Source organism: Pan paniscus, chromosome 14, assembly GCF_029289425.2.
Source record: "Pan paniscus chromosome 14, NHGRI_mPanPan1-v2.0_pri, whole genome shotgun sequence".
Classification (NCBI taxonomy): Eukaryota; Metazoa; Chordata; class Mammalia; order Primates; family Hominidae; genus Pan; species Pan paniscus.
The window spans coordinates 27,577,814-27,701,852 of record NC_073263.2 but is presented as its reverse complement, the minus strand read 5'-3'; the positions used below and the strand labels follow the sequence as shown (position 1 = coordinate 27,701,852).

The window sequence follows — 124,039 nt, the reverse complement described above, 5'->3', positions numbered from 1 at the left end:
CGGCCAGCTGCCCCATCCGGGAGGTGAGGGGCGCCTCTGCCCGGCCGCCCCTACTGGGAAGTGAGGAGCCCCTCTGCCCGGCCAGCCGCCCTGTCTGGGAGGGAGGTGGGGGGGTCAGCCCCCCACCCGGCCAGCCGCCCCGTCTAGGAGGGAGGTGTGGGGATCAGCCCCCGGCCCGGCCAGCCGCCCCGTCCGGGAGGGAGGTGGGGGGGTCAGCCCCCGCCCGGCCAGCCGCCCCGTCCGGGAGGTGAGGGGCGCCTCTGCCCGGCGGCCCCTACTGGGAAGTGAGGAGCCCCTCTGCCCGGCCACCACCCCGTCTGGGAGGTGTACCCAACAGCTCATTGAGAACGGGCCATGATGACAATGGCGGTTTTGTGGAATAGAAAGGGGGGAAAGGTGGGGAAAAGACTGAGAAATCGGATGGTCGCCATGTCTGTGTAGAAAGAGGTAGACATGGGAGACTTTTCATTTTGTTCTGTACTAAGAAAAATTCTTATCCTGTTGATCTGTGACCTTACCCCCAACCCTGTGCTCTCTGAAACAGGTGCTGTGTCCACTCAGGGTTGAATGGATTAAGGGCGGTGCAAGATGTGCTTTGTTAAACAGATGCTTGAAGGCAGCATGCTCCTTAAGAGTCATCACCACTCCCTAATCTCAAGTACCCAGGGACACAAACACTGCGGAAGGCCGCAGGGTCCTCTGCCTAGGAAAACCAGAGACCTTTGTTCACTTGTTTATCTGCTGACCTTCCCTCCACTATTGTCCTATGACCCTGCCAAATCCCCCTCTGCGAGAAACACCCAAGAATGATCAATAAAAAAACACACACACACACACACAAAATAAATAAATAAATAAATAAATAAATAAATATACGCATAGAGAAAAAACTGGATAGACTGGCATCGAAGTGTAAATGGTTATCAGTTGGTACAGGTAGTGTGAGTGTGCGTATGGATACTTTCCAACTTTTTTCCTTTTTTGCATTTAACATGTACACTTATGCTAGAAAAAGAATACTCCCTTTTCTTTTTTTTTTTTCTTGAGACAGAGTCTCACTCTGTCACCCAGGCTGGAGTGCAGTGGCGCCATCTTGGCTCACTGCAGCCTCGGGCTCCCAGGTTCAAGCAACTCTCATGCCTCAGCCTCCCAAGTAGCTGGGACTACAGATGTGCACCACCTTTTTTTTTTTTTTTGAGACGGAGTTTCACTGTTGTCGGCCAGGCTGGAGTGCAATCGTGTGATCTCAGCTCACTGCAACCTCCGTCTCCCGGGTTCAAGTGATTCTCCTGCCTCAGCCTCCCAAGTAGCTGGGATTACAGGTGCCTGCCACCACACCTGGCTAATTTTGTATTTTTAGTAGAGACAGGGTTTGACTATGTTGGTCAGGGTGGTCTCAAACTCCCAACCTCAGGTGATCTGCCCGCCTCGGCCTCCCAAAGTGCTGGGATTACAAGCATGAGCCACTGCGCCTGGCCCATTTTTGTATTTGTAATAGAGAGGGGGTTTCACTATGTTGGCCGGGCTAGTCTTGAACTCCTGACCTCAAGTGATCCGTCCGCCTGGGCTTCCCAAAGATTACAGGCGTCAGCCACCATGCCCCGCCAAGAGTATTATTTTTAATAGAAAAAAAATAGGTAATGATCTGTAAGTAGCAATGGAGAACTAGAAGAATGCCAATATTCCAGGCTTCATCATATATGGAACAGGGGGAAACAAGAATTTTCCCCAACTGCTTCCTCTGTAGCATTTGAAAGAGCTACAGAGGAAGCAGTTTCCTTGGGTTAAAGCAAGGTTTCTAAGGGCCATAGTGAAGGGAATGTTTTATGGAGCACACTTTTCACTGTGACCCTAGTATGCCTGGCACATGCTTTTATCAAAACCTCTGTAACACTTTGGTGCAAATATTTGTTTATGTGACTGTCAAGCAATATTATATTATATACCTTTGGGAATAAAGAATAACTATTTCTCTTATTGCCTCTACACTGTTATTTTTTACTTATTTATTTAGAGACGGAGTCTCGCTCTGTTGCCATGCTGGAGTACAATGGCGCTATCTCGGCTCACTGCAACCTCTGCCTCCTGGGTTCAAGTGATTCTCCTGTCTCAGCCCTTCAAGTAGCTGAGGTTACAGGCACATGCCACCACATCCAGCTAATTTTTGTATTTTTCATAGAGATGGGGTCTCACCATTTTGGCCAGGCTGGTCTTGAACTCCTGACCTTGTGATCCGCCTGCCTCGGCCTCCCAAAGTGCTGGGATTACAGGTGTGAGTCACCACGCCCGGCCTACACTGTTTTTTTAAAGTGCAGATCCTGATTTGAAGACCCTTATCCCCTAAAATAAAAATCCTGAAAATACCTCCTTACCAGATTGGCACAGTGATTAAAAATATCCCAATTGAGGCTGGGCGCGGTGGCTCACGCCTGTAATCCCAGCACTTTGGGAGGCTGAGGGGCGCGGATCACGAGGTCAGGAGATCAGGATCATCCTGGCTAGCGTGGTGAAACCTCGTCTCTACTAAAAATACAAAAAATTAGCCGGGCGTGGTGGTGGGCGCCTGTGGTCCCAGCTGCTCGGGAGGCTGAGGCAGCAGAATGGCATGAACCCAGGAGACAGAGCTTGAAGTGAGCCAAGATCGCACCACTGCACTCCAGCCTGGGCAACAGAGCAAGACTCCGTCTCAAAAAAAAAAATTCCCAATTGAAGTAGTCCTTTTTAGTTAAAACGTTATCTCCAAAAACTGCACTCTGGAGCTCTACTCATTCTCAGGAATGACAAAATGATGGTCATTGTTGAAACAGAGTGATGGATACATGTATCATTATACTATTCTTTCAACTTTTGTGTATGTTTGAAAATTTCCATATTAAACAGTTTTTGTTTTTTTTTTTTTTTGGTCAAGCACAGTGGCTCATGCCTGTAATCTCTGCACTTTGGGAGGTCAAGGTGGGAGGACCACTTGAGGCTGGGAGTTTGAGATCAGCCTGGACAACACAGTGAGACTTCATCTCTACAAAACACATAAATAAATAGGGGCCAGGCGTGGTGGCCCACGCCTGTAATCCCAGCACTTTGGGAGGCCTATGTGGGAGGATCACCTGAGGTCAGGAGTTCGAGACTAGCCTGACCAAGATGGAGAAACCCTGTCTCTACTAAAAATACAAAATTAGCCGGGTGTGGTGGTGCATGCCTTTAGTCCCAGCTACTAGGGAGGCTGAGGCAGAAGAATCACTTGAATCCGGGAGGTGGAGGTTGCCGTTAACCGAGATCATGCCATTGCATTCCAGCCTGGGCAATAAGAGTGAAATTCTGTCTCAAAAAAATAAAAATAAAAATAAATAAATAAATATGCCAGGTGTGGTGGTGTGGGTTTGTCATCCCAGCTACTCAGGAGGCTGAGGCCGGAGGATCGCTTGAGCCCGGGAGTTCAAGGCTGCAGTGAGCTATGATCATACCTCTCCACTTCAGCATGTTGGATAATGCGAGACCATATCTCAAAAAAACAAAATTTTTTTTTAGAAACTTGTCAGTATCCTCTGGTGGAAAAACCAACAACAACAACAAAACAAAAATAAAATAAATAAGATAAAATTAAAAGAAGAAACTCGTCAATAAATTCACCAGTCATGCAATGAATATTCATTGATTTATGAGAGCATGCTGGGTACTAGCCGTTGTGTTAAGGTCTAGGAGTGCAAGTGTGAGTAACAGTTGGGGGATGAGGTGCAGGCAACAGTTGGACAAACATAGAGGCTAAGAACTGTAGTACAGTGGGACAGACAGAGGAGAGAAACAAGAGGATGTACCTGAGTCACATGTGGCTGGGGGGATAGCGATACAGTAGTCAGGGATGAATCTAGAAGGTGAATCAGAGTTGGTCACATAGCCTGGGAGGGGCAAGGGAAATAGTGAGAAAGGGGCATGGGTCATTGCAGATACCAACACAGGTATCAAGACATGGAAACAAGAAGAACATAATGAGTTTGGAGTTCTGGTTCACTGTGACTCTAACTTGGGTTTATGTGGAGGAGTGGTGGCTATGCAAACAGGGTACAAAGTAAGCTATTGTTACAGACAGCCCCCAAGCACCATGGATTAAATGAGACCAAAGTTTATTTCTCTTAAGCAGCAGTCTGGAGGGATGTAGGTAGTCCAGGTTTTGGAGTTGCTCATGCAAATCTAATGCCTTCTATATTGTTGCTCCACCATACCCTAGGCTGTTGTTCATGTATGTATTGTCCAAATGGGATTACTGTGACATCCATGTCCGAGCTCAAGGGAAGGAAAAAGCATATTTGGAAAAAGCCTAGTGTGATCAGAGAGTGTAGTACAGTCATGTGCTGCATAACAACATTTTGGTCAAGATGGACAATGATCCAAAAGATTATAATTCTGGCTTTCTACTGTACTTTTTCTATATTTCAATATGTTCAGATATACAAATACTTACTATTGTGTTACAACTGCCTACAGTATTCAGTATAATACATGCCATATAAGTTTGTAGCCTAGAAGCAACAGGCTATACCACATAGCCTGGGTATGCAGTAGGCTAATATCTAGGTTTGTGTAAGTACACTCTGATGTTTACGCAACAATGAAATTGCCTAGCAATCCATTTCTCAGAACCTGTCCTATTAAGTGACACATAACTATATTTATAAAATGCCATGTAAGTCCAAAAAGAAGATGTTTTGTCTGCTTGTAGGATATAAATTCTACATAAATGTGTTCACTCTTTCCTTGTTAATTACTTTGTTCAAACCCCTTATGTCCTTAGTTATTTTTGACAGTGTAAAATGGGCCAACTCGCCTTACCACAGATACCTCCATCTTTGTAACTTGTCTTCTTTCCATGAACTCCCTCTTTTGGCTTTCTGGATCATCCATCTCTCCTGCTTCAAAGTTTAGGCTGCTATTAGACTTCTTTGGAATGGGAAAAATACCTAACCTATGGGATTGTTATTAGTATTAAGTGAAGCAAAGATTGTAAAGTGATTGGTATAATGTTTGGCACATTTTAGGAACTCAAATGGTGGCAATTATTATTCTAAGCCATAATGGCTGAAAGCAGGGGTTTTGGATATGAGCCAATTTGAATTCTAATCACATTCAGCCTCTTACTGGCTGTGAGACTTTAGGTAGGTCACCTAACAGCTCTGAGCCTTAGGTTTCTGATGGAGAAATCAGTTCCATCTCACTAATAAGGCCATGAGTCAGAGATAATCAGTTTGCATTTTAGTGTATTATCTTCTAGTTATTTGAGTAGGCATATACATAATTTCTGAAAATTTAATGACTGTCATGTCATGTAGTTTGTACCCTTTTTTAACCTTAAACTCTTTGAAAGCAAAATTTTCAACAGCTCTCATTTTTGTGTTAACTTCTAAAAGTTACCCATGCTCAATATTTTTTGTAAAAGTAAAATATCAAATTGAAATCTACTTAATATATCAATTAACAAGCAATCTATAGGTGAAGCAAATGAATTAATTTCTATTGATTTTGAAATCTATCTGTTAAGGGCTGAATTGTGTCCCTTAACAGGACACAATTTTTTTGTGGTCCTAAAAAACATATTTTTGAGGTCCTAACCCCATATTCCTCAGAATGTGACCTTATTTGGAGATAGGCTTTTTACAGAGGTAATCAAGTTACAGTGAGGTCATTGGGTGGGTCCTAATCCAATATGACCGGTATCCTTATGAAAAGGGGAAATTCAAATGCAGCGCTAGACAGACATGCACACAGGGAGACTGCCACGTGAACATGAAGGCAGAGGTCGGGGTGATGTAGCAGAAGCCAAGGAGCACCAAATATTGCCTGCAAACCACCAGAAGCCAGTACAAGGCTTGGAACAGATTCTCCACGACAGCCCTTAGAACCAACCCTGCCAACACCTTGATCTTGGACTTCTGGCCTCCAGAACTGTGTCTGTGGTACTTTGTTATGGCAGCTCCAGCAAACTAATACATTATCTGTTGCGAATAATTCTAAGGAGATGATTATTTTGAAATCATCTTAGACATAAAGGAAGAACTATCAATTATGAAATTCTGCAGTTGGAATTTTGCAGTTTACCTGTGTGCCACTAATTGCATAATGGAAACAGATTCCAGGGTCCTGTTATTGTTCTTCCCATTTAGATGGGTTAATAAAAACACAGTAAAGAGCAGCTCATGAGTTCTAAGCAGGGGTAGTCGTCTTCCACACATTCAGGATAAGTTAACTTGTCCAATATTTCAAATCTTCTTTTTTTCCCTTGGAAGAAAATGACTTTATTCTAATTAACTCACAAAGAATAAAATCATAACAGCTCTTTTAAGGAGGCCACACAAACATTTGCCCAGCCCCAAATTCTACAGAGTAGGAACACCCCCTTCCATTTCAATTCAGAAGCAAGGAAGCTAGGAATGACACAAGAGGTTTAACTGATGGTTACACTTTATACCTTCACTATCAATTCAATTTTTATACTAAATTAACTTGGTTATAGAGCTGATTTTCCATTTCTCCAGGTTGAACTTCTTGATCAGGCCAATCGTTTTGCCAGTCGGCACTGTTTCAGCACCTCATTGAAACCCTCACAGAGCTTGATGTCACCATGGTTCTGGGCACACTCCAGAAACTGTTCGATCTCATAGAAGCAAGGCTGCTGCTGCTGTGCCAGCTGGGTTCCCTGAGGCTCCTGGTAAGTGATGTCAGGCCTCGCAGGCTCAGCATTACTTCCTCCACTAAACCCCCCAGTAATGGCGTGACCCAGTGTGTGCCCCACGGCAGAGCCCACAGCCACGCCAGCTGCAGTGGTTGCCATCTGGACCATCAGACGGGGCACAGCAGCAGGAGAGCCAACTGCAGTTGGGGGTGCCGCTGCTGGTGGCTGAGCGGCTAGTGCTGGCCTGGATGCAACTCTCATCTGAGGGGCCCAGCTGGCTAGAGGGGTCATGCGGGAGGTGCAGCTTCAGCTTCCACATGGCATCCTAGGTACGCAACGGCTCGGCCTTTTCTTCAAATCTTTTTTATTCAAAATCTTTTATTATAGAAAATGTCTAATAAAAAGTATAATGAACTTATATGACTGTGGCTCAGGTGCAACTACTGGTGACACATGGTTAATTTTGATTCCTCCACTCAAACCCTCCACATCAGATGATTTTGAAGAAAATCTCTGGCTTTATGTCATTTTTTACAGCTTCACTGAGATCCAATTTACATGTCTATAGTTCACCTATTTAGCCTACAATTCAGTGGTTTTTAGTGTATTTACAGAGTTGAGCAACCATCACCATAATCTAATTTTACAATAGTTTCATCATCCCAAAAAAAGAAACCCTGTTCCCATTAACTGTCACTCCTTATTCCCCCTCAACCTTCCCATTTCATATCATTTTTTCTGTAACTATTTCATGTGTACCTCTGCAAAGATAGGAATGATTTTTAAAATATATAACAATGCTATCATCACACATAATTTTTTTTTTTTTAATGGAGACAGAGTCTCTCTCTGTCCCCCAGGCTGGAGTGCAGTGGCGCAATCTCGGCTCACTGCAACCTCCGCCTCCTGGGGTTCAAGCAATTCTCCTACCTCAGCCTCCCACACACATGTAATTTTTTATAAAATAATATCAAAATTAAAACCAGTGATCACATTTTCCCAATTATTTTATGTATATTTTTCGGGTTACTTGAATCAGCATCCAAATAACACCTTTACATTGCACATTACAATTGCTTGATATTGTAATATCCTTAATATATCTTAGGTTTCTTTTAATTTATAGGCTCCATCTCTTTTTTTATTTTCTTACAAATTTTCGTTGAAGAAACCAAGATATTTGTTCCATACAGTTTCCTAGGTTCTGGAATTTTATTTTATTTATTATTTATTTATTTATTTATATTTTTTTGAGATGGAGTCTTGCTGTGTCACCCAGGCTGGAGTGCAATGGTACCATCTGGGCTCACTGCAACCTCCACCTTCTGGGTTCAAGCGATCCTCCTGTCTCAGCCTCCTGAGTAGCTGGGATTACAGGCGGCCGCCATCATGCCCAGCTTATTTTTGTATTTTTAGTAGAGATGGGGTTTCACTATGTTGGCCAGGCTGGTCTTGAACTCCTGACCTCAAGTGATCCGCCCCCCTCAGCCTCCCAAAGTGCTGGGATTACAGGTGTGAGCCACTGCACCCGGCCTTTGGAATTTTAAAATTATGTCCCTGTGTTGTCCCATATTCCACTATCCCATGTATTTCCTATAAATTGGTAGTTGGACCTGGGATCTTCAGGTGTGCGCCACCAGGCCCTGGAATCTTAATCAGATTCAAATATCATTTGTTTGTATAAGAATACCTTGTAGGTGAAAATGTGTCAAACTTATTTATTTATTTATTTTTAATTATTATTTTTTAGAGACAAGATCTTGCTCTGTTGCTCAAGCTGAAGTGCAGTGACACAATCGCAGCTCACTGCAGCCTCAACTTTCTGGGTTCAAACAATCCTCCTGACTCAGCCTCCTGAAGAGCTGGGACTACAGGTGTGAGCCACATACCCGGCTAATTTTAATTTTTTTTTTCTAGAAGTGGGGTCTCACTTTATTGCCCAGGGTGGTCTGTAACTTCTAGGCTCAGTGATCCTCTTATCTCAGCCTCCCGAAGTGCTGGGATTATAGGTGTGAGCCACTGTGACTGGCCTCAAACTTCTTTAATTTTCCTTTTTTTTTTTTTGAGATGGAGTCTTGCTCCGTCGCCCAGGCTAGAGTGCAATGGCACCATCTCGGCTCACTGCAACCTCCGCCTCCTGGGTTCAAGTGATTCTCCTGCCTCAGCCTCCCTCCCAAGTAGCTGGGATTACAGGTGCGTGCCACTGTGCCCGGCTAATTTTTGTACTTTTAGTAGAGACGGGGTTTCACCATGTTGGCCAGGCTGGTCTCAAACTCCTGACCTGTGATCCGCCCGCCTCGGCCTCCCAAAATACTGTGATTACAGGCATGAGTCACCGCACCCAGCCTTTAATTTTCTTTTGTTGTGAAATACATCATACTCACAGCAGTGTGTAAAAATAATTACATAGTTTAAAGAATAACAATAAAATGAACATCCAGCACCCACCACAGAGGTTAAAAAAAAAAATAGGGTGTGGTTGGACATGGTGGTCCACACCTGTAGTCCCAGCTACCCAGAGGCTTGAGTCCAGGAGTTCAAGGCTGCAGTGAGCTATGGTCGTGCCTGTGAATAGCCATTACACTCCAGCTTGGGCAGTGTAGCAAGACCCTATCACAAAACAACAATAGGGTATGTTAGCTCCTCAGAAATCCCCAGTTTGTCTTCTCTAATTAAACCTCCTCTTCCCACCCCATACCAGACGTAACCACAATCCTGACTTTTGTGGTAATTATTCCTTTACTTTCCTTATACCCCTATGAATGTATTCCTAAGGAGAATATTGTTTGCTTCCGCCTTTATGTCTATTATTCCATGACTTGCTTTTCCCCCTCAACATTATGTTTTTGAGATTCATTCATGGTGTGTCAGGTAACTGTAGCTCATTCATTTACACTGTTATTTAATATATAGGTATTTTATTATGACTGTACTGCAATTTATCCTTTTGTTGGTGGGCATTTAGATTGTTCCCAATTTTTTGATATTATAAACAATAATGCTATGAACATTCTTATACTTGTCTCTTGGCACATATGTGTTTCTTTGAGGTTTATATCTGGGGGTGAAACTGCTGGCTGGAGGATATGTTCAACTTTAGTAAGAGATGCTGAATTATTTTTCAAAGTGCTCACACCCATTGGGATGTCCACCAACAGTGTGTGGGTGTTCTCCATTGCTCTGAATTCTTGTCAACACTTTGTATTGTCAGATTTTGCCAATTGGTGAGTTCAAAGCCCCTATTAATAAAAGATGTGTAAAATTATACTATAAAGTTGATATCTCAACTGAACTCACATGAACCCTATTCAAATATTCCTTTTGTTTGTCCCTGATTTTCAGGAAAACATAAGGCTTTGTAAGTTAAAAATGACATTAAAGTATTTCACCTGTGAGCTGCTACGAAACTATGTCACAATTTTTGGAGAGAGAGAGGAAAGGGAGAGGAGATATTTGTGTGACTTAAGGGGTGGAAACATGGTATCAAGATGCTGGTAAGATAGATGACCACTTACTCATGGCTAAGCATCATGGTGCTAAGAATCTAGATAAAATACATCCTTTCATAGAGTTAGCACTAGACACTCCATTCAACCCAGAAACAAACTTACTCTTCTCTTTTCCAATTTCTCCTGTTTCAGCTCATTTCTTCTAGTTGCTTTTGACCCTTTAAGAGTTTCTTTATTACATAATTCCTATCATGAACTCTGACACCAAAATTTCATACTTGGGCATGCATACCTGGGCGTGTAATCCAGGACTCTAGACAATTTCAGGCTACTTTCCTTAGTGTTGCTGTGAGGAAGAAATTAGTTCTCATATTAGATATGACTCTTGGCACATCTCAGAAAAACATGGGCATTACTTCACCTTCTGTTAGCCTATACCTCATACTCCAAAATATTTCAGTCTATAAGATTTGCTCCTTCTAGAATTATTTTTTCCACCAATTTCCACGGAAAATCAAGTGTTCCTAGAAACCATTCCTGGCTGGCCGCGGTGACTCACACCTGTAATCCCAGCACTTTGGGAGTCCAAGGCGGGTGGATCACGAGGTCAGGAGTTTGAGACCAGCCTGGCCAAGATGGTGAAACCCTTCTCTACTAAAAATACAAAATTAGCTGGGCACAGTGGCGGGTGCCTGTAATCCCAGCTACTCAGGTGGCTGAGGCTGGAGAATCGCTTGAACCCGGGAGGTGGAGGTTGTAGTGAGCCTAGATCGTGCCACTGCACTCTAGCCTGGGCGACAGAGCAAGACTCTGTCTCAAAAAAAAAGAAACCATTCCTAACTTCTCCTCTCTCACCAACCCCCTTTTTCATGAAGCTCTCTGCCTTGTGTCCAAGATTCTTGGACAAAGCAGCAGTATCTTTATGATTTTGTATCCTGAATACTGCTGCACTCAAGCTGATGTTCTGCAAATTTGTAATAATCAGTTTCATTTTTTTTTTACTTTTTCATTTTATTTATTTATTTTTTTGAGACGGAGTCTCCCTCTGTCGCCCAGGCTGGAGTGTAGTGGCGCGATCTCGGCTCACTGCAACCTCCGCTCCCCAAGTTTAAGCAATTCTCTGCCTCAGCCTCCTGAGTAGCTGGGATTACAGGCGTGTGACACCACACCCGGCTAATTTTTTGTATTTTTAGTAGAGACGGGTTTCACCATCTTTGCCAGGCTGGTCTTGAACTCCTGACCTCGTGATCCACCTGCCTTGGCTTCCCAAAGTGCTGGGATTACAGGCATGAGCCACTATGCCCGGCCAAGACCAAGTCTTGCTCTGTTGCCCAGGCTGGAGTGCAGTGGCATGATCTCAGTTCACTGCAACATCTGCTTCCTGGGTTCAAGCAATTCCCCTGCCTCAGCCTCCCGAGTAGCTAGGACTACAGTGCCACTACGCCCAGCTAATTTTTGTATTTTTGTTAGAGATGGGGTTTCACCATGTTGGTCAGGCTGGTCTCCAACTCCTGACCTCAAATGATCCACCCGCTTTGGCCTCCCAAAGCGCTGGATTGCAGGCATGAGCCACAACGCCCAGCCAATCAGTTTCCTTTAAGACAGTAATCGAGCTTTAAATAGAAGGTAGTGTGTTAGGTCTTGGCCATTGGAAGCTCGCTTTTCTCCCCATAACCAGCCTGTTTCATTGCTTTATCTCCTCATGTTTCACTTATTTCAGGCCATCTTCCTTCACTTCTGTTTCTGACCTAAGGTAGACACAACACTCTTTAAAAAAATTTTTAAACCCCCAGCAGCTACACAAAAACTTAAAAAATTTAAAATTGAGGTAAAATACACATACATAAAATTTACCATCTTAACTTTTTGTTCTTGTTTTTGTTTTTGAGACAGAGTCTCACTCTGTCACCCAGGCTGGAGTGCAGTGGTGTGATCTCAGCTCACTGTAGCCTCTGCCTCCCGGGTTCCAGTGATTCTCCTGCCTCAACCTCCCAGGTAGCTGGGATTACAGGCATGCACCACTACGCCTGGCTAATTGTTGCATTTTTGTAGAGATGGGGTTTCACCATGTTGGCTAGGCTGGTCTCGAACTGCTGACCTCAGGTGATCTGCCCACCTCGGCCTCCCAAAGTGCTAGGATTACAGGCATGAGCCACCGCACCCAGCCTTAACCATTTTTAAATGTACAGTTTAGTAGCGTTAAGTACATTCACATTGTTGTGCAACCAGTCTCCAGAACTCTGCTCATCTTGCAAAACTGAAACTCTGTATCCATTAAACACTGGCTCCCCATTTCCCCCTGCCCCCAGCCCATGGTAACCACCATTTAACTTTCTGTCTTTATGAATTTGTAATGGGATACAGTATTGTATTTTTTGGGACTAGCTTATTTCACTTAGCATAATGTCAAGATTCATCCATATTTTAGCTGTATCAGAATTTCCCTCCTCTTTAAAGCTGAAAAATACTCAGTCGTATGTATATACTGCATTTTTGTTTATCATTCATCTGTTGTGGACATGGGTTACTTCTGCCTTTTGACTACTGTGAATAATGCTGCTTTCAACACGGGTGTACAGACATCTCTTCAAGACCCTACTTTCAATTCTTTTGGCTACATGGCCAGAAATGGAATTGCTGGACCGTATTTTTAAAAATTTTTCGAGAAACCTCTACAGTGTTTTCCATAGTGGCTGCACCATGGTAGACACTTCTAAAGTTTCTGCCATACCCTAGGGGAAAGAATTATTGTACTGTAGACAACATCTAAGGAAAAGAACTGTATGGCCAAGAGTGAACAGTCAATTTTCATGCTTTATTAGAAAATAATTAAAATAATTAAGAGCGTGGAATTCCTAGAATTGGGAGAGACATTATGAACCATTTGGTCCATCCCTTTCCTTTACGATGAGTAAACAGAGGTTTGTGGAGGTCAAACGGCCAGTTAAGTAAGGGAAGAACCAGAACTGGCATCCAGAGCTTTCCAATCCTCAACTTATTGCAAAGAAAATAATAATAATTTTCAACTCGAAAAATTATGCGATGAAGAACAAGAACTATTGAGCGGATGATTCGCAACATCCTCTGGGATGTATTTTCTGTGTGTTTTGTTTTGAAGGCTGTTTGTTAACCTCCCTAATTGCCTTGGTTGACATTGAAACCCTGCCTGTTTTTCTTGATCCCGCCGCTGACTGGGTCCTGAGCATCCTAGGAGATGGAGGCAGAGACAAAGGAAATCAGTCCACAATTAAGAATGGAACGATTCTTAATGGAATGCTCGCCTGTGCGCTGGCGGGAGTTGCCAGCGTGCCGAGCGGATTCAGCGCCTTTCTCAGGGCCTCAAAGATCCCAGCGCACTAGGAGGGTGGTTTGTGGCTCCCTGCAGTCCCCACGCCCCGGATCCAAACGACAGAGTTCGGGGACTCACAGGGGCAGCAAGGCGGCAGAGCCGCGGAGCCAGTGCAACTTCTCCGGCGGGACCGCGCCCAATCTTCCCCGCCGCAGTCGGGGAGCCCCGGGGGCCGCCGAGCACAGGCTGCGGACCGCGGCGGGCACGTGGGCTCGGCTGCAGCGCTGCGCCAGGCACCGGCTGCTCGGCTCTGCCCAACCTCTCCGCTCCCGCCTCGGTCCCTGCCTCTGGGGAGAGGGTGCCTCCCCCCTTCCACTTTGCACCAGTCCGAGGGAATTTGCGGTCGGTGACGCGCATCCTTAAGAGAGCCACCTGCAGCGCGGGGCGCGCCGCTCCAGGCGGCATCGCAGGGCTGGGCCGGCGCGGCCTCGGGACCCCGGGCTCCGGAGGCCATGCCGGCGTTGGCGCGCGGCGGCGGCCGGCTGCCGCTGCTCGGTAAGGCCCCGCTCGCTCGCTCGCAGCCCCTCGCGGTCCCTCAGCCCCCACCCCGCAGTGTGGACCCGGGCGCGCGCCTCCTCCGGCCCAGCCGCCTCGCTCCTCCCCGCGCTCGCTCCTTCCATTGCCTCCCGCGCCCCTCCCCTCTTTCGCGCCCTCCGGACTCGCCCACTACTTGCCTGCGGCCCCGGCGTTTCCCACCCCGCGTCCTCTTCCCTCTTCTCCGAAGTCTCTCCTCTGGCTCGGGCCGCGGTCCCGAGTGGCGGCCCGGACTTCGCAGACGGCCTCGCCGAGGCGCTGCGCCGGGTCTGGGGCAGCTCGGCCCGCGCGCTCGGGTGCTGGGCCGTCCGTGGGAGTCTGCGGCCGCGAACTCGGCGCCAGGTGGCCAAGGACCTCTCCTGGCCCGGCCCTTGGATACTGTAGACACCTGGGTGTCGTCTTTAACTCTTCTTTTGAGGTTTTGATTTATGGAGGGAACTCTGATGGGAAAATGCGTCCGCGTTCTCCCCTAGAGCAAGTCATCCTCAATAACGATACCCCCTAGCCCCGCCGAATTTTGGTTGGATCAACGAATAGTTTACCTAGGAAATATTATGCAAACAGATTTACATATTAAAATACTAGCTGTCCCTTTCTTCTAGTCTCTTCTTATCCTGGCATTAAACCCCAAAGGGGTTTTCAAGGACTCCGAGGACTGTCCCCAAAGAATCTGCTGGGTAGCATAGTTGTTATTGAAAAAAAAATCTTCCCATCGGTTCGCGTCAGCTTTCTATTTGGAAAGATGAGAGGACTGAATCGAATTTGGGTTGAAGGCGACAGAGTTCTGGGAGCCCGGCAGCTCCGGTCCTGTCCTAGGTCTGCAACCTTGGGACTGACACTCACCTCCCCCGGCCTCCGCGTCCTCATCTGTGCAGTGAGGGAGTCCGTCCGAGTCCCCTTCAGCTCTGAAATGCTAGGACTTGAAGTCTCTGTGGTAAATAGAGAAAATGCTTGCAATATAGAAGTGCAGGAATTATATCCAATAGGTTTTGTTACAAATAATTCTGAAATATAAAAAGTAAAAAATGGAAATCGGGGGAAAAGAGTTGAAAAACAAAGACATTTTAGTTCTTAAATAGTTATCTTTACTAGTTAGTAAATCTGTAATTTCAAATATGTAGTACAATATGTTTTCCAGATTCCATTAATACAAAATGTTAGCTTTCTATTATGTATGATATTAAGTAGTAAGTGCGTTCTTCAGAAGCATAATGGGCTTTCTAAAGGTATAAGCATCAATACTTGCAACGATATTTAAGCTGCATTGAATTCTTTTCTATTTAGGAAAGAATTCAGAAATTTCTATGTCTCTCTCTCCAGATATTTCTAAATGAAGTATAATTGGCACACAGTAAATATGCACACATCTTAAGAGTACAATTTCATTAGTTTTCACATATGTACGTGCCCAAATAACCACGATCAGACTGAGATATAGAGCAATTCTAGCTCCACCCTCTCTGTCAGTACCCCCTCCCCAGGTAGCCACTATTCTGACTTCTGATGCCATGGATTGCTTTTGCCTATGTTTGAACTTCATGTAAACCAAACCATCATCGTGTGCTCTTTTATGTCCACCTTCTTTTACTCAACATTATAATAATAAGATTCAACCTTGGTCTCTGTAGCAGTGTTTTTTTTTTTTGATTGCTGGTACCATTCCGTGGTATGAATAGATGTTATAATTTATTTTATCCATTATGTTCACGAAGCACATGGAAGTTGTTCCAATTTTGTGTAATTATGCATAGCACTGCTGTGAACATTGTTTTATGTATGGTGGACATAAACACCAGTATAAAGGATTATGCCCACAAGTAGAATTCCTGGATCATAGGGAAGGGATATGTTCAGGTTTGGTAGATACTGTCAAACGGTTTTCCACAGTGGTTATACCAATTTCCACTCCCACTAGCAGTGTATGGCAGTTCCAGTTCCTCACATCTTTGCCAATACTTTGTATTATGGATTTTCTTGAATAAAGAAGGATAAAGTGAGAAGCTTAAACATGAGAACTTTAAAATGATTAATAGCCTTAAATTCTTTGGATTAGAACATGGGATCCCAATTTCCCTTATATTGTAAACACTACTTTTTTTTTTTTTTTTTTTTTTTTTTTTTTTTTTTTGAGACGGAGTCTCGCTCTGTCACCCAGGCTGGAGTGTAGTGGCGTGATCTCAGCTCACTGCAACCTCCGCCTCCCAGGTTCAAGTGATTCTCCTGCCTCAGCCTCCTGAGTAGCTGGGATTACAGGTGCGTGCCACCACACCCAGCTAATTTTTGTATTTTTAGTAGAGACGAGGTTTCACCATGTTGGCCAGGCTGGTCTCGAACTCCTGACCTCAGGCGATCCACCCACCTCAGCCTCCCAAAGCGCTGGGATTACAGGTATAAGCCACCACACCCGGCCATGCCCAGACTTCTATTCATCATTTATGAATAATGATGAAGCTTTCTAAGTGGCATTTGAAGGAGAGGAACATGTTCCCAATGGGCTTTTCTGCATTATCTGCTGACACTGGACAGAGAGAAGTATTTCAATATTTTAAGAGCTATGATACTACCTTTTTCATTAGTGTTAAAAAAAATTCGTATTCAAAGCCTTGAACTGCACATTTGAGTTGCCATTCTTTGCTCTTGTTGCTTATCTTAGTTTATTGCCTTCTTGGAAACTCCTAGCCCAAGGGGGAATGATTCAGGAGAAAGTGGAGGGAAGGGACACTCAGCAAAGCTTGGTTTGGATTGGATGTGAGCCCAGACCTGCCGACCTGACATTAATGTCCCCTCTGACTCTGAAACTCTAGTTCTAATTTTTGCCATTATATAGGTGTAGATTGGATATTAATTTCTTTTTAGGTACTTCACATCTATCTATAGTAAATTATCCTCTTAGGCTTAATTGTGAACTTCTTGCCTTACATTAAAAATGGATTAACTTTTTATAACTAAGAAGGCACTTTCAGTAACTCTTAGCTATTGGTAAATATTTGTTATTGGATTCTCCTGTTGTTTAAACTGAAAAACAATCAGGCAATGAGATATTAAATGGGAAGGAGGAAGACTTACTTATATTCCAAGGGAAGACTTCAGATAAGAAAAATGAAGAGAAAACATGCATTAGGAAGAAAAAATCTGTTTTTATTTAACAAACTTTAATTGAATACCCATTTTTTTCCTTCCTTCCTTCTTTCCTTCCTTTCTTTCTTTCTTTCTTTCTTTTTCTTTCTTTCTTTCGACAGTCTCCCTTTGTCATTGAGGCTGGAGTGCAGTGGTGTGATCACAGCTCACTGCAGCTTCAACCTCCTGGGCTCAAGCAAGCCTCCTACCTCAGCCTCCTGAGTACCTGGGACCACAGGCACGTGCCACCATACCTCATTAATTTTTTGAAAAATTTTTTGGTAGAGATGAGATCTCACTGTATTGCTCAGGCTAATCTTGAACTCCTGGGCTCAAGTGATCCCCCCAAAGTGCTAGGATTACAGGTGTGAGCTACCGTGCCTGACGGAATACCTATTTCTACTATTTCTTGCTAGGCACAAGCAGTACAAAGATTAAAGAGATGGAGGTAGGGGAACTTGTGTATAAATAACCAATTTTTTTTTTTTTAAGAAATGTGTGGTCATTGCCTTTCCCCAGGAAACGTATTTCAGTATGCTTTCTTTTATTAAACCTTCCAATACAGTTATTATGATTACTAAATATACATTAAAAATTGCATGAGTCTGGCTGGGTGTGATGGCTCACGCCTGTAATCCCAGCACTTTGGGAGGCTGAGGCAGGCAGATCACTTGAGGAGTTTGAGACCAGCCTGGCCAACATGGTGAAACCCTGTTTCTACTAAAAATACAAAAGTTAGCCAGGCGTGGTGGCGGACGCTTGTAATCCCAGCTACTTGGGAGGCTGAAGCAGGAGAATCACTTGAGCCTGGGAGGCAGAGGTTGCAGTGAGCCAAGATTGCGCCATTGCACTATACCCTTGGTGACAGAGTGCGACTCCATCTCAAAAAAAAAAAAAAATTGCATGCGTCAATGAAGGAAGCTTTAGCCTGGTCAGAAAAGGGATCCCAGTTTTTTGCCCCCTAAAACTACTTTTAAAATTTTTTTTGAGACAAGACCTGGCCCTATCACCCAGGCTGGAGTGCAGTGGTACAGTCTCGGCTCACTGCAACCTCTGCCTTACGGACTCAAGCAAGCCTCCCACCTCAACCTCCTGAGTTGTGGGACTACAGGCATGCACCATGACACCCGACTAATTTTTGTATTTTTTGTAGAGATGGGGTTTCACTGTGTTGTCTAGGCTGGTCTTGAACTCCTGAGCTCAAGCAATCCTCCTGCCTCAGCCTCCCAAAGTGCTGGGATTACACATGTAAGCCAGTGCGCCCAGCCTAAAACTACTTAAAACTGGAGATATAGTACTTTATTTAATGCTTATGGGAAAGAAAATGCTCTTCCATTTAAAGTAAAAGGAACAAACTGTTCCAAAGCTAAATATGGTCATCTTTTAGGTCTTGGGAAGAAGCACTTTTCCAAATCATTCTTTAAGCAAAGGTATTGACTACATTTTACTCTGGCGGGGTATTCCTGCTCATTTGAGAAGCCCACAAAATGCCTCGGCTTCAGCAACATATCCACGGTTCTTTGTGTTCCTCTCATCTCATCCTTGCATGACACTCGGCAAGCAGGGTGACAGTAACTAACCCCTATCATTCAAGTTCAAGATTACAGTCTTGCTGCCTCCCCACATACCTACCAGACATTGCCTTAATCTTTGGGCAAAGATTTTGATTTGACAAAAAGCAAATAATCTCAAGCGTATTGTATTTTATCATTTTTCTTAACTTTGAAAGGGATCTTGTAGATAACAGGAGTAAGAATTTGGAGAGGGGGCCGGGCAAGGTGGCTCATGCCTGTAATCCCAGCACTTTGGGAGGCCAAGGTGGGCAGATCACGAGGTCAAGAGATCAAGACCATCCTGGCCAACGTGATAAAACCCTGTCTCTACTAAAAATACAAAAATTAGCTGGATGTGGTGGCGCACGCCTGTAGTCTCAGCTACTCAGGAGGCTGAGGCAGGAGAATCACTTGAACCTGGGAGGTGGAGGTTGCAGTGAGCCGAGATCACGCCACTGCATTCCAGCCTGGAGACAGAGTGAGACTCCTTCTCAAAAAAAAAGAGAGGGGAAACTGAAGGGCTGGAAATTGGCTTAGCTTGGTCTTGACACTGTGCTGTATCCTTTATTCCCTCTGAAATAGCAAATTCTTGTGAACTTCACAGTAGGTGGTTTGTCTGAGTAGAGCTTTTTGGTTTTTTGTTTTTTCTTATATACCCAGACTGCTCACCTGCAAGCTTTTTGGTTTTTATCAGGAGACTTTGTGATCTTAAGATGTTTTTCTATGACTTCCAGAAAAGCTGTATCCACTTCTCAGGTAGTCACAGTTATAGGGTCGAAGATTTTTCTGTCTTTGGGGAATCTGCGAGTTTTATACCTAAGTGATTTAGTTATTCTTGGTTGATACTTTCTATGGCTGCATTATCAGTGGTTTTGAAGTAATGAAAGCTTTTGTAGAAGTCACTACTGGTCACTAATTTGACTCACGCAATTCTGTTCTATGAGTACCAACACATGTGAAGGAAATTTTAAAATAATATAAAAGTAGGCAGAGTGCAGTGGTTCACACCTGTATCCCCAGCACTTTGGGAGGCCTAGGTGGGAGGATCACTGGAGCCCAGGAGTTCAAGACCAGCCTGGGCAATACAGCGAGACCCAGTCTCTACAAAAAAATTTAAAAATTAACTGAGCGTAGAGGCACATGCCTGTAGCCTCAGCTACTCAGGAGGCTGAGATAAGAGGATAGCTTGAGCCCAGGAATTTGAGGCTGCAGTGAGCTACGACCATGCCACTGTACTCTAACGTGGGTGACAGAGCAAGATGCTATCTCTAAAAAAAGAAAAAAGAAAGGAAAAAAATATAAAGTGCACACAGTGTTCTTTTGTGGCCACAGAAATTGCATAAGATCCTAAAAGAGGAACCATTTTTTTTTTAGGTTAAACAGTAAAAATATATATATTTTTTACTGCTGTCATTATAAGGTCAATTGGTAGCCAAGAATCTTCCATAGAATTATTACAGCCTGCTAAAGCAGGCTTTAGTGTATAAGACAGTGTATAAGATAGTCACTGAATTCGGTCTTCGAATATTTTGTTATTTGAGTTATGCTTTTCCTAATGTTTGATATTATGTTCTTGGAGGTAATGCCCATAGATATATTAGGACTAAAAACACATTTAGGAAACGTGCTGTTTTCTGTGGCAGAGAATGTCTCTGCACTTAAGTTCCTCATTTGTAAAAAGGAGATAAGCAGTATCTTACTCCTTCATCAGATAATACTTGTAAAGCACAGCTGCACTCCTTGTTAGGCACGTGTTTTGCAGAAAGAAAAATATATGAAGTCTGAAGACATTAGGATTTGGAGTCACAAGATTTGCCTGCTTCTCTCCTTCCCTCCCTTCTTTTTTAATTCCCTCCCTCCTTCCCACCCTTCCTCCTTCCACAGATGTTTTTGAGCGCCGTCTATGTCTAGGACCTGTGTTAAATGCTACACAGTACTGTTTCCTGCCCTCAAAGTATAATGTTAGGGGTGTTGGTGGGAGAAGGTCAGACATATAGAAAGAAAATTGCAGTGGAGTTTTAGAAATATGCACAGCGGCTGAACCTCTAACCCAGACTGAGAAGGTAAAGCAAAGCTTCCAAGAGAAGGTGATGCCAGAGTCATACTGGAAGAGAAGTAAGACTTGTCAGAGAAAGAAGAGGGTGAGGATGTTCCAGGTAAATAGGACAGCAAATGGAGTTTTCCACAGATGGAAAACTATGATTTCATTCCGAGTTGTTGTGACACAATGTATAAGGTCGCCAGGATTAGAGTAACTATCATTTATAAAGTTGTAATTCAGCAAATTATTTGCAGATTTCTAATGAATAGGTTTTAACAAAAGAAAATTCAGGGTTGCCTGAGCATAACGTGTAATGTGTAAGGGATACTTTGGTGATGTGTTATGTTAAGTGGTTGGACTTTATCATGTAGACCAAGAGTCTCTGGATGGTTGGTCTGATGTGGGGATCCATGCCTATAGTCCCAGCTACATGGGAGGCTCGCTTGAGCCCAAGAGTTCAAGTCCAGCCTGGCCAACATAGCAAGATCCCATCTCTAATTAAAAAAAAAAAGAGGCCAGGTGTGGTGGCTCACACCTGTAATCCCAGCAGTTTGGGAGGCCAAGGTGAGTGGATCACTTGAGCCCAGGAGTTTGAGGCCAGCCTGGGCAACATGGCAAAACCCCATTTCTACAAAAAAATACAAAAAAAGTTAGCCAGATGTGCTGGCACGTGTCTGTAGTCCCAGCTACTAGGGAGGCTGAGACAAGAGAATTGCTTGAGTCTGGGATGTGGAGGTTGCAGCGAGCCAAGATCACACCACTGCACTCCAGCCTGGGTGACAGAGCGAGACCCTGTCTCAAAAAAAAAAAAAAAAAAGTAGTCTCTGGATGGATTTCAGGGGGTTTGTTATATCTTCCCTCTGTGTGTGTGTGTGTGTGTGTGTGTGTGTGTGTGTGAGCATGCTTTTTTTTTTTTGGAAAGTGAGTTAATTGCTACCTTCAGATTTTCAAAGGGGTTTGTGACTCAAGAAAGGGTAATCATTGCTGTTGGTTCTGGAGGGCTTTAAGCAGAGGTGTGACATGCTCTGATTTGTATTTTAGAAAGACAATTCTGGTGTCTGTGTGTAGGATGAATATGGGGCCAACAGAACTGTGGCAGGGAAGTTGTTGGCAGTAGTCCAGGCCAGAGATGATAACGAGGGCTTGAATTAGGGTAATGGTGATAGAGATGTGGAGCTGAGAATTGCTTTGAGAATTATCAAGTAGTCAAAATGTTAGCTGAGCATGGTGGTGTGCACCTGTAAGCCCAGCCACTCTGGAGGCTGAGGCAGGAGGATCACTTGAGCCCAGGAGATTGAGGCTGCAGTGAGCTATGATCCTGCCACTGCACTCCAGCCTGGGTGGTAGAGCGAGACCCTATCTAAAAAAACAGTCAAAATGTAAGGGTTGGCAATTGCCTGGGTAATGGGAAATGAGGGAGAGGGAGGAGTCAAAAAATGGCTTCTGGGTTTCTGGATCCTGTGACACTGGAGGTTTGCCACTGAGGAGGATTTGGGGAGAGGGAGGAGAGAGGGAGATAGGAAGAAGTGGGGCTTAGGGAGGAGAAAGGTGAGTTAAATTTCCATTTGAGTTTAAGGTTCCTGGCGGGGGTTACCCAGATATATAGTTAAAGACACAGAAGGTATGAATTAGGAACTTGTGAGCAGATATATTCTTTTTTATTTTATTTTTATTTTTTGAGACGGAGTCTCGCTCCATCACCCAGGCTGGAGTGCAATGGCACGATCTTGGCTCACTGCAACCTCTGCCTCCTGGGTTCAAGTGATTCTCCTGCCTCAGCCTCCCGAGTAGCTGGGACTGCAGGCGCTGTCCACCACGCCTGGCTAATTTTTGTATTTTTAGTAAAGACAGGGTTTCACCATGTTGGCCAGGCTGGTTTCGAACTCCTGACGTCAAGCAATCCACCTGCCTTGGCCTCCCAAAGTGCTGGGATTACAGGCGTAATCCTGGCCACGCCTGGCTTATTTTTTATTTTTATAGAGATGAGGTCTTGCTGTTACCCAGGCTGGTCTTGAATGCTTGAGTTCAAGCGACCCTCTCACCTTGGCTTCCCAGAGTGCTGAGATTACAGGCGTGAGCCACTGCACCCAGCCTCACCAGCAGATAGACAGTAGTTAAAATTATGAGAATTTATAGAGAAAGAACATTGAATGAATGAGTTCAGAGAATGAAACCTTGGAGTTACCCAGTCTACTGCCCTCATTTACCACAGGAAGAAAATGGGGCCCAAAGAGGATAAATGAGTTGCTCAAATTCAGTTTTCAAAGCTGATAACTTTCAGAAGAGGGACTTGGAACTCTGGTCTCCAACTCTTTGCCTCACAGAAGACAGCTTGAAAATGAAGTGTCTTGACATCCTCTGGTTTGTTTCATAATGTGTAAAATAAAGCCACAACTCTTTAAAGTTTTAGATTAATGTCAACTTTTGTTTTACTTACCCCCACCCCCATCCCAGTACTGTCCCTTCAAAGTGTACCACTTTGAGAGCTCTTTTTCAATTCCAAAGTTGTCCTCACTGCTCAGAATGTGTTTGGAACTGGATTCTGGGAATTTCCATTAAGGTTTTAGAATGAATTTTTGGAAAGAACCTTAATATTGATGGTGGCAAATTTCCTTTGGCTTTGTTCTTTTGTTGAGGGGGCAGGGGCGGACAGGTCTCACTCTGTCACCCAGGCTGGAGTGCAGTGGCATGATCTTGGCTCACTGCAGGCTTCACTTTGCGGACTTCAGTGATCCTCCCACCTCAGCCTCCTGAGTAGTTGAGACCACAGGTGTGCACCACCACACTAGGCTAGTTTTTGTATTTTTGGTAGAGATGGGGCTTTGCCATGTTGGCCAGGCTGGTCTCGCACTCCTGAGCTCAAGTGATCCTCCTGCCTCGGCCTCCCAAAGTGCTGGGATTATAAGTGTGAGCCACCGCATCTGGCCAGCTTTTTAAAAAGTCAGGTTTATTGAGGTACAATTTTCATACAGTAAATTTCATCCTCTTTAGTATGCAGTTCTATGAGTTTAAGAAACAAATACAGTCATGGAACTGCCACCACTACCAAGATACAGACATTTCCATTCCCCTTAAAAGTTCCCTCATGGTGGTGCACAGTGGCTCGAACCTGTAATCCCAGCACTTTGGGAGGCTGAGGCAGGCAGATCAAGAGGTCAGGAGTTCAAGACCAGCTTGGCCATCATGGTGAAACCCTGTCTCTACTAAAAATACAAAAAATTGGGCATGGTGATGCACGCCTGTAATCCCAGCTACTCGGGAGGCTGAGGCAGGATAATCATTTGAACCTGGGAGGCGGAGGTTGCAGTGAGCTGAGATTGTGCCGCCACACTTCACCCTGGGTGACAGAGACAGACTCCATCTAAAAAAAAGTTCCCTCATGGCGGGGCGCAGTAGCTCACGTCTGTAATCTCAGCATTTGGGGAGGCCGAGGCGGGCGGATCATTTGAAGTCAGGAGTTTGAGACCAGCCTGGCTAACATGGTGAAACCTTATCTCTACTAAAAATATATATATAAAACTTAGCCGGGCATGGTGGCAGGCGCCTGTAATCCCAGTTGCTCGGGAGGCTGAGGCAGGAGAATTGCTTGAACCCAGGAGGTGGAGGTTGCAGTGAGCCAAGATCACGCCACTGCACTCCAGCCTGGGCAACACAGCAAGACTCCATCTCAAAAAAAAAAAAAAGTTCCCTCATGCCCTTTTGTAGTCAACCCTGATCCCTACCCCAAGCCCCTCACAACCAGTACTCTCTTTCCTGTTTTCATTCCCTTTATAGAATGTCATGTAAGTGGAATCTTATGATATGTAGCCTTTGAGTGTGTTTATTTCACATAGCAGAATTATCAGATTTATCTGATCAGGTGATTGTTACGTATATCAGTAATTTTTTCTTTCTGGTGCTGAGTAGTATCCTATTGTATGGATAGGCCTCAGTTTGTTTATCCATTAACCAACGACTGGTCATTTGTTTGCTTCCAGTTTTTGGCAATGATGAATAAAACAGCTATAAATATTTGAACACAGGTTTTTGTGTAAGCATAGGTTTTCATTTCTTTTGGGTAAATACCTCAGAGTGGTATTGTATTGCTGCACTGGATGCTAAGTGAATGTTTAACCTCATGAGAAACTGCCAAACTGTTTTTCAAAGTGATTGTACCATTTGTCATTTTCCCCAACAATGTGTGAGAACTGCATTTGCTCAAGGTCATCGTCAGCATGTGGTATTGTCAGTTTTTTGGTTTGGGTTTTTAACCATTCTAATAGTGGTGTAGCAATGTGTACTGTGGCTTAAATTTGCATTTCCCTAATGACTAATGATGTTAAGCATCTTTTCATGTGTTTAATTGTCATCCTATATTTTGTTTGGTGAAGTGTCTCCCAAAATCTTTTGCCCATTTTTAAACCTGGAGTGTTTGTTTTATTATTATTGGGTTTTAAGGGTTCTTTGCGTATTATGGATACAAGTCCTTTTTCACATGTATATCATCAAACTATTTTCTCCAGTCTGTGGCTTGTCTTCATTTTTTAAGAATGTTTTCTGGGCTGGGTGGGCCAGCTCACGCTTGTAATCCCAACACTTTGGGAGGCCGAGGCAGGCGGATCACCAGGTCAGGAGTTCAAGACCAGACTGGCCAACATAGTGAAACCCCGTCTCTACGAAAAAACAAAAAAATTAGCTGGGCGTGGTGGTGGGCGCCTGTAATCCCAGCTACTCGGGAGGCTGAGGCAGGAGAATCGCTTGAACCCGGGGGTGGAGGTTGCAGTGAGCCGAGATCGCACCATTGCACTCCAGCCCAGGTGACAGTGTGAGACTCTGTTTCAAAAAAAAAAAAAAAAGGTTTTGGATGGCTCACACCTGTAATCCCAGCACTTTGGGAGGCCAAGGCAGGTGGATCACCTGAGGTCAGCAGTTCAAGACCAGCCTGGCCAACATGGCAAAACCCTGTCTCTAGTAAAAATACAAAAATTAGCCAGGCATGGTTAATTCCATGTAATTCCTGCTACTTGGGAGGCTGAGGTGTGAGAATCACCTGAACCTGGGAGGTGGAGGTTGCAGTGAGCTGAGATTGTGCCACTGCACTCCGCCTGGGCAACAGAGTGAGACTCCGTCTTAAAAAAAAAAAAAAAGAATGTTTTCTGAGGAGCAAAAGTTTTTCATTTTGGTGAAGTCCACTAGTGAAAGAAAATTAAACTGAACACTGCTTTGATTCCCACCTAACCCAGCTTAAATGCAAGACATGAAAGAACAAAGTGCTCACCATAAATTTAATTGCATCCCAGAAAAAAGTTCAAGAATATTTAACAGAAGACAAAAACATCCAGCACCAGGTAAAATTCACAATGTCTGACACCCAGTTATAAATTTACTAGACAAACAAGGAACAAGAAATATTTAACTTAAGGAGAAAAATCAGTCACCCAAAAGGGACCCAGAAATGACATCAAATGTGGAATTAGTGGGCAAGAAAATTAAAACAGTTATTATAACAATATTCCAAATCTTTCTGAATGAGGAAAGATTGTACATGTTAAGAAGAGACATAGTAAATATAACAAATTACTCAAATTGAACTACTAAGGATGAAAACTCAATTACACTGGAGAGGATTAGTACCAGATTAAACATTGTAGGAGAAAAGATTAGTGGACTTGGCGGCATAGCAACAGAAACTATCCAAAATGAACAGAGCAAAAAAGACCAAATAACGTAAACAGAGAATTAGGGAGGTACAGAACTTCAGGTCGTCAGATATACATGTAATTAGAGTCCCTAAAGGAGAGAATGGAGGAAAGGAAGATGACAGTAAAGATATGTCAAAAATAATGGAGGAAAATTGTCAAAATCGGATAAGAATGATAAACCTATGGGTTCAAGAAGCCCAGTGAAACTCAAACACATGACTTATGACAACTACAAAAGGCTAATTATCATCAAATTGGTTAAAGCCAGAGACTAAGAGAAAATCTTAAAAGCATCCGGAGAAAAAAAGATACATTCATTTGGCAGACTTCTTGTCATGAACTATGTAAGTCAAAAGACAGTGAAGAAACATTGCAACATCTTTAAAGAACTGAAGGATGCTTTGGGAGGCTGAGGCAGGAGGATTGCTTGAAGCAAGGAGTTCAAGACCAGCCTGGGCAACATAGCAATCCACTGTCTCTACGAAAAATAAAAGAATTAGCCAGACATGATGGTGTGTCCTTGTAGTCAAAGCTACTTCAGAGGCTGAGGTAGGAGGATTGCTAGAGCCCAGGAGTTCAAGGCTGCAGTGAGCTATGATCATGCCACTGTACTTCATCCTGGACAACAGAGCAAAACTAATAATATAAATGTGTAGTTCTATATCCAAAAATAAAACACTTTCAAAAATGAAGAGAAACAAATAGTTTTTCAGATGTACAAAAACTGAAAGAAACAATCACTACCAGACTGGCACAATACGAACTGTTAAAGAAAGTTCTTCAGACAGGTGGGCATGGTGGTTCATGCCTGCAATCCTAGCACTTTGGGAGGCCAAGGTGGGCAGATCCCTTGAGGTCAGGAGTTCAAGACCAGCCTGGCCAGCATGGTGGAACCCCATCTCTACTAAAAATACAAAAATTAGCTGGGTTTGATTGTGCAAGTTTGTAATTCCAGCTACTCGGGAGGCTGAGGCAGAAGTATTGCTTGAACCTGGGAGGCGGAGGTTGAAGTGAGCAGAGATTTCACCACTGCACTCCAGTGTGAGTGACAGAGCAAACTCCATCTCAAACACACACACACACACACACACACATACACACACACACGAGTTCTTCAGACAGAAGAAAAAATAATACAAAATGAAAATCTGGATTTACACAAAGGAATACAAAATAGTGGGAATGGAAACTATTTGAGTAAGTATAGCCTTTTTTTCTTATTGTTTAAATCTCTTTAAAAGACAATTCACTGTTTAAAGCAATAATAATAATAATGTCTTGTGGGGTTTATAGCTTAAGTAGAAGTACAGTGTATGTCAGCAATACCACAAAGCCTGAAAGAAATGAAACGGAAATATGCCAGTGTAAGGTCCTAGTATTAGATATGAAGTAATGTAACATCACCTAAAGGTAGACTGTGTTATGGTAAACATGTAATACTATGAACCTTAAATCGACTACTAAAACAAAACAAAGCATTATAGCTAATAATCCACAAAAGGAAATAAAGTGGAATCATTTTTTTAAAAGCTCAGTTATTCCCAAAGGAGGCAGAAAAAAGAGAAGAAAGAATAAAAAACAGAAGGGACAAATGGAAAACAAAGAACAATATAGTAGATTTAAATCTGATCATGTCAATACTTTCTATAAATTAAAATGATCTAAATATTATAATTAAAAAGCAGAAGTTTCAGATTTGGCTAAAGAAAAGTAAGACCCAACTATATGCATCATAAATGAAACCAGTCCTGGATATTTTGTTAATGTAATTTTTTATTTAAAGAAGGGGTCTTGTCATGTTACCCAGGCTGGTCTCAAACTCCTGGGCTCAAATGATCTGCCCACACTGGCCTCCCGAGGTGCTGGGATTGCAGGTGTGAGCCACCATGCCCAGCCCTAGTCCTGAATATGAAGACACAAATAGGTTAAAAGTAAATGGATGGGGAAAAAAATCCCATTCTAACACTAATCAAAAGAGAGCCAGAGGTAATGATATTAGACAAAGTACATTTCAGAGAAAAGAATATTGCTAGAAACAAAGAGAGCCATTTCATGTTATAAGGCTTGATTCATCAAAAGTACATAACAATCCTAAACGTATGCACCTAGTAACAGAACTTGAAAATACATGGGGCAAAATCTGATTGAACTGCAAGGAGAAATAAACAAATACACAATTATATTCAAAGTGTATGACACTCCTTCTCCTTCAATAATTGATAGAACAAGGACAAATAAATAAGTAGGATATAGAAGACTTGAACGGCATTGTCAAGCAACTTGACCACATCACATTTATGGAACATTCCACCTAACAATAGTCACAGTAGTCAAATGCACATCTTTTTTCTTTTCTTTTTTTTTTTTTTTTTGAGATGGAGTCTCGCTCTGTTGCCCAGGCTGGAGTGCAGTGGCACAATCTTGGCTCACTACAACCTCTGCCTCCCGGGCTCAAGTAATTCTCCTGCCTCAGCCTCCCGAGTAGCTGGAACTATAGGCGTGCGCCACCACGCCCAGCTAATTTTTTGTATTTTTAGTAGAAACAGGGTTTCACCACGTTGGCCAGGCTGGTCTTGAACTCCTTTCTCAGGTGATCCGCTCGCGTCGGCCTCCCAAAGTGAGGTGTCACAGGCGTGAGCCACCGCCCCGGCTTGCACATCTTTTCAGGTGCACACTTACCAAGGTAGAGCATATTCTGAACCATAAAACAAGTGTCAGTGAATTTTTTTTTTTTTTTTTTAGAGGAAGGCTTGCTCTGTCGCCCAGGCTGGAGTGCAGTGGCGCGATCTCGGCTCACTGCAAGCTCCACCTCCCGGGTTCACGCCATTCTCCTGCCTCAGCCTCCCGAGTAGCTAGGACTACAGGCGCCCGCCACCACGCCCAGCTAATTTTTTGTATTTTTAGTATAGACGGGGTTTCACCGTGTTAGCCAGGATGGTCTCAATCTCCTGACCTCGTGATCCACCCTCCTCGGCCTCCCAAAGTGCTGGGATTACAGGCATAAGCCACTGTGCCCGGCTGTAAATTTTAAAAGATTCAATACATACAAAGTATATCTTCTGACTACAGTGGCATTAAATTAAAATTTCAGCCTGGGCAAGATGGCAAAACCCCATCTCTACAAAAATTAGAAAAAAATAATTAGCCAGGTTGGTGGCATTTTCCTGTACTCCCAGCTACACAGGAGGCTGAGGTGGGAGAATCACCTGAGCCCAGGGAAGTTAAGGCTGCAGTACACCGTGATCACACCACTGCAGTCCACCCTGGGTGACGAGTGAGACTCAAAACAAAAAATAAACAAAATTAATACCTGCAGGACATTTTTGTAAAAAAATAAAAAATTAATTAATTAAAATTAATAACAGAAAGAGGCCAGTACAGTAGCTTGTGCCTGTAATCCCAGCATTTTTGGAGGCTGAGGTGGCAAGATCACTTGAGGCCAGGAGTTCAAGACCAGCCTGGGTAACATAGCAAGACCTCGTCTCCCAAAAAACAAAAAAAAATTAGGGAGACGTGGTGGCCTATGTCTGTAGTCCTCACTAGTTGGGAGGCTGATGTGGGATGATCATTTGAGCCTAAGAGTTCAAGTCCAGCCAAGGCAACACAGCAAAACACCATTTCTTTTAAAAAAAGAAAAAAAGCAAAAGAAAGGAAACACAGTAATAATCATCAGGGTGAAAAATCAAAGAAAAAGAAAACAAAAAAATTAGAGATTAAAACAATAAAACTAAGAACAATAAAAGATCAATAAAATCAGTAAACCTCTAGCCAAACTGATTAGAAAAAAAGAGTGAAGACGTGAATTGCCAATATCAGGAATGAGAGAAGTAGTATCACTACATAATCTACAGATATTAAACAGTTAATATGGAAATATTACTAACAACTTTATACCTATACTTTGACAACTTTGATTAACAGAAAAAAAAAAAGACACATACTATCAATGCTTGTTCAAGAAAAATTGATAAGCTAAATAATGCTGTACTAAAGCAATTTAATCTGTAGTTAAAAATATTCCCACAAGGAAAATTATTAGAGCAGATGGCTCTCACTGGGAAATCCACCAAACATTTAAAGAGGAAATAAAACCAATTCTATACAGACTCCTCCAGAAAACTGAAGAGAAGGTGACACTTCTCAACTCATTCTATGAAGCCAGCATTACTCTAATACCAAAACCAGACAAAGGTTAAAAGAAGGGTATAGATCAATAACTTCCATGAGTGTAAATGTAACAATCCTTAGTAATATTTTAACAAATTGAATTCAATGATATATAAAAAAGATAACAGGTGATGTCCCGCTGATGTTTATTCCAGGAATGCAAGGTTGGTTAACATTTGAAAATCAATCACTATATTTACAGACTAAAAAGAAAATTATTACTAAAAAAAAAGAACAAAACCAAGTCTATCTGATCATCTCAATAGATACAGACAAAGCATTTGACAAAGTTCAATATCCATTACTGACAAAAACCTCTTAGCAAAGTAGGCATAGAAGTGATTCGGCTGGGCACGTGGTGGATCATGCCTGTAATCCCAGCACTTTGGGAGGACAAGGTGTAAGGATTGCCTGAGCTCAAGAGACCAACACCAGACTGGGCAACATGGTGAAACTTCATCTCTACAAAAAATACAAAAATTGGCCAGGCGCGGTGGCTCATGCCTGTAATCCCAGCACTTTGGGAGGCCGAAGTGGGCAGATCATGAAGTCAGGAGATCGAGACCATCCTGGCTAACACAGTGAAACCCCGTCTCTACTAAAAATACAAAAAAAAGTAGCCGGGCATGGTGGTGGGTGCCTGTAGTCCCAGCTACTCGGGAGGCTGAGGCAGGAGAATGGCGTGAACCCAGGAGGCGAAGCTTGCAGTGAGCTGAGATCGCGCCACTGCACTCCAGCCTGGGCAACAGAGCAAGACTCCGTCTCAAAAAAAAAAAAAAATTAGCTGGGCGTCGTGGCTCCTGACTGTAGTCCCAGCTACTTGGAAGGGTGAGGTTGGAGGATCCCTTGAGAATGGGAGGTGGAGGTTGCAGTGAGCTGAGATCGCACCACTGGACTCCATCCTAGGTGACACAGTGAGATCATGTCTCAAAAAAAAAAAAAAAAAAAATTCCTCCTGGAGTGGGCAGCAGAAAAAACAAAAAATAAAAGACTAGGCACAGTGGCTCATGCCTATAATCCCAGTGATTTGGCAGGATGAGGCAAGGGGGATTGCTTGAGGCTAGGAATTTGAGACCAGCCTTGGCAACATAGCAAGACCCCATCTCTACAAAAATTTAAACAATTTTTTAAAAATTAGCTGAGTGTGGTGGTATGTGCATGTAGTCCTAGGTACTTGGGCAGCTGAGGTGGGAAAACTGTTTGAGCCCAGGAGTTCAGTGCTGGAGTGAGCTATGATAATGCCTCTGCACTCCAGCCTGGGTGACAGAGCAAGATCCTGCCTATAAGAATCAAAGTAGGCCGGTGCAGTGGCTCACGCCTATAATCCCAGCACTTTGGGAGGGTGAGGCAGGCAGATCACCTGAGGTCAGGAATTCGAGACCAACCTGGGCAACATGGCGAAACCCTGTCTCTACTAAAAATATAAAAATTAGCCAGGCATGATGGCGGGCACCTGTAATCCCAGCTACTCAGAAGCTAAAGGACAAAAATTGCTTGAACCCGGGAGATGGAGGTTGCAGTGAGCCAAGATCGCACCACTGTACTCCAGCCTGGGCGACAGAGCAAGACTGTGTCTCACAAAAAAAAAAAAAAAAAAAAAAAAAGAATCAAAGTAAAAAAATCAAAGTAAATCAAAGTAAAAATTATAATAAAAAATTATAAAAGAGAAAAGAACTTATCTTCCTCAAGCTAATTAAGGATATCTATGAAAAACCAATAGCTAACATTATACTTCATAGTAAATTAATAAATATTTTCCCTAAGATCAGAAACAAGGCAAGGATATCCACTCTCACTTCTTTTATTCAACTTTATACTGGAGATTTTAGCCAATGTATTAAGACACGAAAAAGAAATGAAAAGCATCCAGATTGAAAAGGAAGATGTAAAACTCTTTATTTACAGACAACATGATAACCTATGTAGAAAATTCTATAGAACCTACAAAAAGTGACTATAACTAATAAGTGAGTTCTGTAAGTTTGCAGGATGTACTATCAGTGTGGAAAAAAATTAATTGTGTTTCTATGTCCTAGCAACTAACAATCAGAAATTGAAGGGAAGAATACCAAAATAGTATCCAAAAATATGAAACAGGGAGAAAGATGGGCAAGACCCATAATGAAAACTATAAAACATTGATAAGAGACATTAAATAAGATCTAATGAAAAGGAGTGATATGCCATATTTATGTATTAGAAAACTCAATATTGTTTTAATGTCAGTTTTGCCCAAATTGATCTAGTGATTCAATGAAATTCCTTTTAAAATCCCTGTAGATCTTTTTGCAGAAATTGACAAGCTGATTCTAAAATTCATATGGAAATGCAAGAGAACTAGAATATCCAAAACAACTCTAAAGAACAAAGTTAGAGAATTTGTAGTAGATTCCAAGGCTTATTATAAAGCAGTAGTAACCAAGACAATGTGGAATTGGCATCCAGATAGACAAACAGATTAATGGAACAGTATAGTGATTCGCGACCTAGAAACTGACCAAAAATATATGGTCAATTTATTTTTGATAAAGGTGTAAAGGTAATTCAGTGGAGAAATCAGTCTTTCAACAAATGGTACTGGAACAATGGCATATTCATATGCAAAACTTTGATCCATATGTCATAATGTATGAAAAGTTAATTGAAAATGGATCATAGACCTAAATATAAAATTAAATGTAAATATGACTTCTAGGAGAAAACCTTTCTGATTTAAGATTAGGTGAAGATTTTTTAGATACAAAGCCAAAAGCATGATCCATAAAAGAAAAATTGATAAATTGGACATCTTCAAGATTAAAAATTTCTGATCCTCTAAAAACAAGCCACAGACTGGCAGAAAATATTTGCCAATTACATAAGTGATAAAGGACTTGTATCCAGAATATATATAATTTTAACCTCTCAAAACTCAATAATACAAAGTTTCAGTTAGGAGGGTAAGTTCTGGATATCTATTGTACAGCATGATGACTATAGCTGATAATAATGTTGATATAGTTTGGATATTTTTTGCTCTAAATCTCATGTTGAAATTTGATCCCTAATGTTTTATTTATTTATTTATTTTTGAGATGGAGTCTCTCTCTGTCACCAAGGCTGGAGAGCAGTGGTGCGATCTCCACCAACTGCAATCTCCACCTCCTGGGTTCAAGCAATTCTGGTGCCTCAGCCTCCTGAGTAGCTGGGATTACAGGCATGCGCCCCGGCGCCCAGCTAATTTTTGTATTTTTAGTAGAGACGGGGTTTCACCATTTTGGCCAGGCTGGTCTCTAACTCCTGACCTCAGGTGATCTGCCCACCTTGGCCTCCCAAAGTGCTGGGATTACAGGCGTGAGCCACCGTGCCCGGCCAGATCCCCAGTGTTTTAGATGGAGCCTAGTGGGAGGTGTTTGGGTCCTGGGGGTGGATACCTCGTGAGTGGCTTGATGTCATCCTGTGGGAATGAGTGAGTTCTCATTTTACTAGTTCCTACAAGACCTGATTGTGAAAAAGAGCCTGGCATCCCCCTCCTCTCTCTTCCTTCCTTTCTCACTATGTGATGGCTGCTCCCCTTCGCCTTCTGTCATGAGTGGAAGTGATATGGTTTGGCTGTGTCTCCACCCAAATCTCAACTTGAATTGTATCTCCCAGAATTCCCACATGTTGTGGGAGGGACCTAGGGTGAGGTAATTGAATCGTGGGGGCTGGTCTTTCCCGTGCTATCCTTGTGCTAGTGAGTAAGTCTCACAAGATCTGATGGGTTTATCAGGGGTTTTTGCTTTTGCTTCTTCCACATTTTTCTCTTGCTGCCACCATGTAAGAAGTGCCTTTCACCTCCCACCATGATTTTGAAGCCTCCCAGCCATGTGGAACTGTAAGCCCAATTAAACCCCTTTTTCTTCCCAGTCTCAGGTATGTTTTTATCAGCAGCATGAAAACAGACTAATACAGTAAATTGGTACCAGTAGAGTGGGGTGCTGCTGAAAAGATACCTGAAAATGTGGAAGTGTCTTTGGAACTGGGTAACAGGCAGAAGTTGGAACAGTTTGGAGGGCTCAGAAGAAGTCAGGAAAATGTGGGAAAGCTTGGAACCTCCTAAAGACTTGTTGAATGGCTTTGACAAAAATCCTGATAGTGATACGAACAATAAGGTCCAAGCCGAGGTGGTCTATCTGATGGAGATGAGGAACTTGTTGGGAACTGGAGCAAAGGTGACGACTCTTGTTATGTTTTAGCAAAAAGACTGGAGGCATTTTGCCCTTGTCCTAGAGATTTGTGGAACTTTGAACTTGAGAAAGATGATTTAGGGTATCTGGCTGAAGAAATTTCTAAGCAGCAACACATTCAAGAGATGACTTGAGTACTTGTAAAGGCATTCAGTTTTGTAAGGGAAGCAGAGCATAAAAGTTGGGAAAATTTGCAGTGGGATTATGCAATAGAAAAGAAAAACCCAGGCCGGGCATGGTGGCTCACGCCTGTAACCCCAGCACTTTGGGAGGCCAAGGCGGGGGGATCATGAGGTCGGGAGTTCAAGACCAGCCTAGCAAACACAGTAAAACCCTGTCTCTACTAAAAATACAAAAATTATCTGGGCATGGTGGCGTGCACCTTTAGTCCCAGCTACTTGGGAGGCTGAGGCAGGAGAATCGCTTGAACCTGGGAGGCGGAGGTTGTGGTGAGCCAAAGTGGTGCCACTGTACTCCAGCCTGGGTGACAGAGTGAGACTGCATCTCAAAAAAAAAAAAAAAAAAAGAAAAGAAAAACCCATTTTCTGGGGAGAAATTCTAGCTGCTGCAGAAATTTGCATAAGTTGCAAGGAGCCTAATGTTAATCCCCAAGACCATGGGGAAAATGTCTCCAGGCCATGTTGGAGACCTTCACGGCAGCCCATCCCATCACAGGCCCAGAGGCCCAGGAGAAAAAAGTGGTTTCATGGGCTGAGCCCAGGATCCCCATGCTGTATGCAGCCAAGGACTTGGTGCCCTGTGTCCCAGCAGCTCCATCCATGGCTGAAAGGGACCAATGTACAGCTCAGGCTGTGGCTTCAGAGGGTGGAAGCTACAAGCCTTGGCAGCTTCCACGTGGTGTTCAGCATGCGGGTGCACAGAAGTCAAGAATTGAGATTTGGGAACCTCTGCCTAGATTTCAGAAGATGTATGGAAAAGCCTGGTTGCCCTGAGAAAAGTTTGCTGCAGGGGCAGGGTCCTCATGGAGAACCTCTGCTAGGGCAGTGCGGAAGGGAAATGTGGGGTCGGAGCCCCCACACAGAGTCCCTGCTGAAGCACTGCCTACTGGAGCTGTGAGAAGAGGGCCACTGCCCTCCAGACCCCAGAATGGTAGATCCACCGACAGCTTGCACCATGTACCTGGAAAAGCTGCAGACACAATGCCAGCCCATGAAAGCAGCCAGGAGGGAGGCTGTACCCTGCAAAGCCACAGGGGCAGAGCTTCCCAAGACCATAGGAATCCACCTCTTGCATCAGCGTGCCCTGGATGTGAGACCTGGAGTCAAAAGAGATCATTTTGGAGCTTTAAAATTTGACTGCCTCGCTGGATTTCAGACTTGCATAGGCCCTGTAACCCCTTTGTTTTGGCCAATTTCTCCCATTTGGAACAGCTGTATTTACCCAATGCCTGTACCCCCATTGTATCTAGGAAGTAACTAGCTTGCTTTTGATTTTACAGGCTCATAGGTGGAAGGGACTTGCCTTGCCTCAGATGAGACTTTGGACTGTGGACATTTGGGTTAAGGCTGAAATGAGTTAAGACTACGGGGGACTGTTGGGAAGGCATGATTGATTTTGGAATGTCAGGACATGAGATTTGGAGGGGCCGGGGCAGAATGATATGGTTTGACTGTGTCACCACCCAAATCTCAACTTGAATTGTATCTCGCAGAATTCCCACGTGTTGTGGGAAGGACCCAGGGGGAGGTAATTGAATCATGGGTGCCAGACTTTCCCATGCTATTCTCATGATAGTGAATAAGTCTCACGAGATTTGATGGGAATAAGTCTCACGAGATCTGATGGGTTTATCAGGGGGTTCTGCTTTTGCTTCTTCCTCATTTTTCTCTTGCTGCCACCATGTGAGAAGTGCCTTTCGCCTCCTGCCATGATTCTGAAACCTCCCCAGCCATGTGGAGCTGTAAATCCAATTAAACCTCTTTTTCTTCCCAGTCTTGGGTATATTTTTATCAGCAGTGTGAAAACGGACTAATATATGAAGCTTCCTGAGTTCCTCACCAGAAGCAGATGCTAGCATCATGCTTCTCACACACACTATGTAACTGTGAGCCAAATAAAACTCTCTTTTCTTTTTGTTTTCTTTTTCTTTCTTTCTTTTCTCTTTCTCTCTCTCGTTCTTTCTTTCTCTTTTTCTTTCTTTCTTTCTTTTCTTTCTTCTTTCCCTTCCTTCCTTCCTCTCTCTCTCTCTCGTTCTTTCTTTCTCTTTTTCTTTCTTTCTTTCCTTTCTTCTTTCCCTTCCTTCCTTCCTCTCTCTCTCTCTTTCTTTTCCTTCCTTCCTTCCTTTCTGTCTGTCTCTTCCCTCCCTCCCTCCCTCCCTTCCTTCTTTCCTTCCTTCCTTCCCTCTCGCTCTGTCACCCAGACACAGGGTCTCACTCTGTCATCCAAGCTGAAGTGCAGTGGCATGATCACAGCTCACTGCAGCCTTGACCTCCCTGGGTTGAGGTGATCTTCCTGCCTCAGTTTCCTGAGTAGCTGGGACTACAGATACATGCTACCACACCTGGCTAATTTTGTATTTTTTGTAGAGACAGAGTTTCACTGTGTTGCCCAGGCTGGTCTCGAATTCCTGGGCTCAAGCAATCCTCCCACCTTGGCCTCCCAAAGTACTGAGGTTACAGTCCTCACTCATGCTACAAACACTGCCTTCTCTCTGCCTTCTGGAGTAGAACACCTTTTCTCCTCCTGCCTTTGGACATCAGACTCCAGGTTCTTTGGCTCTTGGACTCTGACACTTGCACCAGCAGCCTTCTGGGGGCTCTCAGGCCTTTGGCCTCAGACTGGGGTTGCATTGTTGGCTTCCTTGGTTTTGAGGCTTTTGGTCTTGGACTGAGACACGTTACTGGCTTTTCTTTCTCATTTTCTGGCTTGCAGACAGCTTGTCCTGGAACTTCGCCTTTGTAATCACATGAGCCAATTCTCTCTAAAAAATTCCCTTTCATATACAAATATATGAAATATATGTATATATATCCTATTGGTTTTGTCCCTCTGGAGAAGGCTACTACAAATGTATTGTGTAAAATGAAATAAAATAAACGTCAGCATTTGATTATATTTTGTAATATATTTTCTCTTTTTGGGGCCATTGTAGGTACTTAATATTTGTTAATTGCATGGATGGATGAATAAATAAATGTCAAAGTGCTCATATTTTAAAAATGCATTGTATATGAGAAAATTGCTATGAAAGGGCATGTGCGGTGGCTCACGCCTATAATCCCAGCACTTTGGGAGGCCAAGGCGGACAGATCACTTGAGGTCAGGAGTTCCAGACCAGCCTGGCCAACATGGGGGACCCTCACTTCTACTAAAAATACAAAAAATTAGCCGGGTGTGGTGGTGCATGCCTGTAATCACAGCTACTTGGGAGGCTGAGGCAGGAGGATCACTGGAACCTGGGAGGTGGAGTTTGCAGTGAGCCGAGATGGTGCCACTGTACTCCAGCTTGGGTGACAGAGTCAGACTCTGTCTCAAAAAAAAAAACAAAAATTGCTAAGAGAGTAGGTTTTAGATGTCTCAACATGAAAAAATAAATACATGAAGTGATGCATCCATTTTTTTTTTTTTTAGACACAGCCTCACTCTGTTGCCCAGGCTAGAGTGCAATGGCATGATCTCTGCTCACTGCAACCTCTACCTCCTGGGTTGAAGTGATTCTTCTGCCTCAGCCTCCTGAGTAGCTGGGACTACAAGCATGCGCCACTTCACCTGGCTAATTTTTGTATTTTTAGTAGAGACAGGGTTTCACCATGTTGGCCAGGCTGGTCTTGAACTCCTGACCTCAAGTGATCTGCCCACCTCGGCCTCCCAAAGTGCTGGGATTACAGATGTGAGCCACCATGCCCGGCCTTGTGATGCATCTATTTTTTATTGATACATAATATTTTACATATTTATGGAGTACATACGATATTTTGTGACCTCCATAGAATGTGTAATGACCAACTCAGAGTATTTGAGGTAATCATCACTTTGAATATTTATCATTTCTATGTGTTGGGAACATTTCAAGTCCAAGAAATATATGAAATATATGAAAAAATGTTCAACATCACTAATCATCAGGGAAATGCAAATCAAAACCACAATGATGTATATGTTAATTAGCTTGATTTAATCATTCCACAATGTATGCATATATTAAAACATCACATTATACTCCGTGAGCATATATTTTTGTCAATTATAAAATACTCAATACTTTTTAAAATGAGCAATCACATTAAAAAAGGTTAGATGTGGGCAAAAGATGTGAACAGATACACCACCAGAGAAGTTATGGAATGTAATAGCATCATCTAAATGGATGTTCAGTGTTCATTAGTCAGGAGGAAAATGCAAATTAAAACCACAATGAGGGCTGAGCGCAGTGGCTCACACCTGTAATCCCAGCACTTGAGGAGCCCAAGGCGGGCAGACAACTTGAGCCTAGGAGTTTGAGACCAGCCTGGACAAAAAATACAAAAATTACAAAAATACAGAAATTAGCCAGGTATGGTGGTGCGCACCAGTTGTCCCAGCTACTCGGGAAGCTAAGGTGGGGGGATGGCTTGAGCCCAGGACGTCGAGGCCGCAGTGAGCTGTGATCACGCCACTATACTCCAACCTGAGTGAGAGGGTGAGACCCTGTCTCAAAAAATAAAAAATAAAAATAAATAAGAACACAATGAGATACAACACACTTATTAGAAAGGCCAAAATTTTAAAGTCTCATCATACCAAATGTTAGCGAGGATGTGACACAACTGGAATTCCATACACTGCGAGTGGGAACATAAAAGCTCTAACCTCTTTGGAAGACAATTGGGCACTTTCTTAAAAAGTTACAAATACACTGACCATATAACCTAGGCATTCAATTCCTTAGTATTTACCCAAGAGAAATGAAAGTGTATATCCATATTAAGACTTTTATATAAATAGCAGCTTTATTAGTAACAGCAAAAGTGGAAACAGCCCAAATGTGTGTCCACAGGTGAATAGATTAAAACAAATTGTGTTATATATCTATACAACAGATTACTACTTGGTAATTAAAAGGAATGAACTACTGATATCTACTACAGTATGGACAAATATCAAAAAAATGCACAATGAAAGAGGCCAGACCACCCACCCTATAAAAAAACAGTTCATACTGTGTGATTCCATTTGTATGAAATTTTAGAAAATTCAAACCAGTCTATAATTACAGAAAATAGATCAGAGGTGGCTTGGGTGTGGGGGAATGGGGTTGGTAGCAGGGCGTGATATCAAAGCTTCATAAGGAAACTTTTGCGAGTGATAGGTAACTTTATTATCTTTTAAAAAAAATTGTTTTCTTTTTTTTCTTTTCTTTTTTTTTTTTTTAGAGGCAGGATCTGGCTCTTTTGCCGAGGCTGGAGTGCAGAGGCGTGATCATAGCTCACTGCAGCTTCAAACCCCTGGCCTCAAGCTATCCTCCCACTTCAGCCTCCCAAGTAGCTGAGACTTCAGGCTCGTGCCACCACACTTGGCTAATGTTTTAAAAACAAATTTTTGTAGAGATGGGGTTTCACTCTGTCTCTCAGCCTGGTCTCTAACTCCTGGTCTCAAGTGATCCTCCCACCTTGGCCTCCCAAAGCACTGGGATTACAGGTGTGAGCATCATGCCCAGCCTTAAATTCACCATTTTGATTGTGGTGATGGTTTTGTAGATATGTATGAATTTACTAAATTGTATACTTTTAATGTGCACAATTTATTATAAGTTAATTATACTTATAAAATATTTTTTAAATTACTATTTTTTTAAAGACTAGAGAGGAAACATTACAGAGTGGAGCAGGAAAAGTTCTTACTTTCTGAGACTGTCTCAGATTATGAGATTACAAAGATGGCTGAACATATATATTACCTCCTATCGCTATCTACAGACCACTCAAGTGACAGTAAAAAATGCTTTTTTTTTTTTTCCAGAGATGAGGTCTCACTCTGTCACCCAGGGGCTGGAGTGCAATGGTGCAATCACATCTCACTGCAGCCTCAACATCCCATGCCTGAGCGATCCTTTCCCACCTCAGCCTTCTGAGTAGCTGGGCTGGGACTGTAGGCGCACACCACTATGCCCAGTTAATTAAAAAAAATTTTTTAGAGATATTATTTTACTGGGTTGCCCAGGCTGGTCTCAAACTCCTGGCCTTAAGCAATCCACCCACCTCAGCCTCCCAAAGTGCTGGGATTACAGACATGAGCCACCAGGCTCAGCCAAAAAATGCTTTTAAAGAGATAAGCATATTTGTTGTTGTTGTTGTTTTTTTTTAGAGACAGAGTCTCACTCTGTCACCCAGGCTGGAGTGCAGTGGCATGATCTTGGCTCACTGCAAGCTCCACCTCCCGGGTTTACGCCATTCTCCTGCCTCAGCCTCCCGAGTAGCTGGGACTGCAGGCGCCTGCCACCACGCCCGGCTAATTTTTGTATTTTTTTAGGTAGAGACAGGGTTTCACCGCGTTAGCCAGGATGGTCTCGAGCTCCTGACCTCGTGATCCACCCGCCTCGGCCTCCCAAAGTGCTGGGATTACAGGTGTGAGCCACCACACCCGGCCGCATATTTGTTAAGAGAATAGATCTTGGCCAGGCACAGTGGTTCATGCCTGTAATCCCAGCACTTTGGGAGGCCAAGGCAGCTAAATCACTTGAGGCCAGGAGTTTGAGACTAGCCTGGCCAACAAGGTGAACGCTGTCTCTACTAAAAACATGAAAATTAGCTGGGCATGATGGCGCACACCCGTGATCCCAGCTACTTGGGAGGCTGAGGCAGGAGAATCACTCAAACCCCGGAGACAGAGGTTGCAGTGAGCAGTGATCGTGCCACTGCACTCCAGCCTCAGCAACAGATCAAGACTCTGTCTCAATTAAAAAAAAAGAGAGAGAGAGAGCGAGAGAGAGTAGATCTTAAATGTTCTCATCACCAAAAAAGAAAAAGAAAAAGATAAGTATGCAAGCTGATGGATAGGTTAGTTAGCTTGTTTGGGGTATTCATTTCACAATGTGTGTATGTATATGTGTGTATACTTATATGTACATATATACTTAAATACATAAAGAGAAGCCCATATATATGTATATATACTTAATATATACACATACATACACACATTATATATAAATACACATATATTTATATATATATGAAAATTACATGATGTACACTGTGAATATATGATGTACACTGCAATTTTTATTTGCCGATTATACCTAATACCCCCAAAGAAACAAAGATATAAACATATAAAGACAAAGAGGATGGAGAAGGAGAAAGTAAAACTTTGAGAGCTTTAAAGCAGATAAAGCTGGGTGTAGTGGCTCACACCTATCATCCAACAACTTGGGAGGCCAAGGCAGGGGGATCACTTGAGTCCAGGAGTTTGAAGTCACTGTGTGCAACATAGCGAGATCCTGTCTCTTAAAAAAAATTAAAAAGAAGAAGCAGATGATGAAAGCTGAATTATAGTTGGGGGTTGAGAAAGCTGAGAAGCAGCCTGCTTTTCATTGCAGGACCCCACAATAGTATAACTTGCCAAGACCAGCTCGCAGGACACAGGCAGCAAGCAAGAGAGAGAATCTTCTCTGGGGAGTCGGACCAGCCGGTGAGAAAAGACCTAAATATACACCTACAGAGATTGGGCCACAAGCCACATCATAGAGCTTAGGATAGACGCTCAGCACTTCATTCTTATATGTGAAGAGACTGTCAAAGATTGTCAGTCATTTGGGGAAAATATCTAAATCATGGGCAAACAGAAAGTAAAGAGGAGAGAAGGAATCAAAGAAATAATTCAAGAAAATGCCAAACAGAGGGATATGAATTTCTAGATTGAAAAGGCCCACTGAGTACCCAGCACAATGGATGAAAATAGACTCTCAGGAAGGCACATAATTTTGAAAATTTTAGTGCTGTGGTTTCAAAGAAAAGATTCTATAAGCACCCATAGAGAAAAAAAGAATATACCAGGCCGGGCACGGTGGCTTACACCTGTAATCCCAGCACTTTGGGAGGCAGAGGCGGGTGGATCACCTGAGGTCAGGAGTCCAAGACCAGCCTGGCTAACGTGGCGAAACCCCGTCTCTACTAAAAATACAAAAAAAAAAAGAAAGAAAATTAACCAGGCACGGTGATGGGCACCTGTAATCCCAGCCACTCGGGAGGCTGACACAGGAGAATCACTTGAGCCTGGGAGGCGGAGCTTGCAGTGAGCCAAGAACGCGCCACTGCACTCCAGCCTGGGCGACACAGCGAGACTCCATCTCAAAAAAAAAAAAAAAAAAAAAAGGTAGAAATCTATATACAACAAAAAGTGCACACACACACACACACAAATCATGTATACAAATAATCATTTCCTCAAACTAGCCTCATTTCAAAAGCTTAAGAGCCACATGTAGCTAGTCGCTACCATATTAGACAGCACAGGCATAGAACATGTCCATCACTGCAGACTGTTTTATTGGACAGCCCTGCTCTAAGTATCTCTGCTCCTGATTTAAACTAGACTAAACTTGCATAAAATCGAATTTCCTACATACTTTCATAGTGGCCAATTTCCTCTGATTACACTTTGTTTTGTTGTTTGGTTGCAAGATAAATGCATGTTTTCTTTTTAAGGTGTGCATGTATCAACATTATCATTTTTATTTTGTTTTACAGTTGTTTTTTCTGCAATGATATTTGGGACTATTACAAATCAAGATCTGCCTGTGATCAAGTGTGTTTTAATCAATCATAAGAACAATGATTCATCAGTGGGGAAGTCATCATCATATCCCATGGTAAAGTAACATTAAAATTATACCTTTAGCTGTTTTTCTCTAGAGAACGTAATTTGTAAGTTATTGAAGCCTACCATGGCTAAATGGGCTTCTCTTTATGTATTTAAGTGTATTATGTCCTCACATCTGGTACCAACAGAGCATCTATACTCCTAGCTCCCTGGCACTCCATTCCTTCAAGAACCGTATTCTTCATATGAGGATTTAGGAAGGACACTGATTGATAACTAGCATGAAGTAATGAGTAGAGTCGTCCCTTGGTATACAGGGGGGATGGTTCCAAGACTCTCACTAATACCAAAATCCATGGATACTCAAGTACCTGATATAAAATGGCTTGGTATTTGCATGTAACCTATGCAGATTCTGTATATTTTTGAGACAGTCTCATTCTGTTGACCAGGCTGGAGTATAGTGGCATGATCATAGCTCACTGCAGCCTCGCCCTCCCGGGCTCAAGCAATCCTCCCACTTCAACCTCCCAACTAGCTGGGACTAAAGGCACATGCCACCACACCTGGCTAATTTTTTTTATTTTTTGCAAAGATGGCGTCCCACTGTGTTGCCCAGGCTGATCTTGAACTCCTGGGCTCAACTGATCCTCCCACCTAAGCCTCCCAAAGTGCTGGGATTACAGTCCTGAGCCAACATGCTTGACCCTCCTGTATACTTTTAAAATTATCTCTAGATTACTTATAATACCTAATATGATGCAAATGCTTTATAATACCTAAACAACTATGTGAATAGTTATTATACCCTATTGTTTAGGGAATAATGATGACAAGGGAAAAAAGTCGGTACATGTTCAGTACAAATGCAACCCCATTTTTTTCGGAATATTTTCAATCTGTGGTTGGTTGTATCCATGGATGCGGAACCCATGGTTACAGAGGGCTGACTGTATTTCCTTTTCTCCTTAAAGAGAATCCAGGCTTTTCTTCCAAGCCTGAATCTCTCACTTCCAGCTGCCCCCAGTATATAGGTAGATTTTCCATTTGCACATCAAAATCCACCTACGTCATTTATTTTATTTCATTTCTATTTCCCCAAGCCTGCTCTTATTCTTGTATTAATTGATTTCTGTTTATATCCCTGTTTAGTTCCCAGGCTTGAAAGCTCAGCATCATTTTGGACTACTTTCTTTCTATTACTTTCACATTTGGTCAGTTACCAAGTGTTGTCGATCCCCTTTAGGAGTTCTCATATAATCATCTCATATTCTCTAGTCTCACTGCCACTTCCCTAAGTCAAGCCCTTGTTAACTCCCTCATAATCACAGTGATATCCTAAGTGGCCTCTTGCTGCTACAGTTCATCTCAGAGGTAGCTGCTGGGCTAGCCTCCCTGAAGCAGGCACATCCTTCACTGCCTGGCTCTGAACCCTCCATGATTTCCCATTACTTAGACTGATACCAAGATTGCTCAGTAATCTGGCTCTGGCTCCTTCAAGTTCCGACTTTGTTTTTCATGACTCCTCTCTTTTACGCTATTCGTCTTGTTTTTCATTACCCCCTCTCTTGTGCTATTCCTACCCCTCTATTTTAAAAACATATATTTAGTAAATTTACTCAAGGGAAGCTTAAGTGATGGAGAACTGAAAATAGTAGAAATCAGCCAGGTACAGTAGCTCACACCTGTAATCCCAGCACTTTGGGAGGCCAAGGTGGGTGGATCGCTTGAGCTCAGGAGTTTGAGACCAGCCTGAGGAACATGGTGAAACCCCGTGACTATCAAAAATACAACAACAACAAAAAAATTAACCAGCCATGGTAGTGTGCGCCTGTGGTCCCAGCTACTTGTGAGGCTGAGGCCGGAGGATCATCTGAGCCAGGGAGGTGGAGGTTGCAGTGAGCCAAGATTGTGCCACTGCACTCCAGCCTGCCTTGGCCTCCCAAAGTGTTGGGATTACAGGCATGAGCCACTGCTACTGGCTGATATATATCTCATATATATATATGATATATATCGTAGATTTTTTTTTTGTAGAGACGGGTTTTGCCATGTTAGCCAGATGGGTCTCGAACTCCTGACCTCAGGTGATCCGCCCACCTTGGCCTCCCAAAGTGCTGGGATTACAGGCATGAGCCACTCACTGCACCCGGCTGGGAATCGCGTTTCAACATGAGCTTTGGAGGGGACACACATCCAAACCATATCACCAACTATTCCATATTCTTCAAATTTGCTTTTAAGAGATGACTGTACTAAGGCACCAAGTATTCACAGCAGCTGAGTGAGATGTACTGTTTTTTTTTTCCTGTCAGTGATTAGAGAGCATAGGCAGGAAATCCACCATAACTCTAAAATTATCTCTCCTTACCAAATAGGTTCATTTATACCTCCCTTCCTCCAGAAAGTCAAAGCTGCATTTAATGTCACATTCCTCCTGAACAGATATTGTGCCATTGCGGCACAGTCTAAACAAAAAACAAAACAAAACAAAACAAAACATAATAAAAACAAAAATAATAAAAACAAAAAGTCTCCACTATGGTTTAATGACGGGTTTTCTGTTTGTGAAGAACTGAAGTTACTGGAGTTGACCAAATGTGTTTGACAATCATGACCTCATATTTCAGGCAGGTGGCCTGCACAAGCCAGCTCATTTTCTTTATTTGCCATGTCCCACCCTGTACTTCTAGAGAATGAGTTGTTGATTTGTTTGTTTGTTGGTTGGTTTTCTGTAACAAGGATTTGGGAAAGAATGGTGGACTTTGTGTGATGGATCATTTTACGTGCTTTCTCTGGACTTTTCACAGCTTGTGCAGCTGTTTTACTTACGTAAGCAGACAACAACTGTGTTAGTGATTTCATGTCCTCATTAGTTAGCTATACTTGTTATAAGAAGATCAACAGACTGAACTTCAGTATTATTACAAAAGTTGTATTTTTTTTTTAACATTGTGAGTTTGAGATATCACAGTCTCTTAAATTCCAGTGCCTTCATGGCTCTGTGGGACTCAGCTCTGCCAGGTGGTGAAGAACGTGGCCTGGCCTTCAAGAACATCCCTGGGCTCCTGGTCAGCCTGGCTCAAGCTATTCCCGGACTGCCAGCGGTGGAGCCCACCACCTCTGTACTGTGCATTTATCATGCTATTCTCTCTCCTCTGAAGCCCGCAGATTTGTCTATCCAGATTGTGGATTGTACCCAGCTTTAATTTTTAAAAACTTTTTACAGGGGCTGGGCACGGTGGCTCATGCCTGTAATCCCAGCATTTTGGGAGGCCCAGGCAGGTGGATCACCTGAGGTCGGGAGTTCGAGACCAGCCTGGCCAACATGGAGAAATTCCGTCTCTGCTAAAAATACAAAATAAACCAGGCGTGGTGGCGCATGCCTGTAATCCCAGCTACTCAAGAGGCTGAGGCAGGAGAATCGCTTGAACCCCAGAGGCGGAGGTTGCGGTGAGCCGAAATCATGCATTGCACTCCAGCCTGGCAACAAGAACGAGATTATGGATTTCTGGCAAGAATTTCCCAGGAGCGTGCCCTTCCCAGAGCATCATATTCAGAGTGACAGGAAGTCATTTGGTGTCATTATGAAGATGTGAACCTTGATCATTAGATTTAGATGGTGCATGCCAGGTGTCCCCACTGCAAAGTTACTATTTTCTTCACTTATAATTAATAAGTGTCTTGGAGGGGATGCAAATATCCTGTTCCTTCTTTAATTTTCACCTACTGATTTTAGCACCCATTGGTGGATCTTGCCTACCATTATTATGGTGGTGTTTGCCTAATGGTGCTTTTCTTTTTCCTACATTCCCTCTATGTTAATTGGAATGTTTTGTAAGGAAGCACTGTCCCTTTCCCCTCATTTTATTTATGTATTTATTCAATTTTTTATTTATATCAGTAGAGGCCCATGAATATTTATTTTATCCTCTGGGTTGTAACCCAATACAATCATTATTTATTTTGTTGCTCAAATTCTTCCAGCTTTGGCCATTGGGAGCTACTTCAGTTTTGCTCCTGTGTCCTTTCAACATCTCCTCATCTTTTTCCAAGCCCTTCCTTAATTTTTGACACACTACCAGATAGTTCAGGTTCATCTTGTATTTTTCTTTTCTTGCCTTAGCCCTGGAATTCAGCACTTCTCCAAAGAGCACTGGCTTCTTTGGGGGGTAGTATTTAGGAACCAAGATCTGAGAGTTGGGTGTGCCCATTGCTGCTGGGATATCATTGCTTCTAGGCCCTCTCGGCAGGCAGAGCCTGGAAATACAATATATAGATAATCTAATTTTAGAATTACTAACCCATACCCTGATGAGAAATAGATTTACTAACTAAAGGACAGTATTTGTGTACAGTGTTTTTTGTCTTTAGCCTTAAGGGATCCAAAGTATTATTTTCTGAAGTTACTTAGGTTAGTTCCTTTCTTTCCCATCCCCTTCACTATGGTTTTATTATTTATTTGTGATACAATTGAATTAATTTGGTTCATATTCTGTCTTGATATTTCTTCCAGCCCCCTCATTTCACATATTCTAGTTGGTTTATTTATTTATTTTATTTATTATATATTCTTTTACTAGAGACAGGGTTACACCATGTTGCCAAGGCTGGTCTCGAACTCCTGGACTCAAGCAATCTGCCTGCCTCGGCCTCCCAAAGTGCTGGGATTACAGGCGTGAGCCACCACACCTGGATTATTATTATTATTATTATTATTATTATTATTATTATTATTATTACTTTGAGACAAGATCTCCCTCCGTTGTCCAGGCTGGAGTGCAGTGACACAAACATAGCTCACTTCAGCCTCAACCTCCTAGGCTCAAGCAATCCTCCTGCCTCAGCCTCCCAAAGTGCTGGGATTACAGGCGTGAGCCACCACACCTGGATGATGATGATGATGATGATGATGATGATGATGATGATGATTATTACCTTGAGACAAGATCTCGCTCCGTTGTCCAGGCTGGAGTGCAGTGACACAAACATAGCTCACTTCAGCCTCAACCTCCTAGGCTCAAGCAATCCTCCTGCCTCAGCCTCCCGGGTAGCAAGGACCACAGGCATGCACCACCACGCCTGGCTAATTTTTTAATTTTTTGTAGAGATGGGGTCTCACTTTGTTGCCCAGGCTGATCTTGAACTCCTGGGCTCAAGTGATCCTCTTGCCTTGGCCTCACAAAATCCTGGGATTACAGGCATGAGCCACTGTGCCTGACCCTCCTGGTTGGTTTAATTACTTGTTTTTTGAGACATGACATGACTCTTGTCCTAAAAGTCAAAACAGTGTGAAACAGTATACTCAGAGAAGTATCACTGTCTCCTCACTCCTACTGACAAGTTTCCACCCTCTTTCTACATATCCCTGTAATTAACCAGTCCCTTTAGATGTTTTGCTATTATTCCAGTATTTATTGTGCACAAGTGACCAGATACATATATATTTCCTTATATTCTCCTCTTTCTTACATAGCATAGCATACTTGAAGGTAGATACTTTTTGCACCTAGCTTTCTTCACTTAACAGTACATCCAGGAAATCATTGCAAATCAGTTCTTAGAGGTTGTCTTCATTCTTTTTTATAGCTACATAGTACCCCCTGGTGTGGATGTACCATAATTTGTTCAACCACTCTCCTATGTACGAGCATTTAGGTTGTTTTCAGTATTTTGCAATTATGAATTGTGCTGCAATTAATTGCTAGAGGTGTGCTTATTCCCAGAAGTGAGATTGCTGGCTCAAATGGCGAGTGAATCGCAAGTTTTATTAGGTATTGCCAAATTCTTCTCCAGAAGGGTTGTGCAGGGTGTGTTCCCCCAGCAATGCAGGAGAAAACTGTTTCCCCATGGCCTCACTGACAAAATGTGTTGTCATATTTTTTAATTTTTTGCCAGTCTGATAGAGGAGAAGTGATATATTAGTCTTGTTTTAACTTACGGATTTCTAATTATAAGTAGGTTTAATATTTTCTCATATGCTTGAGGGCCATTCTTTTTTTTCTTTTTTTGAGATGGAGTCTCACTCTGTCGCCCAGGCTGGAGTACAGTAGTGCCATCTTGGCTCACTGCAGCCTCTGCCTCCCAGGTTCAAGCAGTTCTCTGCCTCAGCCTCCCAAGTAGCTGGGATTACAGGTGCCTGCCACCACACTCAGCTAATTTTTGTATTTTTAGTACAGACAGGGTCTCACCATCTTGGCCAGGCTGGTCTCGAACTCCTGACCTTGTGATCCGCCCACCTTGGCCTCCCAAAGTGCTGGGATTTCAGGAGTGAGCCACCGCCCCTGGCTGAGGGCCATTCTTTATATCTTTTTTCTTGAATTGTGTATTCAATTCTTTTTCCCAGTTTTCTACTGTGTTTTGGTTCTGTGTCCCTCAATTTTCAAAGGTTCTTTTTATATTAGGGGTATTCGCCCTTTACTTGTAATATATGTTGGCATATTTTCTTCTAGTATATCAGCTGGGTTTTTTTGTTTTGGGACGGGGTCTTGCTATGTTCTCCAGGCTGGACTTGAACTCCTGGGCTCAAGTGATCCTTCCACCTCAGCCTCCTGAGTAGCTGGAACTACAGGCATGTACCACCATGCTTGACTTGTCTATTATTTTTTACTTTATCTTGTGCCCATCTTTTATGATCCAGCTCAATTACTGGACTTGGGTGAAAAACTTAAACATCCGGCTTAGAAATCTCTTCTCCCTCCTTTGAAGTTCCAGGGCACTTACAATTTACATTTCAAAGTATTTGGTATCTTTTTATGGGACACTTGTATTTCTCCTGTGTTTTACTTATTTATTCCTAGGAGACTCAAACTCTTTAAGGGCAAGATTAGTCTTTTTTTTTTTTCTAGTCTCATAGTACTCAGCAGATAGTCTTGCACTTATCATATACTTACTAAGTGAACAAATAAGACCAGAAATATGGTTTTTGACTGGTAGCAGAAGAGCTACCCTGCTCTTCACCTGAAGAAATATGTGTGTGCTCATGTGTGTGCATGTGTGCATGCTGTGTTCAGCCATGTAAAGGAGATAGGAGGTGGGGGACTCCACAGCAGAAGCTGCTCCAAACCCTGCTCTCAATATATCTTAATTAATTAATTAATTAATTTTTTGAGACAGAGTCTGACTCCGTCCCCCAGGCTGGAGTGCATTGGCGGGATCTAGGCTCATTGCAACCTCCATCTCCCGGGTTCAAGTGATTCTCCTGCCTCAGCCTCCTGAGTAGCTGGGATTACAGGCGCCTACCACCACACCCAGCTAATTTTTTGTATTTTCAGTAGAGATGGGGTTTCACCATGTTGGCCAGGCTGGTCTCGAACTCCTGACCTCAAGTGATCTGCCCACTTCAGCCTCCCAAAGTGCTGGAATTACAGGCGTGAGCCATGGCGCCTGGCCTAATATATCTCAATTATTTAAAGCAGGCAAGAGGTGTGGTGGCAGTGTGGCTGTGGGGACATCTGCCCAGAAAATTTGGTTTTTAAATTTCCTCTAACACAGATACCAATTTACCATCGCTTTATAAATTTTTATCTATATACCAACAATCACAAAGATATTTACCTATATATTATAGATTTTATAATTACGGTCTGATTAGTTTGCTAGGGGTGATACAACAAACTACCACAGACTGGGCAACTTAAACCAACAGAAATTTATTATTTCACAATTCTGGAAGCTAGAAGTCCAAAATTAAGGTGTCAGCAGGGTTGGTTCCTTCTAAGGGCAGTGAGCAAGAATCTGCTCCAGGCCTCTCTCCTTGGTTGGAAGATGGCTGTCTTTCTGTTCACATGGTGTTCTTACTGTCTGTGTATCTGCCTTCAAATCTCCTCTTTTTTTTTTTTTTGAGACAGAGTCTCACTCTGTTGCCCAGTCTGGAGTGCAGTGGCGCGATCTCAGCTTGCTGCAACCGCTGCCTCCCATGTTCAAGCCATTCTCCTGCCTCAGCCTCCCGAGGAGCTGGGTTTACAGGTGCCAACCACCACTTCCAGCTAATTATTTGTATTTTTAGTAGACATAGGGTTTCACCATGTTGGCCAGGCTGGTCTTGAATTCCTGACTTCAAGTGATCTGCCTGCCTCCGCGTCCCAAAGTGCTAGGATTGCAGGTGTGAGCCACCGTGCCCTGCCTCCTCTTCTTATAAGGACACGAGTCATACTGGATTTAGGCCCACCCTAATGACCCATTTTAACTTGATTACCGCTGTAAAGAACATCTCCAAATAAAGTTGCATTTGAGGGTTAGGACTTCAACATATGAACTTGCAGAGGTAGGGGGACACACACCATGACAGTCCGTACAACATTTTAGAAATGCAGCCCAGTGTTAATTTATCTTTTCTTTAGAGAATTATAATTAATAGGACCTTCAGTCGGCAACGTGTTCTCAGTGGGTTCCAGCTTGTGTGGGTGTTGCGTGCAGTGTGTCAGCATGCATATGTTTGATAAAGTTTTGATGTGAAGAAGGGGAGGCCTTAGACCTGCAGTTTTCATGAATTCACTTTGTTCTATCTGCAATGTAGGTATCAGAATCCCCGGAAGACCTCGGGTGTGCGTTGAGACCCCAGAGCTCAGGGACAGTGTACGAAGCTGCCGCTGTGGAAGTGGATGTATCTGCTTCCATCACACTGCAAGTGCTGGTCGACGCCCCAGGGAACATTTCCTGTCTCTGGGTCTTTAAGCACAGCTCCCTGAATTGCCAGCCACATTTTGATTTACAAAACAGGTAAGTGGAGGAATACCTTCTTGACATAAAATGTGATTCATTTGGAATTTTGTTTCAAGTTTCTGTTCATGTTTATTGTAAACCTTTTTTTTTTTTGCGAGTCAGGGTCTCTCTCTGTCACCCAGGCTGGAGTACAGTGGCACAATCTTGGCTCACTGTAGCCTCGACCTTCCAAGCTCAAGTAATTCCCCCACCCCAGTCCTCCCAAGTAGCTGGGACTACAGGCGCGTGCCACCACACCCAGCTAATTTTTTAAATTTTTTCTAGGCACCATAGTTTTTCACCATGTTGCCAAGGCTGGTCTTGAGCTCCTGGGTTTAAGTGACCCACCCACCTCAGCCTTCGAAAGTACTGGGATTACAGGTGTGAGCCACTGCGCCTGGCCTAGGCCTGTTTTTTGTAACTCTTATCTTCAGTGAAATAATGAACTAAAAATACAGTTAGGGCATCAATACATGACATTATATATCTGTCAAATCTCATAGGATGTATAACACAAAAAATGAACCCTAATGCGAACTATCTTGCTCTGTCATCCAGGCTGGAGTGCAGTGGCCTGATCTTGGCTCACTGAAACTTCTGTTTCCCAGGTTAAAGTAATTCTCCTGTCTTAGCCTCCTTAATAGCGGGGATCACAGGCGCACACCACCACATCCAGCTAATTTTTGTATTTTTAGTAGAGATGGGGTTTCACCATGTTGGCCAGGCTGGCCTCGAACTCCTGACCTCAGATGATCCTCCCACCTCGGCCTCCCAAAGTATTGGGATTACAGGCGTGAGCCACCGTGCCCGGCCCAAACTATGAACTTTAAAATTGGTTCATCAATTGTAACAAACATATCACACCTATGCAAGATGTTAATAATAAGGGAAACTGTGTGTGGAGGGAAGGGCATATATGGCATCTTTCTGTGTCTTCTGCTCAATTTTCCTGTAAGTCTAAAACTCTCTAAAAAGTAAAGTTGGTTGGGTGCAGTGGCTCATGCCTGTAATCCCAGCACTTTGGGAGGCCGAGGTGGGAGGATCACCTGAGGTCAGGAGTTCGAGACCAGCCTGGACAACATGATGAAACCCCATCTCTACTAAAAATAAAAAAATTAGCCCGGCGTAGTGGTGCGGGCCTGTAATCCCAGCTACTTGGGAGGCTGAGGCAGGAGAATAGCTTGAAGCCCGGAGGGGGATGTTCGGTGAGCCGATGTCACGCCACTGCACTCCAACCTGAGAGACAAGAGTGAGACTCCGTCTCAAAAAAAAGAAAAAAAGAAACAAGTTAAGTCTATTAAGTTAAACCTATACACACAGACACATATATAAGTATATAGAAAGCAGTGAGTGGCTGGCAAAATGTAAAACAAATAGTGAAAAGAATATCTAGGATTTTTTTTCCTTTTTCTTTCTTTTTTTTTTTTTATATATTTTTACCTTATTTACAATTAAGATTTTTTTTTTTTTGAGGCAGAGTTTTGCTCTGTCTCCCAGGATGGAGTGCAGTGGCACGATCTCAGCTCACTGCAACCTCTGCCTCCCAGCTGCAAGCAATTCTCGTGCCTCAGCCTCCTGAGTAGCTGGGATTACAAGCACCCACCACCATTCCTGGCTAATGTTTTTTCTTTTCTTTTTTTTTTTTTTTTTTTGTATTTTTAGTAGAGACAGGGTTTCATCATGTTGGCCAGTCTGATCTCAAACTCCTGACCTCAGGTGATCCACTCGCCTCAGCCTCCCAAAGTGCTGGGATTACAGGCGTGAGCCACCACACTGGGTCTATTTGGGATTTTTTAAGTGTCTTGTTTTTTAGTTGGATATCATGTTAAAGATAAAATTTAGAAAGTTTTCATTTCATTCTTGTTAGTGTAGCAAGAAATTTCTTTTTAAAATTTATTTATTTATTTATTGAGGCGGAGTCTTGCTCTATTGCCAGGCTGGAGTGCAGTGGCGTGATCTTGGCTCACTGCAACCTCCTCCTCCTGGGTTCAAGCAATTCTCCTGCCTCAGCCTCCCGAGTAGCTGGGATTACAGGCACCTGCCACCACGCCCAGCTAATGTTTGTATTTTTAATAGTGGTGGGGTTTCACCATGTTGGACAGGATGGTCTCCGTCTTTTGACCTCTTGATCTGCCCACCTCGGCCTCCCAAAGTGCTGGGATTACAGGCATGAGCCACAGCATCCAGCCAAGAAATTATTTAAAAAAAAATTTTTTTTAAAGGAAATTTATTCTTGGGAAATGCTTGGGAAAAGAACATTTGATCTTATCTATTTTGTTTCACAATATGATAAGCAGAATCGCAATGTTATGTGCTATCTACAGATTATTTAGTAAGACATTGATCTGTCTGTGAGGAACATCGATCTCATCCAGAAAAATGTCTTAGCCAAGATGTGTGGGTAATGTCCTAACCCTGTATAGCTCTATGCTGATTGCTGCCCCCTGCTGTCCTTGTCCTCTTGCTGAAATGAGATGGGGCAAAGGACATAGGTCAATTAAATGCCCTCTTAACGCAGCCTTTCTTTTACATTCTTGTGGCTGTCCTGTTGTCCCTTAGGTGTAGAGAAGGCACGCGCTTTCCAGGAACTATGTAGTAAACAGTACCCAAATGGCCTGCAAGGGGTATCAGGCCCCTTGATAGGGTCTTGGAGAACGTCTCTGTGATCAACTTGTACCAGTTATTTGTATTTGTTTTTAGGGTCAAATACATTCTTCTCTTAAGTGATTTGCAGGACAGTGAGTATAGTTCTGAAGTTGAGTTCTAAATCTTGGAACGCATTCATTTTCCTTTCCTCTTTTGCGATTGTATTACTCACTTCTTGTTTTTTGGCTGCAAATGTGCTGGGATTACAGGCGTGAGCCACAGTGCCAGCTACATTTTTTCTTTTTATTGGGAAGGCATCTCAATATGTTGCCCAGGTTAGTCTTGAACTCATGGCCTCAAGCGATCCTCCTACCTCGCCTCCCAAACTGCTGCGACTGCAGACGTGGTGGCTCACGCCAGGCGAATGGTTCAGAGAAAAAAAGCATATCATCAAAATAGATCTGCAGAAGCAAATCAAGTATATATCCTACTAATTGACTGTGTTTAAGAATGCAGGCCCATGTACTATTGAACCTGCTTGCTGCTTTAAAGCAGGGCTTCTCGAATATAACCTGTATTTGGATTGCCTGGAGATCTTGTTTAAAATGCAGATTCTGATGAGTAGGTCTCAGTGGGACCTGAGATTCTGCATCTTTGTCAACTCCCAGCTGATGCTAACACTGTTAGAGAAAGACTACACTTTGCACAGTTAAGGGTCTAAAGGTCAGAAAGTGTGAACTTATTTTATTATTTTATTTTATTTTATTTTTTGAGATGGAGTTTCAATCTTGTTGCCCAGGCTGGAGTGCAATGGCATGATCTTGGCTCACCGCAACCTCCGCCTCCCGGGTTCAAGCAATTCTCCTGCCTCAGCCTCCTGAGTAGCTGGGATTACAGGCATGCGCCACCCCACCCAGCTAATTTTGTATTTTTAGTAGACAGGGTTTCTCCATGTTGGTCAGGCTGGTCTTGAACTCCCGACCTCAGGTGATCCACCCACTTCGGCCTCCCAAAGTGCTGGGATTACAGGCATGAGCCACCATGCCTGGCCAGAAAGTGTGAATTTAAATCCAGCATCACTCAACAAAGTGCTAGGAGGACTGTCAGCTTTAAAGAGAGAGGATAGCACCAAATACACATCATAGTTATCTCTCGGAAGAGAATGCCCGTAACCCAATTTATGTTTACTGATTATCTGAAAAGTTAAAAATACTGACACTGAGACATCTTTCTCTTTACATCTAAGTGATATTCAGTGTAATTATGACTCTATAGGAACATGCCTTTTGTCAGATTTTGCTTGAGTTCTTTCAGTTAGACAGAGAAAGGCACAAACTAGGAGAATTTTTTTTTTTTAATCTCAGTGTTCTGTGAATGGGAAACTGAGGCTGAGGCTGGTGACCAGGTGACTTGGGCACATGTGATCACGGAGGGTGCTTTCTTATGGAAGGAAATGGCATGCCACTGCTAAAGGGACTGTATCACCAACACTGTGTGTGGGAGGGTTTTTTTTAATTTTTTTTTTTTCGAGACAGAGTTTCGCTCTTGTTGCCCAAGCTGGAGTGCAATGGTGTGATCTTGGCTCACTGCAACCTCCGCCTCCCGGGTTCAAGCGATTCTCCTGCCTCGGTCTCCTGAGTAGCTGGGATGACAGGTGGGCGCCACCACGCCCAGCTAATTTTTTGTATTTTTAGTAGAAACAGGTTTCACCATGTTAGCCAGGCTGGTCTCGAACTCCTGAGCTCAGGTGATCCACCCATCTCGGCCTCCCAAAGTGCTGGGATTACAGGCGTGAGCCACTGTACCTGGCCGTTTTTTTGTTTTTTTGTTTTTTAATTTTTAAAAAATAGAGGTAGGGTCTCACTATGTGGCCCAGGCTGGTCTTGAACTCCTGGGCTCAAGTGATCTGCCAGCCTTGGCCTCCCAAAGTTCTGGGATTACATGTGTGAGCCACTGCACCCAGCTTACTGTGCTTTTGTTGTTGTTTTTTCAGTTTTTTTTTGAGATGGAGTTTCACTTTTGTCACCCAGGCTGGAGTGCAGTGGTGCGACCTGAGCTTGCTGCAGCCTTCACCTCCTGGGTTCAAGCAGTTCTCCTGCCTCAGTCTCCTGAGTAGCTGGGATTACAGGCGCCTGCTGCCATTCTCAGCTAATTTTTGTATTTTTAGTAGAGACAGGGTTTCACCATGTTGGCCAGGCTGGTCTCGAACTCCTGACCTCAGGTGATCTGCCTGCCTCGGCTTCCCAAAGTTCTGGGATTACAGGTGTGAGCCACCGCACCCGGCCTCCTGTGTGTTTTTAGATGGGAGTTTTCGATCCTAGAAGCTCAGAGAAGGTGAGATGATGGCACCGGAATGGAGCTCTCCCACCCTCAAGGGGAGGACTGGTTAAAAGTCAGGGTTCAACGAGCATCGCCCAGGCTGAGTGCTGGGCACATGACAGAAGCTGTGTTCTCCACAGAGTGGCTTCCGTGCCAGTCGGGGAACGCTGGAGTACCAAACTGCCTTTTTAGTCACTATGAAATTTTGTTTTTAGTTTCACACATTTTCCAAAATAACTAGTTCTCTTTCCTGTTTTGCAGAGGAGTTATTTCCATGGTCATTTTGAAAATGACAGAAACCCAAGCTGGAGAATACCTACTTTTTATTCAGAGTGAAGCTACCAATTACACAATATTGTTTACAGTGAGTATAAGAAGTAAGTCCAGCCTGCTACTAGTATTCCAGCCTGGAATACCACAATATTTCAAAGGAGTGGTTTAGAACCCGTTAGCTTGACCAGCTCCTCTAGACATATTCAGGTTTCCCTTGATACGTAGTTGGATTGATTAGATTCCTGTCAACCCTCTGTAGAACCTATAGAGAACTGAGAATCACTGATCAATCACTGATGTGTGCCGTGGGCTCTCAGAATGTGACTGCTGCTAAAAACGCCTGTGACATCCTCTGTTCAGCAGCAGATGGCTTACAGGGAAGAAATGGAAAACATTTTGACCTTGGAATCAGAAGACCTCTGTTCTAATTCTGGTTCTGATCCTACCACCTATGGCAGGTTACAATTTCTCTGAGCCCCAATTTCCTTATTGGTAAAATGAGGATAAAAATACGTACCTCACAGGATTGGAAGGTCTCAGCGTGATCCAATAGAACTTTCTGAGATGATGAAAATGATCTTTGTCTGTTCTTTCCAATACAGTAGCCACTGGCCACATGGGGCTGTTGAACACTTGAAAGGTGGCTAAGGTGACTGAGGAACTAAAGTTTTAATTTTATTTAATTTTAACTTGTTAAAATTGGAATGTAAATAGCCCCATGCAGCTAGGGGCTACTGTGTTGGACAGCGCAGGCCCACACGCATGCTAGACCATATGCAAACTGTAAGGAATGGTCCAGATGTTCTCACCAAGGGAGGCAGCTGTGCAGTTGGCAGAGGCACCACCTGCGTGTGCTTTCTGGCTTCTCCTTGTTTCGTCCCCATCATGCACAGACTCGGTGCTATGCACACTGAACTTGCTGCTTCACCTTCCATGACCAAGAAGGACTAAAGGTGGCTGCATTCACTTAGGTCCTCGTGCCTTTAGGGGCCAGTGCAGTGCTCCAAAAACCCTGGGTTAATATCACTTGAAATTAGGTCCCCCCCACACATTGACACAACTTGCCAGGCTCCCTTCTTCCTTGTCAGTGACTAAATGTCCGGCCCACAGAGGTGCCCTGGGTCAGGAGTAACCACAATTGCCCTTTGCTGGAGATCTTCTGCCTGTTTCATCTCAGATGCTCACAGCGATCCCGCATGCATGTAGATGAGAAAACAGCCCCTTTGAGAGGCGTGGTGGTGGGCACAGCTGGAGGCTTTCTGCACCACACTGCCCTGGGTCTTGTGTGAGAATGTGTGGGTCTTGCTGTCAAAGCTACTAACAGAAGAGAGCACGCAAGAGTCCCAGAAGCATCATCTTACTGGGGTTGGGGGTGGAGTAAGGTTCTAAAGTCAGCCTGTAAGGTATACATTCGCTAAAGTCAAAATTACCCAAAATTGATTCTGGAAAGTCCTTTAATTACTCTGAAAATGATAGGACCAGAGCCCTACAAGCTCCAAAGCCGAGAATCACCTTATGTTGCTCTTTAATGTCGGTCATGTTCCCTGCCCCCTTTCTAGTCCCTCACCGCCTCTGTGGGACAGTAAATACGTGCCCCAGGTTGGATGAAGCTAGGACGTTTCTTGTTCTCTACTTCTCTTCCTCTTTCTCCTTTTAAAATTTTCTTGCCAAGTATAAACAGTTGTATAAGGTAAGTGGGCATCTGCTGTGTCTCTGTTATACTTAGGGTATATTCCTTTCACTTAAGATTTACAATGTAAAAATGTAACAACAATTATTCAAGTAAATTGTAACTTATTTTTAGCATTCTGCAAGGTGGTGGGGTCCAAAAAATAGGTGGGAGAGATGTGGCAACAGTCAGTGTGAAAAAGAGGAAAGGGTTTAGTCAACCACAAGCTCAGTATTAACCACCAGCGTGGCATGGTTGCCAAAAAAGTAAATTTGAACCTTGGCAGTGTTCATGAAAATATAACGTCTAAATTAAGGAAATTAATAGAAGATTATTCATTTCAGTTCTACTTTTTTAAAGATGAATACTGACAAAATGAGCAACCAGGATAGTGGAAAACTTGGAATTCTTTAAATTAGGAGCAGTTGAAGGAATTGGGAATCTGTAGTATATAGAAGGAAATGTTTTGAGGAGACGATAAGATTGATTGCAGTGTAATGCAGAGGAAATTCTTTTGGGATTTGAGTCAGGAAACCTGAGCTAACTAGTTAAAGTACCTTGTATGGTAATTATCTCCCTTGATCTCGGTTTCTGATTTTAAATATTTGAAAGATTTTCATATGGAATCAAAGCTAGACTTTAAAAAAGTTGCTCTAGAGGGTATGATAAGAACCAATTGTTAGAAATTACAGGGAGAAAAAGTAAAAATCACCTCAAGATGGGAAAAAATACTTGCAGTTCACAATCAACAAAGGATTAATAGTCATAATATGTAAAGTCAATAAGATAAACAATCTATATAAGTCAATAAGTCAATAAGAAAAACAAGCAAAATGAAAACCTAGTAGAGCAATGAACAAAGGACATGAGTAGGCATTTCATTTTTGGAACATGAAACCTAAATGGTCAAGAAACATGTTAAAAGATAAACTTAGGCACGTTAAAGTTGTAAAGAGTATATTTGAGCAGAAAGCAATTCATGAATCAGGCAGTACCAGATGGCAAGCAGGTGGGCTCCAGTGAGGAGATTCAAGGGTAAGACTTCTTTGTATAATGTGTTCCCGGAAGCAAGACAAAGAAAAGATTTGATTGTTTAAAGAAGGACAGTCCCTCGATTGGTCAGTTTGCAGTTCCTCATTGATTAAGCTAAGTTGCATTTTGCTGCTTATATTGAATTGGGTTTGTTTTTTGCTTTTTGTTGTTGTTGTTTTTGTAGAGACGGGGTTTCGGCATGTTACCTAGGCTGGTCTCGAACTCCTGGGCTCAAGCGATCCTCCCGCCTCACCCTCCCTAAGTGCTGGGATTACAGGCGTGAGCCACCGTGCCCGGCCTTTATTCTTTTCCTTTTTTTTTTTTTTGAGTTGTGTTGTGATTTGTTTACCTAGGAACTCAAGCTGTTAGAGTTGTCTCAGCCTAATGGACTCCCAATTAATTATTTTAACACATGTTAAATTAATAATGGAGAAATTAAATTAAGACCACAATGAAATACTATTTTATACTTGCTAGACTGCTGAAAATTAAGAAGTCTTGGTAAGTCTGTAAAGCAATAGGTGCTCTCATATCCTGCTGTGTAACATAAATTAGTATAACCACTTTGGAAAACAAATGATCATTATGTGTAAGGCTGAATGTGCTCATACCATGTAGACCAGCAGTTCCACTCTTAAGAATGTTATTAAGGAAACTGTTATACACATGCCTCAGTACAAATGTGTAGAATGTTCACAGCACATGGTTGATCATACAAAAAACCGTGGCCGGGTGTGGTGGCTCATACCTGTAATCCAAGCACTTTGGGAGGCCAAGGCAGGAAGATCACTTGAGCCTGGGAGGTTGAGGCTGTAGTGAGCTGAGATTGCACCACTGCACTCCAGCCTGGGTGACAGAGACCCTGTCTCTCACACACACACGGAAGGAAACAACCCAAATGTCTACTGCAAGAAAATGAAAAAATAATGATATATTTACCAATAGAATATTATGTAGCAGTAAAAAAAAAAATGAATAAAGTATAGCTACATGTAAAACCATGGATGAATTTTAAAAACATAAGGTTGGATGAAAAAATGAAGTTGTAGAAGCTACATATTGATTGATAACACTATTTCGAAGCTCAAGAATGAAATAAATCAATATATTGTTTAGTGCCACATATTTATTTGGTATAACTACTTTGAAGAGTCCTCGAATAATAAACAAAATTCAGGATAAAGGATACGTGCAGTTGAGAGGTGGGGAGAAGCACAAAAGTAGATCAAAAGGTATTTATTAATATTCTAGTTATTAGGTGGATCGTGGCTCTGTGGGTATTTGTTGTTGTTATGCTTTGAAATTTACACTCCATATATTCTTTCATATATATATATATCAAACAATACATAATATTTTCAAACCAAATTTATTGTAAGGAGAGAGGCTGGAATTCAGTATAGGGAAACTTTCTTTAAAAAAAAAAAAGTTTGTCAGAAATTAGAATGACCTGCCCTGGGAGGTCATGAACTCCAGTCTCTAGAAGAGTCAAAGTAGAAGTAGAAAGTTTATGTTAGAAATAGCTGGGAGTGAAGGATGGTGTGTGTGTGTGTGTGTGATCCAGTGTGAGTGGGAGGCTCAACTAAACCTCTAAGTTCTGTTGCAATTCCAACTCCACCCTACCATGTTTCTTCTGTCTTTCTAAATCTTAGTATATTTCTGCCTAGTTGCAGATCAAATTATAGGAAGAAAGTTGAGGTCTAAACTATGTGTTAAACAAGGGTTTAAGCCATATGTTATTGCTGATTTCCTTTTCCCTGTGCCTATCAATATTTGTATTTTCACATGGCTTCACTCGACTACTTTAGTTAGCTGTGGATTTGTGAAATACCCAAAGAAATTGGCCTAGAGGAGAAATGTTCAAGTTGACACTGCAGCCACAGCTAAATTTAATATAATGGTTGGTTTGCTTTTGATGCCTTTATTATAAAAAAAGAAAAAATATGTATACGTAATGGTTGCGAACTTTTCATAATGACATAGAATCCTTTTCTGAGGGGCTGCTAAGAGAATTATTTTTAAAATAGTAAAATGTTAATAACTTATGATGCTTTAGATACCCTGCTTTACACATTAAGAAGACCTTACTTTAGAAAAATGGAAAACCAGGACGCCCTGGTCTGCATATCTGAGAGCGTTCCAGAGCCGATCGTGGAATGGGTGCTTTGCGATTCACAGGGGGAAAGGTATGACACATCCATGGTAGCTGCTATTCTCATAATTTCCTTTTGGCCTTTTTCTAATGTAGTTGACATCAAGCTGTATGTAAAATTTAATTTATGCTCATTTAAACAGGAAACTTTGGCTTCTTAAAGTTAAAAAAAATGGCCAGTATAGGGCCGGGTGAAGTGGCTCACGCCTATAATCCCAGCATTTCGGGAGGCCAAGGTGGACAGATCACTTGAGGTCAGGAGTTTGAGACCAGCCTGGCCAACATGGTGAAACCCCATCTCTACTAAAAATACAAAAAATTAACTGGGTGTGGTGGCAGGCACCTATAATACCAGCTACTCTGGAGGCTGAGGCAGGAGAATCTCTTGAACCCGGGAGGCAGAGGTTGTGGTGAGCCGAGATCACGCCATTGCACTCCAGTCTGGGCAACAAGAGCGAAACTCCGTCTCAAAAAATAAATAAAATTAAAAAAATAAAATAAATAAGTAATACAGAATGGCCAATGTGGGCTTCACAGGGAGGACAAGGATTTTTTTGTTAAGGGGCTTTTTGGAACCCCTCAAATCAACTGCAGGGCCCTTCCTGGGCATCATGCTACACAAGTAAAAGTCCCTCTACATTCCAGGATTGTTGGCTCCCTGGGCATCTGGTTGGGGCAAAAAGAAAGATACTGATTTTAAAGTAGAATTATCTTATAAGTAAGAAATTCTAGGCTGGGCACAGTGGGTCACGTCTGTAATCCCAGCACTTTGGGAGGCCGAGACTGGCGGATCACGAGGTCAGGAGATCGAGACCATCCTGGCTAACATGGTGAAACCCCATCTCTACTAAAAATACAAAAAAAATTAGCCGGGCGTGGTGGTGGGCGCCTGTAGTCCCAGCTACTCAGGAGGCTGAGGCAGGAGAATGGCGTGAACCCAGGAGGCAGAGCTTGCAGTGAGCCGAGATCACGCCACTGCACTCCAGCCTGGGTGACAGAGCGAGACTCCATCTCAAAAAAAAAAAAAAAAAAAAGGAAATGATAGGCCGGGCACAGTGGCTCACACCTGTAATCCCAGCACTTTGGGAGGCCGAGGCAGGCAGATCACCTGAGTTTGGGGGTTCAAGACCAGCCTGACCAACATGGTCAAGCCCCGTCTCTACTAAAAATACAAAAATTAGCCAGGTGTGGTGGTGGGCATCTGTAGTCCCAGCTACTCAGGAGGCTGAGGAAGGAGAATCGCTTGAACCCGGGAGGCGGAGGTTGCAGTGAGCCGAGATCGCACCATTGCACTCCAGCCTGGGCGACAGAGTGAGACTCCATCTAAAAAAAAAGAAAAGAAAGGAAGAAAGAAATTCCTTGTGACAAAATGTTTAATTTCTGATTATCCTGTTTGTTCTGGAAAAGCAGTCTAATATGATTGTTTAAAGATATAGAATCTAGAGCCAGATAGCCTGGGTTTGAACCCTTGTTTGCTTAGCAGCTGTGTGGCCTTGGACAAGTTACTTACTCTCTGTGCCTCATCAGAAGAATGCGGATGACAAGAGATCTTATAGGATTGCTATGCTGATTAAATGAATTGATATATGTAAAGCACATAGAACAGTGCCTAGCTGATAGTAAGTATGGCATAAATGTTTACATAGTTTTTCATATATGCCAAAGCTAAGTTCTCACAAAGTAAAAATTCATGCAGTTTGAACTAATTAAAATTTACTAAACAACTTTTTTTAAAAAATAGGACCAAATAGAAGGAGAAAAAGTACCAAATACTTTGTTCCAAAGTGGTACAAAAGTTCGCTTTCTGCTGAGGCAGGGAGAGGGGTTTTACTCTGTTGAATACTTGGGAGTCTTGGCTGACTTCCCTTGTGGGTGACACCTTGGCCCTCCTCTGTTCCTATGGGAACTCGGGTGACTTTTGAAACTTTAGCTTCCCCCTCCCTTACTGCGTCCCAAAAGGATGCTTACCTTGCTGAACTTCATGAAAGCCCAATCATGCTTTTTCTCTTCTCTCTTTCTTCTCTTTTTTTCCTTTATCTTCTTTCTCATTTTTCCCCCTTTCTTTCCCTGTCTTTAAACAACAGCAACAAAGAGATCACCAAACATGAACAATTTTAAACTGTTTTATTATGTAATTCTCCTTAGTGTTATTCTAATTCATTGAGATAATGAGTAACTAGCTAGCACCCCTCTGAGCTCTTAGCTGAAACCATAGATATGGGCTTGTTTACCTTTTGACCTTTTGTTTACCGTTTGACCCTTAAAACTGGCTCTAGAACTTTGTTATCCTCTTGAGCATTCATTTGTAATTTTAAAACTTGTTTAGCCAAATGGTACTTCTTTTCTAATTGCAGCTGTAAAGAAGAAAGTCCAGCTGTTGTTAAAAAGGAGGAAAAAGTGCTTCATGAATTATTTGGGACGGACATAAGGTGCTGTGCCAGAAATGAACTGGGCAGGGAATGCACCAGGCTGTTCACAATAGGTAACACTATAATGTCACGCACTTTCATTTTCAGTGACGAGTTCTTAGCAACTATCAGGGACTAACAGTAACTGCGTAGGTGATCATTCAACTTCAGAAATCCTGTCATTCCTTCAGGTCACAGTAAATGCAATATTATGGATTCTGTAAATGCTGATTTCTTCATAAAAGAGGAGTCAGTCTCTAAAAGCTTCTTTTATTAACGTGGTTAGTAATATTTGAGATGATGCTAAAGTCTGTTCAGAATGTTCAGGATATCTTTTGTGATGAGGCAAAAATCACTTTTTTTTTCTCACTTGGGATGTTTTCATCTCCTAGATCTAAATCAAACTCCTCAGACCACATTGCCACAATTATTTCTTAAAGTAGGGGAACCCTTATGGATAAGGTGCAAAGCTGTTCATGTGAACCATGGATTCGGGCTCACCTGGGAATTAGAAAACAAAGCACTCGAGGAGGTAATAGGACAAGTTTGTATTCTGAAAATGCAGGAACAATTAAATAATAGTCCGGATTGAAAACATTAAATGCAAACTCTGTTTTATTAAAACCTAGGGCAACTACTTTGAGATGAGTACCTATTCAACAAACAGAACTATGATACGGATTCTGTTTGCTTTTGTATCATCAGTGGCAAGAAACGACACCGGATACTACACTTGTTCCTCTTCAAAGCATCCCAGTCAATCAGCTTTGGTTACCATCGTAGGTAATGCAGGCTGCTCACACAATCTTTATTCCTATTTTTAGTTGCTGTAGTGTGGAATGTGAAGTATGTGGTACAAATTCTGATTTCAATATAATGCTACTATCAAACACTAAGAAAGAAACTGAGTTAGAATAGCTTTGCAAAGATAATCGGCCCACCCTCTTCCTTTTCCCGTTTAAACCAGGCTCGCTTGAATGCCACTGTCTTTGCATATAACACATTGTAATATGACCATCTGTTTGTGTACTTTTATCCTCCAGTAGACTGTAAGTTTCTTAAGGACAAGAACAACTCATTCTATCCTTGTAGTTCCAGAACCTGACACAGAGCCTGACACAAAATGGACAATAAATACTAGTTCTAAGAACCAACTAACCGCACTGTTAGGGCAGTGAGCACTGAGAGACAGTACGAGCCCTTAGATGCACTGAAATTTTGGTGGGGTAGGTAGGATCTGAAAATAACCACAGTTCAATAATCTCAGATTAGGGCACAGCGTTCAGCCATAATGAGAATGCCGAGAAATACAGTGATGCTCTTAGCAGATTAATAAGGAAGTGTTCCATAAGGCAACCTCGTGAATATTGCTAGCCAGATCGCTCTTTTATTTGTGCCTTGAGTTTATTTTACTCTCTCTCATCAGTGGAAGAGTGGTGCTGGCTGAGAGCAGGGGCCAGACAGTCAATTATCTACATCCCATTATTTTTCTTTCCTTCTTTCTTTTTTTAAACATTTCTTAACTTCGAAAGATGATGAGCTCAGGCTTAGAACTAGGGATAGGACTCCTGGGTTTTCACTTGGATTATCCAACCTGACCTGCAGCATGCCAACACTTGAGTTTTCCTGTGTTAAACTGATGAATACAAGTTTATTTTATCTTCTCAATACGTTTCCCTATGAATATTATTAACTAACTCATAAATGCCTATTTTTTCTTACAGAAAAGGGATTTATAAATGCTACCAATTCAAATGAAGATTATGAAATTGACCCATATGAAGAGTTTTGTTTTTCTGTCAGGTTTAAAGCCTACCCACAAATCAGATGTACGTGGACCTTCTCTCGAAAATCATTTCCTTGTGAGCAAAAGGGTCTTGATAACGGATACAGGTGAGACCACAAAGGACTCTAAGATACCATTTTTAGCATAATTCTCCTTGCTTGTTGCCCTCGAGAAGGACAGTTTTATACTTATGGAAGCAAATTCACTTATGAGTTTAACTATTATTGAGTTGAAATTGGAGATAAGAAAACAATAAGCAGATGTGAGGATACAGTAGCAGTCTTACCATTACTTTAGGTAATATAACCTGCTGCATGAAAACAGAAAGAACCGTATTAGTCTGGTCTAGTTTGAGTCTGGTTCTCTGGCATTTTCTGAGTCACAAGGTAGTTTTTACTTCCTGTTTGAGAGTGCGGTGTGTAGGACACTGAGTCTCCCCTAAAACATTTGCAGATGATTGAGGAAGTAAAACTCCTTAAAAACAGAAAAACATTACTCATAGGTGTATTGATTTAAATTTTCAAAAAATACATGCAGAAATAGCCCAATAGTAAGTGCTGAAGGAAAATGTTGTTTTCCTCGGGATTTGTATGAGAAACTATGCAAGATTCTTTTTTTTAAGAACAACAAATTTTCTTTTCTTTTTCTTTTTCTTTTTCTTTTTTTTTTGAGATGAGGTCTCACTCTGTCACCTAGGCCATAGTGCAGTGGTGCAATATTGGCTCACTGCAACCTCCACCTCCCAGGCTCAAGTGATCCTCCCACCTCAGCCTCCCAAGTAGCTGGTACCACAGGTGCACACCACCACACCTGACTAATTTTTTGTATTTTTGGTAGAGACAGGGTTTTGCCATGTTGCGCAGGCTGGTCTTGGACTCTTGAGCTCAGGAGATTCACCCTACCTGGGCCTCCCAAAGTGCTGGGATTACAGGCGTGAGCCACTGCACCCAGCCGAAAGATTCTCTTGTGGGAGGAATTCTCCATTCCTTCTTTGGAAAACAAAAAACAACTTTCCCCTATATCTTCTATAGTTATGACATCTCGTGTCTCTTTAAACTAATGCTATGGAACATGGTTTTGGACTAGACTATGAGACACTGAGACGCACATGTTATCTTTCAAACAAGTCAATGGACTAGAATAAATCATCCTTTCTCAGCATGTGGTCTGTTGAACAACTGTGTAAGAATCATCTGAGCAAATGTTTAAAATGTGGATTCCTGGCTCCCATTCCAGACATGCTGACTCAAAACTGGGGCAAAACGCTCAGACTCTGCTTTTTTAATGAGAACCTTTGGTGATTCCTATCACAGGTCTAGATCTGTGCTGTCCGGTACGGTAGCCACCAGCCACATGTGGCTATTGAGAGCTTGAAGTGTGTCTGGTCCAAATTGAGATGTACTCTAATTGTAAAATACACACTAGATTTTGAAGACTTAGTACGAAAAAAAGAATGTAAAATATATTATTATTAATTTTTATATTGGCTGGGCTCGGTGGGTCACACCTGTAATCCCAGCACTTTATGAAGCCAAGGCGGGTGGATCGCTTGATCCTAGGAGTTTGAGACCAGCCTGGATAACATGGCAAAATCCCATCTCTACAGAAAATACAAAAATGAGTTGAGTGTGGTGGTGTACACCTTTAGTCCCAGCTACTTGGGAGGCTGAGGTTGGAGGATTGATTGAGCCCAGGTGGTCGAGGCTGCAGTAGCCATGATCACGCCACCGCACTCCAGCCTGGATGCAGAGCAAGACCCTGCCTCAAAAAGAAAAAATAATAATAAAATTAAAACAATTTTTATATTGATTATATATTAAAATGATAGTATTTTGAATATATCGCATTCAGCGAAATATGTTGTTAAACTTAATTTCACCTGCTTCCTTTATACAGCCAACAGAATTTGTAAATGATGTACAAGGCTTGAAGTTGTGACTCACATTGTATTTCATTGGCTAGCCCTGCTCTAGATGAAGAGTGGGAGTTCTTTTCACCTTGATTCTGCTAAGTGTTTGTTTCATGATTATTGTGTTACTCTTTATACCTAAAAGGGATTTGTACTAAAAGTCCCTTGTTGGGACTTTTAGAATCTCAGTGCAGGGTTTGCATGGAGTTGTCTACTGTCTCTTACTGAAACCCACCAATGTTCAGAGCATTCATTTTTAAAGTAATTAAGAATGCAGACTGGTCTGGGAGCTGACTGAAACACACTCCCCCAAACTCAGGGTTTGTCAACAGTGGCGCTGCTGGCATGTTGAGCTGGATAATTCTTTGTTGTGAAGGACTGTCCCGTGCATTGTAGGATACTTTTCAGCATCCCGGGTCTCCTCCCACTGGATGCCAGGAGCACATTCCCTTTTCCCAGTGTGACAACCAAAAATATCTCCAGACACTGCCAAATTGAGAAAAATAACCCCTGGCATTTTTTTTTTTTTTTTGAGAACCATTGCCTTAGAGGCATCACCCCACAGTCGTCATAAGCTGTCATTCGGAAATATCAAGGTTTTTTTTTTTTTTTTTTTTGAGACAGAGTCTTATTCTGTTGCCCAGACTGAAGTGCAGTGGCACGATCTTGGCTCACTGCAAGCTCCTGGGTTCAAGCAATTCTCCTGCCTCAGCCTCCTAAGTAGCTGGGATTATAGGTGCATGCCACCATGCCCAGCTAATTTTTTGTATTTTTAATAGAGACGGGGTTTCTTCATGTTGGCCAGGCTGTTCTCGAACTCCTGACCTCAAGTGATCCAACCGCCTCAGCCTCCCAAAGTGCTGGGATTACAGGCGTGAGCCACCGCGCCTGGCCCATCAAGCTTTTAAATGTAGAAGGTTGGAGAGTCAGCCCCTCTTTACCCTAGTTGACTTGATTACCACTTGGCCTGTGTTCAGAAGGAAATCAGCATATCACTGTCCCCTCTCTCCTTTGTATCCTATCCCCATGTTAGATAAGCTCTTAGCATTATGGGAATCTCTTCTGAACCTGATTCAAAGAGAGAAGGGGTCAATTCAATTTAGTTCAACAAATATTACTTTAATATCCTCTTGATGGGTGTGATGCTGTGATGGGCTGCAAGAGTGAATAAGGTAATGTTGCTTTCCCTCTCCCCCAAGAATGTACACAGATTGCTACTGTGCTGGTGATATCTGGTATAACCTTTTGAGATTTTACAGAATTGCCAATTGGGGACCATGTCACTGACATATGGGTCATGGGCCAATGTAGTGGGCTGCTTCATGTAGTTTCATTCCATGGCCACAATCCATACCCATGACCCCAGGTTGTTATCCTGTAGAGGTAGCCAAATGAATGAATTAGGTGAGCTCCTGACTCCTATAGCGTTTTGTACCTCACTCATTCCTACTTATCTGGCAACAGATAAGTATGTATGTCACATCTCACCAGGGAGTTTATAAACTCTAAGAATAGGTGTGCTGCCATATTTCTCTATCTTTGTACAATGCCTTGTTCAGTAAGTGTGTTTAATAAATGAATGAATTCATCATCATATCTGGAATGCAACTCACAGTGCAGTCTGGGCCAAAGATGAGTCGACAGCATCCTCTTCACGGCAAGGACCATGCACATGGTTCTTAGCACAACACCCAGTACTCAGTGTTTATTGTATTTGAGAGTTCTTGAAGAGCTACAGTGTTTGTGCTAATGATGTGCATTGTTGGTACTGATAATGTACCAGGTGTTATGGGCAACTGACGACACACAGCAAAGGAAAGATGGGCCCTCCTTCTTCATGAGAAAACATGCTCAAAGTACTGAACAAGAAACGAACAACACAAAATGTGAACACGCCTCTGAGTGCTCTAAATGTCTTTTTCTCTCCACATGAGGCTCTATGCTGAGATGGGGATGGAGGACTAGATTATAGTCAGGGGTCATTTCCACTTTTCTTTCTTTTTGCCTTTTTTTTTTTTTTTTGAGAGAGAGTCTCACTCTGTCGCCCAGGCTGGAGTGCAGTGACATGATCTTGGCTCACTGCAACCTCCGTCTCCCGGGTTCAAGTGATTCTCCTGCCTCAGCCTCCCTAGTAGCTGAGATTACAGGCGTGTGCCACCCTGCCCAGCTACTTTTTTTGTATTTTTAGTAGAGACGGGGTTTCGCCATGTTGGCCAGGCTAGTCTCGAACTCCTGACCTCAAATGATACGCCCACCTCGGCCTCCCAAAGTGCTGGGATTACAGGAATGAACCACCGCGCCTGGCCCTTCTTTTTGCTCTTTTTTTTGAGACGGAGTCTCGCTCTGTCACCCAGGCTATAGTGCAGTGGCGCAATCTTGGCTTACTGCAACCTCCTCCTCCCAGCGGAGGTGATTAAGTGATTCTCCTCCCGGTGGAGGTGAGTAAGTGATTCTCCTGCCTCAGCCTCTCGAGTAGCTGGGATTACAGGCATGCACCACCCCACCCGGCTAATTTTTGTATTTTTAGTAGAGACGGGGTTTCACCATCTTGGCCAGGCTGGTCTCGAACTCCTGACCTCGTGATCTGCCCGCCTTGGCCTCCCAAAGTGCTGGGATTAGAGCCGTGAACCACCTTTCCTGGCTTCTTTTTGCTTTTTAGAGTCAGGGTCTCGCTGTGTTGCCCAGGTTGGATTCTAACTCCTGGGCTCAAGTGATCCTCCTGCCTCAGCCTCCTGAGTAGCTGCAACTTGGCGTGTGCCACTGCACCCATCTTTCCTTTTGACTTTTTATTATAGAAAGTTTCAAATTTACTAATAAGTTGAAATAATAGTGCATGAGCATTCTTTACCTACCACCTAGATTCAACAATTTAATTGAACTGAATTTGGTTTGTGAAGTACAGTATTTTAGTCATGTATCAAGATTTTATAGGCAAAGTGATACAATTTTTTAAAAATCTGTTACTGAAAGGCCCCTGTAATAACACTACCCCTGAAAAAACTTTGGTGTGGTCATGGTATGTGCACCAGAAATCTCTCGGCTTCCCCACTTTCATGGCTTCATTTCTCCAATTTACTTCCTCAAATATTACGCCAAAGTTTACTAGGGCTTGCCTTTATATGTTTATGTTTTATTAAATTATAACTTTCTAGCCGTCCTGGTGTCCTGGTCCTGATAAAGGTTTCCAGGATATTTCACCCATTAGTTTGTATAATTTCCTATCTCTACAGACTTAATTACAAATTCCAAATCTACCTTAGCTTTTTCCACTTTTATGGGGAAAAAAAAAGGAATGGGACTGTTGTAATTACTTAGTAACCTCTTCTGAAACCTTCTCCTTAGCCTTGCCTAAGCCTGATGTTTTCCTTTTTCCTGAAATATTTAGTTTTCCAACTCTGTGAATCTAAGTTTTGCCCACAGTAGGCACTAACCAAGTGCTTACGGGGTAAACAGTGTGTGGTGGTCGTTTGGGTTCTGGGTGGTGAGCCAGGGTCCTGCTTAGAAGAACCACAAACTGAAAAGCAGCCTGTCACATACAATGAGTGACACACAATTACAGAAGATTATGGAGCCTGGGAGAGGAGTTTTTTTTTTTTTTTTCCTATTTTCTGGAGGAGTTGAGCCTTGAGCATAGACAGAAAGGAGGGAAAATGAGGGAAAAGTTTGAGTCTAGAGAAATACCAGCAGCTCCTACCTAAATGCCGTTCCCATTCACTTCTGCAGTTGGAGACAACATTCCTGGCTGCAGGTCTTCCCAAGACCCCACTCAGTTGTGAGTTATTAACCACATCTTAAGAAGCCATTCTGTGAGAATAAAAGATCCTTCTTTGAGCTCTTACCATGTGCAAAATCCTATAGGTGTATTACCTCATTTAACTCTCATAATCCCATTTTATGAAATGTGGAAATTGAGGCTAAATTACTTGCCCAATCACAGAAGGCAAAGCCAATACCCTTTATTCATTCTTTTTTTCTGAAATTGCCTTTAAAAAAGCACCATAATTCCACCTCCAGAGATAACATTGCAGACTTTTTCTATGTAAGCACCATGATAGAAACATACAATATGGATCTTTGTATAAACATGAAATAAGGTACCATTTGTTATCTGATTTTTCACTTAAAATATATCATGAGTATCTTTCTATATTAATAAGTATGTTGTTATATCTACCTTATTGCTGTAATGGCTGCACAGTATTCCACTTTTTAGAAATTTTTATTTTAACTAACTCCTGTTGATGGGCATCAACTTTACTTTTTTTTCCTTTCTCTTTCTTTGACATTTTTACTTATTATTATTATTATTATTATTATTATTATTATTATTTCGGATGGAGGCTTGCCCTCTCACCCATGCTGGAGTGCAATGGCGCGATCTCGTCTCACTGCATCCTCCACCTCAAGCGATTCTCCTGCCTCAGCCTCCCGAGCAGCTGGGATTACAGGCGTGTGCCACCGTGCCCAGCTAATTTTTTGTATCTTTAGTAGAGATGGAGTTTCACCATGTTGGCCAGGCTGATCTCGAACTCCTTACCTCAAGTGATCCTCCCCCTTTGGCTTCCCAAAGTGCTGGGATGGCAGGCGTGAGCCATCGTTCCCAGCCAAGAAACCCCTTTTCTTAGTTTTAATGAGAACGCATCTTCTTAGACACCGAGGTATTGTTTTACTGTAAACTCAAATGTCCTGACCTCCGTCTCCTGCCGGCTGGCCATTTGTAGAAAACCCCTAGGCGAAAGAGGAAGCTTTGCGTCTCCCAATCAGCCTAATTGGTTAGTCCCCTTGGAATTCCCATGGGGTCAGGACACGGTTGTCATTGTAGTTGTCATTGTTTCCAGGGTTAACTGTCATAAGCATGAGGAAAGGCAGTTTAAAGCCATTGGATATTCAGTTTTGTGTTCCTGCATTTATGTGACCAATTTCATACTTGGAGTTTGTTCAGAAGAGTGAAAAATATTTCAAGTGCTATCTCTTCTAAACCGTGGCAAACCACACTCTATTAAGACAGCACAGAAGACTGAGGAAGAAAAATGTTTACGAAACATTTTGCTTTGGTCTGCCTCATGATAAGTAATTGTACTGGTCATTTCTTTTTCCACTGAATTGACTGGTGTCTCTGACATGCTCTCCGGTGAGCCGCACTGGCTTCATTACCTCCTCTCTTCTCCTTTTTCAGGGTCTTTGGCCATTGTCCAGAGAGAATTACACTTTCCCTCTTAGAAGCTCACGTCTTTCTTCTCTTGGGCCACTTCCGCGCCAGCCTCTTCCACACTGCCTTCCTGAGGTCGGGCACTGGCATGGAGCTGTTTCCTCTTCTCCTCCCTAGGGTTGTAATCTGGCTTTCCCCCAATCTTTCTATTGTCTCCACTTCACCAGTGATTTCCTCCTTGTTGTCCAGAAATAGGTCAGGATAAGAAATTCCCCTTTTTGACTTCTTCAGGCTTCTTGTTAACAAAGCAAAACAAGGTTAAACACCTTATTCAATGCTCAGCATTTTTTTTTTTTTTTTTGAGTCCGGGTCTTGCTCTGTTGCCTAGGCTGGAGTATAGTGGCTCCAGCAATTCCCCTACCTCGGCCTCCCAAGTAGCTGGGACCACAGGTGTGTGCCATCGCACCCAGCTAATTAAAAAAAAAATTCTGTAGAGACAAGGTCTTGCCATGTTGCCCAGGCCGATCTCAAACTCCTGGGCTCAAGTATTGCACCCTCCTCGGCCTCTCAGAGTGCTGGGATGACAGATGTGAACCCCTGCACGCACCCAAAGGTCAACTTTTAATTGCCTGAAACTTTTGATAGGTCAGAGAGATGAATTCTCTTGTTCACAATACACAGTCAGAATTACCTTGGCTTACGAGTTCAGGGCACAGAACATTGGTGTCACACAAACGTGGGCTCAAAAGCTGCAATTACGCAGTGGCGTTTTGTGGATTTTTTTTGTAGAGATGGGATCTCAGTAGATTGCCAAGGCTGGTCTCAAACTTCTGGCCTCGAGCAGTCCACCCATCTCAGCCTCCCAAAGTGTTGGGATTACAGGTGTGTTTTGAGTCTTGGGGACCAACTGGGATTCTCTTCTCCCCTTTATCTTCTGTATCCAATCTAGCCCCTGCCATTTCTTTTTTTCTGGTGCCTCTTGGGTTTGCTCTTTTCTCTCCTTTCCCATTCTCCTCCATTAAACAACGCTCCTCTTGTCATGCTCCGAAACCTCAAATCTGAACTTTTACTTCTCCTATCACAGAAACTTCCCACACTCTAACTGCTTATTACCCCTCTACCTTCACCACCAAATTGTAAATTCTGTGAGAACAGAAACCCAATTTTTTGAATTTGCTGTCGTGTCCTCAATTTCCGTCACAAACAGGTTCTAACATTGACAGTTGAATGAAGGAACGAATGAATGAGTTCTTGGATTGCTACAACTGCCTTTAAACTTCCAGTAAACTTTTGCTGCCATCAGCAGGTGACTATAAAACACTCTTCATAGGCCAAGCCACCCTGACTCATACCTGTTATCCCAGCACTTTGGGAGGCCGAGGTGGGGAGGATGGCTTGAGGGCAGGAGTTTGAGACCAGCCTGGGCAACATAGTGAGACCCCATCTGTACAGAAAAATTACATAAAATAAAATTAAGGCTAGGTGCAGTGGCTCATGCCTGTAATCCCAGCACTTTTGGAGGCCAAGGAGAGAGGATCACATGAGGTCAGGAATTCAAGACGAGTCTGGCCAACATGGTGAACCCTGTCTCTATGAAAAATATAAAAATTAGCCGGCTGTGGTGGCGTGCACCTGTAATCCCAGCTACTTGGGAGGCTGAGGCAGGAGAATTGCTTGAACCCAGGAGGCAGAGGTTGCAGTGAGCCAAGATCACGCCACTGAACTCCAGCCTGGGCGACAGAGTGAGACTCCATCTCAAAAAAAAAAAAAAAAAAAAAAGTTTTATTGCAATGCTCAGGGCAGTAAGCATTGTTGTAGAAAATAAGTAATTTGTATTTTTAAAATGCGTAATTCATCCCAGCACTTTGGGAGGCTGAGGTGGGTGGATCACTAGGTCAAGAGATCAAGATCATCCTGGCCAACATGGTGAAACCCCGTCTCTACTAAAAATACAAAAAATTAGCCGGGCGTGGTGGCGGGCACCTGTAATCTCAGCTACTCAGGAGGCTGAGGCAGGAGAATCGCTTGAACCCGGGAGGCAGAGGTTGCAATAAGCCGAGATAGTGCCACTGCACTCCAACCTGGGTGACAGAGTGAGACTCCATATCAATAAATAAATAAAGTAAGTAAATAAAATACTGTTCATGATATTCTGCTCCCATGAGAGGCTTGCCGTTCCTCCTCACTGCGGCCCTATGACTTCCCGTCTGGCGCCTTCAGTCGCTGCTTTGTCTCCTCCTTGGATGCCTTTTCTTTTGTCGTCTCATCAAAACCAACTCATCCGTGAGGCTCCAGCTCGAGCTCTACCTCCTCTATGAAGCCCCCGAACCTTTCCCACCGACACAGACCTCTGCCTTCTTTGATCATCTGCTGGACTTCAGTTTAATGCTTTAATGATTCCACTTGTATGGGTCCTGTCTACCCACCCGGTTTAGGTATCTTTGAAGATAGGAGCTACCTACTTTTTAGGTCTTTTGCATCCTCCACACTCCTCATCTAAAGCTGCGTCCACTCTGCCTCACCTTCCTAACCTGCCAGGCAGGGTCTTTTTGTTTTTTAAACTTTAAGTAGGCTAGGCCGGGCGCAGTGGCTCATGCCTGTAATCCCAGCGCTTTGGGAGTCTGAGGCAGGCAGATCACAAGGTCAGGAGATCGAGACCATCCTGGCTAACACGGTGAACCCCTGTCTCTACTAAAAAATATAAAAAATTAGCCGGGCGTGGTGGCAGGAGCCTGTAGTCCCAGCTACTCCGGAGGCTGAGGCAGGAGAGTGGCGGGAACCCGGGAGGCGGAGCTTGCAGTGAGCCGAGATCGCGCCACTGCACTCCAGCCTGGGAGACAGAGCTCTGTCTCAAGAAAAAAAAACAAACTTTAAGTAGGCTATGTGGAGGTCGAGTTAGATATCTTTGGAACAAGCCTTAGATTTCTTTTTCTGTTTTAAGGGAATTTTTTTCTTTTTCTCCAATTTTGTTACTGTGAGTGCACGAAGGCATATTCAACAGCTCATTGCTCCCCTGCCTCTCCTGCACCATCCAACATCTCACTACAGTATCCAGCAACCCACAGGCCTGCTGGGTGTGGTGGACAGTCCCCAAGATCAGGTTATCTGTGTCAAAATATTGAGTGGTTGATGAGTGCTCCAAGTAGGCACTAGAGCCTGCTGAGAGCACTCAGAGGTTTCTGCACAAGCTCAGTGGATTTGAGCCCTCATTGTTGTTCATTGCTATGTAAGTCAAGGGTTGGTCATAGGTCCTGGCTTGGACTGTCATTTCAGAAAACAGGACAGCTACAGCAGCAGTCCCCAACGTTTTTGGCACCAAGGATCCATTTTGTGGAAGACAATTTTTCCATAGATTGGGGGTAGGGGGATGGTTTCGGGATGAAACTGTTCTGTCTCAGATCATCGGGGATTAGATTCTCTTAAGGAGCGCACAACCTAGATCCCTGGCGTGTGCAATTCACAGTGGGGTTTGCGCTCCTGTGGGAATCTAATCCCTCTGCTGATCTGACAGGAAGCGGTAAAGCTCTCTTGCCTGCTGCTCACTTCCTGCTGTGCGGCCCCTTTCCTAACAGGCCATGGACAGGTACCAGTCTGCGGCTGGGGGGTTGGGGACCTCTGAACTACAGGCTTCTCCACCTGCGCAAGTTCTGAGAAGTTAGACTATCCAGAGCAAGAGGGGCAGGAACTTCCTGGTCTCACTGAGAATCTTCGGCCAATCCCAACTCTGAATGGGCATATGACTCACACGGTGATCATCTTAAAATGCAGATTCTGAGTCAGTGATTTGAAAGGGACCTGAAATCTTGCAATTGTAACAAGCTCCCAGATGATACCAATGGCGATGTTGATGCTGCGTGTCTGTGGACCACACTTTGAGTAGCAAGGGTCTGCAATATGGACATTTCCTTTTCCAGTGAACTTGAGCAAGGGAGGAGCATTTCAAGGAAGACACCTGCCATGCACACTGTCATTAGTTGCAGCATCTCCTGTAGCAATTGGGCTAAATCTGTCTTTAATTCTTTTTCAAACAGCATATCCAAGTTTTGCAATCATAAGCACCAGCCAGGAGAATATATATTCCATGCAGAAAATGATGATGCCCAATTTACCAAAATGTTCACGCTGAATATAAGAAGTAAGTTAAATTGCTGAGAATTTGATTTTTATTTTTTAATTCCTTAATTTTTTATTAGTCTTAACTAGGAAAAGTTAAGTAATGGCTTAGAAGGGCTACTACAATACTGTTTTTGTACGCTGAAGTGTTTTGAAACTTTACTCTCATATCTACTGGCATTGATCATATATCTCTTTATTTTTTATGTTATTTTGTTCTGTTTCATTTTTAAGACCGGGTCTTACTCTACCACGCAGGCTGGGGTGCCATGGCACAATCATAGATCCCTGTAGCTTCAAACTCCTGGGCTCAAGTGATCCTCCTAAGCCTCCCGAGTAGCTGGGACTACAGGCACGCGCCACATGCTCAGCTAATTTTAAAACCATTTTTGTAGAGAGGGGGCCTCCCTTTGTTGCCCAGGTTGGTCTCAAACTCCTGGCCTTAAGGGATCCTCATACCTTGGCCTCCCAAAGTGCTAGGATTACAGGCGAGAGCCACTGCACCTGGCCATATATCTCTTTCTGTGTGTATCATCAGAAGCTGAAAGACTTATTTCACATTGTCTCTGAATATGAATTAGTGTTATGACTTTATTGATTTTAGTATTTTGAAAGGTCATGTTAAGGAAAGGCTGAAAGTCATTTTATCTCTCATTTATTTGTTTTTAATAATTTTCATTTCTTTGGCTTATAAAACAATGAGAAGTCCAACTTCTCCTGAAGCTAAGAATCATTTTAAGGCATGCAAACAGGTGGAGGTCTGTACCTCAGCTCTCTCCAGGGAGAGGCTGGCAATGGAAAAATGGTGTGTAGCAGAGAGGTTGCATGGCAAGGAGGAAAGAAGAAATTACCAGAGGTCTGGAGGCATCCTAAACGAGACATCCTCCCAGAAGCACAAACTGCCCTGGAGTAAATGAGTAGCCTGTACTGTAGGCAACTTTGAAACTATTTCCAGAAAGTACCATACTCCATGAGCTTATTTTATTTTATTATTTTCAGAGACAGGGTCTTGCTGTGTTGCCCAGGCTGGTCTTGAACTCCTCGGCCCAAGTGATCCTCCCACCTTGGCTTCACAAATATTGGTATTATAGGAGTGAACCACTATGCCCAGCCAGTGAGCTTATTTCACATGTTCTTTTCTGTAGGGAAACCTCAAGTGCTCGCAGAAGCATCGGCGAGTCAGGCGTCCTGTTTCTCGGATGGATACCCATTACCATCTTGGACCTGGAAGAAGTGTTCAGACAAGTCTCCCAAGTAATAAGGATGATGCCTCTTATAATGGAAGAACATAAAACTCTCTGACCTATTGACTCTTTCATGAATACAGTTTAAGAGGAAATGATGAAATATTTAAAATGCTAACCTTCTCAATCAACCATAACTCTCAATGGTCATAGACTGTTTCTGATAACTTATACTGGATGAATCTCTTTTAGAACTCGCTGCAGAAATCCTAACTTCCAATCTGATGACAGCTCACCTGTCTAAATTCTTTGCCATTTTTTTTTTCAGCTGCACAGAAGAGATCACAGAAGGAGTCTGGAATAGAAAGGCTAACAGAAAAGTGTTTGGACAGTGGGTGTCGAGCAGTACTCTAAACATGAGTGAAGCCATAAAAGGGTTCCTGGTCAAGTGCTGTGCATACAATTCCCTTGGCACATCTTGTGAGACGATGCTTTTAAACTCTCCAGGTACAACAGTTGCTCTTGTGATATTCCACCATCAGGAATTCCCCACTAGAAGTTAGTCCCCATCGCTGACTTTTACTTGGGGAATTTTACAGGAGAGTATAGGGTCAGTGTGTGAGAAAAGGTTTCTTGAGTCAGGCAAGAATCCCCAGAGAGACTGTTTCACAGGTTGGGGCGGAGTCCTGCCTGTGCCCTTGTGACTCATGCGTCACAGTGACCGGGAGAAGCAGAAACTCCCGGTGTGGTGAATCTCCATGGAAAGATCTAACTCTAGAGAAACAGATTTTGTCACTTGGAGTCTCTGTCATTTTCCCTTTTGATTAGCCTCCTTATTTGCCCTCAGCTTGGTGTTTTATAATTTTTGGTTTGCTTTTTAGAGCCCTCCTAAGTTAAATAATTGTGAAACCTGGCTGCCCACCCTAGTAATTAGGATCACCAACCTCACAAAACTGACTTCTCCACTTTGATGTGCGACCTTCATAAAAGGGATATGAACTTCTTTTTTCTCTGACTTGTACATCCTGTAGGTTTAAATCCATGCATTTTTTTTTTTTGAGATGGAGTCTCGCTCTGTCACCCAGGCTGCAGTGCAGTGGTGTGATCTTGGCTCACCTCTGCCTCCAGGGTTCAAGCGATTCTCCTGCCTCAGCCTCCCAAGCAGCTGGGATTACAGGCACCTGCCACCACGCCCAGCTAATTTTTGAATTTTTTTAGAGACGGGATTTCACTGTGTTGCCTGGGCTGGTGTCTAATTCTTGGACTCAAGTGATCCTCCCATCTTGGCCTCCCAAAGTGCTGGGACTACAGGCATGAGCCATCGTGCCTGGCCCAGATGTAATTCTTGTAAATTTACCATAGTAAATGGTTTTAAAGAATGGATTGAGAATAATCTGCAATTTTCTAGGGAGGAAATGTGTCCTTTACAGGGACATTGCCTGATTGTGGGGAGTAGAGTATATGTAGAGCGGTTGTGAGGACTGAAAATGATTATTACTGAAACAGGATGTGAGAGATTATAATGAGTTGTCCACTATTTATAATGTCACACAGGAATTCTGTTTCATCGCTGAGTGACACTCTTTTGTTGCAGGCCCCTTCCCTTTCATCCAAGACAACATCTCATTCTATGCAACAATTGGTGTTTGTCTTCTCTTCATTGTCATTTTAACCCTGCTAATTTGTCACAAGTACAAAAAGGTAAAAGCAAAGATAAAAATTCATTATTCTTTCCTCTATCTGCAGAACTGCCTATTCCTAACTGACTCATCATTTCATCTCTGAAGCAATTTAGGTATGAAAGCCAGCTACAGATGGTACAGGTGACTGGCTCCTCAGATAATGAGTACTTCTACGTTGATTTCAGAGAATATGAATATGATCTCAAATGGGAGTTTCCAAGAGAAAATTTAGAGTTTGGTAAGAATGGAATGTGCCAAATGTTTCTGCAGCATTTCTTTTCCATTGGAAAATCTTTAAAATGCACGTACTCACCATTTGTCTTTGCAGGGAAGGTACTAGGATCAGGTGCTTTTGGAAAAGTGATGAACGCAACAGCTTATGGAATTAGCAAAACAGGAGTCTCAATCCAGGTTGCCGTCAAAATGCTGAAAGGTACAGTATAGTGGAAGGACAGCAACAAAGATGCACAAAAATGGGAGGCACAGTTTCCCACCCATGCCTTCTTCTCTTTTCCATCCTTTTAATGGTTACTGTTTGCCATGTTTCAAGGCTAAAAATGGAGTGGATTGGGGTGTCAACCCAGTCATGAATACAAAATTCAAGTCATAAATACAAAACTCCACCTCTTCTTCCACTTCTCTCTTTGTTTATTTTTATTTTGTTTTATTTTTTTGAGACAGGGTCTCACTCTGTCACCTAGGCTGGAGTACAGTAGTGTGATCATGGCTCACTGCAGCCTCCACCCACTGGGCTCAGGCTCCTCAGCAGCTGGGGCTACAGGCGCGCACCACCACGCTCAGCTAAGTTTTTCATTTTTGGTAGAGACGGGGTTTCACCATGTTGCCTAGGCTGATCCGGGACTCTTGAGCTCAAACTATCTGCCCGCCTCGGCCTCCCAAAGTGTTGGGATTACAGGCGTGAGCCACTGTGCCAGGCCTATTTAGTTTTTATAGGCTTTGATATTTGGGGATACAGTTGCCACAGGCAGAAGTTCTTTCTTACATGTGTGTTGTTTTATTTTGTTTTATTTTTAGAGACAGGATCTTGCTCTGTTACCCAGGCTAGAGTGCTGTGATCATAGCTCACTGCAGCCTCGACCTCCTTGGCTCTAGCGATGCTCTCACCTCAGCCTCACAGGAGTGTGCCAAGACAATTGGCTAATTTTTTTTTTTTTTTTTGTAGATATGGTGTCTCACCATATTGCCCAGGATGGTTGCAAACTCCTGGCTCAAGTGAGGCTGCCTTGGCCTCCTAAAGTGCTGGGATTACAGGTGTGGGTTGAAACAGACTCTGGGTAGGAGAGAAAACTGGGGCCCTTTGTATCCTCACTTCATTGCTCCATCCATTCCGATCTGGCGTCCAGCCCCATTGCTGGCCTCACCGTTACCACCGCTGACCCAGCAAAAGCATCTCCAGCTGGCTCTCTTGTAAGGTCAACAGTGACTTCAAACCAAACCAAGCCTAATGGATATTTTTCAGTCCTCATTACTTGATTGTTCAGCATGAATTGATGCTGTTGATTCTTCTCTCCATCCAGAAGCTTTCTTTCTTTGGGTTTTGTGTCACCATATTCTGGTTTTCCTCCCACCCCTCTGCCCTTCTCAGTCCTTTGTGGGCTCATCTTCTTCCATCCAGCTTTTGTTGTTGTGGCTGATTTTGAAACTCAGTCCTTTGTGGGCTCATCTTCTTCTATCCAGCTTTTGTTGTTGTGGCTGATTTTGAAACACAGCCTTGCTCTGTTGCCCAGGCTGGAGTGCAGTGGTGTGATCTCAGCTCACTGCAACCTCCACTTCCCAGGCTCAAGCCATCCTCCCACTTCAGGCTCCTGAGTAGGGGGGACTACAGGCATGCGCCACCATGCCTGGCTAATTTTTGTATTTTTGGTAGAGATGGGGCTTCGCCATGTTGCCCAGGCTCCATCCAGCTTTTTATGGGGCATCCCTGTAGGCTTGCTCCTGGACCGCCTTGCGTTTTCGCTCCACACACTCAACACAGTCCATCCCCCCTACACCCGTGATGTCCTCCCATACACCAAGGGCCCTCATGCTTGCGTCTCCTTTTGGAGCTTCAGGTTCATATGTTAAATGTTTGGATGTCTCAAAGGTCCCTTTAACACAGTGTATGCAAGGTGAATTCCCCTAACCCTGGCCCTGCACCAGCAGTCCTCTCTGTGACTGGTAATGAATGCCAGTGAATAAATAACCACATTCTATATAGTTGGGCACACTAGAAACCCGTGACTTTTCCTTGACGCCTTCCTCTTTCTAACACCCTGTGAGCTAATCCTATCAGGTTTCCGATTAGTGTCTCTTGATTCCATCCTCGTCCCTCCATCTCTATGACCACCACTCTAGTTCAAGGCTCTCTCCTGGACAAAAGCTTCCAAAGCAGGTTCCTGTATCCACTCTTGCCTCCCTTTGGCTTCTCCATGCTGAGGTCCAAGTGACAGTGGCGAAAGGCTAAGCAGATCAAATGGCTTTCCTACTTCACATTTCCTCCACCACCCGCATGGCTGGGCCACCGCCGCCTCCCCACCTCTTGCTCTCGGCACCCCAGAGCGCTGGCCTTCTTTCAGTTCCCCCAGCACTGTCCTCCCACCCACTGTGGGGCCTTTGCACAAGTGGATCCTTCTGCTTCCCCTTCCCCTTTCATGTAGGTATCTCCCACTGCCCCCTCAGATCTCAGCTTAAACACCACTTCCTCTGTCTCACACCACAGACAATATTGAGGCCCTTGCAATGTGCGACATTAGCTCTCTGCAGGCTTTCCCCCGTAGAATCCATCACCTTTGTCATGACATTTTTTAACATCCAATTGTTGTCCCATCTGTCCAGTAGCCCCTGTGCCTCATGAGGGCAGGGTCTGTGTCTGTGGTGCTGTGCTCTCTCCTTTCTCGACCTTTGCCCACTCTTTCACAACCCTCAGCACTGTTCTCCTCCCCTTCCACCATGAGTCACCTGGCCACCTCCCATTTTTCTTCAGGACTCAGTTTAGACATTGAATGCTCCTTTCTCCACCCCTCCAAGGCTAAGGTAGCTATCCCTTTTGACCCTACAGTACCCCTGCACTCCTTTGCCACGTTGCATTTTTTCTTTTTTTTTTTTTGAGACGGAGTCTCACTCTGTCGCCCAGGCTGGAGTGCAGTGGCACCATCTCGGCTCACTGTAAGCTCCGCCTCCTGGGTTCACGCCATTCTCCTGCCTCAGCCTCCCTAGTAGCTGGGACTACAGGCACCCACCACCACGCCCGGCTAAATTTTTTTGTATTTTTAATAGAGACAGAGTTTCACCGTGTTAGCCAGGATGGTCTCGATCTCCAGACCTCGTGATCCGCCTGTCTCAGCCTCCCAAAGTGCTGGGATTACAGGCGTGAGCCACCGTGCCCAGCCCAACGTTGCATTTTTTTTCTTTCTTTTTTCTTTTTTTGAGATAGGGTCTCACTCTGTCACCCAGGCTGGAGTGCAGTGAAGTCATCATAGCTCACTGCAAGCTTGAAGTCCTGGGCTCAAGTGATGGTCTGCAGCCTTTCCAGTAACTGGAACTACATGCATGCACCACCAAGCCCAGCTAATTTTTATTTTATTTATTTATTTATTTATTTTTATTTTATTTTATTTTTAAGTAGAGACAAGCTCTTGCTATTTTGCCCAGGCCTTTCTTGAACTCCTGGGCACCAGCAATTCTCCCGCTTGTCTCAGCCTCCCAAGATGTTGGGATTAGAGGCGCGAGGACCCACGCCTTGCCTGCCGTATCGCATTTATGGCACTGTATTGTCATGGCTTATTTACTTCTCTGCCTTCTCCAGGAGACTCTAAGATCCAGGAAGACAAGGGTTGTGTCTTGTTTTTCCTTCATTCCCCAGTGTCTAGGACATTGGCTCTTACAGAGTAGGCACTCAATAAATACTTGTTAAATGACTGAATGAAAGAGGTAATGGTACATGAAAATGCTTAGAAGAAGCTAAGCATGCTAAAAAATTTAAGATATTATTTTAGCCATGAGGAATAGGACATGAACAAGTAAAGCCCCGAATCCCTGTCCAGCGTGAAGCTGAAGACATGATGTATTAGGGGGTCCCAGGGCCCACAGGAAATCCCACCCCCAAGCTAAAATCTTGGAAACAAGGATACCCCTGAGAGCTTGCCCCAACCAAAATAGAGGATGTCAGCACCGGAGAAGCCACTATAAAGGTTAGGATGCCTTCCTGGGCAAAATAATGGAACCTGGCAATGGAACCAAATCTTCACTGAATGTAAAGAAGAGTTACTATATCTGGAAGAAAAAGTCTGTTCACAGAGGGGTGGTGCCTGGAGCCTGGAGAGGGAAGTCCAGAGACCCTGCCCTTGCCCCTGTGGCTGCCCGGGCTGCCCTGACCAACTGCACATCAGCCGCAATGACGGGAGCCCTTGGATTCCATGGTGACTTTCCTCACACTGTGCTTCTAAGTCAGCTTATAAGTACAGTTTGCTGAGCTATCTGGAATTTTCCCTAGAGAGAGAATGCATTGGCCAACCAATGTGTTCTAGCCTGCTTGGCAGTTTTATTTCTCAATGTCAATTAATGGGTCTCTTGAGCACTTGATAGTGGGAATTAGTCCTCTTTGACCTTCTCCCATTGGACTTGCTGGCAAATCTAATGTTCTAGACCTGAGGGCCACAGGCTAGAGTCAACCATGCTCACGACACTGTTATCTCTCTCTGACTACAACAAATCCAAGAGTTCAAACAAACAAACAAAAAGGACGTTTCTCCCTTCTGTTAACTTGTACTGAGGAGGAAAAGCATGTGTTATTATTTTGTTTGTTTGGAGGGCCAACTGTAAGGATTTTTATTTTGGTAGGTAGAGGAAAGTCCTGTTGAAAGGTGCATTACCAGATTCAACATTTATACTATAGTCTTTGTTTTGTTTTGTTTTTGAGACAGAGTCTCGCTCTGTCACCCAGGCTGGAGTGGTGCAGGGGCTCAATCTCGGCTCACTGCAACCTCTGCCTCCCCAGTTCAAGGGATTCTTTTGCCTCATCCTCCTGAGTAGGTGGAATTACAGGTACGCACTGGCACGCCCGGCTAATTTTTTGTATGTTTAGTAGAGACAGGGTTTCACCATGTTGGCCAGGTTGGTCTTCAACTCCTGACCTTAAGTGATCCACCCGCCTTGGCCTCCCAAAATGTTGGGATTACAGGTGTGAGCCACTGCGCCCAGCCCTATACTACAGTCTGAATTCTGCCTTAGGCTGGGCATGGTGGCTCATGCCTATATTCCCAGCACTTTGGGAGGCGGAGTTGGGAGGATTGCTTGAATCTAGGAGTTCAAGACCAGCCTGGGCAACATGGTGAGACCCCATCTCTACAAAAAATATAAAAATTAGCTGGGCATGATGGCCTGTGCTTGTAGTACCAGTAACTTGGAGGGCTGAGGTAGGAGGATCACTTGAGCCCAGGAGGCAGAGGCTACAGTAAGCTGAGATCATGTCACTACACTCCAGCCTGGGTGACAGAGTGAGATACTGTGTCAAAAAATAAAAGAAAGAAAGAAAAGGAAAAAAAAAAGAAAAAGGAGAAATTCTGTCTTAAAACACAGGATATTGTTTGTTTGTTTATTTATTTATTTTAAGATGGAGTTTCACTCTTGTTGCCCAGGCTGGAGTGCAATGGTGCAATCTCAGATAATTGCAACCTCTGCCTCCCACATTCAAGCGATTCTCCTGCCTCAGCCTCCCAAGTAGCTGGGATTACAGGTGCCTGCCACCACGCCTGGCTAATTTTTGTATTTTTAGTAGAGACGAGGTTTCACCATATTGGCCAGGCCAGTCTTGAACTCCTGACCTCAAGTGATCCACCCACCTCGGCCTCCCAAAGTGCTGGGATTACAGGCATGACCCACCATGCCTGGCTTCTCTCATAATTTTGAATTTAAATAAATAATGCAGATTGACTCTGAGCTGAGAAAAATTTTATTTAATGACATAAAATTCGTATTTTACTTGAGTTTTACATTTTTAGTGCTCCTTTCTTTGACAGAAAAAGCAGACAGCTCTGAAAGAGAGGCACTCATGTCAGAACTCAAGATGATGACCCAGCTGGGAAGCCACGAGAATATTGTGAATCTGCTGGGGGCGTGCACACTGTCAGGTAACCCACTTCCACGAAAATCACCTCATCAAAAAGACTGTAGCTTGATGACAAAGAGGATGTTTGCTCTCTCTCTCTCTCTTTTTAATTCTTTGTCTTTTCTCAGTCACAGTGTGAACTCTCAAACCCAAGTGGAATTAGACACTGAGCACTCTATAAATCAGAGGGGTCAAAATAAAGAATGCCTCATTCATCTGCTTTATCGGGATATATTGCATAATTCTCACCTGCTTAAAAACAACAACAACAACAACATTGCAAGTACATTTGGTGGTGTCTGTGCTTCTCTCCCAGCTTGGAAGCTGGTGCACAGGCGTAGTGAGAGTGGTTACAGAGCCTGGCCACTGCCCCAGTTGGGCTGCCGTCAAATACGGCACAGCCTAGCTAGGATATCAGACTTTACTTTCCCAGAATTCTCTGGGGCATGCCCTCTGATCCTCTCTCTTCTGCCTAGAAATACCCAAATGATGTGCCCAAGGTTCATTCTTTCTGCAGCAGCAGGCCTGGGGCTGGTACTAAAAGAAAGGAAAAAGAGGAAAGTGAATCTGAGAGAGGACTGGGAATATATTTCTCCCTCCTCAAGCAAACAGCAAATCAGCATATAGTTACCAAGTGTTCACCTATAATACACAGCTAGAACATTACTTTCAGTTGCCAACTGGAGAATCCAGGAGGCCAGTGGTATTGGTGAGGCCACACATACAAACAAGGGCCACAGAGAATGTCAAGAAGATGCTGCTTTCCAAAGAAATTTGAGCAAAAGCTGAAACTGAATTTAAAGTATAAGAAGAGCTAGGCTCAGAAAAAGTTGTACTGTCCCCAAGTCAGCAGAGAACCGAGCCCTCCTAAGAGTATGTTGTCTGCTACATAGACTTCTGAAATAACAGTTTGCTTTGTGTATGCCTATAATTGAAACTGTAACTATTTCAGGACCAATTTACTTGATTTTTGAATACTGTTGCTATGGTGATCTTCTCAACTATCTAAGAAGTAAAAGAGAAAAATTTCACAGGACTTGGACAGAGATTTTCAAGGAACACAATTTCAGTTTTTACCCCACTTTCCAATCACATCCAAATTCCAGGTAAGAGGCTGGGTCAGGGTTTCATAATTACACATCATAGAACGTAGACAAAGTGTGCTGTTCAAACACACTTCGTCGACCAGTTTCTAAAGGCACCATGAGGTCTGTGGGTCCTGCAACCTAGAGATTTCCTGAATCTTTGCTATAGTTTCCCTGTTGACATGGAACAACGAGTCCTGTCCCTTTCCTTCAGTACAGGTACTATAGCTGAGCTAGTCTCTCTCCACCCATGCCTGCATCACACCGTAGACGCCTATTTGGTTTGGGGAAAGGTGCATTATTCAGTCTTTCAGGACACCTGGTTGCCTCACAGGTATTGGTAGAAAGAATGAAGACTTTTTCCAAAGTCCTTAACATATTCAAAGAGAGCAGCTAGGGTCCTGGGACTACTGCGCAAAAGAACGCTGAACTCAAATTGGATTCTAAGATATTAGGATGGATTGATTGACACGTGATGGGGACACAGTAAAGTAGCAGTAACCTTGTCTCTGCTCTGCGTTTATCCTCCGCATCTATGGGGATCCTGAGAGATGCTTGGTCCTGCAGGGATTTATTGCTTTAGCGGGCATAAATGAGGGCTGTAGGAGTTTGCTGGATCTCCTCCTCATCCTTGAACTTTCTTGCTAATTACTTGAGCATCATGGCTTTGTAGCACCTTTCTCTGAATGGATTCCCAGGCATTCTGATGGAGGCATTCGTTGAGCCTTGGAGCATTCTTTTTTTTTTTTTTTTCAGACAGAGTTTCGCTCTGTTGCCTAGGCTGGAGTGCAATGGTGTGATCTCAGCTCACTGCAACCTCCACATCCCAGGTTCAAGCGATTCTCTTGCCTCAGCCTCCCGAGTAGTTGAGACTACAGGCATGTGCCACCACGCCCAGCTAATTTTGTATTTTTAGTGGAGACAGGGTTTCACCATGTTGGTCAGGCTGGTGTTGAACTCCTGACCTCAGTTGATCCACCCACCTAGGCCCCGCAAGGTGCTGGAATTATAGGCATGAGCCACCGCGCCTGGCTGAGCCTTGGCGCGTTCTTATTTCCCTCCCTGTATGGAAGTTCTCCCTTATTCTGAAGGGTGTTTGTTTATTGGAGACTTTTTTCTTTACCAGGGGCTTTTTAGGGATACATTTGAGAGTCCTGGCTTTGTTTTCTTAGAATGTAAGTTTTAAGTGCAGGCCTCTGGCCTTCCAGGTCTGAGACACAGACCCAGTGTCTTAAAGCCACCAGGCCCCACGGAGATCCCCATGCACGTCCGTGTGCAGCTGCCCTTAACCTGTGCATGCCCGTCACACCAGTCCTCCCCTTTACACTCACTTCCCAGCTCATCGTCTAGAAATGAGAACTCTATAAAGCCACTCATATTCTGGAACAGAGGGGCTAACCTACTGAGTCCGATGTGTGTGACCAGTATCCACTGGTCAGTACTTAGCCCCTTTGATTCGTTCTGTTCACTGGAATATTAAATGCACTGAAATTATTCCTTTTGGAATATTTGTGGTCTGAAAGCATGAAGCCATTTCCTAAAGATATGTAAATTGTACATTGGGTTAAACTCGTATATTAGAATAAATTGAATCATGATCTATTTATAATTCCTACAGAGCTCCTCAGGGAAGAATTTTTATATACCTTAAAAGAGATTTGTATTATTGCTATTTATTAATTTCACAGTAAAAAGAAATGAGCTTTACAAAGGCAAACTGGAAAAAAGAAGGATGGTGAAACGCTTACGGTACTCTCGGGAAGATCTGTATTATGTGAGGGAAAGTGGGCTGAGTTCAGAAACCAAAGAATGAGATCGATGTGAGTCCTGGTTCCACTCGAATCGTATTTATCTCACTGTGCCTAATTTCTCTTTTTATAAAATGCCACCCATCTCATAGGTTGTGGCAAGGATTGAGTGAGGTCCTTTTTGAACTGTAAGATTCTATATGGAAAACAGGGATGACTTTTATCTTAGACTGGCAAGCCCAGTTACACAGATGTTTTTAATGTACACAAAAAATGGACAAATGGATGGTGTGCTTTTAATTTAAAAGTCAATTTATAACTGGAATCCATTTATTTGATGAATTACATTTTTAAAATAAAATGTCTGCTGAGAAGAATAATGTAAATAATGAAAAAACAAAATTTTTTAATAGCATGCCTGGTTCAAGAGAAGTTCAGATACACCCGGACTCGGATCAAATCTCAGGGCTTCATGGGAATTCATTTCACTCTGAAGGTAATATTTTATTCTAAGTGGTAGCACTTTAAAATGGAAATGAATGCAAAAGTTTTATGTTAGCTATTTTTTAAAAGTGTGTAAACACAAAAGCATTTTAAAATTTGCTAATTGTCAGATGATAGCTAAAAGCCAGTTTGTATACTGTAGATTTTATGTCAACATTCAACTAATAAACACTGAGGACTATTTTATTTGGTCAGATTATTCATTTAAAGTCATATATTAATTACAGCCATCTTATTACCTGACAAGTGGAAGAGATAATGAGTTCCGAAGTTACATAGAATTTGGATTAACTTCTGCTTACTTTGCTTTCTGACTGGATGACTTTGGACAAGTTATGTGACCACCAGAATCACAATTTTCTTGTTTATAAAATAGGCCTAACACTACCTTCCTCACAGGACTGTTAGAAGGAGTAAATGAGGGGCTGGGCGTGGTGGCTCACGCCTGTAATCACGCCTTGGGAGGCCGAGGCAGGCAGGTCACCTGAGGTCAGGAGTTCAAGATCAGCCTGGCCCAACATGGAGAAACCTTGTCTCTACTAAAAATACAAAAATTAGCTGGGTATGGTGGTGCACGCCTGCAATCCCAGCTACTTGGGAGGCTGAGGCAGGAGGATTGCTTGAACCCAAGAGGCAGAGGTTGCAGTGAGCTGAGATTGCACCACTGCATTCCAACCTGGGCAACAGAGTGAGACTTCAACTCAAAAAAAAAAAAAAGAAAGAAAGAAAAAAAAGGAAGGAGTAAATGGAAGAATATAAAATGCACAATACAGTTTATGAAATAGGATAGATGGGCCGGGCACAGTGGCTCACGCCTGTAATCCCACCACTTTGGGAGGCTGAGGTGGGTGGATCACGAGGTCAGGAGATCAAGACCATCCTGGCTAACATGGTGAAACCCTTCTCTACTAAAAATACAAAAAATTAGCATAAGCCTGTAGTCCCAGCTATTCGGGAGGCTGAGGCAGGAGAATCCAGTTGCAGCATGCCAAGATCGTGTCACTGCACTCCAGCCTGGGTGACAGAGCGAGACTCCTTCTCAAAAAAAAAAAAAAAAGGGATAGACAATTAATATTAATTCCTTTCCCACTGTGACAGCCCTACCTAGTGCAAAAGAGAAGTATCTAAAACTCCTGACTAATCAGTCAGGAGGTCATCGGTCATCAAAGCAGTTCCAAAGTTTATCTCTAACCAAAACAAGTCTCCAGTGACCCTTCATAGGCAGCATAAACAGGTCATCTCTAATGCTGCCGGGAAGATAATGCGATAGCTTCATGTCTTAGCACCTCACCTAACTCTGGCTTGAATAACCTTCCCATAGAGATTTAATAAGGCAACTTCTTAGAGTTTTGGCAAAAGTGAAGACTGGCTCTATTTTACAGATGAAATTGAATATGAAAACCAAAAAAGGCTGGAAGAAGAGGAGGACTTGAATGTGCTTACATTTGAAGATCTTCTTTGCTTTGCATATCAAGTTGCCAAAGGAATGGAATTTCTGGAATTTAAGTCGGTATGCTCCTTTTAAAGAAAAAACAAACCAAAAAAAGATGTGAAAAGATGTGCTTATATATGTTTTCTTGTTTATTTTAACTTGTATCCCTTAAAGTCTGCCTTTTCTCCCCTGTTCGCTGTTGGAGTCACCTAGCATGTTACCTTGGCTCTTGGCTAATTGTAGTAGCATAAAGGCTTGGGATCCCTTGTGAGGTCACGGCTAGCACAGCCCTCCCAGGCTGCACAAAGTCCCCTGAAACTTCCAGGGCTGAAGGTCGAGATAGGAAGTCCTCAGAAATCCTTCCTCAAAACAAAGCGTAGCATTGTCAGTCCCTTTCTGAACGGCTGTTCAGGTTGTGCCCTGCATGTGGGCATTCAACCCAGGGGAGGAGTGGAGGCTGAAACCGAGCCAGCCACCCTGAGTGTCTTTGTCTAATTCTCACCCTACGTGCTGTGGGCTGGCAGTCCTGCAGGCTCACTGCCTCCTCTGTTGCTAACCCCAGATCCATTCGTTGGTAAGGCCCTGGAGCCTGCCGTGAACCATGTCTCTACCCCAGTTTTGCACTCTTTTTGAACTGCCTTTCCACCCGCTGTTCTCTGTGATTTCAAATGTCTCCTGCCTATAAGCAGATCATAGCCCACTCTCTGGCTACCTTCCTTCCTCGTTTGCTTGCCTTTCATTACCTTCTCTTTATTTCCCAAAATTCTTCCCCCTCATTTTTCTTGCAGTCTTCTAATCTCCTCCTCCTCTTCTCCTCCACTTTCTTCCCCTTGCCTCTTCTCTCCTGTTTTCTCTCTGAATTTGGAAAGACTACTTTCAATTGTATTTTTTTTGTTTTGCTTTGTTTTGTTTTTGGAGACAGAGTCTCGCTCTGTTGCCCAGGCTGGAGTGCAGTGGTGTGATCTTGGCTCACTACAACCTCTGCTTCCTGGGTTCAAGCAATTCTCATGCCTCAGCCTTCCATGTAGCTGGGACCATGGGTGCATACCAGCATGCCTGGCTAATTTTTTGTATTTTAATAGAGATGGGAATTCACCGTGTTGCCCAGGCTGGTCTTGAAATCCTGAGCTCAAGCAATCCATCTGCCTCAGCCTCCCAAAGTGCTGGGATTACAGGCGTGAGCCACCACACCCGGCCTTTTTTCTTTAAAAAATTACTGCCTCAGCCAGACGTTCATGGTGTGTGTCTGCAGTTCCAGGTACTTGGGAGGCCAAGGTGGGAGGATTGCTTGAGCCCAGGAGTTGGAAACTGCAGTGAGCTAGGATCGCACCACTGCACTCCATCCTGGGTGACAGAGCAAGACTCTTTCTCTAAAAAATAAAAAATAGGCAGCCGGGCGCGGTAGCTCACGCCTGTAATCCCAACACTTTGGGAGGCTGAGGCGGGCGGATCACGAGGTCAGGAGATCGAGACCATCCTGGCTAACACGGTGAAACCCCGTCTCTATACAAAAAAAATTATCCAGGTGTGGTGGCAGGCGCCTGTAGTCCCAGCTACTTGGGAGGCTGAGGCAGGAGAATGGCGTGAACTTGGGAGGCGGAGCTTGCAGTGAGCCAAGATGGCGCCACTGCACTCCAGCCTGGGTGACAGAGTGAGACTCCATCTCAAAAAAAAAAAAAATTAATTAAAAATAAATAAATAGGCTGGGCACAGTGGTGTACGTCTGTAATCCCAGTGCTTTTGGAGGGAAGCCCAAGAGTTCCAGGCTGCAATGAGCTATGACTATACCACTGCCCTCCAGTCTGTCTATTCAAAATAATAATGAAATAAGCTTAAAAGCAATAATAATACAAGTTTTAAAAAATTACTGTCACAGTAATATTTCCGCACCTCTGAACTGCGAGGCACATTCTTCTCTTCATTTTCCCCACCTGCTGTTTGGATTCTTCTTGCTCGTGCATCTTGCCCACCTGAGTCTTTCTCTATTTCACTTATACAACTACAATCCTGCTTCCACAAGCATTTTTTGTTTTTGTTTTTGAGACAATGTCTTGCTCTGTTGCCCAGGCTGGAGTGCAGTGGTGCGATCTCAGCTCACTGCATCCTCTGCCTCCCGGGTTCAAGCGATCCTCCTGCCTTGGCTTCCCAAGTAGCTGGGGTTACAGGTGCGCACCACCACACCTGGCTAATTTTTTTGTATTTTTGTAGGGATAAGGTTTCGCTATGTTGGTCAGACTGGTCTCAAACTCCCGACTCAAGTGATTTGCCCGCCTCGGCTTCCCAAAGTGCTGGGATTACAGGCGTGAGCCACTGTACCTGGCCCACGAACATCTTTATAGAGGTGGGAGAACACCTACTTAGATTGTCTGGCCTGGTTTGCTGCCCATAGCTAAGTAAATACTCAAACTACTCCCAACTGGCGGTCAAGGGGCACTGCTTCCCCTTCAACCCCAGGCTTGTAATAATATGAATTTTTGAAGAACATCCAGTTTCTTAGGCCTTCTATCCTTTTATCTTCACATCAGGCCTCCCCTTTGAATCATGCGTGTCACTGTCCCCTTCTTGTCTCTCACCCCCTCCCTGATATTCCTCTGGGTGCCCCTCAGTTTCCTCTATAGGCCCTTGACTTCATCAAACATTTGTTGAGCCCCAGCTACGTGCCAAGCACTGTACTAGATGCTGGAGATACAGAGTCAGTTATGATATGACTCCTGGGCTCGAAGATCTTATGAATGATAGGGGAGACAGAGACAAGCAGACATGCAAGTCAAAGATGACACTGAGGCCAGGGGTGGGTGGCTCAGGCCTGTAGTCCCAGCACTTTGGGAGGTTGAGACGGTGGATTGCTTGAGGCCAAGAGTTCAAGACCAGCCTGGCCAACATGGCAAAACCCCATCTCTACTAAGAATAGAAAAACAGCCAGGCACGGTGGTGCACGCCTATAATCCCAGCTACTTAGGAGGCTGAGGCATGAGAATCGCTTGAACTGGGAGGCAGAGGTTGCAGTGAGCAGAGATTGTACCGCTGCACTCCAGCCTGGGTGACAGAGTGAGACTTTCTCAAAAAATAAAAATAAAAAATTTTTAAAAGTTTAAAAAAGACAACACTGTAGCATGATAAGTGTTGTGACTGAAGTAAGTTCTGGGAACCCAGGGGAGGGATCTGCACAGCAGACCTGGTTGGGGGAAGGGGAGATGCAGTGGAAGAGGCTTTCTGAGGGAGTGCGTGCTTCATGCTTGGACTAATGGAGATTTTTGAAGGAAAAGGAAAACCAGCAGGAAATGTGGGATAGGATAGGAAGCATGGAATCAGGAGGAGTTTTTTTTGGAGAAAGGTAATGTGTTGGACATACTGAATGTGAGGTGCCTTGAGCAACCAAGTAGGGCGTGGTCTAGCAGACACTTGGACACTTCTCCTGTCTGAAACTCAAGAGAAATGTTTGGGTTGGAAATAGGGATGTGGGCAATGGTGGTTGCATCCCTAGGTTTGGATGAAATGGCTTGGGTGAGGGTGTGGGATGTGAGGATGCAGCCCTCAGGAGTGAGAGTAGGCTCGTGCACAAAGCCCCTGAGGGAGACAGGAGCCAGCAGAGCAGTGGGGAGAAAGCAGGAGTGAACCATGCGCAGGGTTCCCAGAGGAAGGACCAGAAGCGGGAGGGGCTGGCCACCAGCAGCAGACACCACAGGGAGGTCCCGTCAGATCGAGACTGTGTGGGTGTCAAGCCAGTCAGTGCAGGCCTTGGCCAGAGCAGCTTGGGCAGACAGGCAGGAGGAGGAGGCAGGTTGCAGACCTGGGGTAAAGTGGGCAAAGTGCAGGTAGATGGCACTGAAAAAACTGGGTGTGGAGGAGGGAGCTCTAGAGGGGCTGTGGCACAGGGCTGCCAGTGTTCATGGTGCTGCTTTTTATTTTTTAAAGATGAAAGAGTGTACATTGGACCTTTGCTACTAGTGCCCTGTTCCCCTTCAGATCTTCCTTTGTAAAGTTCATTTTCTTGTCAGACCCCTTTGATTAACATCACGACATCTCTCAGCTCAGGGACTCCTTCTAATTCCAGTTCAGTAACCTCTCCAAACTCATTTTTAGCTTTTTGTTTTTCCGATTATTTCCCTCGATATTACTCCATTTATTCCTAAAGCTATTTTCCAGTCAGAAAACAGATGCTGGCCAGGCGCAGTGGCTCACGCCTGCAATCCCAGCATTTTGGGAGGCCGAGGTGGGTGGATCACCTGAGGTCAGGAGTTCGAGACCAGCCTGACCAACATGGCGAAACCCTGTCTCTACTAAAAACACAAAATTAGCTGGGCCTGGTGGCGCATGCCTGTAATCCCAGCTACTCGGGAAGCTGAGGCAGGAGAATTGCTTGAACCTGGGACGCAGAGGTTGCAGTGAGCCGAGATCACGCCATTGCACTCCAGCCTGGGCAACAAGAGTGAAACTCCGTCTCAAAAAAAAAAAAGAAAAGAGATGCTATTTCTCACACCCACAATAAGAGTACTGGAGGACAGCTCTGAGACTCCCTCTGGAGGCTCAGGGGAGGGCCCCTGTTGGGGAGCCTCTCACTTTTGCTCAGAATCTGCAAAAGATCTGCTCCTCTTTCGCCTCTGGGGATGCTTCAGAAGCCGCACAAATAACTGCAGCCACCATAGCTGCAGAATTAGGTCTCCTATATTCACTTTGTTTGTTGCACATCATCATGGCCGCTCACGGCACAGCCAAGTAAAGATAAGAGGCCTTCCATCACCGGTACCTCCTACTGAACTTGAGTCTAGAAGAAAGATTGCACTCCAGGATAATACACATCACAGTAAATAACACTCTGGTGTCATTCTTGACAGTGTGTTCACAGAGACCTGGCCGCCAGGAACGTGCTTGTCACCCACGGGAAAGTGGTGAAGATATGTGACTTTGGATTGGCTCGAGATATCATGAGTGATTCCAACTATGTTGTCAGGGGCAATGTGAGGCTGCTATTTCCTACTTATTTTTATACGGCTATTTTGTGTAGTGTCGTTATCATGGTAAACAACTGCACTCACTGTGGTGCATTTTTGATTTATGGTAACATCAAAAAACCCTCACAGCAGTCTGCCTACTTATGCTTAAAAGGTTTTTCTGCAGCTTCAGGGAATCTTCCATCTATAATAAAAGCTGAGCAAAATAGCATCACATCTGTCCTTGGGCTAGCTAGTCAGAGTAGATCAGTTAGGGGCCTTTGAGTGCAATCCTCACTTTAAAAAACCCAAAATCTCAATACTTGCACTTAGTTCAGTTATCCTAGCTATAAAGTGACGATTGAGTTATGTTTTCAATTATGTGAAAAGCTAATAGTCACAATAAAGCACTTTAAAACATATATAACACATAAATACCTATAAAATGTTAAAGCTAAATACTTAAATATGAATTAATGAATATTTATCATCCTTTTACTGTTAACACAGGAAGACCTAAAACATGAGTGAATTGGCTGGGTGCAGTGGCTCATGCCTGTAATCCCAGCACTTTGGGAGGCCGAGGAGGGCAGATCATGAGGTCAGGAGTTCGATACCAGCCTGACTAATATGGTGAAACTCCATCTCTACTGAAAATACAAAAAATTAGCTGGGCGTGGTGGCGTGTGCCTGTAATCCCAACTATTCGGGAGGCTGAGGCAGGAGAATTGCTTGAACCCAGGAGGTGGAGGTTGCAGTGAGCTGAGATCACGCCACTGCACTCCAGCCTGGGCAACAGAGCAAAACTCTGTCTCAAAACAACAACAACAACAAAAAAAAAAACAGTGTGAATTGACTTGGTAATAAAAAACTAAGGACAGATGTGTTTACAAAAAGAACTATTAGAAGTAATAGATGACAAAATTGTGTAGTTGAAAATGTGTGTTTTTAAAGAATTACAACACCTGGCTGGGTGCTGGTGGCTCACGCCTTTAATCCAAGGCACTTTGAGAGGCCAAGGTGGGAGAATTACTTGAGCCCAGGTTCAAGACCAGCCTATGGAACATGGTGAGACACTCAACTGTCTCTATAAAAAATAAAAAACTAGCTGAGTGTGGTGGCACACGCCTGTGGTCTCAGCTACTCGGGAGGCTGAAGTGGGAGGATCACTTGAGCCCAGGAGGTCGAGGCTGCAGTGAGCTGTGATCACGCCACTGCACTCCAGCCTGGGCAACAGAATGAGACCCTTTTTTTTGAGACCTTGTCTCAAAAAAGAATTCCCTACTTGTGAAATAATAATAATAATATTAAATGCTGATTTAGTGCTTACTATGTGCTAAACATCTAAGTGCTTTATGCATATTAATTCATTTATTCCTCAGAGTACCCACTTGGAAACTGAGGCACAGAAAAGTAACTCGCCCATGGTTACACAGCATGTGGACTTGAACAGGAATAGTCTGAGCCCCGAGTCTGTGCTAACTGCTATGTTGTAGTGTTTCCCATGAGGGTTATGCACTTACCTCATAGTGTTGATGTGGGAAAAAACCAATAAAACCAACATGAAAGCACCTTGTCCAGGGTGAACATCCAGTAAATGTGAAAAGTCAAATTAAACTGTATTCCCACTAGAAACAAATAATCATCTTAGCTGATTTACGATCTACTCCTACTCATCATAGACTGCTCATATGTAGTCATTCAGTTTCTACCCCACCAGCTGGTTGTCTCTTATGTGGGAAAGTGAATTCCATTTGGAACCACAATTAATGTCTTTAATTAATCAAATTAACCAGACTTGCCTGCATGAATCAATAGCTCATCAGTTTGCATACATTTAAAAGAGGGTTTACTTGGCTGATTAAGCATGTGCTGATTAAACATGTGCTGTGAAGGACTCCTCAACCCATGTAAAAGAAAATCAGTACAGCCAGGTGTGGTGGCTCACACCTGTAATCCCAGCACTTTGGGAGGCTGAGGCGGGTGGATCACGAGGTCAGGAGTTCAAGACCAGCCTGGCCAACATGGTGAAATCCCGTCTCTATGAAAAATACAAAAATTAGCTGGGCATGGTGGTGTGTACCTGTAATCCCAGCTACTTGGGAGGCTGAGGCAGGAGAACCACTTAAACCAGGGAGTCTGAGGTTGCAGTAAGCTGAGATAGTGCCATTGCACTCCAGCCTGGGCAACAAGAGCGAAACTCCGTCTCAAAAAAAAAGAGAAAGAAAATCAGTACAAAGCTCTGCCCCAGTAACCTACCCATCTTGTGTCTTGATTCTAGTCTGAGACTATACTAAGTCAAAACTCCCTTTCATGCTAGTGGAAATTATTAAAGCCACAGAAGCCAGACTGGTATCATTTCTGGAAGTGATGACGTGGGCTCCCCTCCCGACATTCTTGTGGATGACATTTCCACTAAAGGTCTTCCCAGAAATGCTTTAACAGAAGATCTCACTAATTCACTAGTACCCACTTACCCCTAGGCAACTGACTGGCTATTCCTTAATGGAAAGTACCTCTTTCCAGTGGAAAGATGGCAAGTTAAACTTACCCATTCCAAGCACAAGCCTTTGTTCAAGAGGAGTTGTAAGGAAATATGCCTTGTGTTTTAGGCTAGTATTATTAGAATGTTAATTTGAAAGTGAAAACCTTTCACGTGAGGAATGTGATTTTCTCAATAAGGCATTAAGAGTGGTCTTAGGAAGATGATGCATTTCATCTTAATACAAAAGAAAAGAAGTCATGTCTGTATGTGGAAAATTCACCATCTTATCTCCTCTGGGTTTTCCACAGGCCCGTCTGCCTGTAAAATGGATGGCCCCCGAAAGCCTGTTTGAAGGCATCTACACCATTAAGAGTGATGTCTGGTCATATGGAATATTACTGTGGGAAATCTTCTCACTTGGTAAGTTGGGCAGCTGCTGGCGTCCCTTGGCTCCTGGCTTTGCATCCTCTGCTCTCTCGGTGCCCCCCCACCCCTCCCCCCAACACTGATGGGTCTTACATGTATTGCAGCCCATGACTTCATGTTTATTTGCTGGTGTCCTTTAGCCTGTCTTCCTCACTGGTCTATAACCTGCTTGAGAGCGTGAACCGTGACTTCTTTTTCCCAACCGCAGCCTGTGTGCCTGCAACAGTGTCTGGCACATGGCAGATCTCAATACGTGTTTGTTAATTGAATGAATCAATAAACAAATGAAGAAATGGATGAATGGCTGCAATTGTCTAATGTTTTCCTCAGGTGTGAATCCTTACCCTGGCATTCCGGTTGATGCTAACTTCTACAAACTGATTCAAAATGGATTTAAAATGGATCAGCCATTTTATGCTACAGAAGAAATGTAAGTTCAAGTCAGACTGTAATTTGGTTGAAATCAGAAAGGTACAGTCTGTCTGCTTCCAAATGCATGACCAAAAAAAGTGAAACTCCTTAGTGCGAAGTGTATAGGATTCTTTTTTTAAAAAATAGAAGTGAGGTCTTGCTGTGTTGGCGAGGCTGGTCTCAAACTCCTGGCTTCAAGCAATCTTCCTGGCTCAGCCTCTCAAAGTGCTGGGATTACAGGTGTGAGCCACCACACCTGGCTGTCTGATTCCATTTTAAAAAGAAAAGAAAACTCTTTGTTTTGGGAGTTTCTGAACAAAGCTGAACCTTTCCTGTCCTCAGAGGCACCTGCTTCCCGGTTTTAATTCCTTTGCTTGAGTGCTCCATGAAGGTCATTCGATTCTATCCACTACGTCACGTTTCTTTAAATGCATTTCTGCCCATCTGATTTCTCCTTTTGGATATGAATTCAAAATCTGGTAGAGGACTTGCCACAAAACAAACATGCTGTAAATAAGCAGCTCCAGAGGAATAAATGGTGCTTCATTATATGGAAAATGATCCATTTTGCTTCATTCAGACTTCTTCATCTTGTTCCTTGTTCTATTGCTTTTACAGATACATTATAATGCAATCCTGCTGGGCTTTTGACTCAAGGAAACGGCCATCCTTCCCTCATTTGACTTCGTTTTTAGGATGTCAGCTGGCAGATGCAGAAGAAGCGGTATGTAGCAGCCAGGGCGTTATAAAGCTTTATAAAGGAAATTGGTAAATTAGAACACTTGTTGCTGTCTTCCTGTGAACCAAAGGTACCAAGTTGTCATTCTCATTGCAGTTTTTCTGGGTTGCCCTTTCAAAGTTGTGTGGGGTAAGACTTTATTTATTTGTTTGTTTATTTATTTATTTATTGAGACAGGGTCTCGCTCTGTGGCCCAGGCTGGAGTGTGTGGCGTGATCATGGCTCACTGCAGCCTCGACCTCCCAAGCTCAAGCAATCCTCCAGCCACAGCCTTCCAAGTAGCTAGGACCATGGGAGGGCACCACCACACCAGGCTAAGTTTTTTATTTTTTGTAGAAATAGGGTATCACTGTATTGCCCAGGCTGGTCTTGAACTCCTGGGCTCAAGCGATTCCCCCACTTCAGCCTCCCAAAGTGCTGGGATCACAGGGCATGAGCTCCTCTGCCTGCCCTAAGACATATTTATTGATAAAAATGTTTTTAGGGAAAAAAACCACCTTTCCTGATTTCAGCCAAATGATTAATAAATTAAAAGCTCTTAAGAGTTCAGTGCAGTGAAGTAGACAACTAAATAAAACTAAATAAAAATAATCCCTGGCCTCCAGAAGCCACTAGCCCTTTCTTATGAAGCATGAGTGTGGAAAAATCACATGACTCAATCATGCTATATGGTAGCCTGGAAAGAGCATTGACCTGGAGTTCTGAGGGTTGAATACCAGCTGTACCACTCTGTCTCCCAATTGTGTCCATTATAGCAAATCACTTTACTTCTCTAAGCATCAGTTTTCTCACCTGTAAAATGGGTTGTCAAGTTAGATTATCTTTTGAGCTTTGGGGACTTGGAATTTCTTTGCTAACGCTTCCCCCGTCAACACCACCACCTGGTGTAGTGAAAAGAACCATCTCCAGATGAAATAAATAAAGGAGAGAACCTTGGGCTCCTAATACTGAGGTTCAGATCTTGGCTCCATCATTTACTTGATAAGTCACTTAATCTTTTGGGGAGTCTCCTTCTCAGTTTCTTTACCTGAAATACGTGATTAACAAATCTCACCTCATGGAGTTGTAAGAAGGAGTAAATCAGGTGATGTATGTGAAAAGAGTTAGCACGTACTGGGCACTTGGTATTTACTCCATAAAATGTTAGTTAAATATAAATCTGATTTTTAAGTGGATTGTCTGTCCTCCTTTCTAAATTGTTATGAGTCAGTTTTCAGTTCTGTATTCTCTATATAGACCTGGGTAGATAGTGTGTACTTTCCTACTGCTGTGATTTTTTTTTTGAAAATGACATAGAAACTAGGTTATTGTCAGAGAATTAGGTCAAAAGTCCAGAGGAAATGGAAAGCCCCCAGCAGACTTATAGCCTATTGCACAGATACCTATAAACTGTTCATGACACCATAAGGTAAACTGAAAGAAGAGTTTAGAATGAAACAGGAAGTGAGCTGGTAAAGAAAGAATGTATATGTGCATGTATAGCTGTCTAGCTATACACTTTTTTTTTTTTTGAGACAGGGTCTTGCTCTGTCATCCAGGCTGGAGTGCAGTGGAATGATCTCAGCTCACTGCAGCCTCCGCACTGTGGGCTCAAGCAATCCTCCCACCTCAGCCTCCCAAATAGCTGGGACCACAGGCACACACCACCGGACCCAGCTATTTTTTTTGTATTTTTGGTAGACACGGGCTCTCACTATGTTGCCCAGGCTGTTCTCAAACTTCTGAGCTCAAGTGGTCCACCTGCCTCAGCCTCCCAAAGTGCTAGGATTACAGGCATGAGCCACCACGCCTGGCTAAGAGAGGCCTGATTGATGTTACTCATTGCATAGTTGGGTGTGGATTTGTGGGGAACTTGTGAGCTGGATGTGAGGACTGAGTAGCATCTTGGCTGCTGGAGAGTAGAGGGTGAGTAGGATATTCCAGGATGAATGAATCATATAAATAAAAGTCCAAAGTTGAAAAAGTAGAGTGGCAAGTAGATGGCTGTGCCTAATATACAGGGAGAATGGGGGAGTAGAGAGGGAAAAAAAAGTGCAAAGGTCGTGTCGGCAGGATGGAGGCTTCAGGACCACTTGGGTCTTGGTTTGAGCTTCTCCTTTCCTGTCCCCATACTCACAGGATGTCCAGATCCCCTTCCCCGTGTTCAGGGGGCCTGTCAGGTATCAGGAACCGTTGAATGGCAACATATCCATGCATGATTAATCAGCTGAGAGAATCCATGCTTAGGGACAGATGGTTCACAAACTTTTTCTCCCAGTTCCTTCCACTCTGTTCCCTGACCCTCTGCGACCAGTGTCAGAAGCACCCAGAGAAAATGGTAGCTCCTTTAAGCAGGTTAGAAAACAGGCCCCCATGGCCTATTGCGGTGGGTCACACATGTAATCCCAGCACTTTGGGAGGCTGAGGTGGGCGGATCACTTGAGGTCATGAGTTCCAGACCAGCCAGGCCAACATGGCAAAATCCCATCTCTACTAAAAACAAAAAATTAGCCAGGCGTGGTGGCGCATGCCTGTAATCCCAGCTACTCGGGAGGCTGAGGCAGAAGAATCGCTTGAACCTGGGAGGTGGATGTTGCAGTGAGCCGAGATGGCACCACTGCACTCCAGCCTGGGTGACACAGTGAGACTCTGTCTCAAAAAAGAAAAAGAAAGAGAAAGAGAAAGAAAGAGAGAAGGAAGGAAGGAAAGAAAGAGAAAGAGAGAAAAAAAAGAAAGAAGAAAGAGAGAGAGAAAGAAAGAAAAAGAAAGAAAGGAAGGAAGGAGGGAAGGAAGGAGGAGGGAGGGAAGGAAGGAAGGAAGGAAGGAAGGAAGGAAGGAAGGAAGGAAGGAAGGAAGGAAGGAAATGCCCCCTCCCCGGGTGGGAGGAATCCAGAGGAACCTCTTACTTAGGGCTCATGCAGCCTGCCTCAGTCTAAGCCAGTCTGAAGGAGGAGAGCTTGGCGTGGGTCTCAGCCATCTTGCCCGCTCTGCTGGGCACTTCTGTTGGTGCAAGGCACAACCCACACAGCCGCGCAGGCAGCCCTGCCCACTCTGCAGAATCCTATCTAGTCCCTTGGTTGGAAAACTGGCCTTGTCACCTTCCCCAGGGTGATCTTCCCTGTTATATCTGTGAAAGGTTTTGTAGAATCTTCTCTCCTCCCCTCCCCTCCCCTCCCCTCTCCTCTCCTCTTTTCTTTTTTTTTTGAGACAGAGTCTCACTCTGTCACCCAGGCTGGAGTGCAGTGGCATGATCTCAGCTCACTGCAACCTCTGCCTCCTGGGTTCAAGCAATTCTTACGCCTCAGCCTCCTGAGTAGCTGGGACTACAGGCACGCGCCACCACGCCCAGCTAATTTTTGTGTTTTTAGCAGAGACAGAGTTTCACCATATTGTCCGGGCTGGTCTTAAACTCCTGACCTCATGATCCGCCCGCCTCGGCCTTCCAAAGTGCTGAGATTACAGGCATGAGCCACCCCACCTGGCCCTATTTTTCTTTTTAATTTATTTTTTTTAGACAGAGTCTCACTCCGTCGCCCAGGCTGGAGTGCAGTGGCGTGATCTCCGCTCACTGCAACCTTCACCTCCTGGGTTCAAGCAATTATCGTGCCTCAGCCTCTTGAGTAGCTGGGATTACAGGCACCTGCCACCACGCCTGGCTAATGCATCTTTAGTAGAGACGGGGTTTTACCATGTTGGCCAGGCTAGTCTCAAACTCCTGAGGTCAAGCGATTCGCCTGCCTCGGCCTCCCAAGGTGCTGGGATTACAGGCATGAGCCACCATGCCCGGCCAGAATCTTTCTTTCTGCATCAAGGACTAGGGAAGGAAAAGGGCCCTCAGAGAACCAGAGAGAAAGAGTGGGAAATACATGGAGAAAACATAGGTTAAGGCTTTTATGTCTAACCTCAGCACCAATGGGATTAGATCAGGGAGATCACTGATTACATGATTACCTGTCTAGGCATTTAGACAGTGGTGAACCGATGAAGATTTTTAGGATGGACGAACATGCTTCAATCTTTAAGAACCAGATCAAATATTCTGTGCTCTGCAAAGCCTCCCCCAATTTCCCTAGTCAGATTTCAGGCTGCTTCTTCTGAATTCTCATTAACACTTTCAGCTGTAACTCCATGTGAGACTCAAATCCTAGTGTAGGATGACTTTATATTATGGGTCTCTCTCTGTCGTCACTAGACTTCATTAGCGAGGGTAAGTACTGTTTCCTGTTCATCTTTACACCCCATGGGGTAGTGCTTGCCATGTGATATTAAGTAAATGAATGAAGTCAGCATGAAAGCAAGTTGGAGACCACATCTGTTTGGTTCATCATTATAGACCCCGCTGCTAGCATGATGCTTAGCACGTAGAAGGCGCTCAGCAAACATTTCTGGAATGAGAAAGAAAAAGAGAGCGTAAAAGGAAGTTTGGAAAAGCGAGGCAGAAGATGAGATGTCAGGACATCAGTTGAGAGGGGCGGCAGCAGCAAGGATGGGCACGCTGAGGGAGCGCACTAGGCAGGGGCTGTGGGCTGATAAAAGGGGGCACATACTTGTCCCCTGTTTCAGAAAAGGGGTCTGAACTAACATCACCTCCCCTCTCCTACTCAGCCCCATAAATTATAGGAAATAAGTTTGTTTTGTTTTGTTTTGTTTTGTTTTGTTTTAAGAGAAGGGAGGCCAAGCGTCGTGGCTGACACTGATAATCCCAGCACTCTGGGAGGCTGAGGCACAAACATAGATTGAGCTCAGGAGTTCAAGGCCAGTCTGGGCAACATGGTAAAACCCTATCTGTACAAAAAAATTTTTAAATTAGCCAAGCGTGGTGGTGCATTCCTGTGGTCCCAGCTGCTAGGGAGGCTGAGGTGGGAGGATTGCTTGAGTCTGGGGAGCGGTCATGGCTGCAGTAAGCCACGATCATGCCACTGTACTCTAACCTGGGTGACAGAGCAAGACTCTGTCTCAACAAAACTAAACTAAACTAAACTAAAATAAAAGTGAGGCCATAATTGGCTTTGACAGTAAGAAAGAGATCTTTTTGTGGACCAGAAACTGTGGAAAATCCCTGAGACAATGAAAGCAGTTAAAATTGCACTGCAGAGGGAAAACCCACCACAGAGGATGCCTGGGAAAAACAAGGACAAGGGTAACACAAAGGCAGCAAGAAGTCCTGGGACACTGCAGAAGTTCTGAAGCAGGAGCAGCCACATGGTGAAATCAACATAAGATTAAATGTGGGTGTTAAAAATGTAAGAACGATATGGGTGAGATAGAAATGTAACACATAACTTCTGTTTCAGTACAGGGGAAGAAAATGACCATAGAAAACATAATCAGTCCAACAAAACGGGGAAGAGAAAAATAAAGAGAATTCATGGAAATAGAAAACACAAAATTAGCTGGGTGTGGTGGTGCAAGCTTGTAGTTCTAGCTACTCAGGAGGCTGAGCTGGGAGGATCCCCTGAGCCCAGGAAGTCGAGGCTGCAGTGAGCTATAACTGGGCTGCTGCACTCCAATATGGGCAAAGGAGAGAGATCCCATCTCTAAAGAATAAAATAAATAAATAAAAATTGAAAATACAAAAATAAAACACAAAATGGCAACAATCAGTAAGCCTACTTAGGAAAGAGAATCTCAGAATAAATAAAGTTGTTAACATGCATTGTTAGTGAATGCCACATTCACTAATCTCAATACAATGTAATAAAAAAATCACCCAACCAAAAAAGCCCCCAAATTTATATACCAAAATTAAAAATCAACCAGGCGTGGTAGCTCACGCCTGTAATCCTAGCACTTTGGGAGTCTGAGGCGAGTGGATCACCTGAGGTCAGGAGTTCGAGACCAGCCTGGCCAACCTGGTGAAACCCCATCTCTACTAAAAAGACAAAATTAGCTGGGTGTGGTGGCAGGTAGCTAAAATCCCAGCTACTTGGGAGGCTGAGGCACGAGAAGTGCTTGAAACCGGGAGGCGGAGGTTGCAGTGAGCCTAGACTGCACCATTGCACTCCAGCCTGGGAGTGCAAACAGAACGAAACTCTGTCTCAAAAAATAAATAAATAAAATAAAAATCATGCCTCTTAAGCAAGTCTTTGCTTAAGAAGAAGAAAGGGAAAGAGGGAAAAGGAGTAAAAATGGATATTGCCTATTAAAACCTGTGAGAGTTACCCAAATTCATAATTCTAAATTCATTTATTAGAAAACAAAGAAAAATGAAAATCAATAGCTAACCTTTTTTTCCTTTTTTTTTTTTTTTTTTTTTTTTTTGAGACAGGTTCTTGCTCTGTCACCCTGGCTGGAATGCAGTGACATGATTATATAGCTCACTGCAGCCTCAAATTCCTGGAATCAAGCGATCATCCCACCTCAGCTTCCTGAGTACTTTTTAAAAATTCTCTTTTGAAGAGATGGGGATCTTGCTATGTTGTGCAGGCTAGTCTCAAACTGCTGGCCTCAAGCAATCCTCCTGCCTCAGCCTCCCAAAGTGCTGGGATTAGTGGTGTGAGCCACCGCACCTAGCCTGATTAGCCTTTCAATTTAAGAAGCTAGGGAAAAAACAAACAACAATAAAGAAGAAGGTGGAGAGAGAGAGGAGGAGGAAAATGAACAAAGCAGAAAGAAGGAATTAATAGAGATATAGCCAGATTTAATGACACAGAGGAAGTAGCAACAGCAAAATAATAGCGATGATCAGGAAAACCAAAAGTTGTTTTTTGAACTAATAATGTAATTGCTAACATTTTTTGAGTATTTAATCATAGAGTTTACTAATGTATTAGCCACAAAATTAATAACTCTTAATCCTCACCTCAATCTCCTGAAGTGGGTTCTATTATTATCCCTTTAGCAGACTAGTAAATTGAGGCACAGAGAGGTTAAGTAATTTGCCTAAGGTAACATGGTAAATGTCAGACTTAGGATTTGAATACAGCAGTCTGAGTGTAGTCTATACTGTATATTAATATTGTATATCAACAAAGTATACAAATATACTACTAAAGCTACTATCTTTGAAGTGAACAATTAAGAAGAAAAGAAGTCGGGTGTGGTGGCTCACGCCTGTAATCCCAGCACATTGGGAGGCCAAGGTGAGAGGATTGCTTGGGCTCAGAGGTTTGAGACCAGACTGGGCAACATAATGGGACCCCATCTCTACCAAAAATTTAAAAATTAACCAGGTGTAGTGGCGCACACCAGTAGTCCCAGTTACTCAGGAGGCTGAGACAAGAGAATCACTTCTGCCTAGGAGGTTGAGGCTGCAGTGAGCTGTGATTGCACCACTGTACTCCAGCTGGAGTGACAGAATGAGACCCTGTCTTGAAAAAGAAAAAAGCACAAATAAATCACATTCAGATGAAAAGGAAACGATAACTAAGGAAAAAAGAACCATTTTTTAAAGTATAAGAAAATTTATGTACTTCTTTATAATGATACATTTGAAAACCTAGGGTTTGTTTCACAATTTCATAAGGAGAATGTATTTAAAAAGTCATTTAAAGGTCACTTTTATGATGTTATCTGTGGGCTTGTTAAAAACAACAGTGGCTGAGCGTGGTGGCTCACGCCTGTAATCCCAGCACTTTGGGAGGCCTAGGTGCGTGGATCACTTGAGGCCAGGAGTGCAAGACCAGCCTGGTCAACATGGTGAAACCCTGTCTCTACTAAAAAAATATAAAAATTAGCCAGGTGTGGTGGTACACACCTGTAGTCCCAGCTACTTGAGGCACAAGAATCGCTTGAACCTGAGAGGCAGAGGTTGCTGTGAGCTGAGATCATGCCACAACACTCCAGCCTGGGCAACAGAGTGAGACTCTATCACAACAGCAACAGCAACAACAACAAAAAAAAAAAAAAAAAAAAAAGGAAAGAAAGGTCACTTAAAGAAATGGAAAAGAGTGATGTATTACAACTATACCCAGTAACTAGCTATGGGAGCGGAAACAGATTGTCAGAGATGGTTCTAGAAACTTCTAGACAGTGAGACTGGATGAAGAGCACATGTTAGTTAATTCAGGTGGAAGATTGGAAGTGGTATTGGTATTTGTGCTACACAAACTTCATGAGGTGGTTAGAAATTCAGTGGTAGAGATGTACCTTTGGATTCAACAGGTTCAACAAATGCTAACTAACTGCTATGTCTACTTCACAAAAGGCATGCATGAGTAGTTACTGTCCATCCTTCAGGGTACAAGCAAAGCTGTCATTGTGCAACACCTGGTTCACAATGGATATATTTTGGGTCAAAGGATACACACACACACACACACACACACACACACAATTTTCTAGAAAGAAAAGTGAAGTATAGGAGGCAGTCTGGACAGTTCACACTAAAACTGTCAAAAACAAAGAAAAAGAAGTAGACAGTAACAAGGGCTGTGGGAACGGAACAAATCTATAAAATTTAAATAGAATGCATGATTCCTAAATCATAAAGTTCTTATAAACAAATAATAATAAAAATGTATCACCTTTTAAAAACTTATTTCTTTTAGAGACAGGATCTTGCTATGTTGGTCAGGTTGGTCTTGAACTCTTGGCCTCAAGCATTCCTCCCACCCCGGCCTCCCAAAGTGCTAGGATTACAGAGTTGAGCCAGTACACCCAGCCTGTATAGCCTTTTATGTATATAAAAGGCAAAGGAAATAGGCAGGCTATTCAAAATGAAAACAAATGGACATAAAGGTATAGGAAAAAGGCCCAACTTTGCAGATAGTGAAACATGTATAGTTAAGGAGATAGAACTTCTTGCTCAGCGAAAGAGAAGAGATGTGGGAGGCTGACATACCCATTGTTCAGAAGGCTCTGGAAAATGTAGAGTTTCCAGGCACCGTTGATAGGAGTAGAAATAAATACAATCTTTCTGCAGGGCAGCCTGGCCTTGTGTATCACAGTTCAAGTATGCATCCTTTTTGATCCAGCTATTCCACTTCTGCTTATCCCAACATCAGACTAGATTGAGTGTGCACTTTTCAGTTTGTTTCGTATAACCTGTTGGTCAAAAGGTTAATTATGATGCATCAGTACTATGGAACTCTAGGCTGCCGTGAAAAAAAAATATGTGGCCATCCTTAGTGAATAATGTAAATATGTGACACAGGCAACATATGAGCAGTATAATAACAATATATTGATAATTCAAAAATAAGGTTCTAAAATAGAATATATAGCCTGAGCCCACAGACACAAAATTGTGTGTGCATAGCAAGCTGTCTATAATGGCGGGTACTTGTCATGACTTGTAGCCTTTTTTCTTTTTCTTTTCTCTTTTTTTTGAGATGGAGTCTTGCTCTGTCACCCAGGCTGGAGTGCAGTGGCACAATCTAGGCTCACTGCAGCCTCCACCTCCCAGGTTCAAGCAATTCTCCTGCCTTAGCCTCCCAAGTAGCTGGGACTGCAGGCGCACGCCACCATAACTGGCTAGTTTTGTATTTTTAGTAGAGACAGGGTTTCTCCATGTTGGCTAGGCTGGTCCTGAACTCCCAACCCCAGGTGATCCGCCCGCCTCGGCATCCCAAAGTGCTGGGATTACAGGCATGAGCCACTGCGCCCGGCCTTCTACGTCTCTTTCTGTATTTCTCAAATTATCTATATGAATGCATGTTAACTTCATATTTGGGAAAGGAAAGTAAATCTCTTCATTTCAGAAAAAAATATTTAAAAGTCGTGAAACTCCAAGGGAAAACTCAAGAATCAGTCCCTTGTATTAACTCCATAATGAACAGATTTCCTTTTGTGGCCTTTCTCTTTTATGATTTTTCTGCATGGTTTTAGGATTTCTAGAGTGACATTTTATATCTGAGAGTAGACTCAATAATGAAATAAAATATTTGACTATGACTTGATTTCTCCATTAATAAAAGGACCAAAATTGCTTTTTTAGTTATATAGAATATCCTCTGAGACCTATGCATAATAAAAGTACTTGTCTACACGTTTCCTGAAAATATGTACATCTATTATATATCAGTTTAAACATTTTAAAAGTGATGTCTAGGCCGGGTGTAGTGGCTCACACCTGTAATCGCAGCACTTTGGGAGGCCGGGGTGGTGTGGGATCACTTGAGCCCAGGAGTTTGAGACCACCCTGGACAACATAGTGAGACCTCATCTTTACAAAAAATAAAAAAATCAGCGGGGTGTGGTGGAGCCTGCTTGTGGTCCCAGCTACTCAGGAGGTTAAGGTGGGAGGATTGCTCAAACCCAGAACATCAAGGCCGCGGTGAGCTATGGTTGTACCACTGCACTCCAGTCTGGGCAACAGAGCCAGACTCTGTCTCAAAAAATAAATAAACAAACAACAAACAAACAAAAAAGTAATTGTCTATATAGAACTGTTTTTATTTAAATAATTTGTAATATGGGCGCATAACATCTACATCAGATGGTAATCAGTGTTCTGTCTCTTTCCCACATTCAGATGTATCAGAATGTGGATGGCTGTGTTTCGGAATGTCCTCACACCTACCAAAACAGGCGACCTTTCAGCAGAGAGATGGATTCGGGGCCACTCTCTCCGCAGGCTCAGGTCGAAGATTCGTAGAGGAACAATTTAGTTTTAAGGACTTCATCCCTCCACCTATCCCTAACAGGCTGTAGATTACCAAAACAAGATTAATTTCATCACTAAAAGAAAATCTATTATCAACTGCTGCTTCGCCAGACTTTTCTCTAGAAGCTGTCTGCGTTTACTCTTGTTTTCAAAGGGACTTTTGTAAAATCAAATCATCCTGTCACAAGGCAGGAGGAGCTGATAATGAACTTTATTGGAGCATCGATCTGCATCCAAGGCCTTCTCAGGCTGGCTTGAGTGAATTGTGTACCTGAAGTACAGTATATTCTTGTAAATACATAAAACAAAAGCATTTTGCTAAGGAGACGCTAATATGATTTTTTAAGTCTATGTTTTAAAATAATATGTAAATTTTTCAGCTATTTAGTGATATATTTTATGGGTGGGAATAAAATTTCTACTACAGAATTGCCCGTTATTGAATTATTTACATGGTGTAATTAGGGCAGGTCTTAACTGGAGTTCACGAACCCCCTGAAATTGTGCACCCATAGCCACCTACACATTCCTTCCAGAGCACGTGTGCTTTTACCCCAAGATACAAGGAATGTGTAGGCAGCTATGGTTGTCACAGCCTAAGATTTCTGCAACAACAGGGGTTGTATTGGGGGAAGTTTATAATGAATAGGTGTTCTACCATAAAGAGTAATACATCACCTAGACACTTTGGCAGCCTTCCCAGACTCAGGGCCAGTCAGAAGTAACATGGAGGATTAGTATTTTCAATAAAGTTACTCTTGTCCCCACAGTCCCCTTCATTTTATTTTTATTTGTTTGTTTATTTAATGTTTTAGTGACAGGGTCTCACCCTGTCTCCCAGGCTGGAGTGGAGTGGTGAGATCACAGCTCAGTGCAGCCTGAAACTCCTGGCCTCAAGCGATCCTCCCACCTCAACCTCCTGAGTGGCTGGGACTACAAGCACAGGCCACCGCGCCCAGCTAATTTTTAAAATTTTTTGTAGAGATAGTGTCTTGCTATGCTGTGCAGGCTGGTCACAAATTCTTGGCCTCAAACAGTCCTCTTGCCTCAGCCTCCTAAAGTGCTGGGATTACAGGTGTGAGCCATGGCGACCAGCCCTCTTTGTCCTTTGAAGCTTAGCACCCTCCCTCCTGTAGGCTTATGAACTTGGTTTGTGCCCCCGCCCCGCCCACCTCCGCTTACACGACAGGTGCCACCAAATTCTGCCTCTTCTTTCTCCTCCACCTCCTGTTGCATGTAGTGGTGAGGGACAAGGAATCTGGAACCGGTCAGCCCAGGTTGGAATTCTCTTTTCACCTGGCCTTAGCTGTGTCATCGGGTCAAGTAACTCAACTTCTCTAGCCTCAGTTTCCTTTTCTGAAAAATGGGACACTAATGGCATCTCTTTTATAGAGTTGCTGGAATAATTAGATGAATTAAATATATACATAGCTTAGAAATATAGAAATATAGAACATAAACATATACATCATGTAGATCAATGCCTGGCACCTCAGTGTGACCTAATAGCATCATTTGTGCCTTCCTTTATAGTTTTAATCCTTTGCCTAGTACCAGGTCACCATAAACTCCCTTAGATTACCAGTCCTTTTAATGGCAGCAGCGGCCCATCTGGAGTGGCCACTGCAAAGATGCCAGCTGCAGTGTGGGAGCCACAGGGGCTGTGCGCTCCGTGGAGCTAGTGGGAGCCCCGCCCCCTTTTGAGATGGCAGGGCGGGAGCCCCACCCTCCTGGGAGCAGCTGCCACCAGACTAGCGGTGGCTGCAGACTTAGACGTCCCTGTGCTCCCGGCCGGGGAAGCCCTTCCTGCCCCCACTGCTCACAAGTGTCTGCTCTTGCTGCCTGGCCTCTTCCCACTCCTGGTGGCACTCAGATTTTGGAGCAAAGTTGAGGCTGAGCCCCTGCACTGTCGCCACCCTGCCAGGTGTGTGCGCACTTAGGGTGGTGCTGACATGCCAGCCCCCTGCTGCCTTGGCCCCCTCTGGACTTTGGACACCGACCAGCACAGGAGGGAGGCCAAGCCGGGGCTGAGGGTGGCTAGGCATGGGTCTGCAGGTGCCCCTCAGCAGGAACAGTCTGGGCACCGTGGATGACATAATTGATGGAAGCAGGAGGCAGATAGGCTCCTGGGCAGAAGGAGTCAGGTCCCCAGTGAAGCCCCACCTTCAAGCCAGGGACTGCCCGAAGCATGGGGGCCAAGCTGTCAGTTCCAGGTGGGGTCCCCAGCAGGGAGTGAGAAATTCTGGTGCTTTTTCGCTGGCCCATGCACCAACAATCAGCATGCACTGTCTCCTTTCTGAAGCCCATTAACCTCCCCGCTCCCCACACCCCCCTCCCCGACCCCCACAACTCAGCCAGATTTGCAGAGACCTCAGGACAACTTGCCTGTGGAAGGGAGCTACCCACTTTAGGTCTCCTGAGAGCTTTTCTATTGCTCAGTGAAGCTCCTCCCTGCCTTGTTCACCCTCCACGTGTGCGAGTACCTCATTCTTCCTGGACACTGGACAAGAACTTCGGACCCACTGAATGATGGGACTGAAAGAACTGTAACAACCTGGTGACAAGGGAAGAAGACATGTGGCCCTTCAGGGGGCCCAGACCTCAAGCTCCCCAAGCCAGGGCTGTGACAGCCTCTTTGGGGCTCTGCGGTTCCTGGCGTCTCCAAGCTGCCAGGCCACCGTGTTCCCCTTGTCCAGACATGGATGCCTGCAGCAGAAGCGGCATGTGGTATATCTAACCCAGCTGTAGCCTCACCCTGAGCCGGCACCTGTGCCAGTGCCTGGAGCTGCCCACCCTGCTGCAGCAGCCAGCGTGCCTGGCTGCACACACTGATCGGACCCTTGGTCACTAACCCACGTACCCCTCCTGGCTCTGCGCCTGGCTCGCCCTTGGCAGGTGTGGGATCTGGGCCCATATTGCAAGCTGAGCCAGGCTGCTGGGCTGAGTGGGTGGAATAAGCCCAGAGGCTGTGAGCAATACTCAGGCAGAAGGCATCGCGAGCCACAAAGGTTTCCAGCTGGCAAAGCAACATCCCAAGGATCCTGTGACTCCTTCCTCACCTAACTCTTCCTCCAATCTCTCCACCATTCAGTGTTTTCTCTAAGCCACTGCCAGGTTCATCTTCCTAAAGTACTGATTTGCATGTGTCGCTGCCTGCAGGGCTTCCTGGGATCTAGCAGCTAGTTCCCAGGGTCTAGCAGCAAAAGCCACACTCTCTTCCTAGCACTCCATGCACCCACAGCCTGGCCTCAGCATTGCTCAGCACTGGCTGCTTAGCCTGTCCCTCTAGCGAGTGTCTTGAACATTCCCACCTCCGGTTTTCTTCTCCTTGGAATGTCAACTTCTGCTCTTCCTAGTTACGTCCTTGCTTCCTGACCAGACTTCAGCTCTTTCTTCTCCTTCAGGTCTTCGCCAGTTTCCGCGCCCATGAGTGATGGCTTCCTGCACTGAAATGTAAGGGCTTCTGGTCTGTATCTCAGTGTAGAGCCTGCCTACCTTATGCTGTTATTTATCTTCTTAAGTAAATGTCCTGTCTTCTTAACAGGATTTTAAGAAGTTTGAAAGCAGATATGATTTATGCCAAGTTGTATGCTTAACTCTGATTTGGGTATACAGTCAAGATACAATAAGTATACATAGTCAATCACTTTTTTACCTACTCAAGTAAAAACATAAAATACGCTTGATGTTAAAAATCAAATCATTTTGACCCGGCGCAGTGGCGCAGTGGCTCACGCCTTTAATCCCAGCACTTTGGGAGGCCGAGGCAGGTGGATCACGAGGTCAGGAGTTCAAGACCAGCCTGGCCAAGACAGTGAAACCCCCTCTCTACTAAAAAATACAAAAATTAGCCAGGCATGGTGGCGGGTGCCTATAATCCCAGCTACTTGGGAGCCTGAGGCAGAGAATTGTTTGAACCCGGGAGACGGAGGTTGCAGTGAGCCGAGATCATGCCACTGCTCTCCAGCCTGAGCGACAGAGCGAGACTCTATCTCAAAAAAAAAAAAATAATAAACTATTTTTTATTTTTACCTATAATGATAAGTGGGACCTTTTATTTGCACAACCCAAATCCCAAAATACTACTTCGGGAAAACTACTGATAAAGTTTGAGGTATTAGCTGGATGCAGCGGTTCATGCCTGTAATCTCAGCACTTTAGGAGGCGGAGATGGGAGGATCACTTGAGGCCAAGAGTTCAAGACCAGCCTGGGCAATGTGGTGAGAGACCCCATCTCTACAAAAATTAAAAAAAAAGTAAAAACTAGCTGGGAGTGGTGGTGTGTATCCATAGTCCCAGCTACTTGGGAGCCTGTGGTGGGAGGATTGCTCAAAGGAGTTCAAGGCTGTGGTGAGCCATGATCACACCATTGCACTCCAGCCTGGGCTACAGAGTGAGACCCTGTCTCTGAAAAAATAAAAAAGTTTGAGGTATATTTCCCCCATCTTCTTGTTAAATATATTTACACGGCCGGGCACAGTAGCTCATACCTGTAATCCCAGCACTTTGGGAAGCCGAGGCGGGCGTATCACCTGAGGTCGGGAGTTTGAGACCAGCCTGACCAACATGGAGAAACCCTGTCTCCACTAAAAATACAAAATTAGCGGGGCATGGTGGCACATGCCTGTAAATCCCAGCTACTTGGGAGGCTGAGGCAGGAGAATCACTTGAATCTGGGAGGTGGAGGTTGTGGTGAGCCAAGATGGAGCCATTGAACTCCAGCCTGGGCAACAAGAGCAAAACTCCATCTCAAAAATATATATATATATATATATATGTACGTATATTATATATATATAAATATGTATATTTATGTGTATATAAAATATATATTACATATATTTATATGTATATAAATATATATATTATATATTTATATATATATATAACTGCACACACATAGTTACATACCCACACACACGCATCTTTTTTATGTAAATGAAATCATACTGGCTATATTGTCAGACATGCCTTTTATTCTTTACAATGTGTCAATATTTGCCCAATATGCGTATCTGTGAAGGCCTTGTTATGTGCAGGGAACTAGATGTGTGTTATCTCATTTAATCTTCCTAACTACCTTATGAAGTAGGTTCTAAACTTATACCAATTTTTTCTGAGGAAATTGAAATTTGAGCTAATAACTTGCTGTCTCCAGTCCCCTGTTAACACCTTGAGATGACTGTTGGGTTCTACTATTGTGTGATTTTCTGTATTTCTTTACTTTTCTTTCTTAGCTTTTTGTAATTTTCATTTTGTCTCTTTTTATCTTATCTGTCTTTATTTTTTATTGTGGTTAAAAAAAAAACCCACATAAAATGTACAACCTCTTAACGAGAAATGAAAATCAACTCTTATTAAACCAAATTCTTACCACAGATTCTATTTCAGTTTGGGTCAAGTTTTGTCCCTGACATAACTACCTATTTTTAACACCGAGGAGGAATGCAAATTGCTATTCCTACATAGGCTGTTGCTGCACGAGGGCAGCCCTTTCCACTAGGCCTTTGTAGTAATCTTGCCAGCAGCTGGCGCCCTAGCACTACTTTAAAAAATTGATCTCAGGCCCCAGGCCTGACTTCACGACTACGCCCTGCCTGCCCCTGGAAAGGCGGATTTTAAGTAGCAGAATGAAAGAAAAAGCCAATCCGCTGATTCGAAGGAAAACAACCCTCTATGCAGATAGCTTCAATTCATTTCTTCAGTATTCAGTTGGGTTTTTAAAGTTTTATTTTAAACTGACAAATAATAATTGTATCTACTTATGGGGTACAATGTGATGTTTCAATACATGTAAACATTGTGGGATGATGAAGTCAGGGTAATTAGTATATCCATCGCCTCAAATATGTATTTATTTATGATTATTATCATTTTTTGAGATGGAGTCTTGCTCTTTCGCCCAGGCTGGAGTGCAGTGGTGTGATCTCTGTTCACTGCAACCTCCGCCTCCTGGGTTCAAGTGATTCTCATGGCCTCAGTCTCCTGAGTAGCTAGGATTACAGGTGTGTGCCACCACGCCCAGCTAATTTTTGTATTTTTAGTAGAGACGAGGTTTCACCATGCTGGCCAGGCTGCTCTCGAACTCCTGACCTCAGGTGATCTAATTGCCTCAGCCTTCCAAAGGGCTAGGATTACAGGTGTGAGCCACCACGCCCGGCCTCAAATATTTATTATTTATTTGTGGTGAGAACATTTAAAACCCTCTGTTTTCGCCATTTTGGAGTATACAATACATTCCTATTAACTACAGTCATTGTGTTGTACAATAGAACACCAGAGCTTATGCCTGCTGTCTAACGGAAACTTTGGACCCTTTGACAAACTTCTCCCTTCACCTCTCCCCCACATCTTGCCCACCCCAGCCTCTGGTAACCAACATTTGACTCTACTTACATGGTTCAACTTTTTTAGATTCCACACCTAAGTGAGATCATACAATATTTGCCTGTCTGTGTCTGCCTTATTCCAATTAACACAATGTCCCCTAGATTCATCCATGTTATCATAAAGGACAGAATTTCCTGTTTTTTAAAGGCTGAGTAGACCAAGGCTGGTGGCTCATGCCTGTAATCCCAGCACTTTGGGAGGCCAAGGTGGATGGATCACCTAAGGTCAGGAGTTTGAGACTAGCCAGGCCAACATGGCGAAATCCCATCTCTACTAAAAATACAAGAATTAGCTGGGTACAGTGGTGGGTGCCAGTAATCTCAGCTACTCTGGAGGCTGAGGCAGGAGGATTACTTGAACCTGGGAGGTGGAGGTTGCAGTGAGAGGAGATCGTGCCATCGCACTCTAGCCTGGGCAACAAGAGCGAGACTCTGTCTCAGAAAAAAAAATAATAATAATAAGGCTAAGTAGTTTCTATTGTGTATACATACTATATTTAAAAAATCCATTCATCTGTTGCTGGACACTGAGATTGTTTTTATATCTTGGCTATTGTGAATAGTGCTGCAGTGAGCATGGTTGTGCAGACATCTCTTTCACATACTGATTCCAATTCTTTTGGACATATACCCAGTGGATTACTGGATCATATGGTGAGTCTATTCTTAGTTTTTTGAGGATCCTCCATACTGTCTTCCAAAATGGCTGTATTAATTTACATTCTCATCAACAGTGCATAACGGTTTCTGTCATCTTTTTATAATAGCCGATCTAACAGGTGTGAGGTGGTATTTCAACATGGTTTTAATTTGCATCTCTCTCTTTCTCTCTCTCTTCTTTCTTTTTTTTTTTTTTAAGCGAAATTTTGCTCTTGTTGCCCAAGCTGGAGTGCAATGGCGCGATCTTGGCTCACTGCAACCTCTGCCTTCCGGGTTCAACCGATTCTCCTGCCTCAGCCCCCCGAGTAGCTGGGATTACAGGCGAGCACCACCACGCCTGGCTAATTTTTTGTGTTTTTAGTAGAAACAGGGTTTCACCATGTTAGCCAGGCTGGTCTCAAACTCCTGACCTCAGGGATCCACCTACCTCGGCCTCCCAAAGTGCTGGGATTACAGGCATGAGCCACCATACCCGGTCATCCTCTGTCTTTTTTTTTAATTTTTATTTTTTGAGACAGGGTCTCACTCTGTTGCCCAGGCTGGAGCACAGTGGTGAGATCTCAGCTTACTGCAGCCTCAACCTCCTGGGCTCTGGTGATTCTCCCACCTCAGCCTCCCAAGTACCTGGAACTACAGGCATGTGTCACCATGTCTGGCTAATTTTGTGTGTGTGTATTTTTATTAGAGAGGCGGTTTCACATGTTCCCCAGGCTGGTCTTGAACTCCTGGACTCAAGCAATTTGCCTGCCTTGGCCTCCCAAAGTGCTGGGATTACAGGTGTGAGCCACCATGCCCAGCCTGCATTTCTCCCTCTCTCTCTCTCTTTTTTTTTAATACATTGTTGCTGGCTTGAACTGCATTTCTAATTAGTGATGTTGAACATTTTTTCATATATCTGTTGGTCATCTGTATGTTTTCTTTTGAGAGATGTCTATTCAAGCCCTTAGCACCCTCCCCCCTTTTTTTTTTGAGACAGAGTCTTGCTCTGTCTCCCAGGCTGAAGTGTAGTGGCACCATCTCAGCTCACCACAACCTCCACCTCCTAGGTTCAAGCGATTCTCCTGCCTCAGCCTCCTGAGTAGCTGGGATTACAGGCACGTGCCACCATGCACAGCTAATTTTTGTAATTTTAGTAAAGGCGGGGTTTCGCCATGTTGGCCAGGCTGGTCTTGAACTCCTGACCTCAAATGATCCACCCACCTCGGCTTCCCAAGGTGCTGGGATTACAGGCATGAGCCACTTGTGCCTGGCCCTTCATTTTCTCTTCTTTCATTCTCTTCAGCTTCTCATGAAAGACTTCCACAGTAACAGACTTAGCTGAACTCCTCTGCCACTCCCTTTATATTTTTTTGTCAAAAAGAAATGATCGACTGGGTGCGGTGGCTCACTCCTGTAATCCCAGCACATTGGGAAGTGGAGGCAGGCGGATCACTTGAGGTCAGAAGTTTGGTCTGGTCAACATGGCGAAACCCTGTCTCTACTAAAAATACACAATTTAGCCAGGTATGGTGGTGCATGCCTGTAATCCTAGCTACTTGGGAGGCTAAGGCACAAGAATCGCTTGAACCTGGGAGGCGGAGGTTGCAGTGAGCCAAGATCACACCATTGCACTCCAGCCTGGGTGACAAGAGCAAGACTCCATCTCCAAAAAAAAAAAAAAAAAAAAAAAATCTATCATTGTTTACATTTGATTCTGTCGATGCTGCAGTCACCATCAGCAACAGAAATAAAAAGTGGGAGGAGTTACCACCTAAAAAATACACATCTGTTTTTTAGCTCCTAGGGGGTCCAACATGTATTAAATTCCAAATTATCTTAATGAGAGACAAAAAGGCTTTGGTGAATTTTTTGTGGCAAAATAAACTTAACATAAAATTCACCATCTTAACCACTTTTCAGTGCACAGTTTGGTGGTATTAAGGACATTCACGTTGTTGTGCAACCATCATTGCTATCCCGCTCCAGAACTTTTTCATCTTGGAAAACTAAAACCATGTGCCCATTAAACCCCTCCCGACTTCTCCCTCCCTCCAGCCCCTCACCACCGCCACCCACTGTCTCTCTGAATCTGACTACTCTAGGCACCTCTTGTAAGTGGAATCATGCAGTGTTTGTCTTTTTGTGACTGGCTTATTTCACCTGGCATAATGTCCTCCAGGTTTGCTTTGATGAATTCTTTTATTGGTAACATACTCTGTGCTAAAGGCCTCATACAGATTGTCCCATTTAACAAATCATGAGGTAGGAACTTGCTCTGTAGCAGTTTAACAGATGGTGAAACCAAGGCTTAAGGCGGTTAAATCACTTGTACATGGAGCCAGTACCTGCCGGGCATGACCTGGAACCCATGCCTGCCCAGCTCCTGGTGGTCACACGATGTGGCATCCCTTCGGGGCCCCTCCCACCTGTACTTCATCTTGCTTGGCTCAGTCACCCGGCCAGTGAAGGGGTCTGGTAACAGCAGAACAAATGAGTTCCAATTTCTAATTTGCCTCAAACTGAAGTTGTATATATCTGGAAGTGATTTGTCTTTCTTGTATCTTATCCAAAAACTATTTCTACATAAGCTCCAATCATGAAAAGTGAATGGCTATAGTTGAGGAGAACAGATACAGATGTATGAAATGTTCTGTTTTGTTTTTTTGAGATGGGATGGGGGTTTCAATCTGTTGCCTGGTGTTGGGTGGTGCGATCATGATGCACTGCAGCACTGACCTCCTGGGCTTGGGCAATCTTCCTGCCTCAGCCACCACATCTGGCTAATTTTTAAATTATTATTATTTTTTAATAGAGATGGAGTCTCTCCATGTTGCCCAGGCTGGTCTCAAACTCCTGGGCTCAAGCAATCCTCCCACTTCAAAGTGCTGGGATTACAGGCATGAACCACCACACCTGGCCACGTGTTGTTTGTTTGTGTATATGTGGTGTTTTTGTGTTTGTTTGTTTGGCTTTTTTTTTTTTTTAGATGGAGTTTCACTCTGTCGCCCAGGCTGGAGTGCAGTGGCGTGATCTCGGCTCACTGCAACCTCCGCCTCCCGGGTTTAAGTGATTCTCGTGCCTCAGCCTCCCAAGTAGCTGAGATGACAGGTGCCCACCACCACGCCTGGCTAATTTTTGTATTTTTAGCAGAGACGGGGTTTCGCTATGTTGGCCAGGCTGGTCTCAAATTGCTGACCTCAGATGATCTACCCTCCTTGGTCTCCCAAAGTGCTGGGATTACAGGCATGAGCCACGGTGCCCAGCATTTTTTTTTTTTTTTGAAGCAGGGTCTTGTTCTTGTTCTGTTACCCACTTACCCACGCTGGAGTGCAGTGGTACGATCGTAACTCACCGTAAGCTTGAATTCCTGGGCCCAAGCCATCCTCTCACCTCAGCCTATAAAAATGCTGATATTACAGATGTAACCACTATGTCCAGCCTGAAATGTTTCAACTAAAAAATGAAATAAAAATTTGATTTTACCTATTTAAGAACTTTCTCTATGTGCTGCTAAAACAGTCTCTTAACAAAATTATAATAAGGTCAAATATATTCAGCAACCAGAACATAAGACTCATATATTGTGTGGTTAAACAAAAATTATGAGGCCACATCAGTATATAATTTAGCTTAAAAAACAGCTTTATTGATATATAATTTACATAGCATACAATTGTACACTAAATTATAATGTACAATTTAATAAATTAGCTTTTTGCTTGGATGAAAATTGCTTTACTTCCTGACCACCTTACATTTCTTTGGTCGATTTGGCTGATGAGAATCAAACAGGAAAAGTTAAGCCCAGAGTACATTTGTGACATGGACTGTCAAATTCCACATTAATAATGTATTTGTTTGGTTTTTGTCAATGTTGCTTCTAAATCCATGACTATTTAATTTTGTAACCTTTTGTGTCTTAAAAGTTTCTATGTTAGTGAATCATTTAGAATTCCATTGTTTTGTGATAGATATAACAAAGTAAGAGGAGGTTAGGTGTCCAGTCTGGTGGAGTAGCATCAGGGGTGTAGCCATTCCCACTGCTTGTACCAGCGTGTCCCTGAGCCAAAGGCATTTCATCTCACAAATTCAGATGTCTCTCTCCTGCTGCAGATGAACTGAGCCCCCCAGCCCCAAGGTGCAGGCAGGAGCTCTCACAGCCCCAGAGACCCTCAGTGTGTGGAGGAAGTGGGAGGGTGGTTCATGCACAGGGGGTGAGCTTTCAGAAGTCAAAGAGTAGTGGCCCAGGGTCTCTTCATCCTCAGCACTGCTCTGCCTTCCCCTCCCACTCACCACGACCCCTGGGACGAGGGACACCTATGTGGCTGGAGGCCTGGGCAGAGCAGTGGTACGGGCCCTGACACAGAATCTACCTTCCCTGGTCCCACAGCCCAGCCCGCAAATTAACTGAGGCTGGAGGTGGCAGCAGAGGGAAAAAGAAAACAAACAGATACTGGGCTGTTGGACTATGTCTGTGGCAAAGCATGCCTAGACAAGGAAAAGAGGATGTGACTCTGCTGGCAGAAGGGAAAAAAAGAAAATCCTGTGGCAGTCCAGCGAAGAGACTGCACACAAAAGATGTGTTAGCCAACACCTATGAGGCGCTCTGAGACAGGAACCGTCTGAGCACTTTGGTATATTAATTTGTTTAATCTTTGCAAAACTCCCTGAGGCAAATAGTATTTTTTCTTTTTCTTTTTCTTTTTTCTTTCTTTTTTTTTTTTTTTTGAGACGGAATCTTGTTCTATTGTCCAGGCTGGAGTGCAGTGGTGCAATCTCAGCTCACTGCAACCTCCGCCTTTTGGGTTCAAGTGATTCTCCTGCCTCAGCCTCCTAAGTAGCTGGGATTACAGGCACGCACCACCACTCCCAGCTAATTTTTGTATTTTTAGTAGAGACGGGGTTTCACCATGTTGGCCAGGCTGTTCTCGAACTCCTGACTTCAGGTGATCCACCCGCCTTGGCCTCCCAAAGTGCTGGGATTACAGGCATGAGCCACTGTGCTTGGCCGTAAATACTATTATTATCCTCATTTTACAGATGAGGAAACTCATACATAGAAAAGTTCGAGAACTTGTCACATGTCACACAATAGGTGGTGGAGCTGGGATCAGAACCCAGGTGGTGGCTCCCGAGTCCAAGCTCACTATGCTGTGCCGCATGGCCAGAAATGGCATACACACTGCGTGATTCCATATACATATACCTATACCTATACATATACATATACCTATACCTATACATATACATATACCTATACCTATACCTATATCTATACCTATACCTATACATATACCTACACCTATACCTATACATATGCATATACCTACACCTATACCTATACATATACATATACATATACATATACATATACCTACACCTATACCTATACATATACATATACATATACCTATACATATACCTACACCTATACCTATACATATACATATACCTATACCTATACCTATACCTATACATATACATATACCTATACATATACATATACCTATACCTATACCTATACATATACATATACCTACACCTATACCTATACATATACATATACCTATACCTATACATATACCTATACCTATACCTATACATATACATATACCTATACCTATACCTATACATATACCTATACCTATACCTACACCTACACCTACACCTATACATATACCTATACCTATACCTATACCTACACCTACACCTACACCTATACATATACCTATTCCTATACCTATACCTATACCTATACCTATACCTATACCTATACCTATACATATACGCACACAGAGGTATACACTGTAGAAGTGTTAACCCTTCCTTCCTTATATTTCAATAGAAGGCCAGTCATGCTGGAACTTCTGGCACCAGATTTATCCCCTTTGAAAAGCAAGTTTTAGCAGCTACTTTTTAAGAGATGAGGGCTCGGTTGGTTAGTCCTGACCCGATGGGCCAGGTAGTCAAGGAGAGGTGCCAGCTGGGGAAGAGTCTGTAGACTTAGGACGAAAATAATGGCTGCTGGTAGATCACATGGGTACGGTTGTTGTTTGCCTTTCACAGACCATAGGAGCACATGAGACTGGTTTATGAATCCTAATATGGTTGTTCTCTCATTGAATTTTTGTTTT

General features: G+C 43.6%; 2 protein-coding genes and 1 long non-coding RNA gene across 3 annotated transcripts in view; 1 reads left to right on the top strand and 2 right to left on the bottom strand.

Annotated features, from left to right (window-relative positions):
• LOC129393706 (uncharacterized) overlaps positions 1–2,159 on the bottom strand; it is a 14,923-nt gene extending 12,764 nt beyond the window's left edge. The window contains exon 1 of the long non-coding RNA XR_008620765.2: positions 1–2,159. This exon is cut by the window's left edge and continues 2,578 nt beyond it. This is a non-coding gene — a long non-coding RNA (uncharacterized LOC129393706).
• Positions 2,160–6,523: 4,364 nt separating this feature from the next.
• On the bottom strand, positions 6,524–7,067 carry LOC100989249 (coiled-coil-helix-coiled-coil-helix domain-containing protein 2-like). Its single transcript, XM_034936496.3, has one exon. The coding sequence runs from the start codon at positions 6,950–6,952 to the stop codon at positions 6,539–6,541; it is 414 nt and encodes a 137-aa protein (XP_034792387.1). The 5' UTR covers positions 6,953–7,067; the 3' UTR covers positions 6,524–6,538.
• A 6,772-nt stretch (positions 7,068–13,839) lies between these two features.
• Positions 13,840–111,795, top strand: FLT3 (fms related receptor tyrosine kinase 3). The gene is made up of 24 exons (XM_034936495.3): positions 13,840–13,954; positions 43,448–43,569; positions 52,039–52,241; positions 57,390–57,505; positions 62,159–62,288; positions 64,609–64,736; positions 65,055–65,194; positions 65,292–65,445; positions 66,387–66,555; positions 77,538–77,641; positions 78,765–78,873; positions 79,132–79,310; positions 80,398–80,504; positions 80,591–80,723; positions 80,814–80,918; positions 86,503–86,613; positions 87,544–87,697; positions 89,838–89,920; positions 91,311–91,438; positions 96,196–96,318; positions 99,085–99,196; positions 99,533–99,632; positions 100,232–100,337; positions 110,746–111,795. Exons 1-24 carry the CDS (start codon positions 13,912–13,914, stop codon positions 110,866–110,868), a joined length of 2,982 nt encoding a protein of 993 aa, XP_034792386.1. The 5' UTR covers positions 13,840–13,911; the 3' UTR covers positions 110,869–111,795.
• Positions 111,796–124,039: the final 12,244 nt, after the last annotated feature.

Bases quoted from the DNA above. Each gene is read 5' to 3' on its own strand.
- LOC100989249 (XM_034936496.3), bottom strand. From the start codon at position 6,952: ATGACCCCTCTAGCCAGCTGGGCCCCTCAGATGAGAGTTGCATCCAGG.
- FLT3 (XM_034936495.3), top strand. From the start codon at position 13,912: ATGCCGGCGTTGGCGCGCGGCGGCGGCCGGCTGCCGCTGCTCG. The intron at 77,642-78,764 runs GTAAGTTAAATT...TCTTTTCTGTAG, and splicing joins GTTCACGCTGAATATAAGAA to GGAAACCTCAAGTGCTCGCA. The intron at 78,874-79,131 runs GTAATAAGGATG...TTTTTTTTTCAG, and splicing joins TGTTCAGACAAGTCTCCCAA to CTGCACAGAAGAGATCACAG.